Source organism: Phodopus roborovskii, unplaced genomic scaffold, assembly GCF_943737965.1.
Source record: "Phodopus roborovskii unplaced genomic scaffold, PHOROB, whole genome shotgun sequence".
In the NCBI taxonomy this organism is placed as follows: domain Eukaryota; kingdom Metazoa; phylum Chordata; class Mammalia; order Rodentia; family Cricetidae; genus Phodopus; species Phodopus roborovskii.
The window spans coordinates 1-131,007 of NW_026125216.1; the positions used below are offsets into that span (position 1 = coordinate 1).

The window sequence follows — 131,007 nt, forward strand, 5'->3', positions numbered from 1 at the left end:
TATTCTAGGAAGTGGTGGACTCTTCCAGAAGTGAGGATGGACTGGAGGAAGTGGTTCCTAGGGCATGCCTTTGAAGATTCTACCCATCTCCTGGTTCCTTGTCTTTCTCTGTGCCCTGTCTGTCATTTGATGAAGAACCTTATCCACTGTCTATTGCTGCCAACATGATGTTCTGCCCAAGGACATGGGGCCAGAATGCATGGACTGAACCCTCCTCTGAAACCATAAGCCAAAGAAATCTTTCTCTCTGATTTATGCAGTTAGGTTGTATGCATTCTAAAACAGGGATTTTCCTTAATGTCAGAACTTAATGGGGACTCAGGTTCCAAACAATAACTTCTGTGGCCCCTGCATCTGGCCAAGAATAAGATAGATTCGATAAGAGGAGGCAGCCTGAGAGCTGCTTGCATTGTTAGAGAGGAGAAAGTGGTGACAGGGTGACAAATCAAGTCATTCTTAAGATGAGAGATTCCCTTAATGCCAGCAGTGGGCAGGCAGGAGGGCTTGGTGGATAGAGAATGGACTGAAGGAGTTTTAGGTCTTTGGGACAAAACAATGTTTCTGCTTCTGAGAAGGATTTCCACACAAGAAGCAGTTTTAGTTCTATGTGACCTATACTACATGACCAAGGTAGTGAAGTAGGCATATGTGACTCTAGTTGTATAACATGGTCATCTTTCCCTGAGAGTGACCTGAGAGAATGGGCCCGCTTAATGGGTAACCCATGCACTATAACAATAGCTGACTGCTCTGACTCCCAGGTGGAAAGAGGTGGGCTGGGTGTGTTCTTGCCCTTCTTGCAGCTCTCTGTGCTTAAGACCTCATTACTTGAGGGCTTGGCTTCTCAAGAAATGAAGAGAGTCATTACTGCCTCCTTCCCTGAATCTCTCTATTCTTCTGAGGTACAGAAGCTCAGCACAGGAATGCTGCTTTGTTCTCCCCCAACCCCTGCCAGGTATTTAGTTCATGTTGTGTTGTGTTAACTGATGAGGATTCAATGGCAAATTTGCCACAAGTCCTACTCTGGGAGCTCACAAATGAGTGAAGTGAAAGGTGGTGTTAATGCTAGACAATAGGAGTGTCCCTCAAGTGTCATAGGACTATGGAGGAAGCAGTAACAGATTCCACCCACAGAGGAAGGGTTACTCACATTAAGGTTTCTGTGATGTTTACTTTTTGCACAGTGATGTAAATAGTTTACACCTACGCACTGGGCTCATTTTCACAACGTTGTGCTAATAACATTATTGATTCTAAAACTTCCTTTTGTGGCATTGAGGATGATCCTGGAACTCATGCATTCTAACTACCACAGGACCACACCTAGATTGGCTGATGTTAGTTATAGGGACTGGGTCCAATGTTTTACTAGTTGGAGCATCTTTTTCATCTGTGCAACACCATGACCAACCACACATTTGGGTAACTTATTTGGCCCTGATTCCTCTCACAGCTAACATGCTCACTTTGTGTCTTGAAGTTCAATACACTATGTGTTTTCTGTGCCTTGGAGAAGATTTCCCGCAGGCACCTCTGAGCGGAAGATCAGAGGATGCCTACCCCTCCTCTTCCCAGGGATGCCAGTACTCTACACTTTCAAAGGGAAATGTGCTCCAGATGGTTATAAAAATAAAATAAAACAAACTTTTAATTAATGGGTCTTAAGTAAAAATTTAGCTATTTAGTAACACTCCAATAAATTTTAAAGATTTATTGATTTTTATTTTATCTGTATGGAGTTTTTCTTGCATGTATGTCTGTGCACTATATGTATGCAGTGTCCATGGAAGCCAAAAGAGAGTCCGAGATCTCATGGAACTGGAGTTACAGGTGGTTGTGAGCTGCTCTTGTAGGTGTTGGATTGAACTCAGATCCTCTGAAAAAAGCAACCAGTGCTCTTAACTGCTGAGCCATCCCTCCAGCCCCCTGACATCAGCTGCGTTCTAAAGCTAGCAGCTTCCCACTATTTCCAGTACAGACAGTTCTATTGGAAGCCTCTGGCCTAGGCTTGCATAGCTACACATATAGACATTTTATTAATGGCAGTTTTGTTGTCTTATTAGAAATTGGTAAGTTTAAGTATTGGTTGGAGAAAGCTAGTATAGTTGCTTCACAGTGGTCAGGAGCTGGGAAGATGGTGTGAAAAAGGAAGGAAGAAAGTCTTGGTGATAAGTTTTGGAATCATGTAAGTGTTTCTTTTTGATAGTTTCATAAATGCAGGAGATAAATGTGGGAGCACATAGTGTTTTGGCCATCTGCTGCCTGAGAGCAATAGCCTGGACTAAAACCCAGTCCTCTACAGGCTGAGAAAGTCCTACTTATTGTGTGATTCTGGAAAAAAGACACGTTGTCTTCTGGTACCTGCATTTTCACAGAAGGTACCAGAACAGACTGGAGAAAAAGTGCCATGTTCTGAGTGACGGTAGAGACATATCCTTTTATGGAACATTAAACATTTCACTTGGATGAGTAACAGGTGGCAAGGGCTGTGGAAAGATGATGAGGCAGAAAACTGTGGGACCTGGGGAAGTTTCCTTTAGAAAGACATCTGTAAGGCATGTCTGAAGACATTGATTAATGATACCTCCTGGTCCCCTGTGACAGCAGAACAGGGGGCACAGGTGTGCTGAGAGCTGGGAACCCAGGGGAGGGAGAATCAGAATATATCCATCAGGGACTGGGGCAGGAGAGCAGGCTTGAGCAATGCTCTGTGTCCCAGAGTCATTCCCACATGTCTCCCCAGAGGCTAAAATCACTTTTCCAGGCTGAAGATGGAAATCCTCATGAAACCTCACTTGGATCCAAAGACATGCCCATTGTCTCTCCACTGTTAAAATCACTGCTCGTGTTTATTGGAAAAACAGAACATAGCACATCTTGGCTTCCACTAGTCTCTGAGTCCTGGCTCTGTTGCCTCCAAGCTTGCCATTCACTTGGGGAAGCAACAGAACTGCTTTAATTAAATGTTCCCCAGAAGACTTAAAGAGGAAGGCACTCCTATGTAGCAAATTCTGAATGGAACTGCTAGAGGGGCTAAGGGTGAGGGTGGAGGAAGATCGGTCCCAGAATAGGAGTTCCCATCATGTCCAGTCCAGCCAAGGGCACAATACTCATACAATACAAGGTACTTCTCACAGAGATGTCTGGACTTCCTAAAAGCAGAAGGGGACCAGTGTGACAGTAATGGGCATTTTATCAGCCTCATGTGTCTGGAGTGGGCTTTGGGTGGTTGACATTGTAGAGGTAAAGGATTCTTTCTGTTGATGGGACAGCATAGAAGGGCATTTGGTCCAGAGGGATGAGTAACATAGCTGAAACATGGTCAACCTTGGCAGTGGTAAGGACAGTGGAACACTCTTATTGAACTGCCTAGAAGTTTTCTTTTGCAAAGATAACTTTTTGTTAAAGAATTGTTTAAAGAAAGTGCACTGTTGTGCAAGTATTTCTATCAGGGTATCTACAGATCTTTTGTGGGGAACCTGAACCTGGGCAGAGAGCATGTGTGTGATGCCAGATAGGGCTTGGGGGATTGAGTAGAAGCCCGGGTCAGAATACCTGGACAATGCCCTTTAGGAGCCTGGGTGGGAACATAGCCCTTACTAAATCCCAGCAGGCAGGGAGATGCATTTGCAGAGTAGACAGTCTCAATGTTTTGGGGTCATTGACCTTGAACTCAAAAGTGTGGCAGCCTGAGCAAACCAAGTTAAGACTCCACAGTATCGTCAGAGCTCAATTTCCCACTTGGGAACAGGGGCTGAAAACATCTTTAAATGCCCATCAAAGGAAATCTGGTTAAAAGTATAGTAGGGCTGAGTGTGCCCCTCAGTGGTAGAGATTTGCCTGGAAAGCACAAGACACTAGTTCAGTTCCCAGCATCATGAAACATGGTGTGTCCACAAAAGCCATCTCTTTAGAAAAAAAACAACCTGTAGGTATCATGTCAGCCTGGGGAGCTGGGGTTGGAAAAACTGATATAATTTACCTTTACCAATTACCAGCTGGCTCAGCTTGCTGCTCACTTCACCTGTGATGAACTCCTTAAGTCTTAATGAGCTTCGCTTTGAGGGAAATGTGGGTACGTGATCCTCCGCATTAGCATGTAGGTGCCCTGCTTCTAAACCCATGAGCAAAAGCAGCAGAACATTCCAGAATGTTCTCTATGACTGTGGTTCTTCAGAATGCATGCTTGTGCCAGCTCTGGTTGCTGAGACACTGACTCTCTTCTAAATTAAAAGCAGTCTCCTGATATCTTCATTACGAATGTTCTCTTCTAGAATGTTCTCTCCACAGTGAAGAGAATTCTAGTGACTAAGGGCCAGACCCAAGACGTCCCAGAACTCGGGGATCCTACTCTCTCTGGGCTTTAAGGTATTTGTGTGGCACCAGGACAGAAAAGGGGCATGGCACACATAGGGGTCTGAAGCCGAGTAACCAGTAAGGTCAGCACCCAATGAAAAGAAAGTTAAGACTTGCCATTTTACCCAGTTAGACTCTACCAAATGCCTAATGGGTATCTCCTATAATGTTTGAAGTAAGTGCGTTTACAGAACCCTCAGTTCCTTGGGGACAGGCAAGGCAGGCCTGCATCCACCTGCACCTGCTACCCGTGCAGGTAGGGGGCGCGCGGGCTCCCGGGGCCCAGAGCGTTGATGTGCTGCTGAGCACCTGCATCAGCCAGCTTCTCGTTGAGTTTTGGTTGACCAGCTCCAGGTGGCGGCTGTTCTTCCGCGCCTGCCTCAGAGACCCTTGACTTTCTTCACCCGCTCGTGGAGCTGCCTGTTGCGCTTCTCCAGGGTGGCCACCTTCTGCTGCAGCTTCTTGACGTGGTCCTCTTCCTCAAACAGGGCCTTCTGCACCGAGGAGCACATGAGCTGCAAGGCAGAGACAGAGCAGACCAAGAGGCAGGTGAGTCTCTGAAACTCCATCCAACGCGGGCGTCCCACCTTCTCCCTCCACCCGGGCGTCCTACCTCACCCCAAATACAAACAGAACCTTCACTTTGCTCTTTCTTACAAGATTTTGCATTTAAAATATGTTCCTGGCGGCAGGAAGGAATGAACTGCTTAGAATTGGTAGGCATATGCACAGGGATATAGGTAGTGCGTAAGGGAGGAGCCATGGTTATCTCCTTCGAACACACCAGCAAGTGTTTAACCTTTCTGATGAAGATAAAAGCAGTTTAAAGCCACCGCAGGTTACTATTTTCTACAGATTGGTGGATGGTGGGGCGATAGTAAGGATTAGACGAAGAGCCTCAGGCATATAGGCAAGTGTTCCTTCCGCCTTCAAACTGTATCCTCACCCCCTCCTTTCACATATTAGACTGAGTCAGGATTTGAGGTAACAGGACTCTACTGGACAGTGCACTCACATATGCAAACTACCAGGTATACAAACAAATTGTAGCATTGTTTGTTATTTGCTTCATTTTGGGGTTGTTGAGGATTAAAACCAATGATCTCAGAACATGCTAAACATGTGCTTGGCCTCTGAGCTATATCCTGTCATTTGTTATTTAAAAAGAGCTGAGCAGAGTAATGCAAGACTCTGTCCCCAGCATTTGAGAGGCTATCAGTTTCAGGCAAGATTGGGCTACACAAGAGACTTTGACTCCAAAACGTTTTTTTTTTTTTTTTTTTTTTTTTTTTTTTTTTTTGGTTTTGTTTGTTTGTTTGTTTTGTTTTAGTGTAGAACAAAATAAAAGTGTTTTTGTTTGTTTGTTTTTTTTTTTAGGGTTAAAACATCTTTTGAATGTCCATCAAAGGAGATCTGGTTCAAAAGTTCAGTGCAGCTCAATGGCAGAAACTTGTCTACAAGCAAGCACAAGATACTCAGTTTGACTCCCAGTTTCATGAAGAACAAGTAAGTTAGTATATGATGGAAAAGCTTTATGTCTTGTGTCTCTAAGGGATGATGTGGCTCTGTGGGAACATCACTGAAGCAAGTCTAAGCCTAGGTGTTAATGTAGAAAGCACAGTGTAGAATGATGTGGAGATGTGATATGGAGGCCATAGAATGTCATCTCCATGGATACCTATGCTTACATATGTGTATGCTCTCTCTGGAGGAATACACAAGAAACTGTGGCAATGGCTGTATCCTGGGAGCAGAGGGGACCGGAGTGTGTGGAGATTGGCCTTTTTCTTTCTGTGTACTTCTTGAATCTTGTGCTAAAAGTAGATTCCACTCTTACAAAGAGATAGGAGGTCTTCTCACTACTACGAGCTATCTGCCCCCACCTGTTCTCCATTTTCAAGAGCTGTGCTATTAAGCAAAGGTTTGAACCTCTGCTTAGAAATAGATTCAACCAACCATGTGTCAAAATAGAAAAAAAAAATCCAGAAAGTTTCCCAGATCAAAATTTCATTTGCCACATGCTAAGCACTACCCTGAATTTCCAAATGGGGTATAGGCTTCCCCAGCTGTAGCCTGACACCATCTCTCAGGCCCTTAGTCTGCCTCTAACTCCTGCCATTTAAGGTATACTCCTGCTTCATTTGTGGACTTGTAAGACCTCTGTAGGTACATCTGTACTGGAGTATGTACAGACTGTTTACCTGCTGTCACTCAGAAACCAATGGAGCATAGTAACTATTCATACCTGTTGTGTTAGGTATTCTACACAATCCAGAGGTGGTCCATGCAAATATACTGTGCCAATTTGGAACTTGAGCACCTGCAGATTTGGTATCTGAGGAAGGGACCCAGGACTAGTGTCCTTTATATGCTGAGAGGAGGGACTGTGTTCATCTAGCCCTAGCCACCTGCCCTGCAGTACATCAGTACAATTAAATGCAGTCATAAGGCAGCTGCCCTAGTTTCTCACCTTGCCTTTCTGCTTCTAAATGCCCCCACATCAGGCAAGCTTTTCTTGAACTCAGTGTGGTGAACTGGGCATTGCACCAGACACACTAGCTTTGGGACTGGAAGGTCTGTTTCCAGCTTCTTGGAGGGTTACAAGTAGACTCTCCTCCGTTGATTTTTCTGGAACCTGCCCTGGTTTGCCTCCCCTTTGCTGGGGCATTTGTTAGTCATGATACAGGGTTAGGAAATCCAGGGTCCTCATCCTGTCTTGAATCATCCCTGAAGGGCCATTTCAGCTTTACAGGGCCCCGGTGAAGTTGGAATTACAGTCTCACCTTCTCCCTGGTCCGCCATTTTCTCTTGCCCTGAGGGCCCCAGGTATGCCTCTAAAGCCAGGAGCATTCTCTGAAAATTCTCTGGCATGCTCCCCCTCCTCTCAGGTCCCATTTCAGGAAGCCTAATTGGCCACATACAGTTTCCTCATAAGTAACCCACATGAGATTAACCACAGGGTGGAACGATTTAGTAAGTTTTATCCAGGCAGTTCTTAGACTCATGCCTAGTGCATAGTAAAAGTTCTTTAACAGCCAGTAGCCCATGGTCAGACCCATCTACACATCTCCAATTTGCGCACCTGAGGCTTCATCCCAACATGCTGACTCCTGGTTCTTTCCTCCAGCACGTTTTTCTCCTCATCTCAAAGTCTGTGCCATAGTCTCTCTTCTCTACTATAGTGCCGTTTTCCCCACAGCTCTCTGAGCTCTTTTTTTTTTCTTTCTTTCTTTTTAAAGATAAGTCCCATGTAATACAAGCTGGTTTCAAACTTAGACAGTGTAGCCCAGGCTAGCCTTGAATTCCTGATCTGCTACCTTCATCCCTGACTGCTTCAATTCTAAGCATGCACTACCATGCCCAGCTGTCTGGCAACCTCATAAGCCTTCTGTGGAGTCACTTTCATGTTGCTACTCATATCATACTCTCCTATAGTTATTCATACACAGGGATAATGAATTTGAGTGCCCTTGGAAGATCACAAATTCTTCAAAACCCAATTCAACATTGGCCTTTGGCAATTTGGGACATATGAAAAAAAGTAGTTAAGGCAGTGTTCCAAAATTACTTGTCATTTAATAGTTTTGGACTCCCTGGAATGTCACAGCTGGAGGGAGACCCACATATGCAATACTGCCCTCTTCTGGCCAAAATTAATCACCCCCACCACACACACACACGCGCAAGCGAAAGTGGGTAGAGGAACCTCTTTGAGGAACTCATTATTTCTATCATATATGTGTGAGTGAGTAAGAACTGTGTATTTAAAAATTCTCTATATTCAGTAGCCAGAATAAGCACTTTCTACTCACTCTCCTTATATCATGGTCTATGTATGTGTTATGGTAGATTCTTCCGGAACAGAACAAAAGAAAATAAGTAATATACCAAAGCAAGGGGCCCAAAGCCTTTCCATTTAAATGAAATCCATTAGTATATACTTGACTGTCACATAAAAAAGGAGTTGAAGGGATGGGGATATGAACAATCACCAGGGCAAGGTTTTTCCCAGGACACCAACATTCCTGGTAGGCATTCCTCTGACCAAAGGGTAATGAACTCCATATTCTGGGAGAATCCAGGGCAAGAAGAACTACAACTCTAGCAAAAATAACACACCCATCCACAGATGCCTTGACAATGACCTGAGGAGACCAAGAGGCACCAAGGTGTGTCTGGGGAAGTGGTGTATAATGAAGAAAGAAAATTACAAAGCAAGGTGAAATATAAACCTTAGTGAGTGCATCACTGTGGTCCTCATAGCTTTTCCTTCTACTGATGGGAGCTGAGAAAAGACATCAAGGGGCTCATAGAACTTATCCAGTGTCGAGAGTAGAAAGCCATAATTCAAGACTACTATCACACTGGTCTCTCCTCTTCAGCAAACATGCCATGTACATTGAGACAATACTATGAAATAATGAAGTGGGCATCCTAGATTCTGGTCATCCCTCCCTCTCCCTCCCACACACACACACACACACACACACACACACACACACAGAGTGAGAACTCCTAGAGGGGGAGAGCTATACTTTTCAAATGCATGTTTCTTTAAGAAACTCCTCTTTGGGAAAAGCTTTCCAAATGAAATTAATCTCTTAAAATGTACTGAAAAAAAAAGTCAAGACATGCCATTTATTCCTTTAGCTTTGAGGTGTTTTTCAGTATCTGAGCTGCAGAGGGAAGGCTGGCAGGTACAGCACATTCTCTTTGAAGACCTGGAAAGAAGGACCTCAGGGAGGAGCCCTGAAGCCACAGATCCCCCAGCTCATCCTTGCAGAACCCTGGCGCTTCCCCAGATCACCTGGGGAAATGGCATGCTAGATGCCTAAGCACCTCCACCATGCCTGCAGCAGAATTTTATCTGGAAGTTTCCATGTGGCTGAGAGAGACCTGCCTGCTTCTGGGCAAATGGGCAAATTGCCATGAGCTAGAAACTGCTTTCTTATGTTTATCAAGTTAGGCTGAGGTACCCAGGCTTCCTTATCTTTTAAGATATCATCTTCTAAAGCTAAATGAAGCAATGAGCTGATTGTAGATCAACTTTTAAAAGATAAATAAGGGACCCAGCCTGGGAAGATGTTTTAGTTGGCACCACTCAAACATGAGGACTGGAGTTTGGCTCCCCAACACCAAGTAATAACCTAGAAGCAGAGGTACACACTTACAGCCTTGTCATTGGAGAGCTAGAGGTAGGATGGCCCCTGAGTCTTGCTAGCCAGGTAGCCTAGTCTAATTGGCAAGGCCCAGGTCCCACTAAGAGATCCTGCCTCAAAAAAGGTGTGGGGCCAGCCAGATGGCTCAACAGGTAAAGGTACCTGCCATCAAAAGTCCGACAACCTGAGTTTAATCTCCAGGACCCACATGGTAGGAGCAGAGAGCTGACTTCTGCAAGTTGTTCTCTGACCTCTACATGTGCACTTTGGTGTGCATACTGTGTGCACTCATGTGCATGCACAAACACACACACACACACACACACACACACACAACTGTAAGAAATACATAAAACATAACTCAGAAAGGCATTGGATGTTGACCTCTAACCTCCACAACTCTGTACACACATGCCTCCCTCACACAAACGTGTATACATATATACTCACCCATACAAAGGATTTAAAAAGTCGAAAATGTATTTTATGTGTGATCGCATACAGAGAATGCCACTGTGGACATTTTACTGAATGTATTCATTTGAACCATGCTGTCATTAACTGGCTATTTTAATTTTTCTGCTGGAATTTTATCTTGAGTATTTTGTAGCCATTGGTCTGGATAAGTTTTTCATTGAGTTTTCATTGAGTACTTCAATAGAAGTATTCCAGCTTAGGGAGTGTTGCAAGACCCGCAGTATCTAGTCAAGGACCCTTTCTCCTTATAACCACGGGCTGAGGAGGGGATGATGGGATTGCTGCTGATACATCCTTGAGGTCAAGTGATTTTAACAAGGCCATCCAGGTCACCCACCTCAACTGGCAGGACAGACACAGGAGTGTCCCCTGTCTGACCTTGGTTGGGTGTCTTCCTATTTGATTACTTCTCTCCCAGGAAGCTCGGTTTCTATGAGAAAGTTTCACAGACAAGATATAGAGAGGTTAAGGAAATGTATCCATATTACAGTCTAGAATCGCCCACCTTTTCCAAACTTGTTCAGTTTTCTTTCATTTTTCTTCTCTTTCCTTCCCTCCTCCCCCTCCCCCTATTCTTTTTCTCTCCAGCCCCCCCCCAAAAAAAAAAGACAAAAACAAAAAACACTTGCCATTCTGTTCCTGTTCCTGGGCAGTGGAGGGGGTAGAAAGTTTTGCTGAGTTACTTGGCAGCACTGGTAACCCTTGTGTCTAAACAAAAATAGTGACTATTTCATGCTAGTGGGCATTAAAAAAATGTGCCCTGAGAGTTCTTTTCTTCACAGCTGTTTTCAATTTAAATAACCACCTACAAGGACAAGACAACATGTACTTTCTGAAGTATAAAAACAAAAAGACTATCCAAGAGTAACAAGACAAATAGCTTGCCTTTTTAACACCTCATTCAAGTCCTTGAAATGAGAAGGAAATGAGGATTTTTTTTTAAAAAAAAATGGAGGCAGTATGGCCTATCACAAAATCTGGCTCCACATCAATAAAGTTTTATTAGAACACAACTACAATTGTATGCTTGCATATTATCAGGGGCATTTATTGTGCTACAAGGACAGAGTTAAGTAGTTACCACAAAGACCTTATGGTCCATAGGCTTAAGATGTTTACTATCTAGTCTTCATATGGCTGGAAGACAGGAATCTGAAATATGACCTCAGGAGGGACTCAAGACAGATGTACATGAAAACATGATAGTTAACCACTGGATGGGGTTGGAGGAAGGTGGCCTATAGCTAAGGCATGAGGGAAGGACAAAGGACAGATGGATATCTGCATCAGAGCCTGTCATGGACCTTGTATGCCCACACCCCACCTCACAATCCTACTTCTCTGGAACACTGATGTGGGGTATCAGCAATCTTTGTCAAAAGGATCATTTCATTCCATCCCAAAAGATTGCAGCCCGTTTTGAAAGTCCAGATGGAAAATGAACTTCATATAACTTTAAACTGTAGAAGGTCTCCAGTAGAGGCTAGGATTGCTTCACCAAGCGTGGTTCAGGGGCTTAGCTTCCTCCGCACAAATACCCACAGTTCTTTTTGGTCCTTCTGTAATTTAGCTGGAAATTTAACCTTGATATAGCGCCAGCTAACTCCTTTTAGAGACAGAGAGGTGTGTGAAGGAAGCCAGGATAGTCACATTAACACAGGGTGGTTTCCCAAGCTGGGTGAAGCCCACAGCAACTGGGGAAACACCCAAACCGCAGAAGGGACAAACAGAGTAATTCTTATGAGGACTCTCTGGAGGGACAGCTTGCGATGCTGACAACAGCATTTGACTTGGCAGTGGGGCTTTTGCTCCACCCAAAGTCAAAAGAGTCACCTTCTGTGTATCAGGAGACCAACAGAAACAAAAGCATGAGCTCCAGACAGGTGGTGGCTGGAAGGAGAGGTGCATGCAGGAGAGGAAAGTGTCTGTCTGTGGGGTTAAGTAGAAGGTCACGGGAGAGAGTTGCAGTGAGCATTCTCTCTCCCATTGGACAGAACTGTGTAGAAATCCCCAGGATCCCCACTTGGCCTGTGTGAGTCCATCTCCAGTCCCTTCCCATTACACTTAGCCAAGGAAGGGGCCATCAAGCATCTCTGATAAAAAGGGAGGTAAAACTGGAAGATTAAGTTAGCTAATATATTAAGTATTTGAGCATATGGCAGAGAGTAAACAGGACAGTAATGCTTGACCCTCACTGATTGAAAGCTCTGCTCAACCACGGTAGGGTCTCCCAAACAAGTTAATCTTTACACAAGTACTTCTTATGCTTTGAACACCTCTACTGACCCTCTCTTCCATCTTTGTACAAATAATAACATCCTTTGAATTACCCAAGTCTTCTTTCAGAATCGCCACCTCCATGAAGCATTGCTGATTCCTCTAAGCAGAGCCCAGGAATTCCTCTCTGTCCACCTAAGTGCACTGCACCATTCTCTTCTGGTTCATCTGACTCTGTCCTAGGCCTTGAATCCCTTGAGATCTTTGTATTCAGTGCCTAGCATGTAGTAAGTACTTAAAAAACAATGGAAGGAAAAGTTGCAAGTAGAAACAGAAGTTCAGTCTTTGAACATGAGCAACCAAAAAAATGATCTTTTGAATGTTAAAAGGGGTCAACCAACATCCTTGTGAGTCCCTGAGGTTCCCAAGAATAAGTTTAATTTTGATCATTTATTCTGATTATATCTGGAGTTGGCTTTTAGGATTACTGATATTAGTGAAGTTTCTTTTTCTGATCCATTCCTATCTTACTTGGCTAGATTACTTTGTACATCCTCACATCAAATCCTATAGAAGCAGAGCATGTTGCAAAAGACAAATGAGTGTTTCAGGGAAAGTTGCTGGATTGCATAAGACTCAGTGTTCTGGTTAGCTTCAGCAGCAACTTGACATAATACTGGGTCTTCTGAAGGAGCCTTCCATTAAGGAACTGGTCAGATCATATTGGCTTCTTGCCATATCTGTGAAGGATTATTTTGATTGATGTAGGAGGGTCCAGCCTACCATGGAAGGCACCATGCCTAGGCCTCCCTAAGGGCTTGGTCTGTATAAGAAAGCTAGTTGAGCATGAATGAACAAGTGAACCAATAAGCAGCATCCTTCCATGGTTCCTTCTTGACTTTCTGCCCTGATTTCCCTCAATGGTAAACTATTATCTGGAATTATGAGCTTAAATAAACCCTTTCCTCCAGTAAGCTGCTTTGGGGCATAGTGTTTATCACAGCAACAGAGATCAAACCATTCAGGATGATGCTGAGGAAGATAGGGCCTATGGCAGCAGGGCTGCCTGGGAATGAAGAGGAAGGGGACAAATCCTAAAATGGATCTAATGCTGAATTGCTAAGAACAGAAGAGGCTGGGTAGCCATGGGTGAATTCTCTGTCAGGAGAGGCACAGGCACAGAGCTATGGCAGTTACAGTGACATTAGAACAATGTTTTTGTTCATATAAATCCACGGTTTAGTGTTTCCCAAAATGGGGTTCATAGAATACTCATCTCATGGGGTAGCTGCATGGTCAAACACAGTTCAGACATGCTGTATCCCATGCCTTCCTCCTTGATACAATAATTATTTGCTATCTGCAGCTTTGTTTTATGACAAGAGTAAGCAACCTTCTACATGTTCCTCAGGTAGATGCACATATTTTCACTTTGCTGTGATGCAAAGAGGATTGAGAAGTACTGGGCTCTAGAATGCTGATTCTGACCCCAGCTGCTTTTCTAGACTCAGCAGCAGAAGGAAGTGCTGATATCCCAGATTCCTGGGAAAGGCCACCCAGCTCTGGGTGCTGACCCCTTTCCACTGTGAGCAGAGAGACGGCTCCCAGCTGAACTGAGAAGGGGGTGCTTTTACATTTTTAATGGCTTTCCAGGAACTCACCCCAAAAACTCAGCATCTCAGTAGCTAGGACATGAGTCTAGTTATAGGAAGTCATCTAGATGATGGCCTTGGGCATCTGTAGTCTCCTCAGGGATAGTTTCAGAAAAACATCTTTCAACTCTTGTTGCCTCCTGAAGTATCATAATCTTCCCTTAGCCAGTCATGCCAGCTAATGCACTTTTCCATGGTGGTTACAGAGGGTGTTTCACGTCATAGACTGACTGGTGTGGTGCACCCTTGAGAGGGATAGTATGATCCATGGTCCAGGAATCTCAGGTTTGTAAAGACCTCACAGTTAATGTGTGTGTGTGTGTGTGTGTGTGTATGCAAAGCCACCTCACACTGCATGGGTGGAAGGTGCCTGTTGTAGCTTCTTTAAAAACACCAGACGACCCTGCTGCTATTGGCATAAGAGGGCCTTTTTTCATTCCTGCCCTGGTCCTTGGTGTACTGACCCTGGATAAATAGGCTACACTGAGTCACCAATGGATTCTTTAAGCCCCACATCTTAGACCACTGCTGATGCCCAAAATAATGCTAATGCTCTGATCTCAGCGCAGGACACACTCGCAGCAGACCCTCCTGACATCAGAGTGTAGCAAGAAGGCTATGGAAGGGAGTCAGCTGGACCAAGTGTCTGCAGCTCCAGCTCCACTAAGGAGGTCCCCAGAGCCACTGCTCCTGTCTGTCCCATTGCTGCCATTTCCCTGCTCACCTTTGATCTGACCCCGGCAGGTAGCATTCCATCTCCAGCTCTTCCACTGTGAGGCAGTGGACTCTGCTTTTCCTCCTGTATTTGCCTGGCACCTTCGTGGCTGCCTGGAAATCCCAGGGGCTCCTGCCACCCACCCTATTGTTGAATGTGATAGGAATGTATGAGCCTGCTTGTGTTTCCTTCTCAGACAATGGTAACTTTGTCCACGTGGCCATCTCCAGGGCCAGACTCAGCTGAGACTGTTTATCGGGGAGAATTTATCAAACTTAGACACAAGATTTTACACTCCTGAATTAAGACAGGTGGCCCTGGGGCTGAAAAGGGCAAGGAGCTATGTATGTCTCCTTAGGCTGGAAAGAGCAGGGCGGGGGGGGGGGGGGGGGGGAGGTAGAACTTTGCTTCAAATGTGGCTGGATACTTGCTGACTTCCTGAGTGTTCTTCATTTCCTCTTTGCTCTCCCCTTCTGTCCTCCCTTCTTCCTTTCCCTCCCCTTCTCTGTCTTCTCCCCCCTTCTCCATTCCTCCCTCCCTACCCTACACCCTCTTCTCCTACCTCTAGCATATGCATGCATTTTGAGGGGTAGGTCATCAAAAGGCAGTATTGCTCTCCACCTTCCATTTGAGACAGGCTTTCCCAGTGACTCAGCTGGACCGGCTGCCAGCAAGTCTGAGATCCCTCCTGTCTTCAGCCCCTTCCCCTCCCCAGTGCTGGGATCAGAGTGTACACCAACTCACCAAGCTTTTAGAGTGCTAGGGTTCAAACTTGGGTCCTCGTGCCTGCATGACAATCAGTTCACTGATGGAGCTATCACCCAGCCATCCCTGCCTTTCTGAAATCTGAGACTGTCCAAGGGAAGCAGAGCTGCCTGGGGGAGCATTGAGGTCACCACAGGTTGATGTGGTCATTGGAACACACTGCCAGGGTCAGTCAACAGTTCTGTGTCCCAGAATGAAACCTCACTTGATAATTTATTTGGTAAAAATGTGATTGAAAAAGTTACAACTCACAGATGACTGAGGGACAGTCATCTGCTGCCAATTCAAGGATTCTTTCCTGGCCTATGTTGGATTCAGTCTTTGTAAATTGGAAAGCTTTAGTCACAGCAAAGTTTCCATGTGGAACGCATTAGATTAAAGTAAAGGACTTTACCCAGGGCACAGCTTTGGACCAGCTCCTATGATATCTGAAAAGTGGATATTGTGTGTCATTGAAAAGCTAAAGTGTAAATAAGTTTTAAAACGCCTTAGTTAACCTTCCTGGTATAAAAATTCCAAGTTATTCCCATGCATGTCTCTAATTGTTGCTGTCACTATCTTCCTTAGTGAATAAAATGATCGACTATCAAAGTATTGAAAAGGATGGAAAACAGGAAATAACTAATCTCACCATTCAAAGACAACTCTCATTTCTCTTTTAGTGTGTGTTTTTAAACCTGGTTATACATCAATTAGTATTTATTTTTAATTTTTTTAAATGGTGCAGGCTATAGCTCAGCCAGAAATGACTTGCCCAGCATATGCAAGGCCCTGGGTTTGATCCCAAGCACTGCCAAAAATATGAATTTTATTACCAAATAAAATCATAAATATTTATGAATCTTTGAAATATATATATTGTACAATGGCTAAATTGAGTTAATTAATATGCATTATCTCACATACTTAATTTTAGTAATAATAACATAAAACTTTGCAGCAATTTTTTTCTTTAAAGATTTCTTCTGGTTGCTCTTAACTATGTGTACATGTGCAGATATGTGGCCATGAGTGTTCATGAAGGCCAGAGGCATCAGACTGACCTGAGCTAGAGTTGTGGGTGTCTGTGAGCCACCCAATATGGCTGCTAGGAACCAAACTCAGGTCCTCAGGAAGAGCAGTAGCAGCTCCCAATCTTCTGATCCCAGTCTCACTTGTAGTAATTTCCAGATGTATAATATACATGTAATATATGTGGCCTATCATGATTAGGCATATCATACTATTCAATAGACTCTCTGAACTTAATCTTCCTACACAGCTGAAATTATGTAACCCTTGAGCAATGATCCCACCTTCATGCTCCAGCCTAGTCTCTGCTTCCATGAGATCACCTTTTTTATTTTATTTTGTTTGGTACAGGGTCACCCCACATATCCCTGGCTATCCTGGGCCTTAACATGTAGACAAGGCTGACCTTGAACTCAGAGATTCACCCACCTCTGCCTCCCATGTGCTGAAATTAAAAGTATGTGCCACCATGTCCAGTGAGATCATTCTTTTTACATTTTGCATAGAAGTATGGTCACATGCCTGTTTTATTTCACTCTATATACTGTCCTTGCGCACACAGCTCGGTGATTATAACTACTGTAGCAGTGAACATGGGGTACAGATCCTCATTGATACAATTAGTCCATGTTCTTCACACTCAAACCCATGTCATTTCAGATATTCAGTAGTAAGAGTACTGGAACCTATAGAAGTCTTAATTTCTCTCCCTCCCTCCCTCACTCTGTCTTTCTCTTTCTTTCTCTTTCTTTTTTGAACCCTCCACACAGTTTTCTACATCCTTAGTATTAATTTATAGCTAATTCTCATTGAGGGTAAAAGGGCTCCTTTCCCCCACCAACACTTACTCAGTACCTAATCTTCATTGTTAACTTGGCTGAGTTTAGAACTCTCTAGGAGACAAATTTGTGACTTTGTCTGTGAGGGCATGTCCAGAAAGTATTAACTGAGGAAGGAAGACTTCTCCCCTGAACAAGAGGACCAACCTAAAACAAGGGAGCAAGCCAGATAAGTGATAACATTCCCAGTTCTCTGATTCCTGTTCCACGCAGATTGAGCAAGTAGGTTTCCACTCCTGCTATCCCTAACCACTATGACTCCTCACCACGGTGGACTGTACCCCCAAACTGTGAGCCAGAGTAAACTCTTCCTCCCTTAACTTGCTTCCTTCTGGGTATTTGGTTATAATATTGAGAAAATGACTTACCTTTCATCTTTTTAAAAACTATAGCCATTCTTAGAGATACAAGGTAATACAAGCATGGTGATTTTAGTTAGCATTTCTCTGATGACCAGTAATGAAGAAAATACTTTTTTTTTTTTTTTGAGAATAAGAGAGGTGCCTCAGCTCCTACCAGTCTCTTCCTCATTCCCTTGGGATGGAATTTCCGTGCCTGTGGAAACAATTACTGGAATTTTGCTAAGGATTGCTTTGAATCTGCTGGTCATCTCAGGTAGTGGGAACATTTTAACAATGTTCTTTCTTCTACTACAAAAATCTGGGCTACCTCAATGTGACTGTGCCATTTTTGGTGCTGCAAATAGTTTTCATAGAGAGATCTTTTACCATTGGTTAAATTTATTCCTCGGATTTTATTATTTCTTGTAACTTTTGTAAATGGGATTAAATTTTCAGTTTATTTTCTGGTAAGTTGTCTGTGTTTAGAGACACTATTGATTTATATATAGTGACTGTAGACTCTACAGTGTCACTGAATTTACTTATTAGTTCAAATGGACTTTTTTTCTTGGTGTCTCCAGGGCTTTGTATATCTAAAATGTCATTGCAAACACAGACAATTTAATGTCTTCCTTTACATTGATTTCTATTTCTTCTTTTGCCTGACTATTGCAGCTGTGACTTTAGTTCTATGCTGAATAAAACTGGTAAGAATGATTTTTGTTCATCTTTATTGGTCTTGAAGAATAACCTTTTCACCAATGAGTATTTGGTGTTCGCTGTGTGTATGTTATACACACACACACACACACACACACACACACACACACACACACGTATGTAACGTACAAGTAGCATACAAAGTAGTAGGTTTCCTTATAGTATTTTCAAATGTACCTGTGTTGGATGACTCTCTCCACTCCCACATAAATAAATATATGTAAAAATTAGAAGCTAAGATCCCCACATATGAGAGGGAACATGCTGTGTTTGTCTTTCTGAGCCTATGTTAACTCATCCATTTTTCTGCAAGTTGTACAGTTTCATTTTTATGATTAAATAAAATTTCACTGTATCTATGTACAACATTTTCATTCTCCTTCTCTTGATGGGCATCTAGGTTGATTCCATTTCCTTGCTATAGTATATGGCCTTTTTTCTTGTGTTCTTTCTTTGCCTGATTTATTGAAATTTTTTATCTTTAAAAGATACTAGATCTTGTCAACTTCTTTTCTATACCTACTAAGATAACCACATGAGTCTTTCCCTTTATTCTATGAATATGCTACTTCTTGTTTATGGATTTGTATATGCTAAACCATGCTTGCATCTCTGTGACAAGTCATACTTGACCATGGTCAGTTTCTTCCTGTACATTTGCATATTCAAGAGCATTCAAGCTTGATTCTACAATTGGTTAGAAATTATTCCTGATCCATACCATTGTGGCCAGAAAAAAAATTACTTGATATTATTTCAGTCTTCCAGAATAGTTAAACTTTTTGTCTTGCTTATAAGTCCTGCAGAATGTGCCATGGCTACTTGAGAAAAGGGTGTGTGCATATTTAGTTTCTCTTAAGATAGAATGTTCTGTGTATTTCTGTTTGGTCCCTTTGATCTCAAATGGAGTTTAAATCTGTTTTCCTTATTGACTTTGTATAGTGGTTGGGGGATGGGAAGCTCCTAATTTACAGAATAGTTTGCTGAGCTTCTAAGCAATTACTTGGAATTCTTTGTCAGATAGTTCATATGTCTCTGTCTCTTTATAATCAGTTAACTTGAGTTTTCTATTGTTCTTTCATATTTTCATGTTTCCTGATCTTTCTTGATTCTTAGTCATATGTGGTATTTGCACAATTATGGAAGTAGAAGCATATTCCAGTCTTTGAAGACTATTTTTATTTGGCAAAGCCCTTCGTCAGTAGCCAGTCCAGAGATTCCTGGAAAGCTGGCCATGTCTGGATCTACTAGGGTGAATCAGTTAATTAGGTCCTTTGAAGACAATCTGAAGCCTAAGTCCATACGAGCTAAACTGCGTCTGTAGTAGAAATAAGCCTTAGGTCTTCAGAGGCCAGTGTGATGCTGAGACAGAGGCCTGGTGTGCTGGACGTAGCTGGAACCTAAGTCCACAGAGGAGGATCTGTGCCTTCTAACCATGGACACTGTCCTGAAGCCTGAACCTTCAGGGATAGACTTGGAGTAATCAACCACAGTAATCAACCAATGGGGCCTGATGGAGTGTCTGGTACTTGAATCTATGAAGTGGCTTGGACTGTGGGTATACTGTATCCATATCTATAATGGTTGGCTTGGCACCTAGAGCCTACATGCTTAAGGGATGGCCCAGCAACGGGACCTTCTAGTGTGTTAGTTATTTACTCTACTGCTGTGGCAGGACATCTGCCAGAAGCACCTCAAGGGAGGAAGGATTTATTTTGGCTCACAGTTTAGGGAACACAGTAGTCCATCAAGGCAGGACTATCTTCTGACTGGTGTAACAGGAGTTTTGGGGAGTTTGGGGGTGGCTGGTTAGGGTCCGGTACACTGTGAAAATGTGTTGCTCTCATTGTTAATAAAAAGCTGATTGGGTGACAGCTAGGCAGATTTTTGGGGGCAGAGAGAATGCTGGGAAGGAGAAGGGCAGAGTCTGAGGAGCTGTGAGAGGTGGAAGAGTAACATAGGAAGTTCACAGATGAGGTAAATGAGCCTCGGGGCAGCACATAGATGAATAGAAATGGGTCAATTTAAGTTGTTAAGAGCTGGCTGGAGACAAGCCTAAGCTATCAGCAGAGCATCTATAATTAATAATAAGCTCTGAATGGTTATTTGGGAGCAGCTTCTGAGACACAGAGGAACTCTGCCTACAGCTGCACAACTGCAGACAGGAGGCAAGTCTGGCCTATAACTCTTGAGATATGAGCCTGGGTCTACCAGGGACACAGAATGCTGCACAGTCTCCTAAAATGATGCCACCCGTGGGGACCAAAGTATTCAAACATGTACCTCTGGGAGACATTTCACATTCGAATCAGAACAACTTGGATGAGCCTGATTATGAGGGCTGTGCAGTAAACACCCCTTCCCAGTGTTTCTAAGGGTCAGACTACACTAGGGCAGGCCTGACGCCTGCAATTGTGTGGGCTGAACTTCAGGTCTAATGTGAAACCCGAAGCAGGGTCACAAGGGCTAAGCTGACACAGTGGGCAAATCTGGAGGCTGAATTTACAGGTGGTAGCTACTAGTAACACAGCAGTGATACTGGGTCTGGTGACGAGACCAGCAAGGAGTCTGGGACTACAAGGGCTTTTGGTGGCACTGGCTTTTTTTTGTTGGGGAAGGCCCAGTATCGGGGTCTGAAGCAAAGTGGGCACTCAAAGATGTCCCTCTGTGTGTGCCTCAGGCTGGGGAAGTAATGTTGTGAAGAGTCTAAAAACATACTTCCTGCCCTATTCAGAATACCTCTTCTTACTTCTATACCAAACCCAAGTATTCTTGGTTTTGTCTGCTTTTTTGTCTTTTTCTTTGTTTTGTTTTGGTTTGGTTTTGAGATAGTGGCTCAAATAAGAGACCATGCTAGCTTCATATTCATGACAATCATCTTGCCTCAGCTACTCAAGTATAAGTAGAGACATGAGCCACCATATCTGACTCCATCATTTAGATTTCGTTAGCTCTTGTGAAATATATGTATGTATGTATGTACGTATGTATGTATGTATGTTGATATGTACATATACATATAATAGTGGTTCTCTACATAAGCCAATGTGACTATGGTTGACCCGGCACTCACTTTGTAATCAGGCTGGCCTTGAACTCAGAAATCCACCTACCTGTGCCTTCCAAGTACTGGGATTAAAGGCATGCACCACCACCCTGGTGTGAAATTATATTTTGCACATGAAGAGTTGCTCAAATTGATAATTCTATGAGAGAGACAAATGCTAGAACATCATATTGTCCTGTCATTTTTTAAAAACTATTCACCCCTCTCTCTCTCTCTCTCTCTCTTTCTGTGTGTGTGTGTGTGTGTGTGTGTGTGTGTGTGTGTGTGTGTGTGTGTAGGGGAAAACCTACCATGTGTCTGGGTATTGGTCCTTGTCTCTCACTTTGAAACAGAGTCTCTCCTATTTCTTTCCGCATTGTGCACTCCAGGCTATCTGACCCATGAGCTTTTATATGGGTTCTAAGAATCCAAACTCAGATCATCAGGCTTTGGTGGCAAGCACTTTTCACAAACCTAGCCCCTAATATATATTCATAAAAACACGTGGTGTCTTATTTTGGGAGTGGAAACATTATAACCCAGTTGTTTGGGTAGCCAAATGGCTATAATTATTTAAGATTAAGATTCCTTAATTTACTTAACCATATTGTCTATATTAGATTCTCAAGTTGTTTCTGAACCCTTAAGTGGTGTTAAGAAATTTAAGCTACTGCATTTTTATTTATGAGAATTATTCCTTTAAAATTAGTATTTTAGGTTAGTCGTTGTGATGCATCCCTTTAATCCCAGCACTTGGAAGGCAGAGACAAGTGGATCTCTGTGAGTTCAAGGCAAGTCTGGACTGCATAATGAGATCTTGTCTTCAAAAATCCCAAAAGTTGGTGAGCCAATTAAAAAATAAAATTAGTATTTAAGGTGATATTACTAGAAATAAAGGGCATTATTTCTTCAGGTTTTGCTTTGTGTTACTAAAGTGTTACCAGAAAATGCCATTCTCATGAAAGGTTTAATTTGTGTGTTTATTTCTTTAACTTGTGTGTTTTCTGGAGTACAGAGCATGAAGTATGGATGTAAGTAAACAGCAAACCAGTTACTTGCTTTTATTTTCTTCAACCCCCATCCTTCCCTGCCCTCTTGCATCGTCTTCTCCTTTAGGACCTTCACTTCAATGTTCCTACTAAGGTCCGATCGGTCCTACTTTGTAGCTATAGGATCATCAGCCAACTCCATGTGGCTTTTATTAGTTATATAACATGTGATAGGAATTTCCAAAAGGTTTTTGGCCAAAATAAATTTAAATACAGAAGGATTCTATAAAGATCTTAAATATAATATGAAACTTACATGGTCCCTCACATATTTTGTATGATATGATTCCACACATATTTTGAGTATATGGAAAACCACATACTAATATTTGACTAGTACAAAGTTCTGCTTGAAAAATTAATTCAAAGTATATGCATCCTCCCCGATTAATACTGTTTTTCCTAAATATACTCTTGATTCAGTCTTCCTCTTATCATCAGTCAGGGACTGAAAGCATGACATTTTTGTGTTTCATTGTGAATTTAATCTATGGATATTGTTATCTCATTATCTACACAGAAAATATACACAGATGTTTATAAAAGCAATAATCAAGGATGGGTCCTGAAAATTGGAAAAGGGAAAACATTAATGCAAAAACTTTAACTCTTATCAATATGGGGACAGGTAAATCATATGCATCAGTCTGCCTAATACCTTGTGCAGTTTAAAAGATGAGGGAGAAAATAGCTCTAATGTGTCTGACAAAATGAAAAAAAGCCCTTGCCAACCTCCAGCATGCCATTCACAATATAAACACACACATAACTATACTGGGGCGGGTGGGGGTGGGTGCCCAGAGAGGTGTAGTAAGTTCTTTCCTTTTAACACAGTTCTCCCAGTGGAGGAGACCAGGACTTCAGAGGGATGTATGAGAAGGGTCTTATGACTTAGTCTCAGTGCTAACAACATGGTGACTTTGCCTGTAAAGCTGACATCTTAATATACATAGTATGTTCATACTGGCTTCTCTCGTGTAAATAGAAATGAGTGTATTTTCAGCGCCGTGATCTTATGAGGGGTACTATCCCTTGGGTTATACTTCTGTTGTATTCACCCAGATGCCTTAGCACCTCTTGGTTCCCTAAGCACAGGCACAGGGAAGACTCTACCCTCTTGCCTTGTGCCAGTACACTAGCATGAGACAGCATCCAGCACAGAGAGACAAGTGCTGTGACTCAGTCCTCACCCAGCAGCGACAACAAACTTTGCAGTTGTCATTTTTTGTTAGAAAAGCTGTGCTCAAGTAAGAAAGGAGGCTGGACCAGGAATGGACAGTAGCTGGGTGCCTGGTCACAATCGAGGTCTAGGCTTCCTAACCACAAGTCACGCCTTCTATGCAGCGGGGTAGGATGGTTCCAGAACAGTATGTCCTATCAAGTGATAAATGAGCATTTGCCAAGCAAGCTGAAGTTTTGGGGCATCAAATGCACACAGTTCAAAGCTGGCTCAGGAAACAGGAGGATGTGTTGATAGTCATTGAGAACTGGTGAGATGAATCAGCATGTAAGAGTTCATACCACTCTTGCAAAGGATCCAAGTTCAGTTCCCAGCACCACATGGGGCATCTCACAACTACCTGTAACTCCAGCTCCAGGGTTTCTGATTACTTTTTCTGGACTCCTTAGACGCGCATGCGCGCGTGCACATGCACACACACACACTTTAAAAGCCAACAGACAAAAAGAGTTATTGGCCCAGGGCAAGAAGCTCCCCAGACTTGGGACTTTCTCATCTTCTGTTGCCAGAGATGTAATTTAATGAACATAAACTATGCCCCAGGCACTGTGCAGGGAGTTTGGATAATTTTTTTTTTATTAAATTTAACATCCACCCAGTTCATAGTTTGAGCCATGCTTCCTTATTTTATAGGTTGGGCAGATAAAATTCTGAGAGCTTCTAGCATATACATAGTAGGGTCCTGTGATAGGAAATGGAACCCAGACTTGAAGTCAAATCATCTGTCACAAAAGGTTGAGTCCTCGTGCCTGTACACTCCACAGTAGGCTGACTATCTGAGAATACTTGGGATGATAAAATGAGATTTCGTTCACACACCAGAGACTAGGGGGGAGGGGACAGTTCCAGTGACCCTGGCACTCCCTGGCTCTCAGCAGTGCATACAAACATTCTCCTTGGGAACCAACTCCCCTTCCAACTACGCTCAAGAAAAACACTCGCAAACTACACATTGTGATCTTGGCCAGGGACATAGTGGTTTCACTCTCCCAACATAAAACTGAAAACCACCATTCCAGATGACTGGCTTCTCATCTGTTTGTATAATCCCACTTGCAAGCAGTCTGGGCATTCAATTTAAAATGAATTAAGGAGGGAACTTAAGTGTGGAAGGATGTCAGTCAGGGCTTTTAAAATCTCAGAGTTAATGAACATCAAATTCCACTGTGGTCTGACTGAGGGTGACCTTTTGACTCCAAAATGGGTGGGTTCTCTGGGTTGAAGTTGTCCTGTGTTTCTGTCCCTATGGTTGCCTGAGCATGACTGCAGGAAGGGGCAGCTCCAGCCCCAGATTCCTCTGAACTTGAACCAGGAAGCCCTGCCCACAGCCAGGCTCTAGGGACTAATGAAAAAAACAAGCCCAACTTTATCTTTTTGTTGTTATTGTTGTTGATTTTTATCATGAGAAAGCATCCATAACAGAAAGTTTATTTTCTTAAGCATATACTGTTACACACATCCATCCTGTTTGTACAACTGAGCTCTGCCGCTCTCTTCATCTTGCAAAGCTTCACTGACTTTATGTGATAAAACAAGCAGGCCAGAGAATGGACTGTCTTAACCATGCTTAGGTGTGCAATTGAATGGCATTCAGGACACTTGTGCTGTCACACAGCCATAGCTGGCATCTACCTCCCAGGTCTTAGCTTTTACTTCCCAGGTATTCTCACTCTGCACTAACGACTCCTGGCATCTGTGAAGCTTCTCCTTCCTTACAAACTGACTTTTTCTTCCAGACTTGCTTTCTTATAAAAAGTGCTGGGCTCTTTAATGGAGTTCAGTTTGCTTCTGCCCATGGGGTAAACGTAGGCTCCCAGGCTGCCACAGTTCTCCCAGTTTTCCAGCCTTCTTTGAGACTTGGGTGAGCTCTTCCTCCCCAGCAGGAGGACGAGCTACCCACCTGTGCTGGCCAGCAAGCCCCTCCAGCAAGCCTCTTGATTTCTTAGTAGCAGGACCCCATGCCAGGGTTTGAACTCACTTTGTACCCTTCTTAGCAGCTGTGTGTTCTTGGGCAGCTGACTTCCCTAAAGCCTATTCTGCTTTCCACAGAACAGAGTCCACAATGATCATTAGTGTTGTTGTGAGACCCAAACAAGTTGTGGGTTGTGGAGATGGCTCAGTCAGTAAAGCATCTGGCTCCCAAGTATGGGATCCCCAGAACCCATGTAAAAAGCCAGACAAGTTAGAAGACAAGAAAGAGGGATCTCTAGGGTTCATAGGCCAGTTAGCAAATTTCAGGGCCAATGAGAGACTCTGTTATAAACAAAAGACAGAAAACACCTGACAACCCATATTGGACATTGTTCTATGACCTCCACACTTACCCCTCCACACTTACCCATACCCACATGTACACACACAAATCACACACAAATGAACACGCACACACATATGCATATAGACATAGGCACAAATGGTTTGTAAAACCATTGCTCTGCATTCTGGAAGCTCTCCTGACCTGAGGCCCTTCCTGCCAGGTCCTCTCTTTCTCAGTTCCTTTTCTCTCCAAGGCCCTTTCCCACCCTTCCACAGCCCCTGTAAGCATTGCCTTCAGTGGGAAACCGGAATGTTTAAGTTATCCCAGGATGTGGTACAAAGTCAGAGCCAGGCTAACTGCTGTCTGCATCCTAATGAGCTTTCGTGTTTCCCCTCTTCTCTGTGGCTGGATCTGGCAGAAAGTGCTGACTTTGCTGTCATGTCTCGTAGATTGGAATGTGCAGAAGATGCTTCCCCAAATGCCAATTTACAGGATGGAAAGGCAGCCTCAGGCCTTCAGGACTTGGGAAAACAGTCCCTCATTCCAAGATTTATTAAGTAATTCAGTTCACAAACTACAACAACATCCTTTCCATTCCCTCTCCACTTACGTGAGATTAAAAAAAAAAAATCCCTTGATGGGCTTGAAGAATAAATCCCCTATTTTTAAAAGTTGGTCAGGGGAAAGGAAAGCAGGCCATTTGCATGCTCTGAAAGCCTCACAACACAGGAAAGCAGCTGGATAGAAAAAGCAAGCTGGAATAACCTTCCCCAGACTCCCCACGGGCTTACCGTCTGTAAGTTTGATTTTCTGGGAGGGAAAATCTTGGGGAAGACATGACAGTACACTCACGGAATGCTAAGTCTCTGTTAGATGCCTTCGAAGGGAACTGGAGATGCCCCTCGCTCTGCTCTGTCACTTCTGTGTCATTGCTTTGTCCCAAGCACCTGCATCATAGCCAGACTGAACTACTGTCACATTCAAGCACATGTCTACATCTTCATTTGGATGCTTCTTCCCAGCATATCTTCCTCACTACCATCAGCCAAATGGTCCCTGCTAAGGCCAGTGTGATGCCACCATCACATAGCCATCCCTAAACCCCTTGATGACATGTAAGATGATACCTCTAACTTCCCCACCCCCATCCCACTCCATGGCTCACAGACCCTTCTTTCTCGAATCTGTGCAACAGGAGAAAATGGCAACCAACTGTGTTGTATTTTGCTTTAGGCCACAGGTGGGCTCCCTTTGGGGTTTGCACTATGGTCACTGACATCTTGTTTTTGCCTCCATGCACCATGAGCAGTTTTGTGGAGGCAACAACTGTGCATGATGGCCACCATTAGCACCTCGCCTCTTTGTCTGAAACTTTCCAGGTATTCAGTGAACTTAGTTTGCGCTTTACAAGCCAATAGTGCTATTTCAAGCACACAGTCTTTGGATGGACATCACTGCTCTGTCTGCATGAAAGATGACGGAGGTGCTTCAGCAATCCTCCAACCTCCTGCTCTGTGCAGCGGATACACTTGGCAGGGAATACCAGAAAAACTGAATTAATGAACCACCAGGGTTGAACATTTATACACTCAGTTTTATGCATTGAAAGACAGTCTTGACTAGAATCCCCATGGCCTCCATTTCTGCATTGAGAGCTTGTATCATTAGCATAAGCTACATATACAACCTTCTAGGGGAAGCCCTGAGATTTTAAAGTTTTGAATTTCCTAGAAAGTTGTAAAGAAGATAAAGAAGGGGACATTTTTGCACTTCCAGGTATGTCTTTACCCTGCCATATGGCATGGTCTAAGACCCACAGTGCATGGTGCTGGCATGTGTGCCATTTACCACTTTTGAGCAACAACAAAGTGGCTATATTCTTCTGTTAGCCCATGGGTTGAAGGAAAAAACCCTAGAAAGCTCTGACGTGAAAACTCATTGGCAAAACAGAATTTATAACTCTGTTGCCATGGCAGCCAATCTGTCACATTTCACTTAGCCTAAGAATACCAAACCGCTGGTGATTTTGAGAACAGCCAAAGTGGAGCGGCCAGGTGCACACTCCACAGGGGGCCAGGGGTCACCCATTTGTCCGCTCCCTGAGCCACCGCCTGTCTGTGGATCTCTCCAAATCCCCAACTTTTCCTTCTGAATGCTGTCCTAGGAGCAAGGGCTTTCATACGACAGCACTCATGCTACAGCTCCTCCTAGGCAAGAATATGTGTACAGTGAGGACCACATGTCTAGGAGCTATGGGGATGGTGAAGACTTGGAGAGACTAACACGAGAGTGGCTGGAAATTTTCAGTGATGACTTGTAGTGCTGCAGTGGTGAGCAGCCCTTGGGTCATAATGGTGAAACTAGTCTAAAGTTCTAGAAATGTTTTTGTGCTGAGGAGGGGGACTATAATTGCTATTTGCAGGTCTTTGTAAGACAGAGATTCTAAGTAAAGCACAAGGTACCAGGGGGATGCAGGAAGAGACAGAAAACCTGGGTATTTTAGAGAGGAATGCGAAGCAAAGAACCTAAGAAAATATCTAGCCAGTGACTCTGATTCGCTTGTGTTTCCCAGCACTAGTCAAAACACATAATGAAGGGCTAGGGAGGTAGCTGGGTTGGTAAGCCACATGTCATGCAAGTATGTGGACATGAATTTGGATCCCAAACACTCCTGTGAAAAATCTGGGCATGGATCTGGGCATGGTAGCACAATTGCTTGTAATCCCAGCACTGGAGAGACAAGAGGAACTCTGGGGCTCACTAACCAGACTGAGTAGCTACAATGGGGAGACTCAGGCTCCAGTGAAAGATCATGACTCAAAAAGTAAGGTAAATTACTTGTCTCCACATACACGTGAAGCCATAGGCTTGCACAGATGTGTGACCAGACAAAAATGAAAAGGAAACACATGATAAAGATCTCCTTAAGAACAATTTCAAACTCGGGGCCCAAGGAATTAGCATGGTGAACAAAACAGTCACCATACCGAAACAATACCTATCTTGTGAAAAGCATATTTTGAAAATTTTAGAAGCAAAGAAGCCACAGATTCTATTTTTCATATCAGTGGACATGCGATTTTTCTCAGTCCCATTTTCTATTTTGACCAAGACAATTAGTCTCTTGTTTGTTTGCTTAGTGAGTGTGCATGCACCCATGTGGGGATCAGAAGACAACTTCCAGAATTGGTTCTGTCTTTCTAGCACATGGGCCCAGGGATCACACTCAGATCAGTACCAAGTGTCCTTACTCATACATAGAGCCTTCATGCTGGCCCAAGTAGACTCTACACAAATCTTGCAAGTTAGTAAAATGAATGTCTTATAGCCACTGCTATGCATTTTCATGAACTCCCAGCAGTGTGCCTTTCTTGCTTTGTGTAACAACTGGCTTATTTTTGATATATTTCCAAGGATATCCCAGCTAACATCTGTAAATACTTTACTATGCATCTCTAGGCAATCTATTTTTTTCTTTTTCTTTTTTATTTAAATTTGGAACAAGGTTGTTTTACATGTCAATCCCAGTTCCCTCACCCTCCTATACTCCCCTTTCCCCCCTACTAAACCTCAGCCCATTCTCTTTCAGCTCCCCAGGGATGGTAAGGCCTCCCATGAGGAGTCTTCAAAGTCTGTCATATCATTTAGTCTGTCATATCATTTGGAGCAAGGCCTGTGTCTAGGCTAAGAGAGTATCCCTTTTTGTGGAATGGGCTCCCAAAGTCTATTCCTATACTAGAGATAAATACTGATCCATTACTATAGACTGTCCGGTCCACCTAACACCCACATTCAGGGAGTCTGGGACAGTCCTATGGTGGTTTCCCAGCTGTAAGATTGGAGTCCATGAGCGCCCCCTTGTTCAGGTCAGCTAATTCTGTGGTTTTCTCCAGCCTAGTCTTGACCCCTTTGCTCACAACTCCTCCCTCTCTGTAACTGGATTCTAGGAGTTCAGCTAGTGTTTAGCTGTGGGTGTCTGATTCTGCTTCAATCAGCTACTAGATGAAGGCTCTAGGACAGCATATAAGGTAGTGATCAATCTCATTACCATAGAAGGACATTAAAGGCAGCCTCTTCACTATTGCTTAGATTGTTAGTTGGGTTCATGCTTGTAGATCTCTGAGCATTTTCCTAGTGCCAGATTTCTCCTTAAATCTATAATGGCTCCCTCTATTATGCTCTCTTTTCTTGTTCTCCTCTATTCTCTCCCTGTTTCAATCTTCCTGTTCCCTCATGCCCACCTCACTCCTTCTCCCCTTCTCTTTCTCCCCTTGTCTTTCTCCCTCTCCCCTCCCTCCATGCTCCTAATTTACTCGGGAGATCTTGTCTGTTTCCCCTTCTCCAGGGGACCATGTATGTCTCTCTTAGGGTCCTAGCTTCTCTGGCAGTGTGAATTACAGGCTGGTAATCATTTGCTCTATGTCTAAAATCTGTATATGAGTGAGTACATACCATATTCCTCTTTCTGTGACTGGGTTACCTCACTCAGAATGGTTTCTCCTAGTTCCATCCATTTCCCTGTGAATTTCAAGATTCCATTGTTTTTTTCCACTGAGTAGTACTCCATTGTGTAAATATACCACATTTTCTCCATCCATTCCTCAGTTGAGGGGCATCTAGGTTGTTTGTTTTCAGGTTCTGAATATTGCAAATTTTTGTTGCATGAATGTGCATCTTTTGGGTATATGCCTAAGAGTGGAATTGATGGATCTTGAAGTAGACTAATTTCCATTTTCCTGAGAAACCACTATACTGATTTCCAAAGTGACTATATGAGTTTGCACTCCCACCAGCAGTGGAGGAGTGTTCGTTCCCCTTTATCCACATGCTCTCCAGCATAAACTGTCTTTGGTGTTTTTGAATTTAGCTATTTTGACAGAAGTAAGATGCTATCTCAGAGTTGTTTTGATTTGCATTTCCCTGATGGCTAAGGATGTTGAGCACTTTCTTAAGTGCCTTTCAGCCATTTTGGATTCCTCCATTGAGAATTCTCTATTTAGTTCTGTACCCCACTTTTTAATTGGATTATTTGGTATTTTGGTAACTAGTTTTTTGAGTTCTTTGTATATTTTGGAGATCAGCCCTCTGTCAGATGTGGGGTTGGTGACGATCTTTTCCCATTCTGTGGGCTGCTGTTTTGTCTTGTCAACTGTGTCCTTTGCCTTGTAGAAGCTTCTTAGTTTCAGGAGGTCCCATTTACTAATTGTCAATCTCAGTGTCTGTGCTACTGGTGTTATGTTCAGGAAGCAGTCTCCTGTACCAATTCCTTCAAGGGTACCTCCCACTTTCTCTTCTAAGAGGTTCAATGTGGCTGGGTTAATATTGAGGTCTTTCATCCATTTGGACTTAAGTTTTGTGCATGGCAATAAACATGGATCTAGCTTCAGTCTTCTACATATCAGTATCCAGTTATGCCAGCACCATTTGTTTAAGATGCTTTCTTTTTTCATTGTATAAATTTAGCTGATTTGTCAAAATCAGGTTTTGTAGGTGTGTGGGTTAATATCAGTGTTTTCAATTCAATTCCATTGGTCTACCTGTCTATTTTTGTGCCAATACCAAGCTGTTTTCAGGACTATAGCACAATAGAGTTTGAAGTCAGGGATGGTGATGCCCCCAGAAGTTCCTTTATTGTACAGGGTTGTTTAGGCTATCCTGGGTCTTTTGTTTTTCCATATAAAGTTGAATATTGTTCTTTAAGGTCTGTGAAGAGTTGTACTAGGATTTTAATGGGGATTGAATTGAATCTGTAGATTGCTTTTTGGCAAGATTGCCATTTTTATTATGTTGATCCTACCTATCCAAGAGCATGGAAGATCTTTCCATTTTCTGGTATTTTCTTTAATTTCTTTGAAGGCTCAAAGTTCTTATTATATAAGTCTTTCACTTGTTTGGTAAGTGTTATCCCAAGATATTTTATGTTGTTTGTGGCTATTATAAAGGGTGATGTTTCTCTGATTTCTTTCTCAGACTCTTTATAGAGCTGCTGATTTTTTTTTTTTTTTGAGTTAATCTTGTATCCTGCCACTTTGCTGAAGATGTTTATCAGCTGTAGGAGTTCCCTGGTAGAGGTTTTTGGGTCACTTATGTAAACTATCAAATTATCTGCAAATAGTGAAAGTTTGATTTCTTCCTTTCCAATTTGTATTCCCTTGATTTCCATTTTTTAAATTGCTCTAGCTAATACTTCAAGTACAATATTGAAGAAATATGGAGAGAGTGGGCAGCCTTGTCTTGTTTCTGATTTTAAAGGAATCACATTTTCTCTCTATTTAGTATGATGTTGGCTGTTGGTTTGCTGTATATTGCTCTTATTATGTTTAGGTATGTTCCTGTTATCTCTGATCTCTCCAAGACCTTTATAATGTAGGGGTGTTGGATATTGTCAAAGGCTTTTCAGCATCTAGTATGATGATCATGTGGTTTTTTCTTTTTCAGTTTGTTTATATGGTAGATTACATTGATGGATTTTCATATGTTGAACCATCCCTGCATCCCTGGGATGAAGCCTACTTGATCATGGTGGATGATTTCTCTAATGTGTTCTTGGGTTTGAATTGCCAGTACTTTATTGAGTATTTTTGTATCAATGTTCATGAAGGATATTGGTCTGTAGTTCTCTTTCTTAGTTGTGTCTTTGTGTAGCTTGGGACCAGGGTAATTGTAGCCTTGTAAAGGAGTTTGGCAATGATCCTTCTGCTTCTATTGTATGGAACACTTTGAGGAGCATTGCTATTAGTTCTTCTTTGAATTTCTGATAGAATTCTGCACTGAAACCATCTGACCCTGGGCTTTTTTTTTTTTTTTTTTGGTTGGGGGGTCTTTTTATGACTGCTTCAATTTCATTAGGGGTAGGGATCATAGGTGTATTTATATTGTTTATTTAGTCTTGATGTAATTTTGGTAAGTGATATCTATCCTAGGTAATACATTTTTAAGGCATACTGCTATCACATTCAAATTAATAATCACTCAGTACTAGCTAATTAATACTCAAACAGTTGATCCATGGATATTTTAATGTAGTTACCCTTTGGTATCCCTTGGTTCTTAACCAATCCCCTATCAATGCCCAAATCTGCATATGTCCAAATCCCTTATGTAAAATGTTGAAGTATTTGCATATAACCTATGTACAGCCTCATGTATCCAGTCAATGGTCTATACATATAATACAATGGTACAATGTAAGTAAATAGTAAGATAATACTGGTGTTGTTTAGGAAATCATAAACATAATCAAATGAGCCTGTCCATGTTCAGTCCAGACTCAGTATTGTATTTCTGGCTTGTGAGAGATAAGTCCACAAATGTGTAGCTCTGTCATCATGGTATGGGTCCTACACATGGTATTGAAATCAGCTGATGCCAGGCCATGGCTTGCACTCATACCTCAGCACCCAAGTCATCTTTTCCCTTTTTTAAAAATGCAACTGACTGCTTAAGAGAAATTGGGTCTTTCATGCTACAAGATGGGGGGGGGGGGAAGAGGCCTATTTGTGACTCAGAAAGGATCTCCTCACAAATGATTATAACATGCACACAAATAAGGAACAATAACTTGGGGGCTTAGCAGTAAATTCTCTAATACACACTCTGTTTCAAAAATACTCCACAGAGATTCAAAATCACTTGGAAGTGATTGAATCTCATTTTCTAATGGACACATGGGACCTGTTGAGGCCAACTTGAACCCGTAGGCCTGTTAAAATCATCTGGAGCAGAAACTTTTTTTTCAGTCTTAAGTGAAATTCTATCCATATTTCAAAAGCACTAACAAGATATGTAACCTTTACCCATCTAAGACTTCAGGGTCCAATCCATAAAAGTAATTACAATGGAAAAGGGGCTTCAGAGCCACTTTCTGGGTCTCCAAGAGATGAACATTGCCAAGTCATAAGCAACTCATCTTTCTTCTAACCTGGAGGCATGTTAGGGCCTATGGGAAATGTCAAGGAATGCAGGTGTATGCACTCAGGGCTTCAGTGCCTTAATTCTCAGCCAAGTAGATGGCATCATAGCAACACAGTCCAAACAAAACTGAATGTAGACATGCTGCAGATTTTGAGAAGGTGATGGTGACAGCTGTGACTGAGGACATGGAAGGCTAGTCAGATGGCAGTGCATGGAACTCTTGATAACACAAATTCTGATCTCTCAGAGCTCAGAAAGCCAAAGCTGTGGAAAGGAAAAGTCCGCATGGCCCCAAGCACAGGAGAGATTGCCACAAAGAATATGAGATGGGAAGAAGGAAGGATGAGGTGCTCGCTCTTAGTAGTTTTCTGTTAAGTCCTTCCCAGCACCTTTTCTGAATTGTAGTTCTCGCTATCTTAATGTATACATAAGAGCATCAGAGTGTGATTCTAGTTTGCTTTCTGTGGCTGTGATACATACCACAACCAGAATCCACAGTGATAGGACAAGCAGATGTCCTTCTTATGACCAGCACTGTGAAAGAGTACATGTGACCCCAAGGGAGTAGAGTTCTGCCAGTGCCTGGGGGTGAAGATCAAAGCTCATTGGGACCATCTGGCAGAAAGGCAGTCCTGAAGGACAATGACAGATTTGGCTTTCTGCTGAATTTTACTTTTGTCCCAGATGTGTTAGCACCTGTGCTCTGACAACCTACTCCTGACTTTCCCTTCAGGTCAAAATGACCTTAAAGAGTCAAGGACTGCTGTCACTGGGGGACTGTGGGGATCCTGTAACACTCCCAGTGAAGCCCAAATCCTGGTATTGATGGTAACAACACTCAAACAGAGACAGCAGCTAAGGCCCCTGAGGACAGAAACCATTCTGCCTTATTTCTACCATAGATTTTTGTTACTCCTCAGCCATAAGTTACTGATCCCAGAGTGACCACCTTCACCCCAAGTGGCTCCCTAGAGCCAGTTTTTATGCTTTCTCCAGTGATCCATCAGGGTCCAAGCTGATTAGAATAACCTATACTATTGGACCCTGAGGAATCCTTAACTTTTTGGTCATGCTGCTTACATTTGAATGTATGCAGTAATGCCAGTCTAATAGAATGAGAATATTATATGTGGTAATGTAAAGGGCAGGCCTTTGGAAATTGTAAAGTGCCATGAAAGCAAACTAAGAGGTTAGTGCTATGGCTCTGTTGTTAAGAACACTTGCTGTTCTTACAAAGGACCCAGGTGCAGTTCCCGGTACCCTTAAGGCAGCTCACAACCACCAGCAACTACACCTTCAGGGGATCTAACAACCTCTTATGCCTTCCTTGGGCACCCATACACATGGCATATATTCAAAAACACTCAAACATACACATAAATTAAAAAGTAAGTTAGAAATGAGGAAATTGAAGTGGCTTGGGGAGATGTGGTATTCTTGGGGTACAATGAGAAAGAGGTTTCTATTTTGAAGTGGACAGTGAGAAAAAATAAGAGTCAGGGTCTCAGATTCCATTCCAGGTAGCCCAGACAGCTCTCTATGTAGTTGAAGATGACCTCGAACTTCTGGTCTTCCTGCCCCTACCTCTCTAGATCTTGCATATTGAACATATGTCACAAGGTCCAGGGCTAGGAATGGAATCCCGGGCTTAGACATGCCACACAAGCATCCTACCAACCGAGAAATGTACTCCCAACTCTGAAATTCTTGTGGCCAGATGAATGAGCAAGCAGAATGTGGGAAATGCCGTTATTGATAGTTACCTTGAAGAGTGAAAGGACAACTCATGAACAAATATAATAATAGATAATTTCAGATTTCCCCGTCTCCCACTATAGCAGAAGTAGAGTATATCAGCCAGTCCTCACACTACACTCAACTCCAGCCAATCCATTGTTCTATAAAGCAGTTCATGGAAGGAAATTATAAGGTTTCTCTGTGAATGGTGTAACATTTTTCAGTTTCTCTTGTATTTGGTGATAAATGGTCATCAACTTTCAATGGATCAGAAATCAATCAGGAATCTTACATGTCTCTCAGGCATTCAACAGAATTAGTCCAATCACAGAGTGTGTTTAGGGCAATGTCTGTTGAGGAACATTGTGAACTCTTGAGAAATGCCCTCCTCTGATGATTGGCATGTGAGTTCTCCATCTGTTAATGGTTCTCTAAGTTAGCAGCAGGAGGCTAATATGGTATTTGGGGATGGGATGGTATGTTCAGGTATGCAGTAGAAACCTTTCTTGTGTATCTGACAAATGCCATGGCAGAGGATGGTGCTATTGGTCAATTCATCCTATGTGCTAAGACAATGGATCTCAGTTTGGTGGATTCTGTTGCCCAGGGAACATTTGACAGTGTCCAGAAACTGCTTATCATGTCTTGGCGATGATATCCCTGGCATCAGAAGGTAGAAAACTGAGGCGCTGTTTACCTTCTGAAGTACAGGGCAGCCTCCCACAACAAAGGATCCTCCATCTTGAGATTTTACTAGTTTAGCTTTTCTTTTGAGCCAGTGTCTCATGGAAGCCAGGCTAGTCTGGAATGTGCTTTGTAGCCAAGGCTGACCTTGAATTCTGAATCCTGTTGCCTCTATCTTGCAGTACTGGGAGGGAAACCCATTCTGAAACCATATCTGGAGAACAAAGCAAGGCAGAGAGGGCCCTTGAGGATGATGCATGCCTCAGTAACAGGACTTGTGTAAGATGTGTATACCTTAGGTTACTCATAGAAATGAGTACAGAGCAATTCAAAGCTGTGCTAAGTATACAACCTGTAGGGAGGGCTGTCTGCCCATCAATGCAGAAATAAGGAATCATAGAGGCTTTTAGCTATGAGCAATGTATGATAGCCATTGTGGAATGTGACTCAGTCTCCACCCAGGTTCATTGCCTCCTTAACAGAGAGAAGCTGGCGGCTAAAAAACTGTATTTTCCAGATTTCCCTACAGTGGTTAAATTTTAAAGGTTAGATTTAAAAGACAACCAGGTTGGTACAAATAAGTCAGCTGTTTCTCCTCCATGAAGCAGTGTTTGGTCTCTTGGCAGCTGCTTTTTGGCAAGGGTAATGATTCCCTTAGTAGAATGTGTCAGTAGCATTCAGAGAGTTATTTCTTCTCCTGTCCCTCTAACAGTTTTGTAAGACTTAACTTTTCTATTTTCAACTATTTTCTGCTTAAAATTCATAGGATAACCTACCATTTCTTATAACAAAACTGTGATGGACTCAACCAGGAGAGGCCTAAATCCACACTCTAAGAGTTAGAGCCTATTAAGCATTTTCTCTGTGCAGAATCCTTAATCTGAAATCCTTACTGCCCAATAGATTTGTAGACCATTTTCAGAGGCTATGTTATTGAGCTACTATGTTTTTAAAAATATCAGTAAACTTTATTTTCTAAAGCAGTTTGGGTTCATAGCAAAACTAAACAGAAAAAGTAGAGACAATTCTGATATATACCTGGTCTGCATGGACGTACATGGTTGCCCGCCATAGGCATTCAGCAACACACCATCACCCAACATCCATAGTTTGTGTTCAGGTTCATTCTTGGTTTTGTATGTTGTGTGAGTTTTTGCAGATGTCTAGGGATGAAGACCTACCATTGAGGATCATGCTGCATATTTTTACTGACCTGAAAATCCTCCTCCCCACTAATATTCCTGGAAATTTAACAACTTTTGGTCTTTTCTAGAATGTCAAATAGGATAGCTTAGGTTTTAGCAGTTATGAATTCACTGTGTATACCCAAATACACGTTTTGGTGTGCATTAAGTTCTCAGCTTATTAGCTATCAAGGAGCATGTTGCCAGTTTACCAGGCAAGAGCATGTTTATTGTTATAATTAAAAAGCTGCAAAGGCAGTTGTACCATTTTGCATTCCCACCAACGATGATTTAGTTTGTGTTGCTGTCTGTGATGTTGACTATCTTTATATGGGCTTATTTGTATCTGGTATGTTGTCTTGGTAAGTTGTATTTTCAGATCTTTTATTTTAAAATCAGGTCATTTTCTTATTAACATCTCAAGGGCTGTGTCTTCTAGATAATTCTTTTTCATATATGTGGGCCACAAGTATTTCCTCCCAATTTTGTGGCTTATCTTGTTTTCTTGACATCTTTTGCAAACAACTTACTGTAATTTTAAAGAAGTCCAGCTTATCAACTGTTTCTTTTCATGAATCACATATCTGTATATCTTTTATTTCCTTTTCTTATTGCTGCAGCTAGCCCTTTGTTATTTCGGGGTATATAGTGGTGCAAAATAATGGGTTTCATTTTAACCTAATACTGTGTTCTTTTATCCTGTCTCCTGTATGCTGTCACATTGGTCCTGGTTCCACCCCCCTCAATTTTTAAGTCTTTTTTTTTTTTTTAAGGATAGAGCCCACATATGAGATTAAACCCTGTTTGTAGTTATAAGCCTGGCTTAATTCATTTAAGGTGATGATCTGCTGTTCTTGAAAATAATGCAATGACTGAGGAGTACCTTGGGGTGTGTGTGTGTGTGTGTGTGTGTGTGTGAACGCATGCACATAACTGAATGCATTAAGAATAGACCCAAAGCTTTTATTTTACCTCAACTTATTCGTTCTGATATGTGTCCTTTCTTCATCAAGATACAAGTCTCTTCCCTACATATTTGAGAAAGCCTTCTTTTTTGAAGGCTAATTCCACAAGGTAGAGAATTCTTGTTTCTTTCATCTCTTAAGCATTTCACCTTACCCCCTTCTCCTTTGTTCCTGTATTGACAAAGTGATCTTCTTTTGTAGGGAGAGAGAAAGTCTGGCTAGCATTAAGATATTTTATTTGATCTTCTAAAATCTGAATATAATATGCCCAAGCATGGTGTTTTGGCATTCATCCAATCCGATGGTGCCCACACTTCCTGCATGTGTGACTTGGTGGCTAACTTGGGAAATTCTCTGTGGTAATTGCTTCAAATATTCTGTGTATTCCTTCTGGTGCCCCCTTGCTTACATTGCACATCGTGTAGAAGTTCCTGGGGACTGTGCTGCTTGTACCACCCCCAGTCTCTCTTCTCTTTGCCTTTCAGTCTTGGAAGCATCTATTGTCTGCTTTCCTTGCTTATGACCAGTCTACTAATGAGTTCATAAAATGCATCCGTTGTCTCCATTAGTTGTCTTCATCTCTTTCTTTGGAGACAGGTTTCACCCTATGCCTCTAGCTGGCCTGGAGCTTACAGCACTCCTACCTGGTCCTGGGAACACGCTTCACCTGCCTTGGTCTCTACAATTTATGTCAGGTTCTTTAATGTTTCTACCCCTCCATCTACGTTATTCATCTATTCTTACATATCACCTGATTTTCCACTAATGTACATTAATTATGGTTATTAAAAATTCCCCTCCTAAAGCCAATGTTCCTGCCATATCAGATTCCCATTGTGATGTATGTTGACCTTTTCAGACTGTGTTTTTTGCTTTTGTTGTGCTAGGCAGGTTTTTGTTGAAAGGCCAGCATAAGCAAAACACCATGTGGTACTACATAGACCTTAGTAATGACTTCAATGGGTCAGGAGACACTTTATGAGAAGAAATATTGGGCATCGGTGTTTTGGAGAGCTTGTGACCTTCACACATACTTCTTAGTGTCCCCCTGCCCCTTAGATGGACCAGGATGGCTTGCATGAGATAGAATTAGGTATTTTATGTAGTATATATGGAATATTAATAGCCTAGTGGATGTTTCCTTTCTCCCAGGTTAGCTAGGCTTGGTTTACATAGTTTCTCCTGGTTGAGACATTTTGGTCTCTTCCAAAATGTTGCCTTTAGCGCTGAAGAAATGGCTGACTAATTATAAGTTCTTGCTTCTCTCCCAGAAGACCCAGATTAAGTTCTAAGCACCTATGTTGAGCAGCTCATAACTGCCTGCAACTCCAAGTCCAGGGGACCAGACACTCTCTTCTGGCCTCCATATCCACCAACACACATGTGGCGCACGTGCGTGTGCACACACACAAACACTTTCCAGGAAAACAAGGGGGGACATGTTCAATATACAGTGTATACTTTTAAGAACAAAAAATGGTACCCTTTTACTTTTTTTTAATTCTGTGTCAGAAATGCAGAGATCTTTCTTTATTTCAGTATTCACTATGAGGACCAAAAGGCAAAGTGGGAAAGAGCCCTGTACTGGCCCCTGGGATTTTTGTCTCTTAAGGTTTATGTGTTATGAATCCATGGTATTTTACCAACCAGAGTGCTGTCGTTCTGATCATAGTGCTGGCTTCTGGTGACATCTGTGCTCCAGTGAGTCATGAATCTTGCTCTAACTGGGGATGCAATAGTTTGGTCTGTGACTTTCTCTGGCAAACTCACAAGAGTTCTTGAATTTAAGGCTTCCCCCCAGTCTTATTTGTTGTTTGAACAGAATTGTGACCTCTATGTAAAGATGCATGGTAACTAAGTGTGAGTTACATCCCAATTAAACTCTTAAAGATGCATTTAATAACCAGCCAGGTGGTAGTGGCACTCCCAGCACTTGGGAAGCTGAGGTAGGCAGATCACAGTGAGTTCAAGACCAGCCTGGTCTACAAAACAAGTTCCATGACAGCCAGAGCTTTAAAGAGGACCTCTGAGCCTCCCCTTATGTTCGTATACTTTTACTCAGTCTCCCCAAATTCCTGAAACTCTGCAGTATGCAAAGTGAGTCTCCAAATATCTTCAATTTGGTGTGGAGCATGCTCCTTCCATCTACCTGCTTGAGATACGCCTGGTCTCTGCCAAGAACAAAGCTTTTCACCCCATCAAGACTCAGGGCTGGGAGAAAAAGTTAACAGTTTCTGTCTCCAACAACATTTTAACTTATTTCCTCCCCCACCCACATAAGCTTGAGCTTTCAGACCTAGTGTGTCTGCTGGCGTGAGAAGCTACATCTCTTCATTTTGTGTGGCCTTCTGATTAGCAGCCCACACTTGTGAATGTTCTTATCATCCAGGCCCCACATTTTTCTTCCAAGCCTTTTCATGCTGCTGACCCTGACACAAAAACCACATGGATGGTGTATCCAGAAATCTTATCTCCAGTGGCCTTCATCCACATCTTGCTTTAGGTCCTTTCTTCAGATAATATCAGTACTGTGTAAGATGGAGCATATGTCGGCAATTAAACATTTCATCCATTCTGCCCATGCTCTCCTAGAGGCAGTGGGGTGTACAAAGAAGAGCTGTACAATGAAGATGCCAGAACACTTAGGTACAAAAATCCAAGCTCTGCCATGGACTATCAGGGAAACCATGGACAGGTTTCCTTGGTTGTTCTATGCCCCTAAATTCTGAGTCTCAACATTACGGTAAGAGTCAGCTGAGCTGATATGTGCAAAGCATCCAGCGTAGCATTTGGACATAAAGCTATTCAGTATCCATCTTTCCAGATCACTTTCCCATCACTTTCATTACTCCATTAACCTAGTCTCCTGATAGGTTTTCTCTAGAAGTCTCCATGTGCTCACATTTTCACCTCTTTCTGTACTCAACCAACATGTCTTTTATTTTGTTTGTTCTGAGCATGAATCAATGACGTGTTTTCAATTGCGCTATTTTCTTGCCTTCCTGTACTGACAACACCCCGGGGCCACATCTAATTTGAGATCTATCTTCTGTCCTACCACTCAGGCATTCATCGCTGCCCCTCTACACTCAGTGTTTCTGATGTTACCTCTGCCCAGCCATCCCTTTGCTTATCTCAGGTCAATTCTTTGTCCCATTCCTTACAACAGTGGTGTCTGTCCTTTACATAACCTCCCTCCTACTGCCATCTTTCTTCAGTCTTGCAAGATGACTTGATTCTTATAGTACACAAAAAATAAAAAGGCTCCCAAGCAGAAACTTCCAACTTCACTCCTTGTTCCTTTGGACATATCTACAACCTGTACTCTGGTTGAAAAGAAGTCCCTCTATTGAGTTAGGTAAATCCTTGCTCATACACTTCCACTTAAATCTAACTTGAAGCTACAGGAAAAGGAAGCCCTGTGTTTCACAGCAGGTATTGTATTAAATGATTGGTAGGAGTGGGTTGATTTGCCTAGATATCAGTAAATACTCTGAGAAGTTCAGCCCCACTCACTCCCATGAGGACCAAGTAGAAAAATGGCACCAGATTTCTGATAATGTCATCATAGCATCATCTTTAAAATATTTTTCTCTTATTTTACATATTGCTCCCAGTTGTCTTTCCCACCCATACTCCCAACCCCCCCATAGACCCCCCCATCCCATCCCCCACCCACTTCCCAGGGAGGGTGAGTCCTTCATGAGGGATCATCAAAATCTGTCAAGTTCTTTGGGGTAAGGCCTAATCCCTCCCCTGTGTCTCTAGGCTAAGGGAGTATCCATCCATGGGGAATGTGCTCCCAAAGTCCGTTTGTGACAGAATTCCATTGTCAGAGGTCCCAAAGACTGCCCAGGTCTCCTAACTGAGACCCACATTCAGGGGGTCTGGGTCGATCCTATGCTGGTTTCCCAGCTATCAGTCTGGGGTTCTTGAGCTCCCCCTTGTTCAGGTCAGCTGTTTCTGTGGGCTTCTTCAGCCTGGTCTTGACCTCTTTGTTCATCACTCTTCCCTCTCTGCAACTGGATTCCAAGAGTTCTGCTCAGTGTTTAGCTATGGGTATCTGCTTCTGCTTCCATCAGCTACTATATGAAGGCTGTAGGATGGCATATTAGTCATTAATCTCATTATTGAGGAAGGGCATCGAAGGTAGCCTCTCCACTATTGCTTAGATTGTTGAGTTCATGCTTGCAGATCTCTGGGCATTTCCCTAGTGCCAGATTTCATTTAAAACCTATAATGGCTCCTTCTATTATGGTATCTCTCTCTTGCTCTCCTCCATTCTTTCCCTTACTCAATCATCCTGCTCCCTCATGCCCAACTCTCCCCTCCTCTTCCTCCCAACTCCAGCTTCCCCCGCCCCATGCTCCCAATTTGCTTGGGAGATATTGTCCTTTTCCCCCTCTCCAGGGGACCCAAGTATGTCTCCCTTAGGGTCCTGGAGTCTCCCAAGGGCCGTGGCACTGTGCTCGTTTGGTCCTCGGAAGGCCTGGTAGGTATACCAACATTTTGGCAAGGCCGCAGAAACCCACAGAGCCGTCCCAAACCCTGTCCACTCCAAGGGCCGGAAGTTCAAATGAATCAGAGGCAGAAGGGCCAGCTGCAGCTACAAAAACTAACCCTGGATCTATTATTTAAAAAAAAAAAAGCTTTGGCTGTTTAAAAAAATAAGACTTTTTTTCAAGGATAGATTCCACATATGAGATTAAACCTGTTGTTTGTGGTTATGAGCCTGGCTTAATTGATTTAACATGATGATCTGCTATTCCATCCATGTTCCTGAAAATGATGCAATGACAAGGAGTACCTTGATGTGTGTGTGTGTGTGTGTGTGTGTGTACACATAACTGAGTACATTAAGAATAGAACCAAAGCTTGTATTTTACCTCTGCTTATTCATTCTCTGTGCCAGATTTCTCTTTAAATCTATGATGGCTCTAGTATGGTATGTCTTTTCTTGTTCTCTATTCTTTCCCCTGACTCAATTTTTCTGCTCCTTCATGTCCTCCTCTCCCATTCTCTTCTCCCTTTCACTTTCTCTTAACCCCCACTCCCCTCCCCCCGCTCCCAATTTGCTCAGGAGGTCTTATCCCTTTCCCCTTCTGTGGAGTCCATGTATGTCTCTCTTTGGGTCCTCCTTGCTTCCTAGCTTCTCTGAAAATGCGGATTGTAGGCTGGTGATTCTTTCCTCTATGTCTAATATCCATATATGAGTGAGTACATACCATGTTTGTCTTTTTGTGACTGGGTTACCTCACTTAGAATGGTTTCTCCTAGTTCCATCCATTTGCCTGCAAATTTCAAATTTCAAGATCCCATTGTATTTTTTCACTGAATAGTACTCATTGTGTAAATGTACCACATTTTCTTTAGGCATTCTTTAGTTTAGGGGCATCTAGGTTGTTTCCAGGTCCTGGCTATTACAAATAATATTGCTATGATGTCTTTGTTGCATGAATGTGTATCTTTTGGGTATATACCTACTAGTGAATCTTGTGACAGACTGATTCCCATTTTCCTGAGAAACCGCCATACTGATTTCCAAAGTGGCTGTATGAGTTTGCACTCTCACCAGCAGTGGAGGAGTGTTCCCCTTTATCTTCTTCCTCTCCAGTATAAACTGTCATTGGTGTTTTTGATTTTAGCCATTTTGACAGGAGTAAGATACTATCTCAGAGTTGTTTTGATATGTATTTTCCTGATGGCTAAGAATGTTGAGCAATTTCTTAAGTGCCTTCCAGGCATTTTAGATTCCTCTATTAAGAATTCTCTTTAGTTCTGTACCCCACTTTTAAATTGTATTATTTGGTGTTTTGGTGAGTAGCTTCTTGAGTTATTTGTATATCTTAGAGATCAGCTCTTTGTCAGATGTGGGGTTGGTGAAGATCTTTTCCCATTCTGTGGGCTGCTGTTTTGTCTTGTTGACTGTGTTCTTTCCCTTACAGAAGCTTCTCAGTTTCAGGAGGTCCCATTTATTAATTGACGATCTCAGTGTCTGTGCTACTGGTGTTATGTTCAGGAATGGTCTCCTGTACCAATTCCTTCAAGGGTACCTCCCACTCCACTTTCTCTTCTAATAGTTTCAGTGTGGCTGACTTTATATTGAGGTCTTTGATCCATTTGGACTTAAGTTTTGTGCATGGTGATAGATATGGATCTATCTGCATTCTTCTACATGCCAGCATCCAGTTATGCCTGCACCATTTGTTTAAGATGCTTTCTTTTTTCCATTGTGTAAATTTAGCTGATTTGTCAAAAATCAGGTGTTCGTAGCTGTGTGGGTTAATATCAGGGTTTTCAATTCGATTTGCCGGTATTTTATTAAGTATGTTTGCATCAATGTTCATGAGGGATATTGGTCTCTAGTTCTCTTTAATTGTCTTTGTGTGGCTTGGGTACCAAGGTAATTGTAGCCTTATAAAAAAAGAGTTTGGCAATAAACATTCTGCTTCTATTGTGTGGAATAATTTGAAGCATATTGGTATTAGCTCTTCTTCCTTTGAATTTATGGTAAAATTCTGCACTGAAGCCATCTGTCTCTACTTTTTCTGGTTGGGAGACTTTTGATGACTGCTTCAATTTCATTAGGGGTTATAGGTCTATATTTAAATTGCTTATGTGTTCTTGATTTAATTTTGGTAAGTGGTACTACCCAGAAATTTGTCCATTTCAAAGTAGTTTATCTGTAGTCTGTATTAGTTTAGGATGTTTAAGTTTAAAAACTACTACTTGAGTTTCACCAAAAAAAAAAAAAAAAAAAAAAAAAAAAAAAAAAAAACTGTTAGGTGAATTTTGGCTCTGGTTTAGGAAAAAATTCCCAGTGATTTCTGAAATGGCCCCAAACACCCTTCTGCTAATTTGTACTATACATTTTATATAAAGTGCCATTCTCAGCATTGATGGTTATAAAATCAAAATATTTATCAACCCTGAAACTTATTGAAGAGTCTGTACATCCAGCAAGTACAACTGTCTTGTTAGTATAAAAGGGGGTTTCACTTTTAACAAATGGCAAAATCTACACGTATGCCAAAGAATTAGGGGTTGCGGGTTGTTTGTTTTGAGACAGGGTTTCACTATATAGACCCAGCTTGCCTGGAACTCATGGAGATCTGCCGGCCTCCATCTCTCAAGTGTTGGGATTAAATAATGGTTTTAAAAGAATTTTCTCGATGGGTTTGAGATGATTAATTTGTGTTCATCTTTATATATCTATATGCCTAGGGTCATAATAAGAAAAATGCAAGGAGGCCTGTCACTTAATCTCACTGATAGCCCAAGTGTGATTCAAATTCCTCATCTGGGTCTCCTTACAGAGTTAGTCTTCTGGATTCCTTGTTTAAATTTAACAGTAGCAAAACCTATACTGAAGACTTCACAGTTAAATTGTGCTCCAAAAGGATGAAAACAACAGAAAAAGTAATTCAGCGGTCTGTAGACAAATTGATTATCTTCAGTCCCTGCTGTCAGTAGCCTCCAGTCATTCATTAATTTGATAGTGAACATTCTGCAGGTACAAGTTGGGTACCTTACTGCTGACTCCTAACATAGGAAGCATCCCAGAGAGACTGTTTGTAGTTCCCATCAAGGATATACTTTTCTCCATGCAAGATTTATCAACCAACCATATGTGCTTGCAACTCTCAGTAAATGAGGGGGGGGGGGGAGAGTTCAACATGGATGAAGGATTTTAATGGCCTTAGCCCTCGTAATAGCCCTTGAAGTAATCTCCCAGCTGCATCATCTCTTCTTGAGGGTCTCCAGTGCTTGTAAACAGACATTCACTGTGCAGCAAATGTTGTTAGAAAACACAAGAGAAGACTATCAGATTACTCAGCTGACATTGTATCATGACTTGTATAATCTGTACTGAAATCAAACAAGGCCATTAAGATGGGGATGGAGAAGCCCTAATGACCAAGACCTCAGCCACTTTCTCAAGATGGAGAGAGACTTCCACCAGCCAATGCATTTAAATTCTTAAGTAACAAACTATAGACTTTAGAAGTGTAAAAATATAGTGACAAATAGGTTAGTTTCAGCCCATTATAGCCAACCAATCCCATAATGCCTACCAACAGCCAATCAGGTGACTTCTCTACTTCCTGCTGTGTTAAAGTTCACTGCTAACATTGCTGGGTGGAGGGCTGTTGACCTCCTCTTGTCCTGAGCACTGTCCTAATCATGAATCATTCCTTGTTTAAATCAACTTGCTCAATTTGTGTATTACATGTCACTATGGTCTCAAGAGTCAAACTCCTTCTGTTTGGTAGAAGGGTAAAAATCTTCCCTCTTCCATTCTGGCAGCCTCTTTTTCCATCAGCATACACACTTCCTGGGACAGATCAACTGACATTACCACAAAGCTCCACTTTCCAATAATCCATGTATTGACATCACCCCACCTCCCTCCTAACCCATTAGATAAGAGAGGACAGAAGCCACACAAAGAAAGCCAATGACATAGGAAGCTCAACAGAAATCCAACGATAGAGACCATATCTCTTATGTTGATTCCCCTCTGATTTCTCCTTCCAATGCTTTTTTTTTTTTTTTTTTTTGGTCAACCAGAAATTCTGCCTCTTGTCAAAGTTTCCAAAAGGAAAGCAAGTTCTGTCTCCTGTTTAGTTTCTGGTGTGCCTGATGTAAGGTTAAAGACATGTCAGGTATTAGGAAGGACTGTTTAGCTTGTGAAAGGAGTTTGTTAAGTGTTTAGTAAATAGAATTTAGAATCGTCTCCAATAGGCAGAATGTATGATACTCTCACTCAAGTTCATGTTTGTGCTGGCAACATTATTATAATCTTATACCTTTATAACAAACATTCTATGAGCATCTGCCACTGGATGCGAGAAATCAATAGGGTCTGTGTCTGACTTAAGTACTCTATAACATAGCATATCACTTAGCCTTATCACCTATGGTATCTTATGTTCTTAAATAACTATATATAATGTCCTCATTAGCAAGAGCCCCAATTTGTCATTCATTTTGTTATATGAGATTGGCAAAGAATTCAGAACATGACTGAGCAAATTATTAAGATTTAAATTTATAAATAAATAATTACCTCTTGTATGAAGAGTTAGAAGGAAAGTAATTTGCGTGTTTTTGAAAGAGGAGCTTGCAATATATCAAAGACTGTCCTTGAATTCAAAATTCTCCTGCCTCAGCTATCTGAGTCCTGCATTACAGCCAGGTACCTCATGCCACCAAACCCAGCAATAATGACTAAATCTATAGTGCCCCTACTAGAGTCCAGGCAATGTGCTAGGACAGTTTCCAGACAGTACTGTAGTGTGCCTGCTATGATTGCTGCCACCACCACTACCTCCATTTACTAGATGAGGAAACACAGCATTAGAAGACAGACTTAAGCTATTCCAGCTATAAAGTGGCAGATCCAGCAGAGGAACCCATTCATTCTGGCTTCAGGGCTCAACTTTTGGGTACTAGGCTACAGTGGTACTCTGTAAGGCCCTAGTCTACTCCAAGTCCAGTCATGAGAGATTCCACAGATAGAAATGGTCCGGGGGGAGAGGGGGAGGGACAATACATACACATTATAAGGAGGGGCTATGTTCAGTTCCACACTACCTTCTCCTACTCTCAAGACTTCTAGAACAATGTGCCTTTACCACCATAGTGAATATCATTGTCAGTTAGGAATTTCATCCTTGCACCCTGGGTCTGATGTCTTAAATTCCTAGAACATTGATCAACCTACTAGTGACCATGTGAAACCCAAAAGGAGTAAAAATGCAATCCCTTACTCTGATTTCCCCTGGCAGGGCTGGGAATTGAACCTAGGGCATCATGCATGTGAGGCAAGTGCTCTACCACCAAACCACAGCCCAGACCTTAAGTCCCTGCTCCTAAACTATAGGGATATCTGGGAAGCATCTAACAGTGCTCACAAGTAGTACTGCTTAGCTAAATAACCAAAAAGCCTAAATATACAAATATACATATTTTACATATCGCCCAGTTCCCATCCCATTCCCCCACTCCACAGGGAGGGTGCTGCCTTCCAGGAGGGATTGTCAAAATCTGCCAAGTCATTTGGAGTAGGGACTAGGCCCTACCTCCTGCCTCTAGGCTAAGGGAGTATCCCTACATGGGGAATGTGCTCCCAAAGTTCTTTTGTGCACCAGGGATACATCCTGGTTCCACTTTTGGAGATCCCTTAAACTGCCCAGGCCTTCTAATTGAGACCCACATTCTGGGAGTCCATGAGTTCCCTCTTGTTCAGGTCAGCTGTCTCTGTGGCTTTCTGTAGCCTGGTAAAAGCATAATTCTTATGGGAAGCATTTAGCATATGAATGGATTTAGCTAAATAACTAAAATGCTAATATGCTACCTGTGATTCCTGAATAAGGAATAATGATTTCCCTGTTTCTCAGGCTAATCCTAAGAGACCTATGTAACAAAATGGCTGCCAAGAATAAAGACCTGCCTTGAGCTAGAAGTGTCACGGGAAGTTTCTGGAAAGTGCTGCATAAAGGAAAAGTACAGGCTGAAGACATGGCCTGTGATGGAGCATGAGGCCCTGGGTTCAACATCTGCATAACAAAATTTAAATTAGAACAAATGAGTGTGCCAGAATATAAAGAGCAAAAAACATATAAACTTAATGGGTCTCATAGAGCATTCTGTGTCACCAAAAAGTGAACTACCACAAGTATATAGGAGGCAACCAGCTGGAATATGAGCTCAGAGGGAGGCAGTTGGGTTTTCCAATGTTCCCTTTTCAGTTTCTAGAATGTTATCTGTCAGAAAGTAGGTCCTCATAAAGTTTGAATGAATAATTGTATATAAATGAATGAATCAGGATAACCCTCACTTCGAAACATTATTATTTCTTGTATTGATTAACAAAAGATACATTCTAAGAAATGCATTGTTATATATTTTCATTGTGTCAACATTATAGAGAATGTTTACTCAAGACCACAGTATTATTATGTAGCATGTGACCTTATTTACAGACAAGGACAAGGTATCTAACACTATAAAGAAATCACATTTCACCAAGGTGCAGCACATGTGTTCACCAAAACTTACAGAACTAGTTACAAACCAGATTAAGAATACATCCACCTCTACCTGGAAATGTTTTGATGGTATATAATCTACAGAGCTGTCTTAGTTATGGTTTTCATTACTATGACGAAACACTAAGACCAAGGAGCAAGTTGGGGAAGAAGGGTTTATTTGGTTTACACTTCACCATTGCTATTCATCACTGAAGGAAGTCAGGATAGGGAATCAAACAGGGCAGGCTTCCAGAGGCAGGAGTGGATGCAGAGTCCATGGAGGGGTGCACTTTACTGGCTTGCTTCCCATGGTTTGCGCAGCCTGTTTTATTATAGAACCCAGTACCAACAGCCCAGGGATGGCACCACCTGCCATGGGCTTGGCATTCTCCCATTGATCACTAATTAAGAAAATGCCTTACAATGGAATCTAAGGCATTTCCTCAACTGAGGCTCCTTCCTCTAATGACTCAAACTTTTGTCAAGTTGAGACACAAAACCAGCCAATATAAGAATAAATGCTAGACAGATCTAGGGCATCTTTCCCTATTTGAGTCCCCCCATTTCCTTCTACCAATACTTTTCATTCTCACATTTCCAGATTGTTTGTTTGCTAGTATGGAACAGTATCACACATAGCCCCATCTGACCTCAGACTCACTGTGTAGCTAAGATTGGTCTTGAACTCCTAATCCTTTTATCTCTACTTGTCAAATACTGGGGTTCTAAAGGAATACAACTTAGATTCCTGTCTATTAGTTGTAACATGAAATGTCCTGCTTGGGATCATTTAGTAAATGCTTGCACTCCATCTGATAGCAATGAAGCTCAGGACCAATTAAAAAAAGAAGGCCAGGTAGTGACGGTGCAGTCCATGAAGATATCTTGACCCTGGCCTCTTCCTATTCTGTCCTCTATGAAGTTAACAGCTAGTCTTGGTCATATTCTCCCACAGCTGTGATAGGGTTAGGGTCAAGTGAGCCTGGACTGAACTCTCTAAACCATAAACCAAAGTAATTAATTCAACCCCTTAAGCTATGTCAGGTAATTTGTCCCAGAAACAGGAAAAGTGACTAACACACTCGCAAAAAAATGTACCTGCCCAAGGCAAAGATAAGTTACTTCCTAGCTTCTTGCCATTATGATAGGACAGACTGTAGTGTGTAAGGAGTAGGAAAATTCAAAGTGAGCTTTCACATTTTATGTTTGTAAACACATTCCAGATGCATTTACTTCAATTCATGCTTCAGGGACTTGAGATCAACTGTCTTGCATTTTTGCCAAACCACCAACCCCACAAAAAAAAAACCTTTCATAGCTTATCACTGATACCTTTCAAAATATACTAAATGGTTGCTAAGACAGGTAACATAAATTCTTTTCACCATGTCTATGGACCAGGAATATGGTTCCAATGAAAGTTGAAGGCCAATTCTGCATGGGAAGGTGGTACAGAGCCCAGTTGTTGGCCCCAGTGGCCATTCCATGCCATAGAACTTTGATTTTCTTTTCTCGGATGGAAATGGGATAGGGTTAGACTACAGAGGTAGGGGAAGGGATCTTGTGCTTATGAGAGGCCCTTCCCCACTTCCAAGGTAAGAATGGTTCATCTAAGATTACACTGTATGCTAAAATAGAATTGCTATTTCTTTTGCCTAGAGCAACCCCCCATGGGACCAGAGTTCCTCTTTGCCTCAGACACAGAAAAGACTCACTGACTTGAGTCAGGCTGCTTTAACAACCCTTCTCGCCATGGTCAGGAAGTATGAGAAGTTCTAACTGGCCAGTCCTGGATTCTAGGTATACAATTAACCCAACAAGAATGAATGATGTAAAAAAAAAAAAAAAAAAAAAAAGTCAAGGTGCCAATGAGAAAGGATGATCTAAGAAAGGTCAGGGCCCCATGACCAAAAACACAAAGTGGACAAAAGACAGCCAATGTTCCTAAGTGAGGGAAAGAATTAAATCTTAGACCTAGAGCATAAGCACTGGACTGCGACTATCTTCATCGCTGGATTAGAGAAAGCCATTCCTCCTGTCTTCCCCTCCACTATTTCATAAGACATTAGAGTAGGACTATGGGCTGCCAAAATGGCTAGGCTGGTAAAAGTGCTTGTTGTGCAAGCCTGGCAACCTGAGTTCAATCCCAAGAAGCCACAGCGGAAGGACAGAATCAAGTAGTGAAACTTAAGTTGCCTTCTGATCTTCACACAGGTGCCATGGCACATGCAAAAACACCACAAAGTAAAGGTCTTTAAATGGTAGGAATGTATGTTACTTCTCAGCACAGAGCCTGACTTAGAGTTGACCCGATACTATTCACCAAGTGTCCCACCACACTTGCAGAAAGAGTCATGGCCAGTCAAATGTGATAATAGATGGGGCAGAGTCCAGAGATCATAAAGAACACTGTAAACACAAGGACATCATAGTAACCTTGGACTTTCCTTCCCTTGCAGCCTGGGCTGGGATTCTTAATGTATAATATCTTTTACAGTGGGTGAGAAAGGAGGTAAGGGGCAGAATAGATGTGCCTAGCAATGGGCAAGATGCCTGGAAAGATTCCCTTAGCAACCTGGGCATTCTTGGTGATGTTTGCAGAGCACCTTCATCCAGAAATAGCTCTCTATACATAACTGCTTCAAGCATGAACTTAAATTCTCACAGACACCAATCCAGATTCAGCCTGATCTTAGTGTGGACAAGTTGTTCAACCCATGCCAAGCCTCGGTTTCCTTCTCTATGAGGTGAAAATGTTAATAGCATGCATGCCACAGGGGTTTTGAAAAGATCTCACATCTCAAGTCACCATTCCTGCTACCAGATGAGTTCTTCCCAAGTCTATGTAAAGGAAGGAAAAATCAGGTGATCCAGCTGATTGCCCAAGACCATTTATTTTCTCTAAGACCAAATAAAATTGGGATCCAAATAGCCATAAAATGAACAAGAAAACAACTCCATTAGTCTTACTGTATTCTGGCCACAGTGTAATGTTGTCCAAGTTTTATAGAAATGGTCATCATGCATCTTTAAAGGATTTTGCATAAACACTTTTGAGTGCATCCCCCCGGGGTAATTGACCGCTGTACAACTGGATCCTATCTCTATGTGTCTTTAGTCTGGATAAGTGGGGACAGAGAGATCTGTTAAGATTGGTTTCCAAAGGGAGGTTTTGCAGGGAAGAGAAAATTGACAGAGCTCAGGGCTGCCTGGTGGAATCAGAAAGGACACCCATGCTTAAGTAATAAGATGAAATAGGCACTTTCCAACCACAACAATCCTCTCTTGCTGATTCAGGTTTGTAATAATCAACTGTTTCATGAAGCTTCCAAATAGCCTATTGCAATCTGAACTTCAAAGGAAAGACTCTGGAAATGTCAGGAAATTCCCTTTGAACCTTTCCCCAAAGGGTAGTAGTGGGAAGAAATAGAGATCAGTATTTAGATGTGTGTATGTCAAGCGCCAAACAGAGAGATTGGTGCACATTGAGTTTTTATAAGGATGGTTATAAATAACAGAACATCACTCTGATAAGATGCAAAGTCAAACTTGAGTGACAACAACCACACACACACACACACACACACACACACACACACACACACACACACGTGTGCCAAAAGGCCCAAGAGCTGGCTTAGAGGTTAAGAGCACTTACTGCTCTTGTAAAGGACCCAAGTTCAGTTCCCAGCACTCACATCAGGTGGTGTGTGGCTTCTAACTTCTTGGAACTCCAATTTCAGGGGATCTGACCCCTCCTTTTCTGGTCTCCTTCATGCACACAGACAATAGATCTTTAAAAAGAATGAGAATGTAAGCCAGGAAGAATGAAAACAGAAGGTGCTGTTTTTGCTGCCAGGGTGAGAGCATCACTGTTTCTCCATTCCTTCTTTGGTTTTTACCCCAACTGGGAGGATTTGATATAACAGATTCCACCCTCAAATGTGCAGCCTCCCCTTAGAGCAAATCTTTAGAAAAAGAAAAAAAAGCACATAGAAGTCAGGAATCCCCACAAGTCTCTTTGCCTGATACAGTCCTATGAAATGGCTTTATGCTTAGAACTGGATTTCCCTCTTTTCTTTTAAGGACCTGAATGCTACTGTTAGATTTTTAAGATGCAACAAAAGTCCCAAGTCCCAGCCCTAGCTCATGTATGTATATGTATATCATAATAAAACCCATCAGCTACAACAGGGACTCACTTCAAGAGTCAATGAGGGAAAAACTCAAAATTCATTCAGGATTTACAGTTTTTCCTGAGTATCAGACACAGACTGGGAAGGTTATTTTTAGTTGAAGCTAAAAGCTTTTAAAAATCTAACCTTCATCTTTTCCTTTTATGGCTGGGACTGCTGCTTCCCTTGTGTGTTTTCTCACAAGTGTTACGTGAATACTTTGCATGAAGACATATGGAAACGAGTGCACCTGTCTACGGCACGCTATCCCCAGCCCCTCTTCTTCCCTAGTCCAAAGTCATCGACTCTAAACTTGGTATTTGACTAAAAGACTTTGGATGCTTTAGAAATGACTGCTTTTAGCTAGTGGAAGAAAAATAGTTGAGAGGAAGCAGAGGCCTCTGGATAGCCATCCCTTCTTTCTTTCCTGTAGATACAGGTACACATATATATAGAAGCCAGAGGACAACTTCAGTTGTCACTCCTCAAGTGTAACTGCACCCTCCCCTGCCCCCGCCACCTTGTGTTTTTCTGAGACTGGGTCTTTAATAAGCCTGGGACTTGCCGTGTAGGCTAGGCTGGCCGGCCCAGCAGCCACTTGTCTCCACTTCTGCCAGGGCTGGGATTTCAGGTGCATGCGACCTTGCTCAGATTTTTCACATGGGTTTTGGGCATCCAGTTCCAGTCCTTGTGCTTTCAAGGCAAGCCCCTCACAACCTTTCTTTTAACATACCTAGGAACTTGAGCATGCCAGGCAAGAGCCATTCCTTTGGATTTCACTAGGCAGTCCCATTTCCTGTCTATCTGGGAGGCTGATCTGAGTATCACTCATGTAAATACAATGCTAAAACACAGGCCAGCCTTTCACTCCATCCTCCCTGCCTGATTACCAAGTACCAGCTGGATTTTCCCCTTTGTTTACCTTTAACATCCATCTTTCTTGCTCTTGTGCCCAGATAGGTAGCTCTAGCTCTAATGTCTCCTTAGTATTGGCTACTGAGACTCACCACACCCATCCTTTACTGGTAATAATAAATAATAACTAATGACAACAGACTTACACAGCACTTACCAAGTCTTCTGTACTGTTGAAGTTATGTAAGCTAACAAGCTAACTTGTTAACTTACACTTTATGCCATCTACCCATCAAAAATAGTCCCATGGGGCTTAATTTGTTGGTGATGACGAATCCCAAATTCAGTCCCACCCTCCTGAGACTGTTATTTGCAAATGGGCCATCTATGCAGATGGGTCCTTATTGGTTTAAGAAAACAAAGAAGGTTCTTTAGTGTCAAAGAGGTGACATTTCTGGCCAATATCAGATTTTTAGAAAGGCCACAGTTGATGAAAAGACAGGTTGTTCAAGGGGAGTTTTAACTTGCTGTTCTTCATAAAGCCACAAAGAGAGAATATCTTTCTTTTTTGGGTCTTGTTGAGTGTGGAGTCAATGCCTGGAATTGCTATAGCCCTTTTGCAACCATGAGGAATGCTAGCTTGAAGATAAAATGCCACAGGAAACACCAAGCCAAGTAGAACAGCAGTCAATTGTCTCTCAAGGCCTGGTTCTCCTAGACCTGGAACTGCTGGGACTTTTGTTTTCTTTTCTCCTTTGATGGTTCACTCCCCAGTTGTTCTGAATTAGCTAATCCCAGATTTCTCTACTTGCCCGCAAGCGCATCTTCAATAATACAATTAGCTCATCATTAAAGAGGAAATGGACGCTTCATCCCAGTCTCTGCAGATTCCCATCTTAGTCCTGCTGCAGCCTGCCTGCAGAAGCTGCGCCTCCCACCTGGTGTCCATCCCCTAGAGACTTGCCTCTTGGTGCAGACCAGGGTTCCCTAGCTCTTTCCCCTCTCCTCCTTCCCATCTCCATTCCTCTGTGTCATGTGCTGGTCCTGCAGAAACATGTTCCATCAGGGATGTCTAGTGGCCACACTGGGCTGAGCATGGGTCTGTGCCTCACTCAGCCCTTGTCAGAGAAGCTTCATCTTGCAGTAGATGGTAATTAACAGGGAGACCCCCAAGGGGACTATGTGCAGAGAGGGAGAGACTTTGGATCACTCCACCCTAAATGGGATGTCTCCATAAAACCCCTCCCCTTAAGTATCAAGGCAGAAGAGGAGGTAGAAAGATCCCAAGAGCCTGAGCTGATGGATGACTCCAAAGAAACAGTGTCTTCCAGACACAATAGGGCTGGTGCACAGGGCCTACACAACAAGTTCAAGCCAGACTGGGTCCCAGCACTGAGAAAATAGTTCTACCCCTAACAAAGAAGCTATTACAATTGATAACTGCTGACAAAGGGAAAATCAATTCTTTAATTATCAACCACATTCTAGGGCAGGCTCCATAATCAGGAAGAATTTGGCCGACAGAAAACAAACAATGGTGTTTTTGAAGACTTTCTATTTCATTTTGTTTTGTTTTGGGATATTTTTGTCTTACTGGTCTTTTGCTTGCTTGTTTTGATTTTCATTTTTGTCGGGATTGTTCTTTATCTTTCAAAACAAGCAGAACCAAAAAACAAAGTTACATGAGTAGGAAAGTACAAAGGAATTGGGAGGTGACTAAAATATATTGTATGAAAAAAATAATTACAAAATATTCTTTTTTTAAAAAACTAGCCAGGTGGTGGTGGTGCATGCCTTTAATCCCAGTGCTTGGGAGGCGGAGGCAAGTAGATCTCTGAGTTTAAAGCCAGCCTGGTCTACAAAGCAAGACAGCCAAGACCACAATAAATAAAGCAAAAATAAATCAAATAAATGGTTCTTTGGTAACCAAAGATGAAGAAAGAGGACAAGCAGCTTATTTAAAATCATACCAGCATGCCAGTCAGCACACAGAGATCATGCAGACATATGAACTAACGTTTGTATGTAAAATTATAAAGGCAGACAAAGAAGAACAGGATACCCCACCAAACACACAAATAAGCTGGTTTGGCACACTGGCCACTCAAGGCTAAAAGCATTTGAAAAGCTCCATGGGCATTCTCTAGCTTTGCTTTATGTGTGTAAAGTCCCAGCCTCCAGAAGGCACACCATGGTCAGTTCTCCTGAGGGGGTGGGGATTAAGGCAGTTAGCTCTTACCATAAAATATAAGACTAAAAGATGTACTCCTGGGGTTAGTTTGTTCGTTCATCCTGTGATTCTCCATGCATATAACACATTTGTAAAGATTTTCTCCTGTGAATTTGCAGGGTGTGGCTTTATTTAATAGACCCAGTTACTGAACCTCAGAGGAAAGAAGAAAAATCTCCCCCTTACCCAACTAATAACTTCTAAGACCAACATGTACATACACACACACACACACACACACACACACACACACACACACACACACGAACAATAATCTCTCACACATTCTCTTTCTTATTCACACACACACATCCAACACACACCCTTATTTTATTTTGCTATGTTTTGTTTTAATATCTTAGAAGTCTGTTCTTTTCTAATGAGAGAAAGTGGATCTGGATTTTAGGGGACAGGATAGGGAGGAACTGGGAAGGGTAGAGGTAGAGAACTGTAATGATGCTATATTATATGAGAAAATAACCTATTTTCAGTAAAAGGGGGATAGAAAAAGGCATGTGTCTAACATCTTAGCCCCTGAATACAAGAAGCAACTGTTTAGAGATCTGAAGGAAAGGAGATTACAAAACAATCATTATCCTCTGTCAACCATGGGTAACCAGGCACAGCCAAAAGGGACCAGAACCATGGTTCAGACCAAATGCACCTGACAGACACATGCAGAACATTCCTTCCAACAACATCATTAAAGAATGGTTTAATCAAGCTGGGGGCATGGCTTGATGGTAAATTGTTTGCCACAGAAGCATGAGGACAGCCTAGAGCCCACATCAAGCCAGTTATTGTAGTATGCATCCATAATCCAAGTGTTCCTCTGGACAAGATAGGATCCTCAAGGTGACAGGCCACCTAAACTGGCTGCACAGCAGCAAGTACCAAGAGATCTAGAAGGTAAGGACCAACACACAAACTTGTCCTCTGACCTTCACACACACACAAAATGTTTGTGTAAATGAAGAAAAAAGTATAAAATTAGACCTCATACTGTTTTTAAAATGAAAATCAACTCAAAATTTGTTACGACCTTAAACATACACCTGAAATTGTGGACGTTGGATGTAGCTCAGTAGTAAAGTGTCCACCTAGTAGATCTAGCACCACAAAAACAAACACATACTATCAGAAATTTCAATGTTGGTCCAGGCAATAATTGGATTGGTATGTCTGTAACAGCACAGATAGCAGAAGAACGACAAATGGGTTTCCATCAAACCAAAGAACTTCCACAGAACAAAGAGGCAATCAACAACAGCATGAAGAGGTAACTCAAGGGGGAGGGGGGAATGTTAGCAAACCATGCACCTGAAGCAAGGGTAATATTTAAATTAGGTAATGAGAAAGTAAGCAAGACCTGAGCAGCCATCTCTCAGTGGAGAACACAGACATGGGCAATATATAAGACAAAATGCTCACTGTCACTACCCATGAAGGGAACAGAATTAAACTAATATAAGAGCTCTCCTCACACTTGGTTGTCACCAGTGAGGAGAAGGGAGCCTGTGTCACTGTTAGGGTAGTAACCTTTACTACAATAGTAACTTGTGTCAACATGATGTACTTAGAGGACAATATGTTAAGTAAAATAAGCCAGTCAGAAAAAGACACATGCCGCATGACCGCAGTTACACAGGAAATCAGACTAGAATGGCAGCTATCAAATATTGAGACTGAGGGGTACACTGTTCAACAGACATGGAATTCATTTAGAAAATGATTAAAGAGTATCTTGTACACCACAGTGACTGCCAGGGCTACACAGAGAAACCGTGTCTTGAAAAAAAAAATACCAAAACAAATTACAGAAAACAGGTTTTAAATGTTCTCACCACAAAAAAAGAATGTGAGGCAATATATGTTAATTACTGATTTAGATGTTATCCAATACAGATGTATACATGAAGATATTGTATAAACAATGCTAACCCAAATAATTCCATAGCACTTGGCAAAATCATGGCTATCATTAAAAACCATTGTACATCTAAGGGTCCATCATTTACCTTGGGCTTCTGTCTGCTTACAGGGAAAATGTCAAGGCTAACTATTAGATAAGCTATTAAAAAATTACAGAATTTAATTTTCAAGGGCAGAATAGTAGTTTTCCACACAGTCTGGTGTGGTGATTCATGACTGTAATTGCAATGCTCAGGAGGCTGAGGCAAGAACATCACGTATATGATGAGGTCAGCCTGGGCTTTATAGCCGGATCCTGTCTCTCCCCCACCCCCCCCAAAAAAAAAGGAGGAAGGGAGAGGTGAAGGCAGGAAACAGAAAGGAGAGAGGCAAGTAGAACAAAATAGACAAAATTGCTATCCTAACAGAACAGCCCAAGTCATTTATTCCCGTGTCTTGGGTACAGGCTACAACAATCCCAGCCATAGGTAAGTCACAAGGGTAAATGGAGAAGGCAGCAGCTGTACAGAAAGGTACACCCAAGTGGGAGAAGGTCTAAATGATGGAGACAGACCAGGGACCAGACAACATCTGGACCTCAGCCCTGAACAGCTACTTTAGGAACACAGCTGATACAGGTCCTCTGTGTTCAGAGATACGTGTGAGAGTATGCTTTTCCAATATGGAGGCTTCCAACATGACTAAGGCAGGGGCAGTTCCCAGAACCATACCAGGGGGTTATAGTCTCCATATTAATGCCAAGGAGAAAGTTCCCCTTTGCTTACATGTTTCCCAATTTCTAGTTTCTCTAGCCCCTCAAGTTGTGTGATAAGTAAGGTGTGAAAGGCACTCTAGTACATAATCTCTGTGACCATGGATGGGTAAATGAGGATTATGGCCTCTGTGACAGGAGAGGCTGAGAAAAAACACCAAAGTAACTGAGAAACCAGGCAGCATTTCAGAAAGACAACCAAGTGTGATTAATGGCCTCTTTAGTGATAGTAAATAAGGGGTGATGGTCAGAGCATCACCCCAAATAGCTAAGCCACCACAATGAAGACCTCATCCCAGGCCAACAATATGGCTCAGAAAAGGGCACTTGCTGCCAAGCCTCAAGAGCTGAGTTCAATCCCCAGGATCAACATGGTATAATGAACATCATGGCATGTTACCCCATGCCCACCCCGCTAAATAAAAAAGTGAATGTAAAAACTATCTTTTTTAAAGCTCATCCCATAAGAATACAGGAGTGAAATCACAAGCTTCCTGTCTGGAGTTTTCATTTCTAAGACAGGCTCTTTCTGAGCCCAGTTCAGCTGGTTGGCGTGTCCCGAGCGAGGCATAACTCACAGAGCAGAACACAGGTCAGAGGTTTCCACTGCCCTGTTGGCAGGGGCTACCCACATTCCTTCCCTCCTGTTTTTCCTCTTAAAATGTTTTTTCACTGTTGTTATCTCCAGGAGCAGAGGGGATGGAACCAACTGGAGGTAGGCTGATCTACTTGAATGTGGAAATCATGCATGTGCCTGTTTTCTTCACCCAAGTTCAACCTCACACACAGGGTGAGGTGGCATGGAAAGAGAATTACTCCCCAGTGGGAACATGAGGCACTGGGAAGCTGAGGGTGTGGCCGGAGGACTGGTGGAGTTCAGGGTATGAGTCACAGTGGAGACAGGAACTGAGCTCCCATCCAGCATGACCCAAATGAGTTTGTACCCCCCCAGGCCAGCATGGCACCCTATCCTTCTTCCCAAGGCCCCTGATCCAACAGCAACCAGGGGTAACTCCCTTTAATAAACATTCTCCCAACAGGGTCTTCTCAACTCTTTCCATCTCAGAGGACATAAGGAAGATGCCCTTACCATGCATCACAACACCTCACCTCCTATGAAAATGAGCCTAGGGTTCATCTCCAGGCTTGCCCCAAAGCCCAAGCTCTGCATGGGCACGACATTCTAGTGTTCTTTCTCCTCAGCCTACCTCTACCTGCCAGACATTAATTTAGCCTCCTGAGTTTCAGAAGATTTTCAAAAGCAGAAATCAATCCACTCCTGCTGATTTTCCAACTAGTGGAGGGGCAGATGAATCAACATGGAGTCAATCCTACATCTCAGAACTAGTAAGCTCCCCTTCCCACAGGTGGGCAAGCTTGCACAAGTGGCTCTTAATAGTCTAGTGGCCATCAGCCAGGAATCAAGTGGATGAGTCTTGCTAACCGCTTTTCTTATCAGACATTAGCACGGAAGTGCCTCAGAAGAGTATATAGTACGCAATTAACTAGTAATTTTTACTGAAAGAGCTCGATGCATATAATGTTTACCATCCTTTAGTCATGTAAACAAGAATAAGCTAACCCACTCCCATCTGTAGCTGTTAAGATCTAGTCTCCCCTGAAATCAGCCAGGCTAGATATTAGGTCATAGCTCAGGCTCCCAATGTCTCCCTCAGTCCATCAAGCTGTCTTCAGGACAGGAGTGTCCACTCCCAGCAGTTACATTGTTGTATTTTGCCTCTTAACTTCTGTGACTCCTTCATCAGAACCAGATACTTGGTCAATGTCTGTTTGTCCTGCTCACAGCTGGAGCTGAGCACATGCATCCCTGTAATGGCAGGAAGCAACCTGTGCATCTCTGGGCATCTGGCTCCTGCAGTATCTATCCTGGAGTAGGTAGGCAGGTAGGGGTAGCAAGAATGAGCCCAAGCAGATTTTCAGGAGCTGGGCGGGAACTGAGTGTTCACTCACTCATTCACAGAGCATTTAGTGAGCACTTAATGTATGCAAGTCTCATGGGAAACAACTATGAGGAAGGAATGTTCTTTTCTTTCAGTCAGCACAGTGGTGAGCCTGGCAAATTGCCTCTGCAGGTAAAGGAACTTGGCACTGAGCCCAATGACCTGAGTTTGATCCAGAACCCACATGGTGGAAAGAGAACTGACTCCCACAAGTTAATGTAATAAGGTCTCTTATGAGGAGAATTGGAGTCATGGAAGAGAGTGCGGGCTGGCAAAGGAATGGGATGGTCCAGAGTTCTAAGACACAGAATTCAATCACAGGATACTTATCAAAGCAAAACTCCACAGTTACCAAGGAGAGCATCTTGTGGAGTGTGTTTTTTATAACTGGTCCCTGGGCTTGCTTTCATTCATTGCATTACAACACAAATAGATGAAAACAGACACATGGGCCTGTACAGAGTCCTCTCTCATATGCAAAATAAACCAGTCCTTGCTGAAAACAAGACTAGAGAGGAGGGGGAATGAATCGGTGGGACACACAGGATGCTTAGAGCAGAGGGACTGTTCTGAAAGACATAGTAGTGCAGATACATGCCATTCTCTACTTGCTTCACACAAAACATGGACCCTAATGTAAAGGTCTGAGCCTGAGTGACAATGGTATGTGTATGTATAGGATAACAGATCCTAAAACCAATGTCTCACTCTGGTGAGGATATTGACAGTCAGGGAGGCTGGACATATGTAAACACAGGAGGTATGTGGGAGTTGCCTGCATCTCTATTCCATTTTGCCATGCTATAATCAACAAAATCCATTTTTTAGTGTAGTTGGTGTCTGTGTGTATACAGGTGTGCTTGCAAGTGTGGGCAGATGTTTGTGAAGGATAGAAGTTAATGTCTGATGTAGGAAAACTCTCTCTCTCTCTCTCTCTCTCTCTCTCTCTCTCTCTCTCTCTCTCTCTCTCTCTCTCTCTCTCTCTCTCTGCCCGAACCTGAAACTCACTGGTTTGGCTAAATTGATGAGCTTCAGAGATCCTCATGTCTCCACATCCTCAGCAGTGGGATTACAATAACACACCACCACATCCAGCTTTGTACATGAGCTGTAGGGTCCTTGTCAGGTTCTGAAGGGAGCAGGCAGGTGCACTTTGGCCTAGTGCTGCCCTTTTTATTTCAGATTCCATTTTACCTATATGAAATAAAGTTCAGGCTCCCAAGCCCTAGGGGAGCAGAGAACTTTCCAATGGTTGACCCACCTCCTCCCTTAACCATAGACATAGTCATTATGCATCTTTGGTTCTGTAGAAACATTGTAGCTGTTCCTAACCACAGAAAGAACAAATGAATTGATTAGAACCAATGAGATGTCCCTAATCTTTGATTCTTGGTTGGTGAAAATTGTAGAACCAATGAGATGTCCCTAATCTTTGATTCTTGGTTGGTGAAAATTGTAACTGTAACTTAGCAACAAATATTGTGATTTTCATGCATATAAACCCCACTGCTGCCCCTTCTTGGGGCTGTCAAGAGAAGCAAGGCTCTCAAGTCCGTGTCCTGCAGCCCTGATAAATCAGTGACAACTTTTATTAAAAATCTTTGGAACCCATAAGTGTCGTGTCTCTCCTTCCCTGTGGTGTACCAACAGACTAGTTATAACCATTTCCTGGTCAGCACATCACTAAGCCCAGCCCCAAATCCACCCTTATGTGGCCAAGGATGACCTTGAACTTCTGCCCCCACCCCAAGTGCTATCTGCATAGCACCATCAGTTTATGCAGCTCTGGGGATCAAACCCAAGAGTTTCAGTCATGCTAGCAAGCACGCTGCCAACTAAGATACAGCCTCAGCCCCCAATCTATTTACAAAACCACTGATCCACTCAACACAGAATGAGTTAGAGGTGTGGGCTCTGAGTCAGCCCACTCACCCACATTCGCCCTACCCTGAAGCATCTCCACAGCAGCCATCACCCCTATGCTCTGATCTGGACAAAGAATCTCTCACACCAATACAGGCCACTGCACAATGGGGGCAGGCTTTTGAGTTCCCATGCTTACCACCAACTGGGTTCACACTTTAAAGAGGCATCCACTTCGAAGTTCAAATTCTGCCATGGGCAAGCTCTACCCCTTTCTGCGGTGGCCATTTGGTACTCTCCAAACCCAAGATCCCTCCTCCTCCCATGGGCCACTTCCTCTTCTATGTGTCCGTGTCTGTGTGAAGCTCTGTGTGGAAATCTCACTTAAGTCTCATAACTCAGGAATGGGCTCATTCTTGTAGCCAGCAGCTAAAGTTAAGGCTCAGTAAAGCTGAAGGGCATGAGCACATTTGCAGAGTTCATAAAGAACAGAGGTGAGATGCTACCCCAGGTCTGTCCTGCTCTAAAAACTGGAGATGTGATCTACCTTGAGAGAATAAGGAGCTGTCGCTTCTGAATGTCTCCTTGTTGTCCCTGATGCTCACTGACACTGATGTACATAAAGGTATCCTTATAATTTTATTGTGGGGGGAAAGGGGGTACACACATGCCACAGCATGCATGTGAAGGTCAGATGACAAGTTGTCAGAATCTGTTCTCCCATTCCACCATGGGAATCCAACTCAGATCATCGAGCCATCTGGACAGCCAGCCACACAGATCTTAAAAGAAAAGCACACACATCCACCGCTGGACTTAGGTACCTCCGACTCTAATACTGGCAACCACCAGAGCATCTAAAGCCACTTCCGTCAGCAAGTTCCTGTGGAAGGTGCCACACCCCAGGCAATAAAGAAATCCGTTTGTAACATAGATTATCTAGAGGCTAAAGAAGTGACCTCCACACAGAGCTTCAATTAATTAGTGTTTCTTATAACATAAATGTCAGGCTCCCCTGGGGCCTCTCCAGTAAGACTTCATGAGCAGTTTTTAAACACTGGACAAGGTATTGCTGCCTCCATCAGCAGTGCTAATATTTCATCATAAACAGATACACATTAAGTGCCTATTTGTCATCAACAGAATTGGATGTAAAAAGATAAAAGTCTTATTCATTGGCCACTTCAGATAAATACTCACTTGGGTCATGCCTGGAATAAATATGGATTTAATCTTCTTCTGGAGTCACAGTGCAGATGAACAAGTTAGGACCTAGGCTTGTGCATAGTGGGGTCTGGATGGTATCAGCCATGTGTTTTAAGGAAACCAATATATCATCCATTCCCTAACTCTTGCCTAAAATGTGCATCCCACTCATTTCAAGATAAAAGATTTGAGACTTTAAAGTTGTGTTCTGGGAAGTAATGGTATTTTTTTACTACTGTTCTTTATAACACATTCCTTAAATTATTCTATACAACCAGCTGTGATTTAGCAGTGAAAATAGGTAGGGAAAGAACAGAAAGAAGCTGCAGGGCCTGGCCGGGCTGGGGGTGAGGGGTAGGGTATCGTAGTCAGTGCTCTATTGCTGTGAAGAGATAAAGGGAAGATTTAACTGGGGCTGGCTTACAGTTCAGAGGTTTAGTCCACTGTCGTCCTTGTGGAACCATGGCGACACTCGAGCAGGTCCTACATCCAGATCCACAGGCAGCAGGCAGAGAAACTCTGGGCCTGGCTTGAGCATTTGAAAACCCCAAAGCCCCCCACCCAGTGACACACTTCCTCCAACATGGCTACACTGCTCCAACAAGGCCACACACCTAATCCCTGTCAAACAGCACACTTCCTAATGGCCAAGCCTCCAAATACATGAGCCTATGGGGCCATTCCCAGTCAAACCACCACAGGAGATGTAGAGGGAGCTGGTGAGGAGAGAGAAAGCCAGGGGGCAGAAAGGGAGGAAGCTGAGAGCTGGGGCAAGCAAACCAGGGGAAAAAATGAAGGGATGGAGGGACGGAGGAAGGGAATCAAGATGTCACATGACTTGATCTCTGGGCCCATTACAGCCATTTTCCTACAACTAGAACCCGCCTCTCTTTTCCACTCTCTCTCCAGGGCCGGGGCCAAGGAAGGGAAGGGAGGCCTATTCCTAGAGCAGACAGAAACAACTCAGCACATCTACAGTCCCCATCGCATCCTGCATCACTTCAGGGGTATTTGGGGTCACTGCAGTTTCAGCTTCATTTCTCTTTGTTACCTGAATATAGACATGTACATATATGTGCTTGTTCATGTGTCTGCAGGTGGGGGAGGGGGGCCAAGGGGCAATGTAGGCTGTCCTCACTCAGTTGCCATACCCCTTGTGTTTTGTTTGTGTTTGTTTTGAGAGATTTTCTCTCACTGAGATGGAGCTCACAAAGTAGGCTGGGCTAGCTGGCCATTGGGCCCCAGAATCACCTATCTCTGCCTCCTCCGCACTCGGCTTGCAACTATGTATCACCACAACTGGCCTTCTCGTTGTCTTGAGAGCTAGCATAATAATTTTACAAAGTCATTCTAGGTAGCAGGGGAAGGCAATTGCATGGTTCTCTGTTAGCAGTTTGCAATGGCTATTGTGCCTTCCTGCTTAGTTCTTTTTTTTTTTTCTCCTTATTTTACATATTGATCCCAGTTACCTCTCCCTCCCATCCTTACAATTCACACTGCCAGAGAAGCTAGGAAACAAGGAGAACCCTAAGAGAGACATACATGGTCCCCTGGGGAAGGGGAAAGAGACAAGATCTCCTGAGAAAATTGGGAGGGGGATGAAGGGAGAGGGAGCTAGGAGAAAGAGAAGGGGAGAAGAGGAGGAGAGAAGAGAACACGAGGGAGCTGGCCTTCTCTTATGTGGCTCCTGGAGTTCAAACTCTGATTGTTCAGGTTGTGATGTAAGTGCTTTGCCTCCTGAGCCATCTCCCCATTGATTTTCAACATGACTATTTTTCTCCATTATGAAGCTATGGCAAAAACAAACAACAAGAACCCTTTACACTTTTGAAACCCCATGTCAGTCTCTGTGGATACTGCTTACAATCAATACAGCTGGGCCACATGCTAACAGTGTAGCTATGGAGTGGTCCATTCTCTTACATCCTACTTTTCTACCTTCCCCGACCTCCTTTCTCCTCAGGAAATCCTTTTCTGATGTTGTGTTACAGAGTTGGGACAGACAGCCTTCTGTCCCTGGCAATCTTGGTCCCACATCTGTGCAAAATTAACAGACTGGCCTCAAGAGTTCCAGGTCATCACTGGGGCCCTGAGTCCCTGGAACATGCCTGCCAATAGCATCTAGGCTTTGTTTAGGGCCCCCCCACCCCCCAGGGGGGATGCATGGTTCTGCCTGGTGTCACAGCTGATTTAACTAAAAGCAAGATGAGACATAGCCAGGGGATCTGAAGCCTGGCAGCATCCCAGAGAGTCTGGCCAGCCAGAGCCAAGACTGAGGGGGGGGCACACAGAAGGCAATCTCCCTGAGCACCGGGTTCACAGACAGCATTTGTAACCACTGTCATCCAGCTACCTCAGAAATGTCCCTGCAGGCCTATGAAATAAACAGTGTATGCTGGGAAAGCAGAATGCTGAAGTTAACCCCTGGGAAAGATGGTGTCAGCTCAAAAAGCCTCCAAAGAGGAAGAGGACCTGGAAGACAGATAAAACCAGGACTTTGTTCCAGAGAGGTGGTTCAATGGGTTGCACATACTTGCCACTGGCAATGGAAGCCTGGAGATCCTAATTTGATCCCTGAAACCCATAAGGTAGCAGGAAACAAGTGACACCACAGAGTTGTCCTCTGACCTCCACTTATGCAATAGTAGTATTTTTAAAAAAAAAAAAATTTAAAGAAGGTCCTTGGTGCTGGAGAGATGACTCAGTTTATGGTTGAGAGTGAGGATTACTCTTCCAGAGGGCCAGAGCTAGGTTCCCAGCATCCAAAGAGTAGCCTTGGCTTGTGCTCGAGCCTGGAACTCAAGCTCCAAGCAATGTGACTCCTTCTGGCTGCACTGGACACCGGTACTCATGTGCGCACACACACACACAGAGAACCCTTTGTGTGTTGGGTTGGGATTTGTCAACTTGACACAACCCTAGACATATCTTGGAAGAGGGAATCTTAATTAAGGAATTGCCTCCATCAGATTGGCCTGTAGGCAAATCCATGGGACATTTTTCTGGTTGATGACTGATGATGCCACCCTTGGGCAGGTGATCCTGTACAGTAGAAGAAAACAGGCTGGGCAAATCATGAAAAACAATCCAGTAAGCAGCATTCCTCATGGTCTCTACTTCAATTCCTGCCTCCAGGTTTCTGCCTTGACTACAAACCATTTCCTCCCCATATTGCTTCTGGTCTGGATATCTTATCATAGCAATGAAAAGCAAGCTACGATAGCATATTACAAATAAAGTAAAATAAAAAAAAATGGATGTCCCTGTCCCTATCTCCAGAGAAACTAGCTAAGCCAAGACATCCCCAAGAGGGCTCAGATTTTGGCCTATTTTCTGCTCCCCAAACAGCAAAGATCAAGGATCACTTCTTATTTAAAAACATAGCTTGGAGTTGCCTTCTGGTGCTTGCATTCTCCTTGTACAGCCCCAGAGAAGAAAATTGACACATCTACTGCCTGTGTCTGTGCAGGGAAGATAAACGCTGAAGGAGAACTGAATGGAGTCAGATACTGAAGGAGGCTTTGGGAAGAGAGGCAGAACTTCTATTCCAAACCTGCAAGACTCTGAGACTGTTCCTGTCAAACCTACTTTGCTTCTACTGCCCTAGCACATTTCCACTGGAGTGATTTCAGAGTGTGGTTGCTTATGGTGGGAGCACATGAGACTCTGGTTACCTGTCTGAGGGAAGTCCTCCATGGAGGACTACAGTCCCCTCTAATTTCCTCCTTGGGGACTGAGTTTTCAACTGCATCATTCAACAATAGAAAAACAAAGGAAGAAAAGGACACACTTGGGGTGTCCTTTCAGCCATCCAGGGTGGAGCATCTCCTTAGTGTGCACCAAGGTGTCCTAACTGAGGGTACCTCTACACAAAGCTAGGGTTAGATGACCATTTTTAACATCTCATTCTCCCCAAGTTTATGACATAGTGTTTATTGTCTATTTTGCTGATGGAGAAACTCAATCAGGCTGCATTACCAAATGACACACAGATACACATAAATAAACATTTTAAATAAACCTTGCTAGGTGAAGTGGCATGTGCCTTGAACCCCAGCAATCGGGAGGCTGAAAAAGGCAGGTCTCTATGAGTTTGAGACCAGCTTAGTCTACATAGTGGCCTCTAGACCAGCCAAAACTACATAGGGAAGTTAATGATGATAAGCAATTAATAATAGTAATTCTTTTTTTAAAAAAGTACCTATTTGACTATTCATAGCAGCCATAATCACAATAGCTGGAACTGGCAATTGCACAATTGTCCTTTAATGTCATAGGTCAAACAAAAGTGGCACCTCCATACCATGGAAATCTATCTACTTAGCAGTGAGAAGAAACCTAACAATTGATATCTCAAAGAGGCATTAGGGGTGGGGAGGTGGCTCAGTAAGTCAGAATGCTTGCTCTGCATGTGTGAGGACCTGAGTTCAAATCCTCAGAACCCATGCCAAAATCCGGGTATGGTGCTGGGTGAAGGAGGCGGCATGGGTAGTATGAAGAACTGTGTAGAAATAGGTGTTTCCACATTTTGATTGTGATGGTAGTGCAGTGGGAGGTACATGTGTGACAAAATTACACGCACACACTGTGTAACTAGGAACATCTAGATAAGCTCCATTGATGTGACCAGTGTCATTACTAGGTTTAATGTTGCATTACTATGACACATGACACAACAGTGGAGTATGCTTAAGGGGTACCCAGAACCTGTCTTTGCAATTGCCTTGGAATCTGTACTTACTTTATAAATGTTTTTTGAAGTACCTAGTAAATAGCATTAGTCAGCACTTAAGTCATAGCTGTATTTCAAAAAAAAAAAAAAAAAAAAAAAAAAAAAAAAACACTGAAGGCCAAGGAAAACAGGGAGGGTTGGGGGTACAAATGGACAATGGATGAGGCTCAGTGGTAGAGCACTTCCCTAATATATGTGAGGCCCTGGGTTCCATTGCTAGCACCATGGAGAAAAAAACAAACAGGGAGGGAAGCAGGGAAGCAGGGAAGGAGGAGAGCCTACTCAATGCATCCTGGAGAGCACCCTCCTTTTAGTGTAAACTAGGTCTCCCATGCAGGCCCACTCACCTGGGTTACACTTCCTAGCCAGCATGCAGCTCTTCCATCCTCCCACGAGCACTTGGGACTCTCTGTCTGCATCCATGCTCCTGTCTGTCCCAATTCACCTTCCCTTCACCAAAGCCTTCCCATCTCACAAGGCTCTGCGAGTTTCACCCTCTGCCCGTGTGGAACGCTTGCACTACCTGCTAGAATTGTACCTGCTTAAATTCAGAGATGAGGCTCTGACTCCTCTATTGTATTTTCTAAATACCTGACAGCATGGGTAACACTGTAGGGAAGTACTCAAAATTCCTTGTGGGTAGACTAAAGACCTGGCTGCCCTGAGGTGTATTGTTAATATCCATAAGCAATTCTTTCAGAATCATGACCTACGGTTTCACACATACCCAGCTCAGATAGGCCTAGATGGCAGCTCAGTGTATGACTTCTGACTTTACGGTGGCACATAGGTGATATGAACTTAGTAGAAACCGTACTTTGAATTTTGATCCATTCCCAGCCTAGTGTCACACTATCTAATCATCTCTTCTTACACTGCCAGGCAGCTGCTCCCAGCCAGTCACATGATCACAAGGGAGACAGCCTGTACTCCACAGCATACTATGGCTGGTGTGCTAGCTAGTTTTTATGTCAACTTGACATAAGCTAGGGTCTTCTAGGAAAAAGGAAGCTTAATTGAGAAAATGCCTCTGCAGGATTGGCCTATAGATAAGTCTGCAGACATTTTCTAGATTGTTGATAGATGTGTGGGAGGAAGTGCTCACTACAGGTGGTACCATCCCTGGGCTGGTGGTCCTGGATGATATAAGAAAGCAGGCTGAGCAAGCCATGAGGAGCAAGTTCATAAGCAGCATTCATCCATGGCTTCTGCTTCAATTCCTGCCTCTAAGTTCCTGCCTTGACTTCCTTCAATGACAGACTGTCATATGAAATCATAAGCATGAAACACAGCCTTTCTACCACAAGTAGTGTTTTATCACAACAATAGAAATCCTAACTTAGACTGCTGGTTAGATATTTTTAAGATTTATTGAAGTGCTGGTGCCCACAGAAGTCAGGGATATCCGATTCCCTGAGAACTGGAGGTACAAACTGTTGTAAGCCCCCAGTGTAGGCGGCCAGGACCAAATCCAGTCCTCTGCAAGGGCAGCATGTATGCTTAACTACTGAGCCATCTTTTCAGCCCCTGAGTGCATTGAGATTTAAGAAGCATTTGATCTCAAATGGTTTTAACCTGTTACCTTATATTAGACCCATTTTATAGCCTAAAAGCTGAGTCCAAGGGGATCACGTAATACCTCAAATGCAAAGCTAATGATAGGTCAAAATTAGAACCCATAACTGTCTTATTAATCCTAATATAGATACAAATTTCTTCCCCTCAAACTTTATGGTCAACAAAGCAAATTATTAAGGCCATACCCGCTCCCCAGAAAGTATAACATATTGTAGCACAAATTGTGGCATTGGCCAGTACCTTAGACCCTATCTGTGGCCCTACAGGAATAGCTAAATATCTTATAAGGTAGGATCAAAGACTGGGACTAGGATGAAAGATAAATTGGAACAATGGTAAGGCTGGAGAAATAGCTCGGTGGTCATGACTACTTGATGCTATAGATGAAGGAAGATGATCCCTGGAGGCGTGTCCTTAGGGGCTGTATCTTGTCCCAGGCTGCTATCTCTCTGCTTCCTGTCCTCAATAAAATGAGCTGCTTGGCCCACCACATGCCCCTGCCAGAAGTCAAGTGATCACTGACTGACACCTCTGAAACCAGGGGCCCCAAGAAACTGTTCCTCTTTCAAATTCTTCCTCTCTGCTACTTGTCATGGTGATGAAAAAACTAACAGTGTCAAAAATGTTTTATGCTAACTGCAATTACTATGTCCTTTTCTTCTATCTGGGTTTCTTTTCTGCCTAATTTTTGTATGACTGTCCATAGATCACTCAGATTTCAGTTTTATATATTAAAAAAAAAATAGTTGTGTGGAGATGGATGGGCACATCCCACAGCCCGTATGGAAGTCAGAGGACAACTTGTGAGAGCTGGTTCCCTTCTACCATGTGGGTTCCAGGAAACAAGGCTTGACAGCTAGCATCTTTACTTGCTGTCAGCTCTCCAGAGGCTGAGGCTAGAGGATAGCTACAAGCGTGAAGCCACCCTGGGCTACCTAGTGAGTTCTAAGCTAGTCTGAATTACAGAGTTAGACTCTGACTTAAAAAGACAAAAACCATGTCAGGTTAAAAAACAAAAATAAAGAAAATAAAAACATCCTAAGCACAAGATAAGCATATGAATTTCCAAATGGAACTAGTAAGAGTTTGTGGAAAGGGATGTCAGATTTTACACTGACGCTGAGCTTTGTATTTTAGAAAGAAAAATATATTTTCTAAATGATACCAACATATGTCATTTGCCCATTTTACTGTGTTGGGTTTAGGGTTTATTTTTATTGTTTGACCAAGAGAAAGCATGTATATGTGTGTGTATGAGAGAGAGTGTGTGTGTGCACAACATTTGTAGGAATGTGTGTCAATGTGTATGTGTCTGTGTGCCACATATACAAGTAGGGTACTCAAGGATCCCAGAAGAGGCCATCCAGTCCCATGCAACTAGAGCTACAAGTGACTATGTGAGCCAGACATGGGTGCTGGGAACCAAACCTTGGTCCTCAAGAGCCATAGCATTCTTAACCACTGGATCACCTCTCCAGCCCCTGCACAGTAGCTTCTGAACATTGGTGAGACAGCACGGGAGAGGCAAACTATTTCCCACTTAGCCCAAATCAAGGAAGCCACACCAGATTCTACTAACGATATTTCCATTCTTCGCCACACTGTGACAGTAGGAAAGTGAGCCAGCTTTACTTCAAGTCCTTGATGAAAGAGTACAAATAGTTACTTTTTCCACAGACCTGAATGCACACTTTCACTATTCTGTGTGAAGAAGCAGGATTTACACACCACCCTTCTGCTGTTTCTCAATCCAGTGTTGTCTCAAGATCGAATGTTCATGTGTGAGCTTTGAGCCAAGTGAGAGGATTTTTTTTTTTTGGAAACACTATTTTCACCTGAAAGAATGAGTGACAAAGTATATTTGCTCCATTGAAAGACATTTCCTTTAAGAATGAGTAAAGTAAGCCTGCCACTTAAAAGAAAACAATGACTGTGTTTGTTTTTGCCAGTAATAATATTTGAGCTGTCCACCAGAACTCAGAATTTTAATAATACTGCCTCTGTAAGCTTGAAGGCTTCCCAATACTTAGGACTTGCCAGATGAAATTGGCAATGGTAATTGACAAATGGTTTCTTAAATAAAGTGATCAAGTAGCTGTCAACCTATACAAATCTGACCTAATATTTTCTACATGTCATGTTGCAAATTCATATATAGTTTGTTTAAAAAAAAAAAAGTCCAGGGCTGGGGAGAAGATTCAGTGAGTCACAGTGTTTGCTATACAAGCATGAGGATCTGAGTTTGAATCCATAGCACTCACATAAAAATCTAGGTGTGGCCACACATGCATCTGTAACTCTACCATTGAGATCCCTGGGGCTTGCTGGATGCCAACTGGGTGAGATTGGTGAGAAACTTTTGTCACAAGGGAATAAGGTACTGGGTGATAGAACAAGATACTTAGATCATCCTCCAGCCTCCAGGTACTCTAAAGGACACACACACACAGGACACAAGAGAAAGAGAGTGGAGAGGTGTGGAGAGAAAGAAAGAGAAGAAAAATATCCCTAACACAAGATAAACTGATGGATTTTCATACAAGAGTAGTAAAATTTTATTTAAAAAAAAAACCCTCAGGTTTCTTAGGGAGTTTGCTGTGAGACTGCATCCTAGGAATGTGAGAAGCTAACACAAAGTTTCACCAACCTGACTGCCCAAACATGAGCTGAACAAGGATAACAACAGACACACCAAAGTGGATTGGAAGAGCCCAGGAAGTCTTACCCCTACACAAAGAACCACAGACAACTTAGGAATGCTGAGAGTAGGAAAAATAGTCTGCCCTAGGGAGGAGCACCAATTGTTTATCCAATATCAAATGTTCATCCCTGAAAGCATACATACAATTAACTTATGTGGACTCAACAAGTCATATTTAGGAATATATATGCATATACATATATGCATGCAGTAACAATTAATGAACAGAGTCCATTAATTTGAAAGAGAACAAGGAGGGAAGATTTATAGAAAAGAAAGGGAAGGGAGATATGCTATATTATTGTATTCTATCTCAAATTTTCTTAACTGTAAAGTATATGAAATATATAAATTAAAACTGTATTAAATGTATTTATATTTAAGAAAAATTTGAGATTATAATTTTAAAAACCATTGGGAGAAAGAAAAAAATCTCAGATTTCACACTGAAAAATAACTTTTAGGTAGGTAAGCTGCCGGTGAACCTTCTGCATTTTCTTGGTTCATCAGACAGAAAGTTCCCATGCAGCCACAGACCACACTGGCCATAAGACCAGGGAGAAGACAGGCTGCCCACCTGGAGACCTCCTCCACTATCTCTGTCCCCCTCCCCCCTTTTCTGTCAAATCCCAGCTCCCAACTCATCAGAGACTCCCTGCTGGAGCAGAGGCCACACTGGCTGGCAGAGTTGCCCATAGGCTATCTATCTGCCCATAGACCTCCTCTACTCTCTCAGTGCCCTTATACCCCAACACTGTCCCCAACCCTCCCTCCCATCCTCTTTGCTGTATACCAGCCTCAAACTGCAGCAGAGATTCCCTGCTGGATCAGAGGTCAGGAAGGCCTCCACAACTCCAGCTAGGCTGCCCCACATACACTCTTAGTGGCCCCCACAAATTATCCCTAATACTCCCCTCTTCTTCACAGTTTCCCAGGCCCTACTTAGGCACAAGACTCCCTGGTCGACAAGAGACCACACTGGTTACCAAAAGTCTGGCCCCCAACTCAGACGGAGACCCTCTACTCAACCACAGGCCACACAGGCCAAAAGACCAGAGAGGAAGCAAACTAAGGAACAAAACAACAAAGACAAACCCAGAAGTTGGCACCTAGGCCTATAATCATCCCAAACCCAGATGCCTAGATGCCAGTGTAAGAACACAATCAGCAACACCAGAGCCCAGCTATCCTACCACAGCAAGCCCTGAATATTCCAACACAACTGAAGCATGAGAAAAATACCTTAAAACCAAATTTATGAAGATGATAGAGGTCCTTAAAGAAGTAGTAAATAAATCCCTTAAATAAATCAAGGAAAAGACAAACAAAAAAATGGAAGGAATAAATCCCTTCAAGAAAGCCAGGAAAAAAAACAGACAGTTGGAGAAAACCAATAAAATTCTTTAAGACCAGAAAATGGAAATAGAAGCAATAAAGAAAACACAAATTTGAGGAATTCTGGCATTGGAAAGTCTAGGTAAGTGAACAGGAATTACAGAGGCAAATATCAGCACCAGAATATAAAAGATGGAAGAGAGAATCTCAGGTGTTGAAAAAACAATAGAAGAAACAGATAACATCAGTTAAAAAATATCTAAAAAATTCCTGACACAAAACACCCAATAAATCTGGGACACTGTGAAAAGACTAACCCTCAGAATATAGTACTAAACAGGGAAGAATCCCAGTTCAAAGGCCTAAAACTATTTCCAACAAAATCATACAAGAAATTTTCTCTGATATAAGGAAGTAGATGCCTATAAAGATACAAGAAACACAGATAACACCAAGTAGATTAGACTAGAAAAGAAAGTCCCCTCACCACATAATAAAATACTATACATACAGAACAAAGAAAAAATATTAAAAGCTGCAGGGGGAAGAGAGCAAACAACACATAAAGGTAGATCTATTAGAGTTATCCCTGACTTCTCTGTAGAGACTCTAAAAGTCAGAAGGGCCTAAACAAGTGTCCTTCAGACTCTAAGAGACCACAGATGCCAGCCCAGACTTCTGTAGCCAGAAAAACTCTCAGTCACCATAGATGGAGAAGATAAGATATCCCACAATAAAGTCAAATTCAAACAAATTCAAAGAATATCTACAAATCCAACAGAATATACTAGAAAGAAAACTCCAACCCAAGAAGGTTAACAATGTTCATGAAAAGACATAAATAATTTCACACCAGAAAAAACAAAGAATGGAAACACACACACCACCATCATCATCAACAATAACAAAAATAACAGGAATTAACAATCATTGGTCATTGAGATATCTGTCAATATCAATGGACTCAATTCCCCCAATAAAAAGACACAGATTAACAGAATGGATCCAAAAACAAAATCCCTCTTTCTGCTGCGTACAAGAAATATCAAAGATAGATTACCTCAAAGTAAATGGTTGGGAAAAGATTTTCCAAGCAAATGTACCCAAGAAGCAAGCTGGTATAGCCATTCTAATATCTAACAAAATAGGCTTCAAACCAAAATTAATCAAAAAAATAGAGAAGAGCACTCCATATTCATCGAAAGAAAAGCCCACCAAGCTGATGTTTAAATTCTTAATATCTATGCCCTGAACACGAGGGAACTCATGTTTATAAAAGAAACATTACAAAAGCTTAAATCACACATCATACATTGGTAATGGGAGAGTTCAATACCCAACACTCTCACCAATGGACAGATCATCCAGACATAAAACTAAACAAAGAAATACTAGAGCTAACAGTTCTTATAAACCAAATGGACCTAACATATCATCAGAACATTTCACCCAAACACACAATAATATCTTCTTAGAGCTTCATGGAACCTTCTCCAAAATTAACAGCATACTTGATCACAAAGCAAATCTCAACAGTTACAAGAAACCATGGGTTAAAGCTGAATATCAACAACAGAAGCAGCAGGAAGCCTACAAACTCATGGAACCTGAACAACTGTCTACTGAATGACTACTGGATCAAGACAGGAATAAAGAAAGAAGCCAAAAAGACTTCCTAGAATTCAATGAAAATGAATGTACAACATACCCAAATTCATGGGACACAATGAAAGTGGTGCGAAGAGAAAAATTCACTAAATGCCTAAAGAAACTGGAGAGCTCTCATGCTAGCAAAGCAGCAGCACACCTGAAAGCTCTAGAACAAAAAGAAGCAAGCGTACCCAAGAGGAGTAGATGGCAGGAAATGTTCAAGCTGAGGGCTGAAATCAATAAAATGGAAACAAAGAGAGCAATATAAAGAATCAATGAAACAAGAGTTGATTCTTTGAGAAAAATCAACAATAACTTTAAGTTTTTGAAGAAAAAAATTGAAAAGGTATCAGAAGATGCTCATGAATCAGTAGAATTAACATAATAAAAATGGCCATCCTACCAAAAACAAGCTGCAGATTCAACACAATCTTATCAAAATTCCAACACAAATCTTTACAGATTTGAAAGGACAATATTCAGCTTCATAAGGAAAAAAAGAAAACCTAGACTAGCTAAAATTATCCCCCAAAATAAAAGAACTTCTGGAGGTGTCACCATCCCCAATTTCAAGCTGTACTGAAGAACTATAGTATTAAAAAAATAAAACTGCATGGTACTGGCATAAAAACATACACATTGATCAATAGAATCAAATTGAAGACCCAGACACCTGATTTTTTTTTATAAAACCAGAAATACATAATGGAAAACAAGAAAGTATCTTCAACAAACAGTGCTGGTCTAACTGAATTCCTGCATATAGAAGAATACAAATACATCAATATCTATCACCCTGCACAAAACTCAAACCCAAGTAGATCAAAGACCTTAACATAAAACCAGACAAACTGAACCTGACAGAAATTAAAGTAGGGAATAGCCTTGAAGAAATTTGCACAGGAGACAACTTCCTGAACAGAACACCCATAGCACAGGCACTAAGATCAACAATTCATAAATGGTACCCCATGAAACTGAAAAGTTTCTGTAAGGTAAAGGACACCATCAATAGGACAAAACAGTAGCCCACAAGACACAGAAAAAGATTTTAACTAATCCATATCCAAAAGAAGACTAGTATCCAAACTATATAAGCAACTCAAGAAATTAGATAACAACAAACCAAATAATCCAATTTTAAAATAGGGTACAGATCAAAACAGAATTCTCAATAGAGAAATCTCAAATGGATGAGAAACACTTAAAGAAATGTTCAGCATCCTTATCCATCAGGGAAAATCAAAATGACTTTGAGATTCCATCTTATACCTGTCAGAATGGCTAAGATCAATAACACAAGCGACATCTCATGCTGGAGAGGATATGGAGCAAGGGGAACACTCCTCCGTTGATGGTGGAAGTGCAAACTTGTACAGCAGCTGTGGGAATCAATATGGCAGTTCTTCAGAGAACTGAGAATCAATCTACCTCAAGATACAGCAACACCACTCTTGGGCATAAACCCAAAAGGTGACCTATATTAACATAAGCACACTTGCTTTATTCATAATAGCCAGAAACTGGAAAAAAAACTACATGTCTTCAACAGAAGAATGAATTTAAAAAATGTGGTACATGTACACAATTGATTTCCATTTTATTACTCAGCAGTTAAAAAAAAACCAAACAAAACAAAACAAAACAAAAAAAAAAAAAAAATCGTGAAATTTCCAGGCAAATGGATGGAACTAGAAAAACTTATCCTGAGTGAGATACCCCAGACTCTGAAAGACTAACATAGATATCAACCAAGCAGGGCTCTTAGTGGCTCACAGAGACTGAAGTGGCAATCATGGAGTTTGCAATAGGTCCTCTGCAAATTTGTTGTGCTTGTTTAGCTTGGGGTTTTTGTGGAACTCCTAACAGTGGGAGTGGGGGTATCTCTGGCTCTCCTTGCCTACTCTTGAGACCCTTATCCTTCCACTGGGTTGCCTCTTCCAGGCTTGATTTGAGGGTTTATGCCTAGTCTTACTGTACCTTGTCATATTCAGTTGGTATGCCTGGGAGGCCTGTTCTTTTCTGAAGGGGCCAGAGGAGCAGAGGATCTGGGATAGAGGGGAGGTCAGGGAGACTGGGAGGAGTAGAGGGAGGGGAGAATGCTGTAGTTATGTACTGTATGAGAGAAGAATAAATTAAAAAGAAAAATAATTTTAACTAACTTCCCTTTTTGCGTTTTGACCCTTGGTTTTGAACAGCTAACCTCTAGAATGTGAAAAATAAGGTTCTCTTGTTTAGCTTACCTAGACATCAGTACTTTGCTACAGCAAAGCAAATGTGATGGTTTGAAAGAAAATGGCCCCACTAAGGAGTGGCAGTATTAGGAGATGTGGCCTTGTTGGACTAGGTGTAGCCCTCTTGGAAGATGTATGTCACTGTGGGGGGTGGGCTTTGAGATCTCATATATGCTCAAGCTACACCCAGTACACAGATTCCTTCTACTGCCTGCAGATCAAGATGTAGAACTCTCAGCTCCTTCTCTAGCACCATGTCTGCCTGCATGCTGCCATGTCCTGCCATGAAGATGATGGACTAAGCCTGTGAAACTGTAAGCCAGCCCCAGTTAAATGTTTTCCTTTATAAGAGTTGCCATGGTCATGTTGTTTCTTTACAGCAATAGAAACTAAGACAGCTGATGAATGCATATGTACCTAAGGAGGGGAAATTGCCAATTCTACATAATCTCACCCAGAAAAATGAAAGAGGAAGAAATCATTTCTAACTTTTTTGTGAGTCTACTCTATTTTCTTAATTATAAGGAAATAAATCTATAGAACATAGTCCTTAGACAAGTAGCAGTAAAACACACAGAGGCACCTGTTCTTGCTGTGGTGGTACACACCTGTAATCCTTGCACAAGGGAGGAAGAAGCCTATTGACTGTGGGTTTGACACCAGCCTGAACTACACAGAAAAGCTGTCTGAAAACAAAACAAAGCAAAAATGGTCTATATTATGGTTTGTGAGTGATTTTGTAGGAGATTATAAAGCCTTTGAGAAGGCTAGCTGGAAAAAGTAGGTCTTGGAGAACAGGCCTTGGGATTTACACTCCAGTAGTCTTCCCATCCTGCTCCTGCTGATGGCCAGCATGGTGTAAACCAGCCACCACCAACCCCCACCATGTATTCCCTGCCATGATGGGCCGAACCTCTCAAATTGTGAACTAAATTAAATATCACCCCCCTTTGGTTGCTTTTGGTCAGGTATTTGCTCATAGCACTGAGAAAAAAAAACTATGAAGTACCTTAGACAACAGTACCAAATATAAATACAGAAATATATGCTGAAATTACAAAGCACTGGTTAAAGAAATCAAACTTTCAACAAATACATCTGGTTTACAGACTCAGAGATTTAGTGTTTTAAGTCTGTTAATTCTTGCCAAATTGATCTGTAGAGTCAATGTAATAATGCAAAATACAAATAAAAATTTTTAAAGCTTATTCGAATATTTCTCTTTATCCTCTGTGTGTGTGTGTGTGTGTGTGTGTGTGTGTGTGTGTGTGTGTATGCGTGTGTGTATGCGCACATACAAGCACGCAAGCATTCAGGTTCCTTGGAGGCCAGAAGAGCATGTTTGGAGCCCCTGGAACTAGAATTTACAGGCAACTGAGAATAGGTGTCCTGGTCCTCTCTGGAAGAGCCACAAAAGCCCTAAATTGCTGAGCATTTCTCCAGACCCTGGGTTTCCTCTTACATATGATCAAGATATTTCCTTTGTGATGAGGATAAAAAAGGAAAACCTAAACTACTCAGAGAGAGAGAGAGAGAGAGAACTGACAATGCTGTGTATCCTGTGACTTGCTCTGTGACAGGTGACTCCATAGAACTCATCAAGCCTACATGCTCTACACTTTACCAGTTAGAACTCCCTGAGACTAACTGATGGCTTGAATGAGAATGGCCCCCATAGGCTCATATTTGAATACTTGATCCCTGGTTGGTGGAACTTTGAGGGAAGGATTACAAGGTATAGCCTCATGGGAGGTTTCAAACTCCCATGCCATTCCCAGTTAGCTCTCTGCCTCATGGTTGTGTCTCAAGGTGTGATTTCTCAGGTGATGCTCCAGTACCATGCCTGCTTGCTTTCTGCCATGCTCCCCACTATGCTGGGGACTCATCCTCTGATAAACTCTAAGTCTCAAATAAACTCTTGCATAAGATGCCTTGGTCATAGTGTCTTATCACAGCCAACAGACAAGTAGCTAAGACAGAAACTTCCTTGAGTTATGCCCTGAACCCCGAGAAAGGTCTTTCACCATAGGTACCTCACTTTATTTCCCCTGTTACCTGAGAAGCCTGTACAATTCTGACCTTCTTTTTGGCCCTGTGAGGTGATCTGTCCTCTTTTCCTGTGACACAGCACGCATCCTATTTAGCTGCCTTCTCTACACCCACTTGACTAATACACCTGATGCTAACCTTTGTTCGATGATGGGAGATGTCATTCTGTATATGTTTCTCATACTGGTTAATGAATAAAGCCCTGTTGGCCAATAGGAAAGCTAGATAGGTGGGACTAGGAGAAAAGAAAAAAGAATAAGGAGGGTCAAGATGAAGAGTCTGGAAAAAGCAAAACTGCCAGCCGCCTCTCCCTGGTAAGACCACATAAAAATACATAAAAATAGGTTAATAATTAAGACAAATCTAGCCGATAAAAAACTTAGTACCTGGCCAACAAAATTATATCTAATACAGGGTCTCTATGTGTTAATTGGGGCTGGCACGATGGCAGGACAAGACCAGCAGCAGCGGGCAAAAAAAAAAACATACTCCTTACAGTTCTCAGCCATGGATCCCCTCAGAGAATGTTTATCAGTTACTCTCAGTCACCATGGCCAAGACACATGACAGAAACAGTTTGACGAAGGAAAGGTTGACTAGGCTCACAGTTTCAAAGGGATTTCAGTCCATTATGGTGATGAAGGCATGGCAGCTCAAGGTGTGGTTGTCCATGCCCAGAAGGCAGGAAGCAGAAAATGTGGGGGGAGGGGTATAAAGCTTCAAAGGGTCACCTAGTAACATACTTCTGCCATCCAGGTCCCACTTCCTAAGGGCTCCATAGTCTGCACAGGAGGGTAACAAGCTGGAGACCAAGCTTTAACAACTGGAATGGAAGACATATCTGACTAAATCTTAACAAAGTTGCTGTCACAGGAAGAATAAATCTAGCCAGGTGTGGTGGCGCACACCTTTAATCACAGTGTTTGGGAGACAGAGGCAAGTGGATCTCTGAGTTAGAAGTCAACCTGGTCTACAGAGCAAGTTCCAGGACTACATGCAGACACCCTGTTTCTGGGGGGAGGGGCAGATAAAGTAAACACATGTCAAACAAGAGCCACAGGGGCATGTGCCATAATGCCTAAGTTTACTGTAAGTGGGCCATGTTGTCACAGGTCAGACACTTAGAATCTGAGTCATCCTCCAGAGGAAGAAATATTTTATAAAATGCCCACAACCAGTGTGGGAGCCCTATCAGGCAGGGTGGGAATTTATAGCCACTTTCTGAGACAGAGATAAAAGACTTTTTAAAAATAATTTACTTATATCTTTATTTTATGTGCATTGATGTTTTTGCCTGCATATATGTCTGTGAGGGTGTCAGATCCTGGAGTAACAGACATTTGTGAGTTGCCATGTGGATGCTGGAAATTGACCCTGGGTCCTTTGGAAGAGCAGTTGGTGCTTTTAACTGCTGAACCATCTCTCCAGCTCCCAAGACTAACTTTTAATCCCAAGTATCTCTCAAATTTGACCATTTCTCTCCACTGCCATTGTTTCTAGCCTAGCCCAACATCAATCCGGAACCTCTGCATCAAGCCTCATTGTCTCACTGAATCATAGGAATCCCCCTAACCCCTCCAGCCTACTCTTGTTCCCACCCTTGCCTGTTTATCTCCCATTACTCTTTCCATCAAAGATTTCCCACTGCAACTGGACAAAGTCTGGATCCTCCTAGGGTCTATCAAGCTCCTGGCAGAACCCAGGCCTTATCCTTCTCACCCACATCCTTCACTGCCTCACAAGGGTCTTCCTCATCCCTAAGAGTCTTCTATCTGAACTGCTGGCACCCACTTTAACATGAGTGTCTCTTTACACACTAGAGCTTATCTCAGGTATCAGTTCATTTGAGAAGGGTTTCTTCCCTTTCAAGTACGGGTAAGAACAGTTAGTTGCTTGATTCCTTAAGTTGGAACAATTGTTTCCATTTAAAATCATGCAATGATCTTTTGATTGTGACATTTTGATCAGTGTCTTTTTTGATCAGTCTTTTTTACTATATCTGTTGCCAATTAAGAATTTATGACATCAGGACCATTTTTGCTAAGTGTTGAAGCTGTAGCATTTCACACAGTAGCTGCCTCTTGGGAGGTACCCAAATATTTGCTAAAGATTAGACACAAGAGCCAGGCAGTGGTGGTGCATGCCTTTAGTCTTGGCACTAGAGAGGCAGAGGCAGGTGGATCTCTGTGAGTTCAAAGCCAGCCTGGTCTACAGAATGAGTTCGAGGGTAGCCAGGACTGTTTCACAGAGAAACCCTATCTCAAAAAAATAAAAAGTAAAAAATAAAGATGAGACACAGTAATTAGTCCTGTAAATTACTTATATATAATGATATCACCACAATTTGTAATGATGTTGTATTAGAAGTGACCCAAAAACTCAACAGCAGGAAATTTCATTAAATATTACAGACATATCATGATACATTCAAACAACAGAATAGTATGCAGCTGTTTAAAGCATCTTCTGAGTCACTGCTATGGAAAGATCCACAAAGTCTATATATATAAATGAAACACAGCACAGCTGAGTGTACACAGTACTCCACCACTCCAGCAAAGACAATAGTAAATAACATGTTACACTGTATTCACAGCATCAAAACACTCAAATGATTGCACAAGAAACTAATAACTGTGTAGGTAGGAACTGGGGGATGAGTTTCAAAAAGGAAGATTCTGCCACTGTCTACTTTCAGATTTGGACCTACAAGAACATGTTCTCTGCTTACAGCTCAAGTAACATCCATTTTCAAAGTGCTCCTGCCCAGAAGTTAGTAAATGCTGCTGAATGGAAGAAAATTCCCACAGTCACTTTCCCTTTATCCATTCCCATCTCCAACGTGTATCCCCTTTCCTGTTCTCACCAACCAAGGAAGTTAGGCAGGCATAAGCAGTCATCAATCCCAGCAGGCCTTAGGAGTTCCCTGGTGAGTAACAGAATGCTTTTTTCAGGAATATGTATGTGTGGGGTGGGAGGGAGGGTGTGAACATGAGCACAGGTGGCCATGAAGGCTAGAAGAAGGCAACGAATCCCCTGGAGCTGGGGTCACAGGTGGATGCTGGGAATTGAGCTCTCTTTCTCTCAAAGACAAGTGTGTGCTCATAACCACTGGGCCACCTCTCCAGCCCCAGAAGGTTTGTTTTTTTAATTTGAAAAAAAATACCATATTTGAAGACTTTGAAATGACTACAGCCATGATGAACCCCCTGATCATTCTTCATAGTTTACAAAGTGCATCAGACACACACTCTAATGTGGCAGCCTTAGTTTCTGTGGGCCTCATTTTGTACGTGAGCAAACTTCAGCTATGGTAAATGAAAAGACCTGCCCAGCCCAGGGTTGCTCCTCCTGACATGGTAGAGCCATCCAGATCTGATGAGGAGTTTACATTCCTTCCGAAGCCGCTGAGAGAGAGACAGCTCCTTCCCAACTCCAAACAAGGAAAGGAGACCATGGAGGCAGCCTGACCTTCACAGGTTTTATTTTAATCCCATGACATTTTATGACAGACTGATGTAAGTAGGGTCAGGCTGGGTCTTGGTCCTAGGGAATAGTACTGGCAGACAAGGAAAAAATATCCAACTCCTGTTTTGACTGTTACACTCACCCAGGCAAGAGAAAAGGGGAGAAAGGAAAAATGTTCTTGGCTGGAGTGCAGAGAATCCTGCCAGTAAAGACTCTGATTGCCAAAGACATCCCCTCAAGCCCCGTTAACACCATGACACCAATGGAGAGGCGCTGGACACTTGTGATACTACTGACATCTTGGCAACTTTTGAAAGCAAAATTGTGTTTCTATGAACTAAGGGTGGGTGGGATATTTAAAAGTGTGGGATATTTAAAAGTAAGTACTGGGAAGGAACCAGAGTGTGGGAGGGTTTTGTTCCTACACATTGAGTTGAATGGTACCCTGGGTATGCTGTACAAAATATCCCCATGTAATATTTTCCTACTGTCCTAGTCCTCAGCCTCCAGATCACCTCCCCAAGAAAAAGACCTATTTGTGAAGAGGATGAAGTGCATTCTTCACGACTGGAGTCTAGGTCACCTGTCCAGGCTGGCAGGAAGCTTGGAGAACAACAGTATCAACAACAAAAACCATAAGAGCTTGCTACACACCTACAAGAGTCGTTCCCTGAGACACTGAGAAAAGCAAAGTCCAGCACCAGGCTCAACTTCTCTGGGAACACAGGAGGGAGGATTAGTGAGTTCTCATTAATAAAAGCCTCCCTTCCCTCTCCCAGAACTTATTCCTACTTGGGGGAAAGGTGACCTAAAGAGCAATTTTGAACCTTCATTAGGTTGAAGGGAAACAAGTAACATTTCTGAGATTATAGGCATGCTTATCCCAGTAAGAGATGGCTAGAGTCCTGCCTGCCCATAGAAAAAGGTTCATGCTGTAGCTTGTTTTCTTTTCTGTTTGTTTTTGTTGCTTGCTTTCATTTGTTCTTGAAGGAAGCTGCCCATAGGTGTTCCTTGAACTCTTTGTCCACATGCAATCATTTGAATCACTCCACATTACAAAGACCGCAAGGTTTACCACAGAAATTTTAAAAGTAAACATAGTTAAAGTTAAATTTTTTGTGTGTATGCATATCTGTGTGTGTGTGTGTGTGTGTGTGTTCATATATGTTACAGTATGCTTGTGGAGGTCTGAAGATGACTATTGTGGGATGGGATATTTATATACTGTGTGAAGATGTATCACTGTGATTGGTTTAATAAAGAGCTGAATGGCCAATAGATAGGCAAGAAGAGGTTAGGAGGGACTCCCAGGGACAGAGAGGACTCTGGGAAAAAAGAAAGGCAAAGTCACCATCCCTACTCAGAAAGGAAACAGGAGGTGCAAGATGAAAGAGAGGTAATAACACATGGCAGAACATAGAACATTAATATAAATGGGTTAATTTAAGTCCTAAGAGCTAGTTAGGAGCAAGAAGTGTCCATGTCATTATTTGGGAGCTGGCTAGTGGGACAGAAAAAGACTCATTACACATGACAGCCGATGTGGAGGCTTGAGTATCCACATGGGGCCTGAGAAAGCAGTCTCTCAGGTAGGCTCAGCATGCAAATGTGCAGCTCTTTTAAGAGGCCCTGTTGTATAGCTGAGCACTTGAGAAGCCAGCACTGGATACAAACTCCTGCATCAGGCAGACAGAACAAATTCCCAGAGCTGGTGTGGGTAAATGTGGCTCTGGGCCAGTGCCCACTAACTTGAGACTAGGCTCTCAAAGAAGTAAGGGGGTGGGAAGAGTCAGCCACCAGTGCAGAGCCAGGTGGCAGTAGTCTAGCACTTAAATATTTGGCTCACATTGTCAGAGGAGGCTGTAGACTTGTGGGAAAAAAAATCCAGGTCCAGGCCAACAAAATCTCTGAACAGGTTACAGTGTATTTAAAAAATTGATGCTAAATAAAGAAAAAGAAAATGTGTATAAAAGTCATAGAAAAATAAGTAGTTTAAAAATAATAAAGTCTTTAAAGTAACACACACACATACACACACACACACACAAAATGACCACATAAAGATGGAAAATGCACAGGGCATCTCTGGAAACTGTATGGTGTTTTGTTGATTTGAATTTTTTGAATGCTGATGAGAGTATGGGAGCTGCGGAGAAACACCCGACTAGGAAAGGGACTGCTAAGCTAAACCAGCCTATATACTTTAGAGATGTCTTGGCTTCAAAATGGAAGTTGGGAAATGTTTTGCACTGTGGTAGAGGTTATGTCTTTGTTTTCACAGGAAAACAAAATGCAGCAGATTCATTCAAAGTTAATAGAGATCAGATTTGAGCTGGGGAGGCCTCCTGAGTATCTTGGCTACAGACATGATGGAGGAAACCAGGAAAGGATACAGGACAGGTGACATGTATGCTGATCCCTAGACCCTGGAACAGCTCTGAGACTGAATGAGACATGATAAATCTTGTTGACTATGGAGTCCTCATGACTTATTACATGCCATCCTTTCATATGGCAAGGATAGAATTTGGTTATACAGTCCAAGTGGACTTACAAAGTTGACAGATGCCTTTTATCTGGTCAAATATAAAACAGAAAATCATCTTTAGCTGACTTTTACATATCACACATTCCATACTTATGTCAGTGAAGATACACATGTTACCTTTAAAAGTTTTGTGCATTTTCAGAACAAAAGGACCAGAGACCAATCAAGACAAGTAGCCCAGGTGATCCAGTCTCTCAGAATACCTCTGTTGCAGTTTCCTCAAAATTCTGCATCCAGAACAACTTTAAAGCCACTAGCTGAGATGGTCAAGCCTCACAGACTACTCCAGCCAAGACTTCAGATAAGCTCTACACTTTCCCATCACACAGAGACTAAACAAAAAAATAATACGGTGTTTCCCCCAGGACTTGATCATTATCCCAATTTTCTCAGGGTCCCCTGAAGATGCCGTCACCCACAGACAACAAGAAGTAATTTTAATAACATGACACCCACATTGTCAAAAGGTAGAGTGGGTGTTTTTTGTCATTCTATGGATTATGGATGTTAGTCATCATTTAGAAGGGTTGGTTGCAAATTGTTCTTAGTTGCAAGTTGTTATTAGTCATAGTCGGGGAGAAAAATAAACAAAGGAAATTAGACTCAGGGATCTCATTATGAAAAGAAAAAGTAGGGAGATAGAATGAAGGGATAAAAAGGTAGATTGTTGATTCTACTTTTAACTTTCAAACAACCACTAGCATAAAATATTTTACATTTCTATGGATTTTTATATATTGATACAAGTTTAAGGTTATTTTTGTTAGGACGTACTGTAGGTATGCTTCTACTTTTCTTTAAGGTATTGTACCTATTCAACTCATACAAAAATTTAATGCAAAGTTTCTAGTCCTTAAAAGCTATTATTATAAACCAGTTAGTATAGTTAAAAATGAAGGTTAGTAATTAGTCATCTATAACAATCAAACTTGTGGGCATGTTAGTTATGATCTCAAGGTCATATGAAAATACATTCTTAGGGCTGGAAAAATGGCTCAGCGGTTAAGAGCATTGGCTACTCTTCCAGAGGCCCTAGGTTCAATTCCCAGCACCCACATGGCAGTTCAAACTGTCTATAATTCCAGTTCCAGGGCATGTAACACCCTCATACAAACATGTATTAAGGAAAAATACATAAAATAAAAATAAGTTATAAATACAGTGTAGATAAGATAGATGATCTTCAAACATTTAAAAGACTTACAGAATATAGAATTTTAAATGTTTTAATAACACAAGACTTTTCATGACAGTGAGATACATCTGTTCTTGGCAGCACCAATCTACTTCATAAAAGAATTATGGGCATCAAAGAACCTCCATATGGAGTTTGCATACTTTGTGGCAAAGCTAGCCATTTGGGCAAAAAACCACCCTTGCCTTGACTGCTGACAGTATGCAGCCCAAACTGGACAAGCAGGATATCAAAGGAACTGCTGAACTATGCCAAGACAAGATAGGAGAATCCTTCAAATTTCCTGCTTCACAGAAAGTTTGTCAGATATTCTAGACTTGTAGGCTGAAAATGGATGCCCCAATGTTGCATAGGAACCTTGGGTTATTGTCCAGGCAGCCAACTGTCTTTGTAGCTTCTATGGTTTTGGAACTTGTTTTCTCTGTACTTCCTGTTTACTCGGGTAATATTATATCCTTCTAGAGTCTCTGAGGGGTTTAAGATGAGATAGTTATAGTTAGTAGCATTGTTACCAAATTCAGAAAAGAAACTCACAAAGAGGTTATAAAGTCTATAAGGTTAGGAGACAAAGCTTAAATTGTGTATGCAAGAAAATGTTTTGAAGTCTAAAAAGGTACTTTTATGATATTAATACAAGTTAGGATAGAAAGTGAATTAGGTATAAAACTTTGAATTCATCGAGATAAGATAGCTAATAGAGTAATTTCTCCAAATTTGCCAAATACAAATGGACTGAACATGTAATTCTTAGCTGATAATTGATCTTATTGTATATAATTTTACTGTTTAACTAGAGTTAAAACCTTTTCTTTTTATTTAAAAGGGGGGGAATGTTGCGAGTATTTTTGCACTGTGTGAAAATGTGCCACTGTGATTGGATTAATAAAGAGTTGAGTGACCAATAGCTAGGCGGAAAGAGGTTAGATGGGACTTCCAGAGGAGTTGTCAGCCAGAAACAGAGAGGAAACAGGAGGTACAAGAAAAAGAGAGTCAATGCCACATGGCAGAATGTAGATTAATATAATGGGCTAATTTAAGTTATAAGAACTACTTAGGAGCAATCCTAAGGTACAGGCCAAGCTTTCATAATTAATCAGAAGTTTCTGTGCCATTATTTGGAAGCTGGCTAGTGGGACAGAGAAAGACTTATTACAAATGACCTTCAGGTGTCAGTTCTCCCCTCCCACATTGTCTGAGAGGGCACATATCTGCACTGAGTATGCCAGACTAGTTGACTGAAGAGTCTGTAAGAATTCTCCTGTCTCTGCCTCCCATTTCTCAGTATGGGTGTGTTTGGATTGCAGATACCTGCCCTACTGCATCCAGCTTGCATGTCGGTTCTGGGGGTCCCAACTCAATTCATCAGGCTTATGTAATATTGAGATGAGGCTATTCCCTACTCTAAGTTACTCCATGTGGTATACAACAGTGGTTTATCAGTCTGTGTGATGCCCCAAGAGACTCCATTTTCAAGCAGACTTCTACTCTGTTTTGAGAAAGAATGACTGCAACCCCTGTTAGACCCACAAGCCATACATCTGCCAGGTACCCTCCCATCCAACACTGACTGATAGATGACTGGAAGTAAAGGGAAACCACCCTCTGCATTTATTGGAGTGAACTGAGAGACATATGAGTATATTGAAATCCTATCAGGGAAACCAGACCTAAGAATTTATTTGACACACCAGAGCAAAAAATAAAAAGTTATACCAGAGTATGACACCATTGAATGGATACCTTAAAGTGGCAGATCCCTAACATTTTGATTGTATGTTGTCACACCAACCTATCACCTAATGACTAGTATGTACACGGAGGATCAACAAGCAGAAAACTCCCCAACTGTCCCTGGAGCTTCAGCTCCACTAGGGACCCCTCTGTTGACTCAGCCTAATCAGCTGCCTGCCCATCCACTCATTTGAGCCTAGACCTGAAACAGCACATGCTGGTTTTTGTCAAGAGTCACTTAGGTAGAAGGAACCTTCACTGAGAATATGATGCCACCAACAGATTGCCTGCAGGCAGATTAGTGATCAATGAAGGGGTCCCTGCCACTGTGGGGGAGGGTACACTGAAGCAGGTGGTCTTCCGTGGTAAAAGAAACCAAGTTGAGTAAGCCATAGGGAGCACGGAGTGAGCATTGTTCCTTCTCTGTGGCCTCTGCTGCAGCTCTGCCTCCAGGTTCCTGCTCTGACTTCTCTTCATGATGAACTGGAAGCTACGAGATGAAATAAACACTTTTCTCTCCAAGTTGCTTTTGGTCATGGCCTTTATCGCAGCAATAGAAACCAAAGTTCAAACTAGGATACTGCAGTTTCCTGCTCTCAGACCCAGGTTCAGGTTCTTACCACACAGCTGAACTCTGCAGCCTTGCTCTCAGACCCTGACTTGAGCCACCTCCCAGCACTGATCTGGCTTGCAGCTTATCAATAGATTCCCACAGCCTACTTCTGAAAGTTTTCGTACACTCCTGCAGCCTCTTTAACTTGTATTAATTCTGTAAACTACATATATGCATACATATATACTTACTATGTGTGATGTGTGAGATGAGAGGTAATTAAGATTGGAATAAAAGAACCTACGTTGACCTCAGCCAGGTTATCAGGATAACCTTTAAAGCTGCTGTCAGAAACCTCTGGGTCTTGAGAATGTATTGCTCTTCAAAAAAACAGTAATACTGTAGAAAGACACAAACATGTTCCTCTGTGTCTCTAACTAGTATGCTCACAACATACAGCAAGTGTTTTTACCCAAGCAGCCCTCGGGTTAAATATTAAAAGAATTAGCTTTTTAAAAGAAGGATGGTGGCACATGCCTTCAAATCCAGCACTTAGGAGGCTGACCTGGGACAATTGAGAATTTGAGACTGACCTAGACTATACAGCAAGTTCAAGATCAGCCATGGGATCCACATTATGAGACCCTGGTGTTCACATACATGCATGTGCACAAACATGTGATAGTAGATAGATAGATGGATGGATGGATAGATAGATAGATAGATAGATAGATAGATAGATAGAGATAAGTTTTTTCATTGAGTTCTGATGTGGTCCTTTTCAAAGAGGGCAGGGAGTAAAAACAGAATGAAGGAAAGGGCCTGGGAAGTTGAGAGTGCCCCCAAATCAAACCTTTAAATTTAATACCCATCAGAACAGCATTCTGGAATGATTGTCACCCGACTTTAGATTTTGACACTTCATCCATGTGTTCAGTTCTCCCACACTCTATTATACAAGAGGCCAGAGTGACTAAAGGGGAAAGCAATCTCCCCAGGATCAGCATCTGATGCACAGAAATAGGCCTGCCTCCCCGCTGAAACTATTCCCCAGGGTCCTATTGTTCTAGTCTCTCCCTTCTTAACGTTGGAAAATCTAATTCCAAACAAATGTGAACAAAACACTAATAAGTTATGCAGCTGAAGATGTTTAGGGCTAAGCCCCTTAAGCTTTTTTTGGAGTAATATTTGATCTCTTGACATAAATCTATTGCTATTGTGGGTTATATACATATGCAAAGCTCCCTCAAAATAAGTCAAAACTAGACTGATTACATTCCTGATAGACTAGGTGTGACTTGTCAGGAACTCTGAGGCTTTGATGAAATCTATCCAATGTAGTGTGGAATAGTGATCAGTAAAGGCAAGAAAGGAGAAATGGGGGCTGGGAGATGGCTCCATGGGTAAAAGAGCTTATTACATAAGCATTGAAAACCTGAGTTCTAATCTTCTATACCTGTGTAAGAAGCTAAACAGGGTCATGCAAATTCATAATTCACAGTGTTGGGAGGGGGCACAGATAGAAGAAGGTCATTCAGGCTTGCTAGCTGCCAGTCTAGGTCCAAGTTCAATGAGAGAGGCTGCCGCAAGTGAATAATGAGAGGACACAGTAAGACATTCAAACATATATACATACATACACACAAGCACACACTCATGCTCACAAAGGAAAACAGGGCTAGAGAGAGCTCAGGTGGTAAAGTGTTTATGAACTCAGGATGACATGAGCATGCTCCCCCAGAACCCACATAAAAAAGCTAGGCATGGTGGCACACCTCTCTAATCCCAGCAAGGCAGAGCCAGAGATGGCAAGGACCCCTGGGGCTGGATGGCCAGCCAACCTAGCCTGCTGGGTGAGCTCCAGATCAACAAAAGACTCTTGTGGGAAAATAAAAGCGGAGTAGATGGCGCCCTGCAGTGACTTAAATGAGAATGATTCCCCACAGGTTCATGTGTTTGAACACTTGATTCCCAGCTGGTGGAAATGTTTAAAAGGGATTAAGAGGTGTGGCTTTGTTGGAGGAAGTGTATCACTAGGGGCAGGCTCTGCTGAAGGAAGTGTATCACTAGGAGCAGGCTTTGAGGTTTCAAAAGACTGGCACTATTTCCAGTTGTCTCAGTCTCCTGCTTTTGGATCATGATAACTACCAGCTGTTCTTCCCACCACGCCTTTCCCTCACCATCATGGGCTCGGACACCCAGGAACTATAAATTTAATCAAATGCTTTCTTTTGTAAGTTGCCTCAGTCATGGTGTTTTGTCACAGTAATAGAAAACTAATACTGGGTCTGAGGAACAAAACCAGAAGTCTCCTGCCTCTATGTATCTGCATATACATATGCAAAGGTGCCAGCACACACATGCATCTGCACACACAAACAGGGAGGAGGGGAAGAGGAGAAAACAAAGCAGGCTCTTGGTACAGTGCTGTAACAAAACACAGGACAAGGAGACCCTAGACTGCTGTCAGTGGAGGAGAAAACATGAATGACTTCTTTTGTCTGGACAGCTTTGCCCATCACAGGAACAGCATCTCTGAGAAAACGAGAGCAAGGTTCTGGAGCCAGGAATCCCGGGGCTGAAGATGATGATGTTTATTGGAACAAGGCAGCTACCCCAGACTAAGCCACCAGAAAAAACGAGTCACGCCTCTCAAACCCTCCACACATGGACAGAAAGAATGGAGCCACCAAATACAGCTGGATGATTCTTTAAACCATAAATAGGACCACCACTTGATTTGCTATCCAAATCTGACCTGTCTCCGGAAAGTGCTCACTTAACTTCAAATCTACTTTGGATAGAGAGTGATAGGCCAGCAGCCCACAGGCCTGGTCTGACTTACTCTCTCGTCTCATCAATGCCATCATGGCACTGTCATTGTTTGGGGGAAGTGACAACCGCTAGATTTCCCTCTAACTTGCATTTGGCTCAGATCGGAAGATGTCTTTATATTTCCACATTCAAAGTAATCTTAACTTTTACTACAGCCACTTGCTCTACCTTGTAAAGTTTTAAAGGGAGTATAACTTTAAAATTCATGGAATGGAGGATGGAGAGTAGAGTGGGCTCAGCAGCTAAGAGCCCTTCTTGCTCTTCCAGAGGACCTGGGTTTGAGCGCTAGGACCCACATGGCAGCTCACAACCATCCTTAACTCCAGTTCCTGGGGAATCAACACCTGCTTCTAACTCCCCCAGTCATCAGGCATGCACATGGTGTACATGCATGCAGGGGGAAAAATCCACACACACAAAATAAATCTAAAAGAAAAATGTAAGCATGGAATGCTAGCTCTGGGAGTTCTCTTCTTTCCTTTGCTTCCAAGACTATTCCTTAGAGCAGTGGTTCTCAAACTTCCTAATGCTGTGACTCTTTAATACAGGTCCTCATGTTGTGGTGACCCCCAACCATAAAGTTATTCCATTGCTCCTCCATGACTGTAATTTTGCTGCATTTATAAGTCATAATGTAAATTTCTAATATACAGGATATCTGATATGCAACCCCAAAGGAGTCATGACCCACAAGTTGACAACCACTGCCTTATAGCAGTGGTTGTATCAGTAACAACCACTGTCAGTCACAAGAATAGCCACAATGGCTTGCAGGCATTGAACACTTACTCAAGCACTATGCCAAGAGACTTACAAATTTAAACCAAATGAATGCAATATGGATGTGACTTTTGTCTTCCTTTTTGCAAAAGGGGAACCTGACACAGACATATGTATCTTCCTCCCATCTTGTTCCTTCTTTGTGAAGAACTCCTTTTCAAACACTAAACCTGGGGCATCCAAAACCTATGGGCATCATTCTCAGCTGAGAGGAAGGTGGGAGGATAAATAATTTAGAAGAGGATTCTCAAACCCTTTGATCATGAGGCGCCTAGAAGGTATGATTACACGCTTGCTTTGCTTAGGCACAGGATCTACCGCTCTTACCCTGTTGTCTTCCTGGATCTCCCAGTCACTTGAGGTCATCAGCTGCTGCCCTTGGGAACAGTTAGCAAACTGAAAGAGGCTGGAAAACATCCTTCTGTTTTCTTGTGTGTCTGGAAAGATGGCATCTTGGAAATTGACTCCATGGGGCAAGAGGTTGTAATTTTCATCCATCCTGAGGGGGAGGGGTCAAAGCAGAGATATAGGAGAGGTTACTGGAGGTGGGCCAACTTCAGGCCAGATTACAAAGGCCAGAGATAATCTTGCTAATTTCATCACGAAGTCTGCAATGGTTCCCAGGAAGAGATCCCTACAGTTAGCAAGTCTAACTGTTTTCCACTGTGTAATACTTGAGTCTAACCTTAAGGTTTTCTTAAGAATAGAATCTAGAAAGGTGGAAGGAAGATGTGTGCTTGTATGCCTGTCTGACTATTTCCCAAGTCCCCCAGGACCTTCCATCTCATAGTGTTCCTTACTCCTTGGTGAGAAGGAAGCCAGTTGTAATGTGACCTAGATTCAAGCCTCACTGCTACATACAGGTCTCAAAATTTCTTCTTTAAGCACCATCATCTTCCAGTCTTCTCTAAGAGGATTACAGTAGAACCTACTTCCTTGATGTTATCATGGAGATGCATTGGAAAAAATGTAAACACAGCTGGAGATGTGGCTCAGTGCTAAGTCCTGGTAAAGTGTGAGGACCTCAATTTGAATTCCTAGCACCCACATAAAAAGCCAGTCATGGCTGTGCATGCTGGTAACACCAGCACTGGAGGGCAGGGACAGACTGATCCTGAGAGCCTTCTAGCCCAGGCTAGCCCAAACTTCGAGCTTCCAGGGCAATGAGAGACCCTGTATCAAGACAATAAAGTGGAGGGCGATAGAGGACAGCATCTCCTGTAGGGAGCCGTCCCTGCATTCTCCATTACAAGATGGCGCCTGCATCCGGCAGGCACCGAATGGTAAACAAGCTAGTGCGCAGGCGCTGGGTAACTTTCCATCCCTTGGGCTCTGCCTCTCCCGTGGCATCATATGGGCCGATGGGCTGCCAATCAGGAGGTGACACGTCCGAGGCGAAGGTTGTAAACCTATATAAGGGTTGGGTTTTGGATGTTTGGCGTCTCCACTCTGTAAGCTTATGCTCTCCCTCTCAAGATCATTAAAGCTTTACTGCAGAAGGATCCTGAGTGTGCCGCGTAGTTCTTGCTGGCGAGACGGTAGCACGGGACAATCTCCCTCTGGCCTCTGCATGTGCACACACTCCTGTGCATGCACCACATACATACACATACATGCTCATCCAACACATACAAATACAATGAAGCACTTGGCACATCGTGAATGCAAGTATATAAATATTAGTGAACATGTTTATATGTGTTGGTGTGAAGTGATTTTTAGAAACAGAAGTCAGAAAAAAAAGAAAACGAGGTGAGAATTTTAACCTAAGTTTTCCAGTTTGAGTTTGAAATGCTCCCCCTCCTCTCAGTTTCATGGGCTCAACCTTGGTACCCAACTAGGGAGGGAGGCTGTCAAAGTTGCAGAAGGAAATAAGTCACCAGGAGTATGTCTTTGTGTCTATATACTGCCATGGCCCTTCCTGTATTCCTTCTCTGCTTCCTGTTTGCCATGAGGTGAACAGACTGTGCTCTGTGCACCACCGTATAACCATCTGCCCAAGCGTCCAGAGCCACATGGCGATGGAATGAGCCCTCTGAAATGAACCAAAATAAACCCTCCCCTACTTTCCATTTATCAGTCACAGTGAGTGAGCAAGAGATGGGGAGAAGAGGCCAGAACAACAGAGGGGGAACGCTTTGTGTGCCATTATTAGCAAGGCAAGACAGCCCTATGAAGACAGTCTGTCACAGTATCATGTTTCTGTTGGTCTGTCTTAACTTTCTTTAATTATGTCATCGCAAAAGATGAAAACATTTGGCTGACCATTGCATAGTCACTGGACCATTTTGTGATTAAAAAGGAAAAAGTCCAACACTGCTCAGGTCCTGAGCTTTCATCCAGTGGGAAATAAAAACCCTGTCAAGTTGTTTCCTAGCTGGGTTCTCGGTGTTTTCCCTAAATAAAAACATGAAAAGGCTGAGTTAGATTCTCTGGATCAAGAAAGGAACTGGCACAGTCCTGGCTGACTTTATTTAGACACTATACTTTCCAGACAATTAAAAAGAAAAAAAAAAATCAACCTAATCTGGCTAAGCCACTCAAGCCAACACAAAGCAGAACATGCATTCTAAACTTAGCCTGTCTTCAATATGGGAAGCACATGTGTCCCTGAGCTGCAGGATGCCCCCCGGAGGAACTTAACTGTTTTCTTTCTCAGCGATTCCAAAACCAATCTGCAGACCCTGCTCAGAATCATTCCCAAGAGCCTTCCTGCTTTTTTACAACTGGTAAGACCGGGACTATCGCTGATCATAAAGCTTTGGACTGAATCAATGACTGTTTTAAAACCTGGCTAAGCTACTAAGTCCATGTCTCACCCCGTTGCTCTATATCTGTCTTAATTGAATGAGAAGCAACCCACAAACTTGCGGAACCACCTGCTGTCTTCTACCTGTTCTTTGGATAAAACTTAGCAGTCAGTAAAAATGAACTGAATTTAGGAACAGATACATTTCCTGCTGACCATAAGCCAACCTCCATGGAACTTCACAAGGTTGATAGTGTCTGCAAGGACCACCTGCCTGATGCCCCTCTGACCTCTTCAGAGCAGTGAGCCACGTTTTGTCTTTCCCCCAATCTCTGCTAATTTGAATTACCTGGCAGCAGGTATGAGAGCGTGGAACAAGAAGACAGCTGAGCTGCTTTCTGGCATTGAAGTGCATAGAAAACAAGAGCGTGGACGCACGTTAAACAACGGGACTTTCCCACGTGCTCCAGGTGTGCCTATCAGTATTTGCTTCTGACTTTCAGCCAGATGGGAATTAATGGAGGGGTGAGATGTGAGAGTAAGACTCAGAGAAGTATTTGACTCAAAACTCACACTTGAGAAGTTCAATGTCAGAATGCAGACAACTGATTCCAAAAGTCATCTGTCTCAATACAACAAATGGGTGGTTGGAAAGCATTTTGATAGCTGCAAGTGGTAGCATGAGTCTGTGAATCCTAGCACTGAGGCTGAGGCAGGAGGATCGCCGGAGAAAATAAAACCCGGTCTCATAAACAAAAGCACTTTAACCTTTTGGTCTTTGACACCCTTCTGGCTGTGCACATGACTCCAAAATCCTGTTTCTTTTCCTCAGCCTAGGGTGGTCAGGATCTTCATAAAGGATAGAGCAAGAGAGACTACAAACAGCCTAAGGCATGTTCTACTTTTGCAAAAAGGCCCCCGGCACTCCTGACCTGCTGCAGGTAGCCCGCAGAGGGGCCAGGCTCACCTGACAAAGAAGAAATAGGAGTAGTCCTGAACCACCGTGTGGGAGTGACAGGAGAAGTAGCCCAGACCTGTAAGATTGAGCCTGGAGCCGGCGGGCACCTCCAGCATACTGCCCCACGCCTGGTCACACAGCATCTCCACCTCGGCTGAATAGAAGAGCCCTCCCTCTCCATCTTGGTACTGCCAGGGCAGGTAGTTGTAGAGGCCAGGCACCTCAGGGTGCAGCGCCAGCACCTTGGCATACACGATGGTCTCGGCCAGCTCTGCGCGGCAGCCCTCGCTCAGGGGTCGCCACTCCGACGGCAGCTGGCAGGCGCGCGCGGGCGCCGGACGGGCAGCGAGGCAGAGCGCAGCGAGCAGCAGCGGGAGCAGCATGCCAGCGGCTACTCTCTAGCCCGGTCTAGCCCGGGCGCATGGCCCGTCCGGGTGCCGGGGAAGGCGGGGAGCCCGCAGCGCCTGCACGCCCTGGGCGCTCGACTGCGCGAGCTCCGGGGAGCTGGGTGGTGTGGCTAGCTCTGTGGCCAGGATCACCATGCCCCGGCCTTCGCCTCTCCACGCTTAAGAAGGGTCGCAAGGACGCGACGGGACGGGCGGGGACTGGGGCGTGGACGTCGGCGGGGGCGGGGAGTCCGCTCCGCAACCAGGCCTTGCAGGGCTCCCGGAAAAGGGGACAGGCCCCGGGAGCTGGGACTCCCGGGTGGCGACGGGACGTGTGAACTGAGTCTTGACCATTTGACCCAGTCGCTTTGTGGCACACCGCTATGGGCTAGATCAGAGCTTGCCCCGTGTAAAAAGTTGGTCTCTACGCAGGTGTCCCACAGCTCCTGCTCTCAGTTTGCACGATGAGGTACTCGGTGTTAAGTCTTTACGTTTTTTTCCTGCAAGTGATTTAGAATCAAAGTGCATAGAAATCAAATCAGATTTTTGTCAGATCTGATTTTCAACTTTGTATGAAATAATCTCCACCTCTTTCCTCCTATGTCTCCCACCTCTCTTCCTCTCCCACTTTCTCCCTCTTACCTCCCCCTCCTCCCTCCTCCTCTCTATCCTTTTCTCCCCTGGACTCCTTCGCCCTGATCCCATCTTCCTCTCATCCTTCTCTATCACACACACACACACACACACACACACACACACACACACACACACACTGATTTTTCTGTAATAATGGCCTTCAAAGAGTCCCCATAAAGATCTGAAAAGCCATTGTTCCAGGGTTGTTTTTTTAAGTTAACTGATTTATACAGCCCCAGATTCTGAAAGTCCTACACCTGGAAAGCAAATTTATCAGTAAATTCTCTAGTTAGTGGGCAAAATGAAAGAGACAAAAGCCCTCAAAAGTTCTCATTCTCTGTTGCCATTACTATTCTTACTGTAATAAGAATACATCATAATTAATAAAAAATAAATCACAACAGGACTAAGGACATAGCTCGGTTAGAAGAGTACTTTCTGGGCATGCATCATTCCTGGGTTTGACTTCCCAACACCTCATCAACTGGGCATGGAGATTCACACCCAGTAGTCGGGAGGTGGAGGCAGGAAGATCAAGAGTTCAGGGCTCTTGTGGGAGGGGAGTGCAGAGGGAATTTGAATCCAGCATGGGCTACAGAAACTGTCTCAAAAGAACAGAAGAATACCTATTTGTAATACTATATTGATCATATAGTCATTTTATGGATGTTACCCACATATCATTATTATAAAGTACACATTGTATCTAATGAATTTTTAGAACAAATTCATAAGCAAATTACCCTTAAAATGGAAGGCTGAAGCATTTCATTTGGGGGGTTGCAGGTTTGGAAGCAGGAACCTAGCTGAATTGTTCAAGGCACTAGAGAGAAGAGAGTTCCCAAGAAAACCTAGACGAGAATGTACAGAGTGGGAATGGAAAATTAAAAGCTGGGCCTCACCTCTACAAGCCCACAGATCTTCCAGGGAGTCCTGAAACTTTGGTTGGCTGGTTCCTTTTGTGAACGCTTCAGGTGGATGCAGGTTTTGGCCTGCAGCTCTTATAAACAAACCCAATCCATGCAGAAGGGACATAAAAGGAGGGAACCTGGGGGGGGGGGGCTTTGGGAATTTTCAGAAAATAAAAGGGACTCCAGGCATCATTATCCAGTTGATGGACTTGGAGAGCTTCAGATGGCATGAGGGTCACATTAGCTCAGATGCTTGTCAGTGAGCCAATCGGGCTTGCATTTCACAAACCTTGTGGAAGCCCCAAAGTAGAATGAAGTGTAAGAAAGAGGCCCTTCACAGGCCATGGATGTTCACGTGTCAAGTATTCAGCCTAAGACCTCAACGAATTTCCATTTTTGAGTGAGCGAATAAGAGAGAGAGAGAGAGAGAGAGAGAGAGAGAGAGAGAGAGAGAGAGAATCTTGTTATGTAACCTCAAATGCCTGCAGGCAAGAATTTCAAGTGTGTGCCACTATGTCCGGCGAGGCCTCAACAAATACTGCAGGAAAATCTTAGTTATAGTTGAAGTAAATCCAGAGGACAGCAGTGCCAAGTATGTAGATGACAAATGGCTCTCCGCAGTTACCTGCCATGGGAAATACCAGACTTTCCCACAATGAGTGAGGAAGTGACGTCATGCCTAACATCAGAGGCGCTTATCAGTGCAGCACCATTGTCTCACACTGGACATTGAAACTCTCATGGGGTCACCGCACGAACCTGCTCCGTCTGTCATAATGAAATGCCACAGACTGGAGGATTAACCAGTGGTGATTTATTGCTCCTAGTTCTGGGGACTAAAAGTTCAGTATCCAGATGCCAAGGCTGGTGTCTGGTAAGACCTTTGTCCCTGAGGTGTGTGTAAACGGCTATCTTGTATTCTTAGAGCAAGAGGTAGCCTTTTCTTTATGTTCTTCTGTCCTCCCCTTACAAGTTCAGTGGTCCAGGACCCCACCTTTACCAACTCATCTATTCTTATTTGCCCCCATAAAGACCCTATTTCCAAATATAGTCACAGAGGGATGGGACAGAGCTTTGCCATATGAATGGGAGTGAAGAGGGAGACAGGCAGTATAGACGGAACAGTTGTTCAACAGGTGCTCTGCAGGTTTGCTTGAGAAAGAGGGAGAGTGTGACATAATTTATATTCCTGGCGAACAGAGCAAGCATTGTCAGACCAGTGTTAAGAGTGTCTAACTATGAGCTGAGTACTGTTGTACAGAGTTTGCTTATTTTGTCTTAACTCAATTGCCAAACAACATTTCAGAATAGATATTACTATTGTCCTTGTTTTAAAAATCTTTGTGTGTTATGACTGTATACATAGTGTGTGTGTGTGTGTGTGTGTATGGTGTTTTATATGTATGTGTTATGTGTGTACATACATGTGTGTGTGCTATGTGTGTGTTTCTGTGGTGTGTGTGTGTACATGTGTGTCTGTGTGCTATGTATGTGTTTCTGTGGTGTGTGTGGTGGTGTTTGTATGTGGTGTGTGCATGTATGTGGTCTGTGTGTGCATATGAGTGGTTTACGTGTGTGTATGTGTACTTATTCACATGAATATGAGCCTATGTGTTTGACTAAGGAAGCAAACAGATGTCTTCAAGCTTATGTAGCAGGTACTTTATTTACTGAGGCATCTTTTGAGTTCCTTGAGGGGTATTTTATTCTGTGTGACTATGTGTTAATTTACTTTTGAAGTATTAGCATTTGCTTACACATTACTAGAGATCAAACTCAGTCTCAGGTATGGGAGGCAAGGCAAGCACTTTGCCACTAAATACCACCCATAGCCCCCAAGGAACATTTTTTAATAACATGTCATTGAGTGGACAGTGGACAGAGAAGCCGTGAGAGTTGGGCTGGTGTGAGCCAGGCTCTGTAAATCCCAGGATTTTCATCTTCTTCTTTCTGTGTAAGGAGCTATGAGGAGGAGCTAAGGCTTTTGGTGAGAAAATACATCTAGAGAGATAGACAGAGGCACAGAGAGACAGAGACAGAAGACAGAGAGAAACAGACTACAGACAGAAGGTGGAGACAGAGCATGCATGTCTCGATTTTCCCTCTAATCCCTTGTAGTGTTCCCTACTGGCCAAAGCGAACTGATACAATTCACACAGATCACATCCAGAAGTTGGGGAAGGGTGTTGAGAGCCAAGGAAAGCATCTACCATGCTTTTATCACCTCACTGAAAACCTTCAGAACAGAGGCATGACTTCAGCAGACTGTTTTGGAGAAGTTCTTCTTGCAGGAGGATCTTGAGGAAGGATCCGAAAAGCAGGACCTCCAGTGAAACACCGCATGCAAGAGTCCAGACCGCAGACTCCAGAGTCCACGTTCATCACACCATTTATCCTAAACAGGAGGGCACAGATGTGACATCTGAAGACCCTGGGTTCAACAGGATCAACAATGGCAACTTACTATACCCAAGGGGTAGGAGATACCAGGCAGACTCCCAATGTGTCTGTGTTAAGTGTACATGTCAATCTCATTCAAACTTCATAACCATTCTCAAGCCCTCCCTTGTGGTGGCTAGGATTCTAGCGCCCTTCTGTACAAAATGGAAGTGACTACATCAATAATAGGTAGAAAGAAGAGCATAAATGGGAAGCACCCTGCAACTCTAACTTAATTATACAGTACATTCTGCCAAAGATAATTGTGTGTGTACATTTGTGTTAGGGGTGACATTCATATGTGTGCAGGTGCATGTGTGCATGAAGATATGTGGAGGTCAGAGGCCAACCTCGGGTGTCTTTATTTTTTTCAAGACAGAGTTACTCTGTAGCTTCTGGAGTCTGTCCTGCTCTGTAGACCATGTTGGCCTCAAACTCAGAGATCCACTGTTCTCTGCCTCCTGAGTACTGGGATTAAAGGCATGTGCCAGTATGCCTCGGGTGTCATTCTTTGAGGTACAGCCCACTCTGTTCTTTAGATACAGTCTCCCTCTGACCTGAAAGTCACCAAACAGGCTAAGTTGTTTGCAAGGCAAGCACTGTCTTCAGTCCCAAAATTCTTGTAACAAAATAATCATTTGGCCAAGATTTAAATGTATAAAGACTTCATATAAAAATCAAAATTTCTGACTTTTGATAAAAAGGAAAAAAATGTAAATAAGATTCATATTACCACATGATAATGGGTGATTTTGTGTGTCAACTTGTCATAATCCAGAGTCATCAGAGGAAGGAGCCTCAGCTAAGAAAATGCCTCCTTGAAATCCAGCTGTAAGGCATTTTTTCATTTAGTGATCAATGGGGGAGGACCCAGGCCATAATGGGTAGTGTCATCCCTGGGCTGCTGGTCCTGGGTTCTATAAGAAAGCAAGCTGAGCAAGCCACAGGAAGTAAGACAGTGAGCAGCACCCCTCCATGGCTTCTGCATCAGCTCCTGCCTCCTGGATCCTGCCCTGTTTGAGTTCCTGTCCTGACTTCCTTCAGTGATGAACAGCAACACAGAAATGTGAGCCTGATAAACCCTCTCCTCCCCAACTTGCTTTTTTGGTCATGGTGTTGTATTACAACAATAGAAACCCTAACTAAGACAATTGCATTAAATGAAACTTAAGTGTGGCCACTCAATTATAATGGACAATGTTGCATCTCTCTAGCCATCCAATTTGCAGTAAAAGTTACAAGCTACTATTACTGGAAAACAACACACCGTGTGTAAGAAATGACAACAAAGAGTGAAAACAGCAAAGTGTGGAGGGATTGGAGCCCTCATTATTGCTGGTGGGAACATAATGTGGTACAGTCATTATGGAAAACAATATGGCAGTTCCTCAAGAGTGTGTGTTCCCCTTACGACTCAGCAGTTCTCCTTTTGTGTACATAGTTCCCGAATTTGTACACACAGACTCAGATAACTGCATGTTCATCTCTGCTGCCAAATTATTTACAGTAGTCAGAATAAGAAAAAAAACTGAATGTCTACCAATAAGAGAATAAACAAGATATACATGTATATGGGCACATATGATTCAATATAGAGGAAGAACTGAATTCTGACACATGCTATAACCTAGATAAAATGGAAATCATTTAAAAATCTCTGTGTGTTATGACTGTATGTGGTATGTGTGTGTGTGTGCACGTGCGCGCACGAATGCATGCATGTGTGTGGATATGTGCACACATGTGCGCTTATGCATGGGTGCTCTCCTCCACATTTGAGTGTGTGATTATAAGCACATAAGTGCCATGATGCCCATGTGGACATCATGGACAGCTTTGGGCATCCATCTTCACCTTCTGCCTTGTTGAAGCCAGGATCTCTTTGCTGTTAGCCACTGTGTTTACCAGGCTAGCTGGCTCACAAGCTCGCAGGGATTCTCCTGTCTCCAGATCCCATCTCACCATAGCAGCACTGGGATTACAGGTTTTACATGAGTTCTGGGGATCCAAACTAAAGCTCATAAATCTGTACAGCAAGTGCTTTACTCGCTGAGCCATCTCCCTAGACCTGATATCTTTCTTTCTATAAACACATTTAGGCACAGGCAGGTTAATTGATTTACCAAATACCCAAGAACTAGAAACTGACTGAGCCAGGAGTCAAACCCTGCAAATCAGTTTCCCGAAGTCTACTCACTCAAAGTCAATGCTAGAATGGGGCAAAAAATAGAAAGTGACTTCACAGAACAGGGTGGCCCTTTGCTTAGCATCTTTGTCAAGTACATGGTTACTGCTACGGTTTGCATATGACATGTCCCCCATAAACTCACCTGTTTGTCCCCATGCAGTGGCATTTGGCGAGGTTATAAAAACTTTAGTAGGTAGGACCTACTACCTGGAGTAAGTGGGGTCCTGGGGGCACAACCCTTGGGGATGTATTTTATTCTAGGCCCATTCCTGTACCCCTCTCTCTCTCTGTCCTGTCCCACCATGAGGTAAACCGCCCTTCTACCACATCCTCTACCACGATGATGTTCTGCCTCACCTAGGACTGTAGGCTGCAATCTCTAAAACCATGAGCCAAAACGGTTCTTCCTGCAAGTATTTTTTCTTGAGGGTTTGGATACAGTTACTCAGAAGCACTAGAGGAGTTATGAGAACTCAACATCACTCCCAGGAAGGATTTGGTGAGAGTGACACTGGCCTGGCGTCCATGCTGTTCAGTCCCATGTTATAACTTATGCAGATATGATAATTGAAAGGGTTTTCATTTAAATTTCATCTTCCACTGCCTCTGGGGCCTGGCTGGAAAAGATTGGTCTGCTTCTACTAACCTTAAAGCTTCAACTTTTCTCTCCATGTAGTCAGTAAATAAACAGCTGAAGGCCTGATTATGTCCCTCTTCTCATAGAAGCTTGACAGAATCAAAGCTCGCCAATTATTATCTGAATCCATATTTTCCTGAAGCCCCTTCCACAGGCTGTCCTTCTCATGGGTTCTCCAGGCAGGTCAGTTACATTTTTTTCTTCTCCGTTGCATCTGGCAGAGAGCCTCACTCATTTGGTTTCTCTTCCTGGTGGGGCTGCTGGTATGTTCCCTGGTGATCTGATCTTCAGAGAACAAGACTCTCAAAATAAGCAGAGCTCAAGATAGAAATAAACATTCCATGAGTTATTGGGTTGTATAGTGAGGCAAGCCACTTCTGTCCATGAGTTGTGGCTGTGAGGCAAAGATAACGTGCCACCATTTCAGGGCCTTGACTGCCAACTGACCCTCGAGCTGAGGCTTTCCTAGTCCACATGGTAAGATCAGTTGATTTTGTGACCATAGGTCCATTACTGTGAAGGGAGCTATAGCATTCACTGATCCACACTGGTGCTCTGGGAAATGCTATCATAACAGACAAGATGTTTTGGGGAGGCCATTGATGGTGCTGCTGGCAGAAACAGGGACAGGGAAAGCAAATTCATATCAATAAAGTTCCTAATCCACTGAGAACTGATCTCTGTCCCTTCTAAGATTGAAAAAGTTCAGTATAATAAACCAGATAGCTGACTGGTTCCCTGGGTGAATGATGTGTTATCACAGAGTCAGTATAAGTCTCTTTTTGACGAATTAAACACTCAACAGTAATTCACCAGGACAGCCTGGATGAGGGGAGTGCTGAACCAATACATAGCCTGCCTCTTTTCCACGTGGCTACTCTGTTTGTGGGCTCATGGGCAAGCACTGGGTAAAGAAACTAAGTGACATCTATAGAGGATAGTTTTGCCCAACTAATTATTAAGACTCCCTTCTTGATCATCATCGCTACATGAGAAGTAGAAGCCCTCACAATCTGTGGCTATTCTGAAACATCCTTTCATCCCTCTTTCCCCAGATGTCCTTCTTAGCTGTTTTCTGATGCTAGTCTTTCAAGTCCCTCCAAACAAACAACTAGTCATTGCTCACAGATTCATGTCATTTGAACTAATGACCATCTCGGCTTTCATTTCAGTGTACATCTCTCAGATCACACTCCATCACTGAGGGACATCAGATCAGGAACTCAAAGCAGGAACCTCGAGGTGGGAAGTAAAGCAGAGGCCACAGAAGACCACTGCTTACTGGCTTGCACATCCTGCTTTCTTACATCATCCTGGACCATATGCCCAGAAGTGGCTCCATCCCCAGTGAGCTGGACAAACCCACATCAATAATTCATCAAGAAAAATGCGCTATAGTCTAGCCTACAGGCAGATGTTATGGTGACCCTTTCTCAATTGAGAGGGCCTCTTCACAAATAACTCTGGCTTGTGTAAGGTTGTCATAAAATTAGCCAACACATTGCCCTTTTGTATTTAAAGAAAAAATAAATTATGTTGTCTAGATGCAACACTTGAAATAGTATGGTATTTGTAAAAACTCAACAAAATAACTAAGAACAAAACAGGTCAAGAATTTAACACATAGTATGCAAGAACTCAAATGCAAAAACATCATTCTGGGAGTGGTGTATAAATAGATATATACTTGTGTGTTTGAATGGCATGTCACATTTTCAAACACTCTAAATGTCATGGGACAGTGTATCTGTGAAAGAAGAACATGAATAATCTGGGGGCACATTGGAGACTGGAACATTCCATGCCATGATCGTGGTGGTAGTTACATGCTTACTCACTTTGTTTCATAAATATATTTTAACATACTTTCTTCATATAGTTACAACAAGATATCTTTAAAGAACATAGGCTCTTTATCATACTGGCTTATAATCAGTAGATTAATCTGGCAAGTAGATTCAAGTCTGTCAACTTCTCAGACAGATGATGGGCCAAGTGAAGAAGGGTTATATCATAACTCTCCAGACATTCACACATGACAAATCTCAGTGCTCTGGTGTTCACACTGCCCTGTGCCCCCCCCCCAAAGTAGTGATAAGGGAACTAAGGCCATTAGAGTAGTCACTGAGATTGGCATGCCCCATGAACAGAGCAATATTTGTGTATCACTTCTGGAACAAACACAATAGCCCTGCAACTGGACCCCTGCCCCCATGGTTCAGTAAAGGAAAGAAACCCACAGCTAGTAAAGAACAAAGTTAAAATTTATTTTGTTCTGTGTTTGTGTATGTGTGTGTGGTTGCACATGTATGTGTGCTTGTGTGCATGCATGTGGAAGGCAGACGTATCATTCACTGTGTGTGTGTGTGTGTGTGTGTGTGTGTGTGTGTGTGTGTGTGTGTTAGGGTTTCTCACTGACCTGGAACTCACCTAGTAGCCTAGGCTTCTAGGCTAGCCAGCTCCAAGGATCTGCCTGTCTCTGCTTCCTCTCCAGCACTGGAATTCCAAGTGTGCCCTGCCGCATCCAGCTTTTTAAATTTTGACATGGGAACTCAAGTCCTCATGCTTGGGAGGCAAGTACTTTGCTAACTGAGATCTCTCACCAGACCCATAGCTGCAATTGTGATCTTTACTCCATTCAATCATAAACCAAACTCAGTAGTAGCACTGTGTGTCAGTTCTTAGAAAAACACTGATGCTGGAATAACCTACCCAGCACCATCCCTGCCCTACAGAACTTTCCCATCCTGATGACAAACTCCAACTTCAGACCATTCCAACTGTGCCTCCTGCTGAATTCAACAGAGGTCTAGCTGCTACCATCTAAATACAGAACACAGCCCTATGCTTATCTTGATAGCAACCAAGTTCTCTACTTTCAAATCCCCTCCCCTCAGAGTAAACAAGAGAACAGATAAATAAAACCCAGCAGTTATGTGTGAGAATTACCATACTTGATCTAAGTTCAGAAATTTCTTTTCGTTTCTCTGCTATCTCATTCTGTGAACAGACTTGTGACTCATAGAACCTAAACAGAGATAAACAACCAAAAATGAGGGACATGCTTTCAATTTCATTTTATCATATTTTCTAGCCCTGCAGGGTCTTTCTGGAAGGCTCCCTGAACAAAATGGAAACCTCAATTCATTCTTCCTTCTGGTATCCTTAGGAGGCAGGAAGCCAGAGTTATTTCAGAGATAAAGAAGCTAAAATCCCCAGAGGTCCAGTGCCTGCCTGGGTCATAACTATAGGCAGTGAGGATGCTGGGAAAGGGGCTTGAGGTTAGGATTCCCTACTGATGCCTCCCAGCTCCCAAATGGGGCCTCCTTCCTAAGAGGTAACTCCATATGTGAAGCTGCCAATAGAGTCTCGTTCTCCAGAAGGCAATGTTATGGGAATGCAGAGCAACCATGCATATTTCTGCATATTAATACATTTTCAGGAGGCACATAAGGTGCCTGCAAAGAGGAAGGAGAGAAAGTAGGAAGGCAACATATCAGAAAAAGAAGAAAGCTTGTATAAAAGGCTCCTGACACCAATATCCAAATGGTAAAATGTTGGCCTCAGTGATCCACTGACTGAGTGGTACTAAGTCTAGCTTAATCAAACTTCAGGGTGGCAGAGGGGAGGGATAATGGTTAAGGGACTGTCCACTGCTAGTCCACAAGTCTGTACTTTCAAGAGAAGATAACAACAATGTCTTAGATAATATCACAATCTTTTCTTTTTCTTCCCTTTTTTTCTTCCCTTTCTTTCTTTCGTTTTGTTTGTTTGTTTGTTTGTTTTTTGGGACTAAGGATTGAGCCTGCAATGTTATGCATGCCAGGCAGGCTCTGTACCACTGAACTGTAGCTCTAGCCACCAACACCAAAAATCTTTGCCATTTAAGCATCTGCATTTTGGACAAAGAATGACCAAGGAGGCTTGGGCTTGACAAGTGCCTGGTAACTAACTGTTCTGTTAGCCACTGTCAGCACTTCGGAGTTTGCACTCACCAGTCAGGATAACAATATTGTCAGCCTTTTCATTTTCACACTGGCAAACGGAAACAAGAATGGCTGGTTTTTCCAGAAGGTGAGATGAAGTTCCAAGGATGCCTGTTATCATTTTAAGCCCATAAAACCAAATTCCTAACGTCTCCTTGTTCAAATTTTTAAGTACCAAATGGAAATAGTTGGCACAGACTGAACATTTTGACCACTCCTCCTTACTCCCCCACCCCCCCACCCCCTCTCCAGTTCATCATTCAACATTTCTATTTCAAATAACTTTTAGCTTTTATCTCTCAACTTGTGGATGCAGGGCTTGGTTCCAGACCCTAGAGATATAATTAAGAATAATTGTATAATAATAAAGAATAACAATAATAATAAGATGCTGTTCTCATTAGACAAACTGGTATAGCTATGAAGCTATAACCTTTAGTTGGTAATGAATGTCTTGAAAAACTGATCAACAGCCTCTGATGGTGCAGTCATTGAAATGCTGGACAACTGGACAAAAGGGCACTGCTAATTGGAAGGTAACCCGGTCAAGCCACTATGGAAACCAATACAGTTTCCTGGGGGGAAACACTAAAATAAATCTACTTACATGAGGGACCAAATCAATATATCACAGAGATACTTGCATGTCAGTACTTATTCTAGTAATGTTCAAAGTATCTAAAATATAGAACCAGCCTAGGTATCCATCAGCAGAGGTCTAGATAACAATAATGTGAGATGGAAAGATTAGATAGATATATGATAAATAGAAAGAAGGATAGATAGATGATAGATAAATAGATAGAAAGATATAGATAGATAGATAGATAGATAGATAGATAGATAGACAGACAGACAGACAGATAGGGTAGGCTTTTTTCAACCTCAAAGAAGAGTAAAGTTATATCATTTTCAAGAATATAACTGGAGATCATCATGTTAAGCAAATTAAGTCATTATCAAAAAGACAAATATCATGTGTTTCCTCCCACTTGTAGTTCCTAGATTTTGTATGGACACATGCAATTGCATGTATCTATGACATGAAAGTAAAAACAAAGCAATCTAGAACTAATAAGGGGAATATGGAAAAAAGGCTTGAAGTAAATGATATACTTGTATTAAAATGTCCTTATGTAACACGGTATCATGTATAATGAGTGTATGTCAATAAAAAGAATTTCAGGGAAAATAACAGTTTAAAAAAAGAAGGAGAAGAAGAAGCTATTGATTAGTTCTACTTTCAATCTTACCGGAAAAGCTTCTCTCTGAAGTGGGCAACAGTTAATGCAGAAAGTTGTAAGTGGTTAAATGCTGAGAATATGTGACATTGGGGTACTCTCATCCCTAAATGGGACATTTATATTAGCCCCCTCCCCCAGACTTAGGGACTATTCTAGAAAAGGAGGCAGAAAAAAACAAGTAAGACTATGGAGAGGGGGACTATGAAATAATGTCTTCTGCACATGGTGGGACAGGCACACTCATAGGCTCTCTGCAGGTATAGTTGTTACCTGCACATGGTAAAGTCAGCCAGAGGAGGCAGGATTCCAGCAGGCAGCAGGAAGGGGTTACTAAAGAGGGGGAAGGGAGGGAGAGAGAGGGGGGGGAAGGGAGGGAGGAAGGGAGGGAGGGGGGAGAGGGGGGGGGAGAGAGAGAGAAGGAAGGAGAGAGAGAGAGAGGAAGGAGAGAGACAGAAGGAAGGAGGGAAGGAAGGAAGGAAGAGATGGAAAGGAAAAAGAAGAAGCCAGATGTAGTGGCACAAGCTTTTAATCCAGTACTCGAGAAGCAGAAACAGGTAGCTCTCTTGAGTTTGAGGCCAGCATTGTCTGTAGAGTGAATTCTAGGACAAAGCCCACATTAACTGACAAAGCTAAAGTCAAGCAGGCAAGGGTTGCAACTGGGTCTCTGGAAAGGGGACTTCCCTAGTAAGTTAGAGCATAAACAAACCCTCAAGCCCAGAGGAAGGCAGATCTCATTAACCTTCTCACATCCTGATCCTTGCCATGAAATGAAAAAGGAAGTTGAAGTTCAAGGAGCTGGAGAGAGGAGCACATGGTTATCACAGAGCAGCTCTGCTGTGCCCAGACATGTTGTCAACAAAGGTCTCTTTCCCATAGGAAGTTGAGTCTCCTGGGGATCTGACAGAGGCCAGGGCCAATGGAAGAGAGAAGTGAAGTTCTCAAAGGGGAAGGGGGTACAGTCTTCCTACTTGAGGAAGATCCCATGCATACACAAACTCTGCATGGGAGACAGTGTACACTCCTGACAGCTGCCGGACATCTCGGCATCAGTGTCTATCTGATGGGGTGGGGGTGGGGTTTGCTGGGATAATGCCAGCAGCATGTGTAGCACACAGAAAGTTTCCAATGGCTGAGCAAAAGTAGCAAAGCCTCCAGCAACTGCTTCCCTGCTTTTCTGTAGCTGCACAGATGACTGTGGTAAAGCCTAACAGAAGGAGCTGATCATGCTGTAGGAAGGATCGCCCAGGATTATCAGCTAAGAAATTCATAGAAATGAATAGGAGATGTATCGGTTAATTAATTAATTGAAAGGGCTGCAGAGATGGTTCAGCTGGTAAAGGTGCTTGCCACCAAGCCTGACTACCTGAGTTCAATCCCTGCAACCCACTTGGTATAAGGAGAGAACTGACTCTGAAAGTTGTTCCCTGACTTTCACACATATGCTGTGACACAAATACACCACCAATACCACACACACACATACAACACACACACACACTACACATACACACACTACACATACACTACACACACACACACACACACACACACACAATGTAAAAAGTAAATTAAAGAATGAATGAATAGAAAGTGTGTAAGAAGTTTGGGTGTTTATGCATGTTTAGTGTATTAAAAGGGTTAATAAAGATTTCACTGGAACAGAAATAAAGCTAAACAGTGCTTTTTCTTCCTTCTTTTTTTTTTTTTTTAATAGAGAAAAAGTCCAACTGGTTCATTCATCACAAAGCCCCAAAGGAGTCATAATTAAAATGCTGCTTTTCTCTTTCATTCTGCTTTTACTGGCCTCTCTATCCATACTCAAATTGCAATGATATCATTTGATAAGAATTTCTAAAACTTTTACACTTAATTAATTTGTAGAAGACTATCTAGTTCTTGCAAAAAATGTATTACTTAGATTGGTTTGTTTACAAATAAAGCTGGACACAGTGGCACATGCCTTTAATCCCAACATTCAAGACACAGAGACCGGCAGATCTCTGTAAGTTCAAGGCTAGCCTGCCTACACAGTGAGTTCCAGGTGAGCCAGAGCTACATTGTAAGAGCAAGTAAAACACCCATACACATAAAATAAAAATAAATTGATTTTTTTAAGTAGACTTGCTTTTTTTGTTCCCTTAAAAGTAACCAACTCTAAAGACCACCTTTTTACACTTTGCAAATTAATTTACTTTATTAATTTACACTTCACAGATGAATCTCTTCTGTGGGGGCAGAAAGCCCAGGACTCCATGCATGCTAAGTGGGTGCCCCACCACGGAGCTTCCCCCCAACCTGTCACAGCTCCTGTTGCCCTGAACTCCCCCACCTTCACATTAAGACTTTTCTCAAGGCCTTGATCCTCACAGAAGTTAACCCTCTCTTCCTTACAGTACCAGACTTGGAGGGAGCTTGGCTCCATAGGCGCTTGAAGCTTTTTTTGTTTTGATTTTACGACACCGTGGGCTCCACCAGGTCCTCCCTCATGGAAACCCACAGTGGCTACAACACTGAAGATGGTGTTTTCTCCTCCCCAAGCAACCCTGGATGGGCATCAGCTCCCCAGGGTGGGCCTGGGACCCATGAGCCCCTCACCCACCCATGACCAAAGTTCTAAGAGTCCAAGCTCACTCCTCTCGTCTGCCTTTCTTCACCTGATGCTAAAGCAGTTGCGTCAAGGGCTTGGTTATTCTGAGCTCTGGTTCTTCCTTTATGGAGGGTGGAATGAAGAGAGAAACGCGGAATGGTCTGCCTTTGGGGCTCAGCCTGCCTCGGCGCTCTCTTGGGAGTGTCCCAGCCTCCCACTGGCAGTGGGTAAGCTCTTTGCAGCAACACCGAACTAGCCAGCCTTCTTTGCTGTGGTGCTGCCTGTTGTCTGTTTGTCCTGGGCTAGGTCTGGTTTGGTATCATTTCCTTTGTTCTGGTTTGGAGAGTTGTTTTGGTTTTGGAACAGTGCTTCATGCAGTCCAGGCTGCCTTCAAAAATTCACTGTGTAGCTGAAGATAACCTTGAACTTCCTATCCTCCTGTCTCCACTTTCCCATGTGCTGAGATTACAAGTGTGCTCTTCCAGACCCTGCTTCATGTAGGGCTGGGGATTGCCTAGCTTCATGCATGCTAGGCAAGGGCTCTACCAACTCCAGCCCCCCCCCCTTACTGCCTGCCCCTCCACCTGTGTACCACTCTCCTTCCCCCTCCTCCTGCAAGAGATGAGGTTGACTCCTTGGTGCCCACTCAAGACATTCACTAGGTCACATCACTCCCTCTCTCTCTCTCTCTCTCTCTCTCTCTCTCTCTCTCTCTCTGTGTGTGTGTGTGTGTGTGTGTGTGTGTGTGTGTGTGTCTTCTACCCTTGACACACCTATAGTAGCATGCCAGAACATGCCAGGACCAGATCTAAGAATTCAGACTTCTCACTTTCCCTTCTTCAAATTTATAGCTGAAGGGGTTGGTACCAAGATTTAGATTCAGGGTGAAAAGCAGGAAGTCTGCCTCTCTTGGACTAAGACCCTGAGTTACTTTCTACAAGCCAGCTCTTGCTGGAAAGCCTGGTACCAACCGGTATTGAGCCTGCTCAGCAGAAACCAGGTACTACAATTCAGGACTGTCCGTTCAGAAACAGACCACTTCTAAATTAATCAAATCCCTCCTTGAACCATCTCGACAATGGTGCAGCAGATAATAAAGTTACCTACAGAGAAGCCTGCTGCTGCAGGAGACTTCAGGTACTGGGAAAGATGCAAGGGTTTATGATGTTAGCACAAGTGATACAGTAGAATTGTGTGGAATAGCATACCAAAACTTTAAGAAGTAAGGATACACTTGACTAGTTAATTGATGAGGAGAGCAACAAGAATACAGCATGAAGTGTACTCAAACAGAAACCATTTCCAGTATCTGAGGATTCTCAAGCACAAAAGAAAATTCAATAAAATCCTTAAATACTATTTGTTTGGGGTGAAGGAGATAACCTTGTTAGAGCTGGAGAGATAACCTGACAATTTGAGCTCTTACTGCTCTTTCCAGAGGACCCAGGTTCAATCCCCAAAACCCATATCATCTGTAGTTTGCCAACAAATTCCCCATCCTGCTGGAAGATGTCCTGAGTCAGCACCATATACATCAAGCTTCCTGTCCCCATGTTAGCAGAGGGACAATTGTATAAACTGTTAATGCATAGCTTTGGTTCTTTTTCCAGATGCCAATAAGAATTTCCTTGTTGTTCCCTGAAACAGTCTCTTCCTATTTCTCTAAGCTAGTTGTCTGCCACACACAAAGTCAATGCCACATTCTATGGCAGGATGATACTCTTAGTTACATTTCTGTTGCTGCATAAGCCTACATGTCTGTGGGTTGGTCAATAGGTTAGGTACTTCACATACTGTTGCCTTAAGGTTGGGATATCTAGACTATCCCAAATGGGCTCACCTGCATAACTGGACATTAAGGTATGCTGATAAAAGGGGCCTTGATTCTTCTCCTAGTAGGATTCTCTACATGGTTTACTGTGCTTTCTTATAACATGGGAGAGAGAGTGAACCATTCTGAGACAGGCATGGAAGCATACATCTGAAATCACAGCACTTGGGGAACTAAGGATAAAGAATCTTAAATTTAAGGTCAGCCTGGGATACATAACAAGGTTATATTGAAGGAGAAAGAAAAGTCAGAGGAAGAAGAAGTTAAAGACAGAATGGAGAGGAGGAATCTGGATGTTGTATCACACTTCTTTAATCCAATCACTCAGAAAACAGTGGCAGGATGATCTTCAGGATCAAAGCCAGCCTAGTCTACCCAGTGAGTTCCAGACTGTCCAGGACTGCATAGTGAGACCCCTCTCAAATGATATCAACAACAAAAAGACAAAGATGAAGAGAGAAGGCTGGACGTGCAGCAGAAGAGGGGAAGGGGGAAAATAAAAGCATTTCCAGAAGAGAAGCTCCAGTGAGCAAGGACCCATCCAGTCTGCACATGCTTCATTCGAATTCATGTTCTCCTGTCAATGTTAGCCACATGGCCAAGCCTAAGGTCAGAATGTGAAAGGACCCCCAGGTGCAAATACCAAGGAGTAAGCGATGGGAGATGTCGGTCTATAAATATGTTTCTCATAATGGTTAATGAATAAAGCACTGTTGGCCAATAGGAAAGCAAGACAGGCAGGACTAGGAGACAAGGAGAAGAGAGGAAGTAGTAAGAAGGAGTCAAGATGGAGAGTCTGGAGAGAAGCAGGTAAAAGATGAAAGCATGTGGAAATACATAGATCAACAGACATGGGTTAATACTTAAGACAGAGTTAGCCGATAAGAAACTAGTACCTGGCCAACAACATTATATCAAATACAAAGTCTCTGAGTGTTAATTGGGGGTGGCGGCGGGACAAGACCAGCTGCGGGCCGAAAAACCTTACTTCTTACAAGTAAAGGCCACTGAGGACCACCAGAGGCTTCCATGTCCTTCAAATAAAGCCTGGTGTTTTTTTTTTTTTTTTTTTTTTTTTTTTTTTTTGATTGAACAAATGATCTGGAATACAACTATCATTTTATAAAAACAAAAACAAAACAAAACAAAACAAAAAAAACCCTTTGTTGGGGCTGGAAAGATGGCTCAGCAGTTGGGAGCACTTATTGCCCATTTCCCAGCATCTTAGAGCCACCTGTGACTAGAGGATCCAATGTGATCTTCTGATTCTATAGATATCCACATGCCAGAGCACATGCACACAAACACACATGAACACATAAACAAAAATAAAAGATCTCTGTTAACAGGGTAAGACAAGTAAGAAATTCACTTTTTTCATTTTGGCTTCAGAAACCATACCTATTCAAGCGTGTTTTATTTTGTTTACCATGCATGTTGATCCCACATTGAGTACATTCCAAATGAATGGTCTTTGCCTACTATCAATTATCTTCACGCCTGAGGAGATCCGAGCACTGTTTTTGTTTTACACTCTGTTTTGCACTCTGAGTCTTACTGTCTGGTCAAGAGCCCTTTGCAGAGGAGGAATGAGTCATAAAACAGAATTTGGGCAGGGCTAGTTACTGGAAATAACACCATCATAATAACACCAAGCACCAAACCGTCTTGATGGGTGTTGCATTTTATTTTATTTTCTTCTTAATCTTCAAGAAGAATTCAAGGTCACTCTCCTCACTACCTCAGTAACTAGACAGTGACAATTAGGTGTGCCTTGGAATTGTATACAATAGCACTTTCCTTGTCAAGCCTTAATAACCTACAGTTTTTACAAATTGCTTTTTGCCAGGGTTTCTACAGGAATTAATTCTAAGGGTCTGTAGTTTTTTTTTTTCAGAACATTTTGAACAAAAGCCTGGTTTTCAGATAGCGTTTAATTTTGTTCTCAGCCACATGTTTAAGCTTAAATGAGTGTTAAGGAATAAAGGTTCTTCAGGTGTTGGAATACTAGGCAGTTTGTGCTGTGTAGTTAGAAACCTGGGATGTATGTCTTTCATTAGCAAGAGGGGAAATAAACTATGAAATGACTAAGTTCTCTAGAATTTAGGAAACACTCTACATTCAAATCTAATCCTTAATGAAACTACAAGTAATGCATTTAAAGGGATTTAAAATGGAGCCACGAAGCACAGACACTAATCACTCTGTACACCCCCAACCCAGAGGCTGTTTAATATCTTAATACTCACTATAACACAAGCTTTCCTCCCCACTCTAGCAGGAATTGGACAGTCCTGTTCATTAAACTCTGTCACCAAAATACATCCAAAGAGCCAGTGATTGCAACAGTGCTGTTTGTCCTTCCCCACCCCCCACCCCCAGGGTGTCGTTCCCTATACTTCCATTTCCTCTTTGTGAACAGAGCTCTCATTCTCCCAGAGCCGAAATTTCCTTTCCACTCACATATCTTCATCAGCAATTAAGCAAAGGATACCTCTTCCCCAGGGCTCTACCACCCCACCCCTTTGTTTCCATGGCAATCCGGGCAATTTATAATGAACTCACGGAGGCTACTTTGGTATTAGCTGTACTTCTGGCAGACTTGGTAAGGGCACTACTGGAAGACAGTGACCAGTGACCTGTATAGCACGGAGCTGGAAGACAACGGGAGCAGGGAGGGGGCGTGCGTACCAGGGATGACCTTGGGAGAAGGCTCCATGTCTACATTCATCAATTCCTCTGCCAGTAGACATTTCCCAGGAACCCAACGTACACTTCCGGAGGCCATCCCTCTGCAGCAAACTCCTCCAACAAGCAGGTGCTGTCACATTCTGAAGAGCCCTGACTAGAACCAGACTCAACCATCAGGAATGATTTCCATTTGCCACAATTTTTGGGGTTTTCTGCACAACCTTTAACTGTGGCATCTTCCATTATGTCCCTCTCTCTGTGTCTTCTCATTGCCTTAAGATACTAATCATTCATTCATTGATAGCTAGCATTCCCCCGGCACTGGCCAGTATCCTTTATACAGAACAGCCTGACAGGTACTTTCCCTACCTGAGCTCACTTGATGGCCACAGTCCTCCAAGGGAGCTGTTATTGGCCCCATTGTATTGATAAGGCGCTAAGTGTCCCCATGCCAAAGGTCAGAGATAACTGAGGACAGAGTCTAGTGTGGGTGAACCAGGGCACTTGGGGGAGTTGAGCAAGCTGCAGCAGCTTGCAGGTCACTTACTCCCCAAACTCTCTAATCACAGGACAGCTGTTTCCACGGTGCTTCAGGAATGTTGCCTTTTACCCAGTTCAGTTAGAGGAACGACCCAGAGGAGATCTACAAAATTCAACTCCAAGTCTGGGGAAACTGCTTCATTGGTCAAGAGCTTGCCTTGTGGACATGAAGACCTGCATTTGATCCCAACAGTCCATGTGTTTCATTGTTTTCTTAAGCCAGAGATAGTCATGGAATCACTCTCTTGCAACCCTGAACTGGGGAGGCAGAGACAGGGAGATCTGTGGGACTCAGTTGCCAGGCAGCCTAGTCTACTAGGAAAGTTCTACTTTAATGAGAGACATTGTCTCAAAAAGAGGTGGGGCCAGTAAGATGGGGGGAAAGCAATTGCCTCTAACCCTGATGACCTAAATTCAATCCCCAGACTTTTCTGACCTCTACACATGTATGCTGTGGCATGTGCACACGTGTGCACATGTGCCCCCCATGCACACAAACACACTAAATATCAATAAGCAAACTAATAGTTTTTAAAATGGGCTAACGAAAGAGGGCAACAGAGGAAGGACACCCTGAAGCTGTCCTCTGACATGCATACAGCTCACACAACTCAGGCAGAGTTGTCATTTCAGGGTATGTGGCTAGAGGGCGCTGTTGCCTGTGGAATTCATGTGGCAGTGGTCCAGAGACTTGGGGCAGAAGTGACCTCTTTGGAACCTCACTATACTTTCCGCCGCTTTACTCTCAGGTGTCCTACGTTATTTTTGCCACTAACTTCCCGAAAGCAACACAAAGGCACTCTGCTTCCTGGTGTCATTACCATGGCAGGACTCACAGCTCAGCAGTTACATAATAGATATCAGGTCAGAAACCTAAATAAAGAAATCCAAGTCTCAACTTGATTCAGAACTCAATGACAAGATGCTCACATCCTTCAGAAACAACTCTACCACTCCTCACCCCTTGTGACCCTTTCACAGCTCTCTGTGGCTCCACCTTGACTTTTTAGCTAAGCCCATGAGCCAACTGAAGTCAGGAGCCACACCATGCTTATACATGTTCCACAGAATCAAACGTGTTCTTGGTTAGTTTATGTTAGAGGAAAAACACACACACACACACACACACACACACACACACACACACACACACACACACACTACCACATTTTTTTTAATGTCAAAAAGATCCAGGTTTTTGTGGGGCACCATTCCTGTACAATCCCATGATTCCTTGACCTGAAGGGTCCTGGTGTTGGAAGCACTAAGAAGGGACATTGTCAAAAAAATGATCTGTTCCACCATTAAGAAGAACAATAGCATGTTGCTTGTTTGCAGGAAGATGGATGGGACTGGAGATCTCCATCTAAGGAAAATATGTCAGACTCAGAAAGACATGTGTCACACATTTTTGTCATATGCAGACTCCAGGAATAAAACAAAAAGACACGAAAATAGAAGAAACAGCAGGAGGTGGTGGGAATAAGTGTGGCGATGGTGATTATGAACAGTGCATCATATATATATATATATATATGTGTGTGTGTGTGTGTGTGTGTGCCACAAAGTACGCGTGTGTGTTAGCATGTTATATTATACTTTTTTATACAATATAGCCTAACAAAAAAAAGAAAGGTAAGTAAACACTGAGAGACAGAGAATGAGCCAGGTGTGGTGATGCATACTATAATCCCAGCACCGAGGAAGCTGAGGCAAAAAGATCACAAGGTTGAGGCCAGGATGGATTACACAGTGAGACCCTGTCTGAACAGGGAAAGGGGGACCTGAAGATAGGCAGACCGTCTTCTGATAATGTAAGAAACTGGGAAGACAAGCAAATTGGGAACATGAGGGGGACAGGGAGAAGAGGAGGGCAGAGGTGGGTATGACAGAGCAGGAAGATTGAGTCAGGAAAAGAATAGAGGAGAGCAAGAAAAGAGATACCATAATAGAGGGATCCATTATAGGGTTTAGGAGAAATCTGGCACTAGGGAAATGTCCAGAGATCTACAAGGATGACCACATCTAACAATCTAACAATAGTGGAGAGGCTACCTTAAATGACTTTCCCTGATAATGAGATTGATGACTACCTTATATGCCATTCTAGAGCCTTCATCCAGTAGCTGATGGAAGCAGAATCAGATGCCCACAGCTAAACACTGGGCCGAACTCTTGGAATCCAGTTGTAGAAAGGGAGGAAATGATGAGCAAAGGGGTCAAGACCAGACAGGAGAAACCCATAGACACAGCTGACCTGAACAAGGGGGAGCTCATGGACTCCAGACTAATAGCTGGGGAAACCAGCGTAGGACTGACCCAGAATACCTGAATGTGGTGTTAGTTGAGAGGACTGGGCAGTCTATGGGGCCTCTGGTAGTGGATCAGTATTTATCCTTAGTATATGAGTGGACTTTGGAAGCCCATTCCACACAGAGGATACTGTCTCAGCCTAGACACATGAGGAAGGGCCTGGCCCTGCTCCAAATGATGTGACAAACTTGGAAGACTCCCCATGGAAGGCCTCACCTTCCCTGGGGAGCAGAAAGGGGATGGGATGGGGATTGGTGGGGGAAACAGGGGAGGAGGGAAGGGTTTGGGAACAAGGGTTATATATAAAACAAGCTTGTTTCTAATTTGAATTTTAAAATTATTTTTTTTAAAAAAAAGGAACTGGGAAGAACTGGGGTGTCTAATAACACAGGAAAGTAGTTGTTCACCACCAGTATAAGAAAGGGGGAACATGGAAAAAATAATTGCTTTAGCAGTAAGAGATACTGTAAATCTCCCCCTGCTCTGTGTGTGTGTGTGTGCGTGCGTGTGTTTGGTTTGTGTTTGTGTGTCTTGACTTACATGCTGTGTGTGTCTATGAGTGTGTCTGTGGTGTGTGTTTGTGTGGATCTTGTCTTTATGTGTGTATGTGTGTGTCTGTGTGTGTGTTTGATACATCCATGTAGGTGAGCATGATATACATGCACATCAATCACATATACACAGAAGGCAAAGGAGGACATCAGTTGTCTTCTCTGACTTCACAGTGAGACAAGGTCGCTCTCTGAAGTAGGGGCCTGTCACCTCTACAGGCTGGCTGACCAACAAGCTCCCTGGCCCTGCCTGTCTCCAGCTTATTTGCCGGAGTTACACAAACAGCCATGCACAGCTTTCTACATGGGTGCTGGGGATTTGACCTCAGGTCCTCGTGCCTGCAAAGCAAGTGCTACTATCCACCAGACCTTGTCCCCAGCCCTGAGCTGTTACAAACTGTTCCCATCTCTTTACTGATGTCATTGAACTTAGGGATTTTTTTTTCAAGACCTTGTAAAAAGTCCCTAAAACATATCTATTTTAAACTTCAGATAAAACATCCTGAACTTTGCAGATAGAAACTCCTTTCCAAAAAGACTAAACCAAATAACTCCAAGACCTAAGCCCGTAAAAGACCTATTATGCTCTGAGTAGATTTATCTTGAACTATTTCTCATGCTTTAAAATTAAATATAGGTGTCTCTGATGTTAAAACTTTAAATAAAAAATTCCAAATTCCAAAATATAGAGGTACAACAAACCTTGAGAGACCAATTATCCAGGAAGCTTAATAATCACTAACACTTTTCCACACCTTTTTCATCTACATTCACACTTTCCAAGTTGGAATATTTTAAAACAATGAGGTCTTGATTCATTTTACCACTAAATACTTCATCAGACATCTCAAAAGAAGGAACTACCTTATTATTTAACCGCAATGACATCAAGACACCAACAGAATTAATCATCTGATGTCCAATGATTCTAGGAGAAATTCTCCAAATATCTAAAATAATATTTTGCCTGGATTGCTTTGAAACAATATATGCACCACTATTATGTCTCCTACACTCTTTATTTTTCCCTTCAATCCAGAATTAGTGGAACATTCCACTCTCCTCTTTTCCATGTAAACAGGTAGTTAAGATACTTTGAGTCTGTTTATTGTTTGTTGTAGTTTGAGGGGTTTTGTTCGTATTTAGGCGATTAGATTTCACCCTATAGCCCAGGCTATCTTGGCTTTCACTATGTAATCTTGGCTTCCTCAAACTCATGATCCTCCTGCCTCAGCCTCCCAAGTGTTAGGATTACAGATATGTGCCATCACAGCTAATTCTGTGTCTGTTGATCTCAAAAAACTTGTCTGCCATAGTTTGCTTGCTTTTTGTTGTTGTTGTTATTGTTTGTTTCTATTTGGGTAGTCATATAGACAATGTTTTTTCAGTGTATAATCATAAGTTATTATAATATAATCTGGTTGCTTTCTATAAAGAAAAGCAACTTGGGGAGGAAAAGGATGCATTTGGTTTACAAGTTACAGCCAAGGCAGGGAAAGAAAGCTGTTCACTGGCTTCCTTAATTACTTCCTCATGCACCCCAGGACCACCTGCCTAGGGATGATACCACTGTTAGTTGTCTGGGTCCCTCTCCCACATCAATCATCAGTCAAGAAAATGATTACACACATGCCCAGGGCCAGGCTGAAGGAGCAAATTCTCTAACTGAGGCGCCCTCTTCCCAATGACCCCAGTCTGTAACAAGTTGGAAAGAAGAAAGGGGAAAAAAAAAACCACAGTCACCTGTAGCCTACACTTCCTTAAGCTGTCACCCTCACCAACTGAGACTTTCAGAGCAAGGTCCTTCGGCCTCAACTGTGAAAGCTGAGAGTAGGGTCAGTCCGGTGTGCACACTACTACCCTAGTCCTCCTTTAGAGCCAGCAGAGGAGGGATGAAGTAAAGGGTAAACCCTAAACAAGCTCCTCTGCAGGGGAGTCCCAGCAGAGTTCCAGAGAAGATCCAGAGAGCTCAGATAGTAGTCTCCAGCAAAGAGAAGGCTGTGACAGAGCTCTGCTGGGAAAGAACAAAAGCTGATTGTTTGGGGGGAGGGGACACCAAAATTGCATTTATGGTTTCCAGAAGAAAAGCTCCTATCAGAGACACATCGGACTTGTTGAGGCTTAACTGCAGAGTTTATACCTTCTCCCCTGAAAGGCACGTAGCAAGAAACAGCCTGGGGTGCCTCCCCAGGCCCTGGCTCCTTGCTTCCCAGCCCCATTCCTTGTGTTTACGGACAGAGGGCCCAGGATCTGCAGATTAGAAGCAATAATGTGGGTGGTGTTTATGCAGTGCCTTGTTCCAGGCAGCTCAGAGAACTGGCAGGCAGTTTCACCGGTCTGCCTGCACTCTTAGAGGAAAGCCTGGAGCTGGCAGGGCCTCTGCCTATACCATTGAGCCCAGTGGCACCTATCTATACCCATGGAGGCAAAACTGCACACCTGGTGGAGGTCATTACCTTACCCCTTCTACCCTCTTGATTCTCCCCTTCCTTCCTTCACCTCCTCTGTTTCTGTCACAAGGGTCTCCTATGTGACCAAAGCTAGCCTCGTGGATCAACCTGCCTGTTCTTCCTACCTGGAAAGCCAGGAGAAACAGGCATACACCATCACTTCTAGAATACTTTTGGAAATCCAGCATAACCAAAACCAACCCGGGGAGGAAAGGGTTTGATTTAATCTTCCAGGCCAACAAAGAAGGGAAGTCCTGGCAGGAATTCAAGACAGAAACTGGAAGAGAGACCATGGAGGGATGCTGCTTGCTGGCTTTCTCCCATAGCTTGCTCATCCTAGTTTTCTTATAGACCCCAGGACCACCTGCCCAGGGTAGCACTAGCAACAGTGGTCTGGGCCTACCATATCTCATTACTAGTCAAAGCAAAACCCTTACGGAACTGCCTAAAGGTAAAATCTGATGAGAGACATCTCTCTCAATGGAGCATCCCTCTTCCAGGTGACTCTGGCTGCACCAGGTTGACAAAAAAGCTAAAGAGGACAAACTCAAACATGAAGAAGTCACTAGAGTGGTTGAAAATGAAACTCCAGGAAAGCCACTTGGGGAAATATATGAGATGGCTGCTCAAACCCAGTGGGTACAATCCTTCAGTTCACAGAGAACAGGCCAGGACTGCTCAGTGCACAGAGAATAACTGTGCCCAGAGAAGCTTCCAGAAGGGGCACAGCTGTGTTATCCCAGCCTTCTGTAATCCACCTTTGCAAAAGTATATCCAGGGCTGGAGCTGTAGCTCAGTTGGCAGAAGACTTGCCTAGCATGCATGGACCCCTTTGGTTCTATTCCAGAATTGCAGAGGAGGAGTGTACATGGGAATACACACTGTAGGCACATCACTCGAGTAGCAGAGGCAGGAAAGGATTAAACTTTAAGAATGTCCTTGCCTACATCCATACCAAATTCAAGATCATCTTACAGTGCATGAGACCTGTCCAAACAAAAGAAAGACGAAGAAAAGGAGATCAGTTGGGAGGAAACAAGAGAGGGAGGAAGGAAGGGGAGGGAAGGAGGGAGGGGAAAGAGGAAGGGAGAAAGGGACAGAGGGAGGGATTGAGGGATTAAGGGGAGAGAGGGAGGGAGGAGGAGGATTATGAAAAAAGTGAACTGGGTGGTGGTAGTGCACACCTTTAATCCCAGCACTGGGAGGCAGAGGTGGGCAGATCTCTCTGTGATTTTGAGGCCAGCCTGGTCTACAGAGCAAGTTCCAGGGCGATTGAGGGCTACACAAAACACTGTTTCAGAAAAATAAACCAAAAACAACCACCCAAAAAAAGAAAGAATAAGGAGGAGGAGGAGAAAAACCAGAAGGCAGGACATCACGGATTTGGCATGGTAGCTCACACCTATAATCCTAACACTTGAGGGATTGAGACAGGAGGTTTTACCATGAGTTCAAGGCCAGCTGGAGAGCACAAGTGAGACTGTCTCAGAAACAAAGAAAAGAAAAAGCTAGTGCTTTCAGGTGGATTTGTACTTGAAGAATTAATCATCTACATTTACATTGGTGGTACCTTGAGTTATCAACAAATATAAATAAGTCAAGTTTTTGGGTTTTTGTTTGTTTGCTTGTTTTAGTATCTTTTGTCTAGAACTTCAAAGCATTTCACAGATACTGGCTATGTATGATTAATTTCTGCTTTCCAAATGGGTAGGAACAGTCAAACTTGGGTGAAATTCTGACTTCCTACCAGTTTGAATATTAGCTTTGGACAAGTGGTGCCTTCTCCTCCTTGGCTGCTTCCCCACTGTACACAACTGTCAGCTGAAAGTTGTAGGGCCCTCACTCCCCTCCGTAAGTATCTTCCAGCAGGTGGATTTCAGTTGTCAAGGTAACTGTTAAAATAGATTGCTGATATATGGTAGCAAGAAGGAGTATGCTATTTGTCATGCACAGAAAGCTTCTTGCTGACAAAGTGCCAGCAGCCTCCCTGATTGTTGACATTGGCAGAGGCCCACAGCTGCTTCCCTGTGACAGTGTAGGGATGCCATTGTCTACCGAGTCCAGGCAAAACAAGATGAAGTTCGAAGTTCAAATTGTCTGGTCTTTGGGTGATGGATATAATGAGGGCATTTCAGAACCATGGATGAACAGAGACCGATAAGAACACAGTGAACCATTCCCCTGCTATTCAGGATGCCCGGAGATTGCTTAGTTTCTCTATTCACCATTTCAACCTAGATTTGGTTTTTAAACGCCATGTAGGATTTAACTATGGCTCCCCTTTCAGTTTACAATGCTATAACTCTACAGTGGTAGAAAACTGGAATTTTGATCTTTTTCTCAGGCAACATTTTGCATTGCAATACTCTTACTGCAAGGGAAGCAGCAGTAACACCAGAGACCAAGTCTCCATAGAGACACAAGAGAGGTCTGCTAGTGCTGCCCCATGTGTTTGTACTGCTAAGCCATGCTGTCTGGTAAGTTACCCATTATGATCTATGACACTTGGTGCCTAGCTCACCACACTGTGTTGGGTGTTACAAAATGCTTAGGAGGTGAAGGCTCGCTAGAGGCAGCAAGACACAGGCCCTAGGGTTTGATGGCCCCAGCTATTCATTGTCTGTTCCTGAATGTGTATGCAATGTGACCAACAAACCCCCTCCTCCTCCTGCTGCTGCTATGTCTTCCCTTGCCAGCTGCCATTCTTTCCCCACCACCATGGATGGTAACCCTCTGGATCTGTGAACCAAAATAAATTCTGCTTTGAGTCAGATTTTGTTGTTGTTTGTTTTTTTTATGAGCCACAGTTTCTCTAGTTAATAATAGTCCTGGCTGTCCTGGAACTCACTTTTGGACAGGCTGAACCCTCTGCCTCTGCCTCTGCCTCCCGATTGCTAAGTTATAGGTGTGAGCCATCACCCAGATAGAGTATTTAACCACACATGAGAAAAAGAAATTATGAGTGGGTTTGGCATAGTAATCACAACTTTGACTTATGACATTTCTACTGATGATGGGTTCCTTGGGACATTAGCCCACCATAACTTAAGGATTACATGTGTATTTATAACGTTTTGTACTTATGATAACATGTTTACCATCCCAAGATAGACCCAGCTGTATGAGTAAGCTATAAGAGTCAGCCACTGAAGGAACATGAGGTAGTTACAGGTCACTAAGCTCCTGGCCATCTCCAAACCCAAACGTTGGTTGGTCTCTAAGACTGACTTTTACTCACTTTGCTCATTTCTATCGCATTATTCCCTGTATGTACTCGCTGTAAGAAATTACTCACTATGAACCATATCTACAGATTTTCCCCCTAAAGCAGAAAGGGAATCCATCCTTTTTTTGGAAATCCCAGTTGGTTTTATAATTTCTCAAGGACTCATTCTCAACTCATATACATAACTCACACTCGGGAACAAAACTGAAAGCACCAAAGACAGAGGAATTATTTTTTCCAATTTGTGTGCTTTGCTGTGCTTAAAAAATTCAGATATTTCAAACTGTAACACACAAATTGTAAAGTCAAATAGCTCAGGCATAGATACCTATTCATTTGGACCCTTTAAACTGAGTTGAAACAGTTTTCAAAGGCTGTTCTTAGGTTGTGGTAAAGTTCAATGATAGAGGGCTTGCTCGGCATCCATGAGGTTCTATCCTCAGTCATACACACGCTCACACACAAACACCTCACACACACTCACACATACTCAACACACTCACATGCTCACACACACTCACACACTCTCACACACTCAAACACACATATACACTCTCACTCACACACACACTCTCACACTCACACAACTCTCTCACACACTCACACACTCATAAAAACACACACTCACACATACTCTCACACACACACACTCACACATACTCAACACACTCACACATGCTCACACTTTCACACACTCACACACACTCTCACACACTCACACACACATATACACTCTCACTCACACACACACTCTCACACTCACACAACTCTCTCACACACTCACACACACACTCATAAAAACACACACTCACACATACTCTCACACACACTCACACATACTCAACACACTCACACATGCTCACACACTTTCACACACTCACACACACTCTCACACACATAAACACTCGCACACACTCTCACACTCACACAACTCTCACACACTCACACACACACTCATAAAAACACACACTCACACATACTCTCACACACACTCACACACACTCTCGCACACAGTCACACACTCACATACACACTCACACACAGTCACATACTCTCACACACACACACTCTCACATACTCACACAATCACATAATCACACACACACTCATACACATTCACATACACACATTCACACACACACACACTCTCACACACTCACACACACTCTCACACACACACAGTCACACACACATACATACACACATATACACACACTCACACACACAGTCACACACTCACATTCACACACTCACTCACTCACACATTCACATTCACACACTCACACACACAGAGTCACAGTCACACACACTCTCACACACTCACACACACTCTCTCTCACACACACAGTCACACACATACACACACACATACATACACACATAAACACACACAGAGGACATCAGGTGGCTTCACTTTCAGCCTTATTTCCTGGAGACAGGGTCTCTCACTGAACTTGAAGCTCACTGGTTCTACTGGACTGGATAGCAAATGATCTTCAAAGATCCCCCTGTCTCCATTCCACAGCAACAGGGTTATGGACACACATGGCCATGTCTGCTTTCATGTGGGTAGTGAGGATCTGAACTTAGGTCCTCACATATTTGTGCAACCAAGCACTCTTACTACTGTGTCATCTCCCCAACCTGGCACAAGGTCCTGTCTAGTTAAATACTAATACTAAAAATTAATACAAGATGAATGGTATTTTGACATCTGACCAAGTCTTAATTCTAGTACAACCAACTACACAGACTAAAACACCACTCACCTTGAACCCTGCACATTTTTATGTGACTGTTTATTTATCTTTTACTCTCTTGAAACACAGAATGATATCTTGTTCCACATTAAGTATCGTTGTATGTTTATTTCCCCTTCACTTAATACTAGGAGTCTATTCCAAGTGTCTGGCAGAAAACCTTGATAGAGGATTGCAGAGAGTAGATCGCAACCATCAGACAGAGAGACTAGGAACACCCATCACCATCCCAGAGACTGGGCTCACTAGGTGTTGAGTGAAATGCAGACTAGAAGATGCTAGTTGGTTTCCTTGGGCTTTAGACTATCCTGGATTCCTTGGAAACAAGGCGATGCTGTGTGGCTGGTATGAGTTTGAACACCCTGACCTGGATCTGAACAGTAACCCAGCCATTTCTTGCTGTACGATTACCAAACCCAAAACACCTGTATTCCCTGAGTTCCAACTGTTTTCATCTATCACAGCATGTTTTAGGTGAAAGCACATCAAGTCTTGTAAACTACAGTTTACAAGTTGTTGCAAAGGTGGTACCTTGGGAACCAGGACTAACTTGCAGCTTCCTACTAACACTCTCTAAGATTTGATGCAGGAAGTGTAAAGTATCCTATCCTCCTCAGGATAATTTCCAGGATCTGGTATGTTCAAATCAATAACACAGTAGCTATAGCAAAACTGCCTGAGGCTGCATAACTTGTAATGCATAGGGATGGCTCGCTTGCTTGTTAAATTATCCTATGGGCAAAGAATGGGTGGGAGTAAGAGGGAGTTAGCTCTTTCTTGGGTGCATTTGCAGCCTGATACTTCTCATTAAGTCCCAAATCCATGAATGGTTCAGTTTCTAACACATGGTTTTTGAGGGCACACATTCAAACCAGAAAATTGTCCCAGGAGGCTCAGCCCAAAAAGTTGATTATCAAACATGAACAGCCCAATGTCTAATTTGGGTCAAACCTTGCAAAGCTGACAGACCTCTACTATTTCACAACTTTACATTATGGTCCCTTTGTGTGCTGTTAGAGACATACACGGTCAACTTCTTGTTTGGCTTCCTCTCAAATCAGTATTTTAAAATTACATGACTTTACATATTCTTTTACATTAATAATAAATATTTCTCTATAACTTTACATAGAACATAAAAGATAACTGGTGAGCTGGAAACACATAATACCAAAAAATAAAACTCTCTGGGCTAGGACAATGGCGCCAGTAGATAGTGATTGCCATACAGGCATGAAGACGAGTTCCGATCTCCCCAGAACCATGAAATACCAAGAGCGGTGGCTTATTGCCTGTAATCCTACAGCTGTGGAGGTGGAGGAAAGAGGGCCCCTGCCTGGGCGCATGCTAGCCAGCTAATCTTTTGCAGTTGGTAAGCTCTGAGTTCAGTGAAAGATCCTTCCTCAAAAGCTATGGTGAAGAGGGATAGAGGAAGACACCTGCTTGGACCTCTGACTATTACATGCATGTACACACTCATCTACTACATGCAAAAAAAATATTAAAAAGTAAATTAAGTAAAACAAATATAATTTTTCTTTTTGTTTAATTTATTATTTTTATGTCGATCCCAGTTCCCTCTCCCTCCCTCCATCCATCCCTCTCTTTTACCCTCTCTGCCTCTCACATGCACCTAACCACCTCCCCTCCATCTCCCCACCCCAATTCCATATGTAGGGGAATGCCATCCAGTTGGGGTCATGTAGATCTGACAGGTCCTGTAAAGTGAGGACTAGGGCTTCTCTCCCTGTCTCCTAGGTTAAGACAGTGTCCACTCCATGGGGGATGTGTCCACAAGGTCCTTTGAGCACCAGGGATACATGCTGGTTTCACTGTCTGAGGACCCATGGGCGCTCAGTCCTTCTGGCTGAGACCCATATTCAGGGGACCTGAGTCAGTCCCATGCTGGCTTCCCAGCTATCAGTCTGGGGCCCGTTAGCTCTCCTTGTTCAGGTAAGCTGTCTCTATGTGTTTCTGCAACCTGGTCTTGTCCTCTCCATCTGCATCTGGGTTCTGGTTGCACTCAGTGTTTATGTATGGGTGTTTGCTTCTGTTTCCAACAGGTGTTAGATGAGGGCTCCATGGATCAGTTAGTTGTTGATCTCACTATCGGAAGGAGCTTCCACAGAAGCTCAAATTGTTAGTTCCTACCCTGAGCTCCAATCTCCCTAGTCTCACGAGTTTCCTCTCCTCCCCCTCTCTTTCTCCTACTTCTCTCTCCATTCACTGCCCCCCACGTCCCCTGTGCTCTGGGGACTTGTCACTTCCAGCTTGTTTCCTGTAAAAGTCAGATGCGATGGTGCATGAGTGGGAGATAGAGCAGGAGGCTCAGGAAGTTCAAGGTCACCCTCAATTATGTGGTTCTCAGGCAGCCTAGACTTTATCATGTTACATTGTCTCACTTAGTCAGTAAATAAACATCTCCTGTTGACATCAAAATGCCATACCAATTTGATGTTAAGCATAAGTCATATATGCAAACACAAGCTCATCTTTAATAGGCCACAAATTGTTCTGATAACTTGATTTTTTTTTGTTATGTGTTGTTTTGTTTTGAAGCAGGGTTTCTATATGTAGCCCTTGCTGCTTGCTGTCCTGGAACTCATTGTGTAGATAGGGTTGGCCTCAAACACAGAGATCTGACTGCCTCTGAGTGCTAGGATTAAAGTCGTTCACCACCCTAAAATTCTTTTACTGGCCTCCCATAAGTGGCAAATGAAAAATATGATTATAAATAGCATTAATTTTTAATTTCCTATGGCCTTTGGGGCTGAAGGGGTGGCAAGAAAATAATTCTGGACTAAATATTTATGAGTTAGTATTAAGTAAGCAATTTCTTGAGACAAATAAATACATAATTTTATAAGTAATCATTAAACATAAAATATAAAGTCTTACTGGAGAAAAACACTCTCCCTAAGACTATTCCCAAAATAGACAGCTCCTTCGTGACCTTATCCCTACTTTACAATATTGTTGTCATCGCTGTTACAAGTACTATGAGACCCTCTTCATAGAAATAAGCAAAGTATAATGGCAAGTGATCCCAGTGACAAAATACTAATTACTCAAACTACTTGAGATTAGGTGATCAATCATCAAAACTACTCTATGATCGAATTCTCTAGCAACTCAATTAATTAGGCCTTTTCTCAATTTTCAGAAAGGAAGGATCAGAAATCTCTTGGGTTACAAAAA

The 131,007-nt window shown here is 42.8% G+C and overlaps 1 protein-coding gene across 1 annotated transcript; it reads right to left on the reverse strand.

Moving 5' to 3' along the window:
- Positions 1-4,600: 4,600 nt before the first annotated feature.
- LOC127227031 (coiled-coil domain-containing protein 3-like) lies at positions 4,601-97,846 on the reverse strand. Its single transcript, XM_051191262.1, is given in 5 exon segments — positions 4,601-4,695; positions 4,698-4,745; positions 4,748-4,871; positions 94,054-94,225; positions 97,443-97,846. Coding segments are annotated over 5 exon segments (813 nt in total). The 5' UTR covers positions 97,817-97,846.
- Between the last annotated feature and the right edge of the window lie 33,161 nt (positions 97,847-131,007).